We start from the raw sequence: 102,711 nt of genomic DNA, 5'->3' as shown, positions 1-102,711 counted from the left end.
CCCGACATTGAATTCCTCTCGAAACTGTTATCTCGATGCTGGACGGTTAGGTGCCACGTTCAGTCCTGAGATTCCGGGGAAGAAAGACTTCTGGTTCTCAGATACCCCGACGACCTACCGTCGACAATTCGTGCGCTCAACCTAGTCCCCGGCGGTAGATCTAGCCTATTCTGGTCGCGCCCGGTGGTTTACTTTATCTCTCTTCTGCAGACTTGTCAAGTTCCAAGGTCGGTCCGGCGATTCCGGCTGGAGTGTAACTTCCGGTTCATCGGTGCCTCGACGATCCGAGGCCGTGTACTGCTACATTGCTGGTCGTTGCTCCTTTCGCCAGCTTCGTGCAACGCTGCCACGATCTGAGCGACTGTTCAGTTGAGCGCGTCCCATTTTTCTTTGTCCGCGCACATTCTTTGGACAATATTGTTCATGTTAACATCCTCACCGACAACGGTTCTCATTTCATTTTGCTCGTTCTCGAAACGCGGGCAATCGCGGACTACGTGCTCAGGTGTCTCAACTGCATCACCGCACGCGATGTAGATCGGCGAACTCGCGTGGCCGAACCTGTTCAGATACTTTTTGAAACAACCGTGACTAGACAAGAACTGCGTCATGTGGAAGTTCACCTGACCGTGCGCTCTGTTCACCCATACCGACATGCATGGAATTAGTCGAGGGTCCATCTACCGTTCACAGCGTTATCCCACTGATGTTGCCACTTAAGATGTCAGCTCGGGCTTGTTTACGGGCTCCTCTATTGCCTCGATCCCTATAACACTCGCTATCTTATTCGAGTAGAAGGTTTATGGGAATCGTTCCAGTTATCACGTAGGCCTCTGACGAGATAGTTCAATACGCGCTAGACACCCGCAAGACCATCAGTCTGAACGTGCTTTTCAGCCGAGATGTGTTCCTCTTCGTCTGCAGTGCCGTCACCCAAGCAGGTCCTGCGTATCTGCGCACCGATGTGGAGACACTCACCAGTAGTCGCTTTTTACTGCAGCTGATCACCGAATTATTGGGCATAATCAGAGATATTGCCGAGATCACGGCCCTCCCGCATGCGTGGTCGATGTGGCTATTAAAGCTTAACCGGTCATCTATCATCACTTCCAGTTGTCTAACTTCCCGCTTTGAGTTGATGATAAACTCTCCAACAGAGATTCTTGCACTGCCCTTCGGTAGCTTATCAAAACCATCTCGGTTTTGTGGTGAGCTAACGTCAGCATCTTCGCGCAGCACATCCAGTCGTCCACAACATCTATCACCTCCGTTGCGAGTACTTCCACTTCCTCTAGTGATTTTTCGAACACTAGTAGCACCACGTCGTCCGAAAAACCGACAATCTTCACGCCCCTGGGCAGGCTCAGCTTCAGCACTCCATCGTACCTAGCATTCCAAAAAGTTGGGCCAAGTATGGAACCCTGTAGAACGCCTGCTGCTACGATTACACTTCTAATTACGGCGTCAGTTTCGTAGATCAGTTGCCGGTTCTGGAAGTAACTCCTCAGAATCCTACAGAGGTACACGGGAACTCTCAGTCTGTGCAGCGAATCGGCGATTGCGGCGCAACTACCGCTGTTGAAGGCATTTTTTTACGTACTGCATCCACAGTGGATCTACATTTCCAGAAACCGAACTGCATATTGGATGGCACATTCTCTCGCTCCATGTATGTTATTAAGGATTACTCTTTCAAGCACCTTGCTGACTGTATCCAACAGGCATATCGGCCTGTATACTGAAGGATCTCCAGGAGGCTTGCCTGTCTTCGGCAACAGCACCAGCTTTGGTCGCTTCCAGATATCGGGAAAGTAACCATCGTCGATGCACATTTGCAATGCAGTCCTAAACATATCCGGGTTCGTTTAGATTGCTGTTTTCATAGCCACGTTGGGGATACCGTATGGTCCCGGAGCTTTCTTGGTTCTCAAGACATTTGCCACTACTATCAGCTCCTCGTTGGTTACCCGAGCTTCTTCTTCGTGGTCATACTGAGTTCCGTATGGCGTGGGCGGCCAGGCCGTCGGTTGATGCTATGGAAATAGCGCTTCTACGATGACTCTCATCCTCTTTGGGCACCTATCTGGTGGTACTGTCGGTCCTCTTATCTTCGCCATGGCAGCTCTATAGGCGTCGCCCCACGGATTTGAATTGGCGTTGCGGTAAAGCTCCTTTAACTAGGCTTGCTTACTGATTTTGTTTTCCTAGTTAAGTGCGGCTCTTGCCGCCTTATCCGCTGATCTTACAGCAGTGATTCTCAACCTGTGGTCCGCGGACCCCTAGGGGGCCGGGAAGTCGTTGCTGGAGGTCCGCGGAGAAACATATATTTTCCGAGTGTGTATTGCAATTTTAGGTCTTGTTTCCCAACAAACTGAAAATAACAAATTGATAGTATACAAAATCGACGTTATCCGTGGGGGTCCGCAGCAACCCAGGGTGATTTCTAAGGGGTCTGTGGTGCGAAAAAGGTTGAAAACCGCTGTCTTAGAGCATCTCTTTCAGCGACGTTGTGGGCTTTCTGCATTTTCCTGCGGACTCGGTGGCAATGCACGTTGGTCAGCAATCGCCGAATTCCACCAGAAGGCTGGGCGGTGACTGAACCTTGGTTTCCGGTGAAGGAATTTCTCCCGATACCGTTTCTTCTTTGGTTTTTGCACCACAACTTCTTGTGCCCTTTGGCTCCCTGTCCGATGCCATTTAGCACCGCAACTTGTTCAGGCCTTTGGGAACCAACGGCTCGTTACATTTTGCTTCACTTTCCCGATTAGCCATTCCGCTACCAACTTTACTAAAATCTTGTTCGTAAACTACTCGATCTAGTCCCCGACGATGGATCTAGCCTACTGCGACGGAGAATTGCCCGACGAGTTCTCACGAAACCGGGCGGTGAATTTCTTCCGATGCCTTTGTTCGTTTTTCGTGAGCCATTTGGCTCCCAGCTTCGTCACGATCTACTTGATCTAGTCCCCGGCAGTGGTCCTAGCCTACCCAATGGGCCAACCCATAAGTCTTGAGGTCTATCCAGCAATTCCGGGTGGAACGTAGCTTCCGGTTCACTGGCGCCCTAGCGACCCTGTCCTAGCTATTCGACGCGGTCTACTCGGTCTAATCCCCGGCGGTGGAGCTAGCCTACTCACGAGCTACACGGTAGGGTGCGAGGTCGGTCTGATGATTCCGGTGAAATCTGACGTTCGGTTAACTCTAGCCCCGACAACTCGAACCCGGTGCTACGTCTAGCGTACAACTCAACTGCTCCCCGGCGGTGGGCTTAGTCTGCACCGACGGAGAGTTCCCAGGTGGCGGAATTTCACCAAAATCTCGATTTGGGATTTCACGGCGACTTTCTAGCCAATGGCGCTACTTTGTTGGTCCCTTCGCCACTTCTTCTGCAGCTCAGAGAGTATACTCATGACCACTCTGTTGACAGTGTCCCAGGTTTACACGTCGTGGCACATCTCTGTAACGATATTGTCCACTGTCAAACCAGGCATACCCGCTCGGACCAGCCTCCTTGCGTTACGTGCATTTCTCCGCTGGTAGTATTCCACGTCCTGTTGCAGATGGGAATCATCCCGGCAATGACGCATACCGCCCCCGACAATGTCGTTCTGTATGCGCTCGCGACACGAATAGCCATTAGACGAAACATTCTTGTCAATTTCGCACAGCTCCGCTTTAAGTTCAGTGCAGATGCCCAGCCCGGCACGCCATTCCTCAGTATTGAGGATGACACACACACCAGGAGACGTCTCCTGCTGCATTTGGCTCGGTCGGCATGTTTCTTGCCAATACGTTAGTTGTCATTGCAGCCTTCTAATATACATAGTCTACATGGCTGTTGTATTTTAACCGATTGTCGACTATCACACCCAGGTGCGCATCTATGGAATTGAGTCCACCGACCCTGATCACGATACGCCGGACTTTTTTTCGGTTGCTGACAAGTACTACCTAAGTCTTGTAGTGAGCCAGCTTCAAATTGACATCAGCCTTCGAGGCTTCCACGATGCCCATTGTCTCTGCTGTCAACATTTCCAGTTCTTCGAGAGTCTCGCCGGTTATCGCCAGAACAACCTCATCTGCAAAGCCGACGATCTCGACTCCCCTGGGCAGATGCAGTCCTAACACTCCGTTGGACGTTATATTCTAGAACGTTGGGCCGGGTATGAAACCCTGAGGTACTCTTGCCGTGGCCTTAATCGACCTCTGCCATATGTTCGTTTCGTAGGCCAGTACTCGGTTCTGGAAGTAACTTTTCAGAACCTTGCGCAGATAATCCGAAACCCGAATGTTGAACGCTTTCTTCACGTCTATCGTTCTCTTTTTCTTCAATGTCCACTTTCAGCGTAGTTCTTCAGCCTGTTAAGGATGACCCTTTCCAGAAATTTACCAAAAGTATTCAGTAGTCATATAGGCCGATACGATTCTTGATCTCCTGGTGACTTCCCTGGTATTGGCAGCAACACCAGCTTGTGGATCTTCCATCTGTCCGGAAAGCAGCCTTCGTCCAGGTATTTCTGTAGAACTATCCTGAACATGTCGAGAAACATGTCAGGATCACAGTCTTCAATGCCACGTTGGAAATACCGTCCGGACGAGGTTCTTTCTTCGCTTTCAGCCCTTTCGCCACTATAAGGAGCTCGTCGTTGGAGACTGCCACCAGCATTTCTACCGTCTGCATAAAAGTACGGTGTAGCGGCCATGCGGTTGGGTCGCACCTAGCGAAAATTTTTCAATTCGTCAGCTTACATTTCCGCTGGCATCGTTGGGCCCTTGATCTTCGCCATCACGACACGGTAAGTGTTGCCCCATTGGCTAGCGTCTACTTCTCTGCACAGCTCCTTGTAGCCGGTGGACTTACTAAGCACTATCTTGCGTTTAAAAGCGTCCCCAACCTCCCGGAATGTCACCTTACACTCTTCTCAGTCTCAAATATTGCTCTCTGAACACATCTTCCGGCTTTTAGACAGGCAGCACGGATGATGCTGAGCCTTCCTTTCCCACTGTCGAGGCTCCTTTGCGGAATCCGAGCTGCATCTTGGACAGACTGCGCTCTTCGATTTCAGTCCCTTCAACGCTACTGCGAGCTCATTGTTAGTCACTTGCCGATCGTCCGTGTTTACTCCTTCTACTTCGCCGTACAGTGTCGGTGGACAGGTATGTAGTTGGATCGTACTTCGGGAGGAGACCTTCACCGATTATCTTCAGCTTATCCGAGCACATTTCGGCTGGCGTCGACAGGTCCTTTATTTTCGCCATCACGACTCGGTACGCGTCGCCCCATGGATTGGCGTCTACTTCTCAACATAGCTCATTGTGACAATCTGACTTGCTAACTTTGATCCTCCGATTTCAAGCGACTCTAGCTTCCCGAAACACTGCCGTCAGCTGCGTGCAACCTCTCGCAAAACGGATCATCTCCCCTGGATCTATCCGGTCCTATGCAAGAACCTGACAAATGTCCAAAATCCAAACACTTGAAGCTTTTTTCCGGATGTGCTTTATGGAAGAAACTTATCTGTACCTATTTATTGATGTGCGTATTTGTTTTTATCCAAAGATACAAACACGTTTAGCTCTGGAGATGGAAGGTGATAGCTCAATTATACATACAACGACCCATTTCAAGAATGTCTGGTCTTACAAGTATATTCTGAGATCGCCCTAATGCATAATAAGCACCGCACATCGAAAAACCTGTGCCCTTAGCCTCAGCATATTAATGATTAATCCACGTAGTAGTGAGGTCAGAAATCTAGTTCTTCAAAAAAGTTCCTGTTTTTCGTCATTTTATTAAAATATAAAACATTATCCGTGGAAATGGTATGGAGACCATACCTGTGCTCTTAGCCTCAGCATATTAATGATTAATCCACGTAGTAGTGAGGTCAGAAATCTAGTTCTTCAAAAAAGTTCCTGTTTTTCGTCATTTTATTAAAATATAAAACATTGTCCGTGGAAATGGTATGGAGCCCATACCATGTTCTCGACGAAACTCGAGGGTAACCACCGTCCCCGAACCATTGCATAGGGCTATCAGCCTTGCCAGCTGGTGATCTGATGTGATGCAGATTAATATTATATTCTGATACCTATATGGTCAAATGTCTTAGGCTATCAACTGCATCTCATTTCAAATCACCTCGACCTCACGACGACTGACCTGACTTGTGTGACCGATACCGTCAGATATGGGCACAACAAGCATTGATTGACACACGCATAGATTCTCCCTTCCTCAAAACATGTCTGAAACTTGACAAGAACGCAATTTTCTCTCCCGAGAGGTACTGAATGCTTCACCCGCACAATTACTCCAGACGGCGGTAGTATAATTTTATTACAAGGACGTCGTTGCTACTAATACCTTCCAGTAAAACCGTTTTCATTCTCCCAGCGCTCTCACTCTCTATCACCAGATCTCTCGCATGGGCAAAAGCTCATAGAAACTTGTATTGCTTTTTTGCCGAAAGCTCAAGCATCATGCTCTCATGTACCTGCTTACGGAGAGGAAAACAGAGCTGCTCGCAGGAAGTGCTTTTCATTCAGAGATTTCTGCATGCATGCGCGCATTCATGAGCACTGATTCATAACGATATCGTTGATTGTTTATTTGTTTTCTCCCATTGCTGCCATATACACCACACCACTAAAGCCGTCATCAGTCATCAGACGATATAGGATCCGTTGGATCGGTTTGCACTATATACAGTCTCATATAATGTAAACGGAAAAGAGAACGGATATCGCCCCTTACACGAGACCATATACTGCTTCAGGACGGTATGTGTATCATGAATCCAAAATATTTTCCAACCATTTATTGTCAGTGATCCGTGTACTGACAATAATACTGGGTCATGTAGGATACACTGACAATGTGGGACTGAAGGCTACATCACCTTTCACGTATATACTTGTATCGGTCAGTTGGTGAGTGAGCAAACTATGTGAAGGGACAATTTTATCATCATTTTAAGGAACAATTTTTTCTAGTATTCCGGTACTTCATTACGATCTAATATTTTTGAGTATGTTAATTTACATTTTGCTGCGGTTGACTGAATTTAAATCAAAACTGACAGTTGGGACAATCTCATTGTTATATGATCAGCCTAGGAAGAGAGCACGAGAAGAGAAATGTAATTAAATTTAACCCTAGAACGGTTTTATGGGGTACATTTGTACCCAAGAGCTATTTGCAATCTTTGTTATTCGGTTACGGTTTATTTAAACTGCAAATAATCTTTATCATAAATCAATTTCATTATTAAACTTCCATTAAATCAGGTGCAATCTATTTGTTTCACTTGACCGACAGTTTGTCTGGGGTACAACAGATCGGACGCCCAGTTTGTCTGGGGTACAAATGTACCCCATAAAATTGTTTACGTTAATGTTTTGTCGTATGTACACAATTCAGAAAATTGATTATATCTTTTTGCCTTTCTCAGATAGAAAGGTTATGCAATCACTCTGAAAAACGTCAACCTAATCCCGGCCCGGAGGGCCGAGTGTCATATCCCATTCGACTCAGTTCGTCGAGATCGGAAAAAGTCTGTATGTGTGTGTATGTGTGTGTGTATGTGTGTATGTGTGTATGTGTGTGTATGTGTGTGTATGTGTGTGTGTATGTATGTGCGTATGTGTCAAATAATGTCACTCATTTTTCTCAGAGATGGCTGGACCGATTTGCCCAAACTTAGTCTCAAATGAAAGGTGCAACCTTCCCATCGGCTGCTATTGAATATTGGATCGATCGGAATTCTGGTTCCGGAATTACGGGTTTCAGAATGAGGTCACACAGAAATTTCTCATATAAACTATAGGAAAAATTAAAAATAGAATTTTTATTTTTGATGCTAAATGTGTTCAAGGTGCATGAAACGTCGAGATTTGATGCAAACTCGAAAAAAAATTTGACTACGATTCACTTTTTTGGATTTTGGCACATTTTTGCCTTTCTCATATAGAAAGGTTATGCAATCACTCTGAAAAACGTCAACCTAATCCCGGCCAAATTTTTTTTTTCGACTCGTTTAGGGTTTCTGGATTTTAACAGGGGCGTAGTTGATGGTTTTTCGGAGAGGGGTTACACCCCCCCCCCCTCTACTGTTCGCGTCCCTCCTTTCAAAAGTCCCTCCTTTCAAAATAAATCACCCCTCACACCACCACCCCATCCAGCCCTCATACTCCTCCCTTTCAACCCCATCATCTTTAAACCACCACTATATCACAAAGCATACCAATTTAAGCTGGGGAGTCGTTCGTTCATGGGACTTTCGCCCTCTTCACATACCCAGCCCCGCATGACAAAATGAGTTAGCAAGCAGATAACATTGATCTAATGCTGATTAGGCTAATGGAGTATGATATTTTTTTGTTTCAAGTGTTTCACCGTCGACACGTAGCTCATCAAGTTCGTGGCTGGCATGCCATTGTGTATAAGTGCAAGGTGTACTAAGAATGTGATGGACATTTCCACGATTATGTTGAACATAAAAAGCCTCCGTGCCATAGTTTAGAGAAATGAGAAAGGCACAATTGCACCGCTAGGTGGATTAAAACAGGTTTTTATAAGCAAAATATATGTACATAATAAGCGAGAAACTTATGTAAAATTGTATAAGCTTTAACATTGCTGAACAATTCTATTTGATTTATATAATAAAGCTAATAATTGATATAATAAAGCTAGCAAAGAAACTAGAAAATGCGCTTGGATCGTTATCGTAATTTTTGCTTTTGCGAATGCAAGAGATAAAACATATTCGTGAATATGATTTGTATATAATACCGACCACTCAATTCGCCATCTTCTGTAGTCCAGGCTCTGGAACACACTTAATTTATATACACATACAATGCACTGGCTCTACCTGTCCCTTTGACGCCTTCCTGTTTTATCACCATTCCTGTATATTTACTGTTTGTATTAGTGTTAAGTGTTCAAAAAAGCATCGGAATAAATACACACTTTGACTGTTTTTAAAATTATTTACTATTTTTTTCAAAAGGAAAATCTTCACGATGCCGAATAGATGGTCAAAATGAACTGAAATTTTCCAGAGTATTTTGACGTATTTTAAAGACTTGTTTAAAAAAAAATAAATATTACTTCATATAACAGACAAAACATGATTTTTTTTTGAACAGGCTGCTTTATGAATGATTTTAGAATAAAACTATCAAATGTTTTTATAAATTCAACAAAGATTAGACATATTAGAGCAATTTTAGTTTTGGGGTGCGAATGAAACTGTTGTAGGGTTAAATCTGTGACATAACAGGAGTATTGTGGCTACACCATGGATTTTTTTTTCAAATGGCAAATGTTCAAATAATTAATTAGTCCAAGTGTTTGCGTTTCGACTTCGTCTCTTCAGAACCACGGCACTTGACCAATACTACAATACTATGTCCCGTAAGCGAAAAGGTTTTGTTTGCTGATAAGACCTACTGAAATCGAACCTTGTTTTCAGCTAAGTAGGCGAATGCCAGCAAATACTATATTACTTCTAAGGAGAAAATTTGTTTCACGTCTTCGGTATCAACAGCTTGCTTCGTTGTTAAGAACCAAAATAATATCACAAATGCCCTGAAACGGTGAAATGCTCGTGTTTAAGCGCAACGAAAACTCGAATCGAGTGCCCCTATTGTTGCGCTACCTCAATGCGTTGAACAAAGATGGCAGACGCTGCTCTAACCAACGGTGTCAAACGGTTGTGGTGATAATAGAATCATGGCGAAAATAACCCTAGTAGATATTCGTGCGACTATACAACGGTCGGTCGGTTTTTCTCAACATTCGTTTGACCGTCGTTGTGCTACCAGCCAGCATCGGCCGTAGCAGAAAGAATGAAAAACTCCCCAAAAGCAGTTAGCCGAGGGCCGTCTGCAAAAGTGCCTTCGCTACCGATTAGGAACTGTCGTTCTGTGTAAGTTGCCCTTCCAGCGTCTGGTTCGTAAAATTGCGCAAAACTTCAAAATCGATCTGCGCTTCCAGAGCTCAGCCAGCCTAATGGCTCCCAAGAAGCCAGCAAGGTCTACCTGGTCGGTTTACTCGAGAATACGAGATGGTGTGCTTTCCACGCCAAACTAGTAACCATCATGTCGAAAGACATCAAGCCGGCTCGCCGGATCCGCCGTTATTGGACCAATTATGTCTCCCACAATAAAATAAATCTGACCATTGATTTATTTAACTGAAATTTTCATTTTACATTGCATTACAAAAAATTACATTGCATTACAAAAAATAGCCGCCCTTCTCTTCTGCTGACTTTAATTATTTTCGATCTTGATACTGCGCGGCGGCAGCACTGGTTTGCTAGTACATTTTACCCAAAAGTTTCTTCGGTGTGTGTGTGTTGTTTTCAAGAAAGTTATAGTTCAGTTTAAAAAATATGATACTCCAACGAAGGAGAGAGAAAGAATATCAAATGTAAACTCTTTATGCGAAAACAATGGTCGTCCTGAAAAGGGCAAATTTGGTTTTTTTCTCTCAATATTGTTTCACCTGACAACAAAAGAAAACTTAACTCTTTTCGGTTTGCTGGAATGGATGTTGGGAAACACACCATCCTGGGCAATGGCCGCGCCGGAGAGCAATTTTTCAGATGGGAGATAAACCTGGCCTTTTTGTTTCTACGCGCTGCGTTTCCTGCCAGCTCCAAAATTTCGGCGGCGAGATATTCCATTACGGACGCTTCGGCACCGACACGCTCGACGTAGTAGCCCTTTCTTAGCAAATGGTGGATTCGGACGACAGGAAACTGGAGACCGGCACGAAACGAGCGTGATTTTGGTTTCCCCTTCAACTTTTCTCCTTTACCGCATCCAGAGGTAGCGAGCGTATGTTGGTGTAGCCAGCACCAGGGATGCGAACGGTACCGGTAAGCTACATTTTTTCCGGTACATTCACATTTGCACAAGCCGTACAGCTCGCTACAGCGACGCATCACTACTGCTCTTGCCAGAACGGTAGCCAATCCGAGTACACTTCTCCGTACAGCAGTAAAATACATTTTTATTTTGCTGCTGCACTCCAACTGCTCGGTGAGAGTGCGGCGTAGTAAAGTTTGCTCTCTCGATGTTGAAATGTAGTCTTCGGCCATCCAACAAGGTCAAATAATATAAACCAACTAAAATCATAACCCTTTTTGTTCAAGATTTGCTGCTCGGTGCATGAAATTAGCGATAACCAATCACGAACTGGTTTTGGTCGGGCGTTTTAAAATCCGGTGTTTAGTTGTGTATGCTACTCTCTAACCATCAGGAACGAAAATAATTCCCTCTGCTAGTAGTAGGTAACGACACAAACTGATTCATCCATCAGCCATGTACTGCTCATAAATATTTCTTTCTCACTATTGTACAGCCCTTTGATGAGACGCCCTGTTCGCTCTAAACAGCTCAAAATGAATGATAATTAAACAAATCTGTAGCGGAACTATATTTGAAACTTTTCATAATTTAAGTGTTCGGTTGGTGCACCATGTTGACGGCACTGACCGAGATAAGCTAAAATTTTTCACCATTTCCGAGTAGTCTTCGAATGATTTTTCCAAACAGCTTTTCGTTATTAATGCATGTCACAAACATTCCTAAATTTAATACAACATTGTTGGTTAAATTCATGCAGTACAGTTTCAAACCTTACACGATTTTCCTTCTAAATTTTGAAAAGGGGCCCCTATATTGAAAGGTAAATCATTAGTCACGACAAAAGTCACATCAAAGTTACGTGAAAAGAAATGTAAATATTTTATACCCCACTTTTCACATATATTGTACATGAATGTCATGTAATCTGTATCTAATAGATGTTTTCAACCAAGAACCTGCATTAGTGTTCGTGAGTGCGGTCGACAAGAACTCAATCACCTTCTGAAGGGATGATTGAAATTGTAAAATCGGATAAATTCTATATTTTGTTGTATTAGTTGGTACTAGTTTTTATTCATAAAACGTTTATTTGACACGGCATTTGCAAAAGCTTTTTTACGCCGGGTTTTTTTTACATAACATGTTACAAAAGTTCTTGGGTTGGTACTAGTTGGTATGGGGCGTCTCGATAAAATTTGCATAAGGGTGTATACAATGATCAATGGAATTTCACGTAAAATTAACCTGCCGAAAAGGTTTTTAATATTTATGCGTCGTATTCATATCAATAGGGTACGATGATTTCTTAGGGAAAATGTGATATATTTTAAATAAAATAACAGAATCACAGTATGCTCATTGATTACAAATATAGTATTTTCTGTTTCGTTGTAAACTAGGGCATTTTCAGTTATGGATTCATAACGTCAACAGTTCTATAATATAAAACCGAAAATTTTACATATTGCTCAAAACTAAAACTAAAAATTTTGAAACTTGCTCTCCTCGTCAGCAGTTTTAGCGGGTGTTTCATTTCGTTGAAATTCATATTACGTCATATCTTCGGTATTATGGGGAGACCGGGGCTAGTTGGCGGTGTTTTCAGTTTTCAATTTTTATCGCTTTGATGTAGGTAGATCTTGCAAAATAGAACACGCGGCATGAAAGAGCAGACTGTTGGCAACATCTCTAAATTTTTTTAAAGTGTTTGATGCATTGTCTGAATTTTTAGAGACAAAAATATGTGACGCGAAAAACCCGCCAACTTACCCCGGCCCCGGGGTAAGTTGGCGGTATGTGACTATATGCCAAAAACTAAGCAATCAAATGGAGATTCAATTACTTCAAGGGTCCTTTTGGAAGGTGCTGATTGTCTTTTCGAGAAAACTGTATAGCAACCGACATTTGCTATTATATTTCAGTTTCAATACCCCGGCATTTTGGCTTCCTATTCAAAAGCAAATTTTCAAAATTCTTCATGCAATTAGCTGGAATAAATGTCTCCTACATTGGCGAGATACACAATAAAAAGATTTTCTTACTTTGGAGTGAATACCAGAAATAAAATTTTTTGATGCTTTTTTTGCACTGTAAATAGTACCGCCAACTTTTTAAAAATAACTTTTGTTTGTGGATAGATGTAATATCTATACGGATACTGAAAGCTCTTTTCACGCGCTATCGAAAAAAATAAACATTCGGGAAATAAATTGAAAATCACCCTAAATAAGGCAAAGTACTTAAAATTTAGAAAATTTACTTGATATGCTCGAAAACACAATATCACTTAAAACTTCCACCAAGCAAATCGTTTTGCAACAAAACCACATTGGATAACGGGTTTCACATAACTTGAGGTACACAAGAAAAGGCAGCGCTATATGTCCAATAGAAAGAGAAAAAAGAGATTCCGCCAACTTACCCCAACCGCCAACTAGCCCGGGGCTCCCCTACTAAACATAAAATCATTTTCCCATTGTCTGTCGGGTCTAACTACACTGAACAAAAATGATTGTAATATAGCGTATGATTTATCATATGAACGGCCTAAAAACTCGATGTTGACGATTTCGAATGGCAATCATTCAAAAAATAGTGAATTCAAGATCGAATGACTTCATATTTGAATTGGAATGAACAGGTTGTCGATTTTCAAATGATAAACATAACTGTAAAGGAATTGATTGCACTCGAAAAAGTAAACGATGGCGTTGATAATCATCATTCCAAATCACAGCAGTTCATCATTCGTATTTCATCTGTTTTCAGTGCTCGGGCTGAACCAAATGACAATCATTTGATGCGCGTAATGCGATTGGGAGAAGTTTTTCTTAGTTTTTTTTCTCTTTACTAGTAACATCATTTACTAAAACCACATCCGTTCACGAGAGCAAAAAAATATTTGTAATTTTATTAGTGTTAACGATAACCTGGTAGTGAAAACTGTTTTTCAGGTCTAGTAAAATAACAAATATTGTTAATAGTGTTTACTGGAAAAATACATCCAGTTCAAACGATTTATTTGTGCCCATTTTCGGACAATATCACTGGCATGGGGGTCTTGAGAGCATACAGGAAATCATCCGCGACGGTCTTGGAACTGCAAAAAGCAAACAACTGTGAAAGACGAGGCGAACGAAGTATTGGATAAGGTGTCAAAAAGACAAGAGGTAAAATGTTTGGCAAAGGTTTGTACACGGTCAGTTTCACAATCTGGTTAATCATTTTGGAATAGGACAGCGTTCATCGGATGCCAACTCTCTGTTAATTGGTGCCTACATCAATTGTGACGCCGAAATGGCCATTAAGTTTTGATATCCCAGTAAGAGCACAATGGATGTCATTGGGAACTACTGGTTCCGAAATATTACGGAGGTATATGGCGTCCACAACGAGTAGTTACGTGTGGCAACCCAAAAGTCTGGAAAATTTTCACGGGCCTGCTCGATTCTTGTTTTCAAGGCGGTCTCAGTCCCGCAATCAATACACTGAATTTTTGCACATTCGGGAGTTGAAGGATATGCCACATGCCACATGAGGAACTGATATGCGATCGGATTTGGTTCTATCCCGATGGCCGCGCCGGTTGGACTGTTGCCGCCGCTACATACGGAACGTGCCATATGCCATATATATTTAACCCAATATATTCCGAATCACTGTCGCGAGGAGAGTAATTTAAGAAGTATAGCTCCCATACCTCCGCATAGCTCAATGTGGTCCTGATGTTCGTGTGCCAACAAAGTAAAAGATCATGGCATGTTCGGTGATAATAGTGAGAAAAAGAAATTGCACATGTCCCTCGAACAAGAAACTAATAATGTTCAAAGACAATCCAAAATTTAGTAAAATTACACACTATACAAGACGTCCGGATTTCCAAACAAGATTTGATTGGATATTTGAAAACAGCGCATTCCCGTGGAGACCATTTTGAATAAACCTTTAGCAACTGGCGTCTCCTGCACCAACGATATATAAGTTCTTGACTTTGAAAAGCTCCGATGAATTCGAAACCAATGAAACCCTGGCCGAAGAAGTTGGTAGACCAGTGGACAAATTATACCTATAGCTATGACTCGCTAGATGTGGCCAACTTTGTATCTATTGTTCGTGAATGGAAGCAGACATGCTCCGCTAGCATATTTCCTCTATTCAAAGAGCTTGGCGTAATAGGTTCTCCGAAACGAATGTGACTAAAACGTAGTATTGATCCAATCGAACAGCAATTTTCAAATATCAGCGGCTCGTATCAATTTGTCCATTTTTACAGAAAAAGTAACAAACCGTTGAGTTCCTATATATTAATCAACTTCCAAACGACAATGTCCTGGATTTATTTAAGCTTGAGAAGACGGATGTTTTTCTTACATATACGATGGTATCAAATACGACATCATCGCACAGCCATATAGTTTTAGGTGTACCTATGAATTGCCGTCTCTTATTACCAAGAGTAATTTTCAAAAAAATACTTGGTTGGAAATGAAGTAAATCCAAACTACGCTAAATCTCGACTGACTGGATGCATCCTACGGGTAGCATCTTTTTAAATTCTCGTTGAATGTGAAGATATATCCTTGTACGATTTCGACAGCTAGGATCTGTGATAATTATATGGAGTATCATTGATCAATATTAATGTTTCAAAGGTTTTTTTCCATTTAATTCCACTATGTTTAATAGTGGAGTTAAATGGAAGAAAACCTTTGAAACATTACGTACATTCCACTAAGACCTCCGTTCGCGTATATATTGTGATCAATATTGTTTCTCTTTGTTCAAAGCCGTCCATCAGGATTCTTCTAATACCACGCATCTCAATGAAATAGAGTAAATCGGATGCTGCAAACTTCCGTAACTTCTTTCCGTAATATCCTAAGAGGAGAAAAAACGAACTATACTGAAGGGAGCAACGGAACCGGGTATCACCTCAGACTATTTACTATTTAAACAGATTTGAACTAAAAATGTTGTATTTGTATACCATATCTAGCCAAACATTTGAAAAGAACACATCTGTCAAACGTAAAAATAGAGAAAATTATAAAAGGAGTTTTGAATTTGTTTCAAATTCATTATAATCTTATTTAAAAAATTGTTACTATTTTATTTCGTTTGATTGCGTTAGATATATCTTACATTTGATTAATAACCGACAACAAATAAGTGTAGCATGGGATTTAACTTTAATAAATTTAATAGAATCGCATTGAAATGAATAGCTAAAGGCCAGTCAGCAGCTGACTTCATTCAGTAACATAAATTATGCTAAAGCTACAAGGTGCAGTGTCGCGACTCGATTCATTATGATTGGTAACTATACTAAGCAAAATTTAGAATGCAAAAGCCAACCTTTTATAGTACGGTAGCAAGTTTTAAGCATTTGATTTCTGTTTATGGATACGAATTTGTAAAATCTAGGCTGCGATAATATGTGAGTCCTACTTAAGGGGAATTGTTTAAATACAAACTCACCGAAAAGCAGCTATTAAATACTATTTAGAGATGTTTTCAAAAGTTTATTATAATATCCAATAGTTCTTAAATAAACCAATTAAAATAATATTCGTTTGCATCAATTTCATCACGCAGTATATAAAAACAAATTCCTTTGAACTGATGGTCTACCTAAAACCAAAAAACTATCGACTTGCTGTTCGAGCAACTTTCATTCAATTTTTTGATGACATGCATGCGAAAAAATATTTGGAGTAGTTCGATTTTCTTATTTGCTATATAAATTAAACATGAGACTATCTGATCGAATGGGACGTTTTAGTTGTTGAAAAATAAATGATCACATTTCAAAACAGAATGATTGCTATTTCGAATTTTACAACTTTTGCTTTTATCTTTTGTATGCCTATCATTTGATGTTTGCATACAAAGACGAAAAGTTGATTGCAACAAAAATCAAATGGCAGTCATCCAAAACACAACTGCCAATTCGATCGTGAACCGACAAATGGGCGAAACTAACAAATGTACACAAACAGAGATTTGATTAATATCTGAAAGAAGAGTAAAAATACTTTATAAAAAATATAAAAACTCATTTATAAACATTTCACACTTCATGAAAATCAATAAAAAACAAAACGGCGGATCCAACTTTCAACTGTAAACAAAAAGCCAGGCGGGTTACGCCTCTGCATTTCTAAGGTAGTGTATACAGGCGAAATTGACAGCATCATTGTTTACAAGGTCCGTAAACAGAATCGCCCTAAACAAAAACCAAGTGCTTGTTACGCCCAGGGGGAATAACAAATTTTCCCCTCCAGCGAGCACGGCGAAAGCCACATTTGATTTTTGTTTTTTGGCGACACTGCAGGGCGAAATTGAGAGTCGTCAAAACAAGAGGGCGACTCAAAAATGGCCTAATCAACATTTCATAACAACACTGGGCGAAATATTTTTTTTTCAATTTTATCAACGAAAACGTTATTATATAAAACATTTTAGTTATGCTTTCGAAAACTAGTATTGTTTCAAAGTGTTTCTATACATTTGAAGGCGCAGTGTGCAAACACTGTTAAAATACGATTTAATTTTCTGAACCGAATTTTCAAAGCTATTTTTCTCGATTCGATATCATTGCGACTTCGGCCCTTTGGTCGATTCATGATCGAATTGTTAAAGGGCCAGGTCAACAAGAATATCATTCGATTTAACGCTACGGTTTTGGTACAGTGTATTCGAACTTATAAAACAAAACGCCCTACACTGAACAAAAATGATTGCAATATAGCGTATGATTTATCATATGAACGGCCTAAAAACTCGATGTTGCCGATTTCAAATGACAATCATTCAAAAAATAGTGAATTCAAGATCGAATGACTTCATATTTGAATTGGAATGAACAGGTTGTCGATTTTCAAATGATAAACATAACTGTAAAGGAATTGATTGCACTCGAAAAAGTAAACGATGGCGTTGATAATCATCACTCCAAATCACAGCAGCTCATCATTCGTATTTCATCTGTTTTCAGTGCTCGGGCTGAACCAAATGACAATCATTTGATGCGCGCAATGCGATTGGGAGAAGTTTTTCTTAGTTTTTTTTTCTCTTTACTAGTAACAGCATTTACTAAAACCACATCCGTTCACGAGAGCAAAAAATTATTTGTAACTTTATTAGTGTTAACGATTACCTGGTAGTGAAAACTGTTTTTCAGGTCAAGAAAAATAACAAATATTGTTAATAGTGTTTACTGGAAAATACATCCAGCTCAAACGATTTATTTGTGCCCATTTTCGGACAATATCACTGGCATGGGGGTCTTGAGAGCATACAGGAAATCATCCGCGATGGTCTTGGAACTGCAAAAAGCAAACAACTGTGAAAGACGAGGCGAACGAAGTATTGGATAAGGTGTCAAAAAGACAAGAGGTAAAATGTTTGGCAAAGGTTTGTACACGGTCAGTTTCACGATCTGGTTAATCATTTTAGAATAGGACAGCGTTCATCGGATGCCAACTCTCTGTTAATTGGTGCCTACATCAATGAGTTGCAGGATATGCCACATGCCACATGAGGAACCGATATGCGATCGGATTTGGTTCTATCCCGATGACCGCGCCGGCTGGACTGTTGCCGCCGCTACACACGGAACGTGCCATATGGCATATATATTTAACCCAATATATTCCGATTCACTGTCGCGAGGAGAGGGATTTAAGAAGTATAGCTCCCATTCCTCCGCATAGCTCAATGTGATCCTGATGTTCGTAAAGTAAAAGTAAAAGATCATGGCATGTTCGGTGATAATAGTGAGAAAAAGAAATTGCACATGTCCCTCGAACAAGAAACTAATAATGTTCAAAGACAATCCAAAATTTAGTAAAATTACACACTATACAAGACGTCCGGATTTCCAAACAAGATTTGATTGGATATTTGAAAACAGCGCATTCCCGTGGAGACCATTTTGAATAAACCTTTAGCAACTGGCGTCTCCTGCACCAACGAGATATAAGTTCTTGACTTTGAAAAGCTCCGATGAATTCGAAACCAATGAAACCCTGGCCGAAGAAGTTGGTAGACCAGTGAACAAATTATACCTACAGCTATGACTCGCTAGATGTGGCCAACTTTGTATCTATTGTTCGTGAATGGAAGCAGACATGCTCCGCTAGCATATTTCCTCTATTCAAAGAGCTTGGCGTAATAGGTTCTCCGAAACGAATGTGACTAAAACGTAGTATTGATCCAATCGAACAGCAATTTTCAAATATCAGCGGCTCGTATCAATTTGTCCATTTTTACAGAAAAAGTAACAGTAACAGTTCCTATATATTAATCAACTTCCAAACGACAATGTCCTGGATTTATTTAAGCTTGAGAAGACGGATGTTTTTCTTATATATACGATGGTATCAAATACGACATCATCGCACAGACATATAGTTTTAGGTGTACCTATGAATTGCCGTCTCTTATTACCAAGAGTAATTTTCAAAAAAATACTTGGTTGGAAATGAAGTAAATCCAAACTACGCTAAATCTCGACTGACTGGATGCATGCTACGGGTAGCATCTTTTTAAATTCTCGTTGAATGTGAAGATATATCCTTGTACGATTTCGACAGCTAGGATCTGTGATAATTATATGGAGTATCATTGATCAATATTAATGTTTCAAAGGTTTTCTTCCATTTAATTCCACTATGTTTAATAGTGGAGTTAAATGGAAGAAAACCTTTGAAACATAACGTACATTCCACTAAGACCTCCGTTCGCGTATATATTGTGATCAATATTGTTGCTCTTTGTTCAAAGTCGTCCATCAGGATTCTTCTAATACCACGCATCTCAAAAAAATAGAGCAAATCGGATGCCGCAAACTTCCGTAACTTCTTTCCGTAATATCCTAAGAGGAGAACAAACGAACTATACTGAAGGGAGCAACGGAACCGGGTATCACCTCAGACTATTTACTATTTAAACAGATTTGAACTAAAAATGTTGTATTTGTATACCATATCTAGCCAAACATTTGAAAAGAACCCATCTGGAGGAGAAGTTTTGAATTTGTTTCAAATTCATTATAATCTTATTTAAAAAATTGTTACTATTTTATTTAGTTTGATTGCGTTAGATATATCTTACATTTGATTAATAACCGACAACAAATAAGTGTAGCATGGGATTTAACTTTAATAAATTTAATAGAATCGCATTCAAATGAATAGCTAAAGGCCAGTCAGCAGCTGACTTCATTCAGTAACATAAATTATGCTAAAGCTACAAGGTGCAGTGTCGCGACTCGATTCATTATGATTGACAACTATACTAAGCAAAATTTGGAATGCAAAAACCATCTTTTTATAGTACGGTAGCAAGTTTTAAGCATTTGATTTGTGTTTATGGATAAGAATTTGTAAAATCTAGGCTACGATAATATGTGAGTCCTACTTAAGGGGATTTTTTTAAATACAAACTCACCGAAAAGCAGCTATTAGATACTATTTAGAGATGTTTTCAAAAGTTAATTATAATAGTCAATAGTTCTTAAATAAACCAATTAAAATAATATTCGTTTGCATCAATTTCATCATGAAGTATATAAAAACAAATTCCTTTGAACTGATGGTCTACCTAAAACCAAAAAACTATCGACTTGCTGTTCGAGCAACTTTCATTCAATTTTTTGATGACATGCATGCGAAAAAATATTTGGAGTAGCTCGATTTTCTTATTTCCTATATAAATTAACCATGAGACTATCTGATCGAATGTGACGTTTTAGTTGTTGAAAAATAAATGATCACATTTCAAAACAGAATGATTGCTATTTCGAATTTTACAACTTTTGCTTTTATCTTTTGTATGCCTATCATTTGATGTTTGCATATAAAGACGAAAAATTGATTGCAACAAAAATCAAATGGCAGTCATCCAAAACACAACTGCCAATTGTTAAAGGGCCAGGTCAACAAGAATATCATTCGATTTAACGCTACAGTTTTGGTACAGTGTACTGAGAATTTGAAACTCCTACACTGATAAAAATTCATACTATAAAACCATATGAAGTTTAACATCATTTTCATGTGCACTTGCATGTTGGAAAACAAATCAAATGATTTCCTTTCGAATTTCACATGAAAATCTATTAAAACGCAGTTCATGTGATATTTCAAATCAAATTCATACAACTTCCACATGCATACGATACGTTTTAACCATTGGATGTTGGTTGCCATGCTGTTGAGTTGCATTGTATTAACTTTTCACATAGCACTCATGTGAAAAACATATAGAGCTTATCCATATGTAAAACAATTGATTTCACCGATTCTTCTGCCCATTAAAAAAATCCAGGGGTAACACTAATCAATATTCACGTACAATTCATTTGGAAATCTTAGTCAATGGAATTTCTAATGATGTTTATATGATTTTCACACAATGTTCGCAAAATATTCCACTTGAAAATCATATTGTCCACACTTTATTAGATATTGAATTAGCAGACCTTTTCATGTCTTTTACAATTTATTTAATTCAAGTGTTTTCCATATGATATCTATTTTTTCAGTGTATATAAAATACAACGCTGCATGGTCTTAAATTATCAATTATATTGTCTATAATCGAGCATTTCGTCGAGTTTTTGCTATATGGGAAACATTGGAGTGCGACCGAAACAAAAACAAACGTCAAAATGATTTCTTACTCGCACTGATGCCAATTAGATGGGCGCGTAATTTAACGCACGGCTGAAAAGTCGCAATGTGGATTTAAGAAAAGATTCGCAATACTAAATTATTTTATTAATAGCTTTTAGTCCGAAGCAACATTTTAGGTTCCAGTACATTCTTAGTTGGTATTGTCTATCTCGAGATAATCTAGCATTTCGTCGAGTTCTTGCTATATGGAATACACACGAGTGCGATCGAAACAAAAACAAACGTCAAAACGTTTTCTCACTCGCGCTGATGCGAACTAGATGGGCGCGTAACTCAACGCACGGGGCGGTGGCGCATGGCTGACAATTCGCAATGTGGATTTAAGAAAAGATTCGCAATAGCTTGCTAATTATGAAAATCGAAAACAATACAAAAAAATAGAGCAATCCACTTAGTGATACGATTGTGCCTTGCTCGGTTGGAATTTTAACTCAATTATGCGCCTTATATTTTCGAGATCAGAAGGAGGCTATATCGTACCATAAACCTTTTTTGAATTACTCTAATTTCTTATAAATGTTGGAGTGATTGAAAAGCCTCTTTATTGTTTAACTTCGCAACAATACACCTTGGGTGTTTCAAATATACTCTTTAATTGCAATACCTTAAAATATACAGTTTAAAAATGAACAAAGGTAATTCGAATATTCTGAGTTAGCTTTTGTTGGCATTGAATAAATCAGTGGCGTAGCCAGAAATTTGGTTTGGAGGGGGTTTTGATAAAAATCGCAAATTTTTTGAAAAAATGCTAAAATTTAATATGAGTTTGATAAATTATTGAAAACTCAAAAACATAAGTAGTCTAACAGATGTCATTCCAGTCTATAAACAAGAAGGATCAACATGGAACAGTTTTCAAACCTCTATAGATTATTTTCTTGTATAATATGTCAATGAAGTCAAAAATTGCGATCTTTTAAAGTGGGATAAATGATCTAAAAAATTTGCAACGTTCAAGATCACCTAATATAATAATCCTTGACTTTGAAGGTTTGACAACTTCGGGAAGTTATCAACATAAAACAGCGCCTGCTTTGATATAGAAATTTTAGTGATTAACTCTCATAGAGGTAATTATGGTGAATTAATTTTTCAAACATATTAAGAGACATGGTGCCTTCAGCAAAGTTTTTGATAATGTCATTTCAAACAATTTTGTTGAAAATATGAAGGCTACATGAATTCAACATATAGGGATTTAAATGGACTGGGCCTGCTATATTTCTTCTTAGTGAAGAAAAATTTAGGTGAAAACTATTTTTTTCTGCGCTACGGATAAAATTGTTTGAAACAATCATTGCGAGTTGAGAAAACAAAACCTATAACTAAATTATGGATGGATGGAACTGAAACTTGCGTTTCGACATCTCATCAGAATCCGACACTAACTTGGTGGGCGGACTAAGCTAGCGCCGAATTGATGCTAGCTCCTGAAAATGGAATCACTCTTTGTGTTTTGAGTCTAGGGTTACCACCTCTCCGGGTTTGACCCGGAGACTCCGGTTTTCGGAAGCGATCTCCGGGCCTCCGGGTTTTACATCAATTTCTCCAGGTTTGCTGGGAAGAAGAATAATTTAATGTTTTTGGAATTAATTGATTCTTTACAAAATATTTAAAAAGTCTAGGTTAACTATTACTCTGGTTCAGATTTATTTTGCCCGACTAACCCTTCGTTTCAAGGTGGCGAAGATGAGTTCACCAAATATTGCTGATTTCTTCCACAAAGCAATGAAAGTGAAAAACAAATCAAATTTACAACAAATCAAGAAAAGTAATTTTTCGCTGCATGCTAAAATTGAAATGTTGCATCCCACTAAGTCGTTCAACATAATGTGAAAAAGTTATTTTGCAGCAATTTTACCAAATCAATTCACTGTTAGTGGTGCTTCTCACCAGCTGCACCATTGTATGACAGATATTTGTTCTAATCCAACTGACTAAGTCAACATCATTTATGGCGAACTCTGATGATGAATAACCGACACCACATAGTGCTTCTCATGTAATGTAGCAAGCCTGCCTTCTTTGCTCTCCTTTTCCTGTTAGTTATGGAGAAGAGTAATGCTCGTTCGACTTATCCTCCACAGCGAGAGTGGCTGGTGCTTTTGTATTCTTGGCACTTAGTCGGGGAAGTAAAATACCACACCAAATTAAACCGACAAAACCGTTCTCAAATGTGGAAAATTTACAGTTTCACTTTAACATAGTAATAAAAATGTAAGTAATGCTCTAAAATGCCGAGCAATCGCTTTAATTCCAATTTCTTTTAGTTCCACACAAAATCCAATACCCCCCAGGTCAGTGAAAATCTCCGGGTCAAAGTGTCTCCAGAGGTGGCAACCCTATTTGAGTCCTTTTAATATCTGGGAATTATTGTGTAAACTTCAAAGGCACCTTGAACGCAATGTGAATTTATTATTTAATCACCGCAGAAGAGATTTATCAAATACAGTAATTTCAGAATAGCTTGTGTAAAGGTTTTCTACTACTATATTTCGATACTCTGAATATGTGGGATATTTATGTCTTTGACAAAGTTGTTTGAAATAGCACTTTCGAAAACTTTGCTGGAGACATTAAGTCTCGACCCAAATTTGGTTGAAGACTAATTCTTGTCTATAATTACTTCTAGGAGAATTAACCGTCAAAATTATTCTATCAGCAGATGAACAGTTTTACGTTTTGAAATTCTTCAATGTTACTTAACATCGAAATTTGGCAGTTTCGAATGAATGTGATCGTGACCGTTAAAAATTTATCGAGCATTAATTTTACTTTTCTTCATTAGTCAACCTCACAACTTGCAGTACTAGTACGTAGCACTCAAAATTTTAGTACGCCATTCATTGCATCCTGCTAAGAGGCTATTCATATAGTTGATAATACAACAAAAATCCAATGCTCATAAAACCGATCCTGACCTGCTAGAGACAAAATTACACCAGCTTTCAACTAGTTTCTGAAATGTTATTCTTGTTGTTAACCATATTGAATTGTTGTCTAAACTCTACACAATCTCAAAAAATACATTTTCAGCAAATGTTGAAATGTATGTAAGTTTTCGATAAACAAGCTTATGTTTTATATGCAATCAACCTATTCAAATTTAGATTCCCATTCGAAAAATTGTCTCTAATCCATATTTTGAAGCATCTTTCCAAAAAAGAGCTCATAATAATTCAGATAGTTATTTTATTTTACATTGACGTAATTTGACAACTATGGGATTTTGGCTAAGAGATAAGTTACAAGATCCCCTTCCCAGTGATGTCCCAATCCTCTGTGCAGTAAAGAGAAATTGAAATTACTCCCCACACTCTGGCAAGCAAAACGAGAGCGCTTCTCTTTCGCTCATATACACCACCGTATTTGATATGTGTAAGCGCACGTTGATGGCAGAGGTAAATTTTCATACACCCAACACTGGAACGATCTAGAGTGTGGAGAAGAGCTCTTGAAATTCTCTGTGGCGCGCTCAGATAAATTCGCCACCGCGCGCGCCCCAGAGTCGCTGTGGTGTATTCACTGGCGTGGTTTCACTGGCGTGTATTCACTGGCGTGTGATCTTTGGTTTGTTTTCGTCTTAGAAGCGGCAGTGCGGGCGAGATTGATTTAATTTGCACAGTTTGTTGCGTTGTGTTGTGTGGATGGCGGTGGCTTATTTCAAGCTTATATATTTTCTACTGAAGATTTCATAGTTGCTTGGTAAAGCTTGCGAGTTTATAGAGTGTTGTTACACTACCGTGGGAAACCTGAAGTATTCGAGCCTAGGGGCAAACAAGGAAAACGTTTTACGTATCAATGTATCGGCTGGTATAAACAAAGTTTTATAATGATCTGTAGTATCAGATTAATCGTATAACAGATGTAAGACGGGATTTGTACATCCACATTAGGAACGGCCTATTTTTTGTTCGACTAAATAACTCAATGGTAATTTAACTTATCTTATCCGATGTCCAACTTTTCCGAGATAAAGTCCACATAAAACAAGATAACGTTCACGAGAATTCACATTGTTACTTGTTTTTTTTTCTGTAGCGCGTTATTAAAAATAATGACGTGCCAATTTAGAAGCGCTTCTATTTGACCGGTACAGTGCTTTCAAGGGGTTACAACACTGTAGATTTTTTAAAACATTTAATTTTTATTTATTGGTTGAATTTTGTTTACTGGTGCTTTAGGATGCTGAAAATGATATTCCAAAAAATGAATCGCGAAAACAATAAATAAATATTCAAATTTTTCGCAACGCCTCTTATGTATACCTCGAGTATACTGAAAACGTTAACCGTGTTTTTCTCGAAATATTTTTTTTTTGATCTGGCCGGAAATGTAACTCGAACAAATGATTTTTGATGAGCCTAAAATTTTTACAGCATGTTCAAGATTACTTTCTCCAGCGATGTACGTGGGATAATTTTTTGATAAGCAAATTTTGTGTCGATTTTTAACACATTTTCAGCGTTTTTCGACTAAAAAATGTGCCTTTTCGCGAAAAATCAAGACATAGAAAAAATCTTACGTATGCTGCTTGCTGTCGTTCTAAGAAGTTTAAAAAGCTTTGTTTTTTGGCTCTGAATCAAAAATTACGGGACATAGAGTTCCGGCCGTGGACCGCTTCCAAAAAAAAACTCCCCGACGGGAAAGTGCTGCACAGCCGCCATCTTGTGACGAAATTACTCGAATAAATCATTTTTTTGCAATAAAGTAATGTTATATATCTCATTAACCCTCTGGAAGTCGCGCTTATGGCCCACTGAACGAGCAGCCGCTGATGCTTTAAGACGGGTTCGCTAGATTTTCAGAGCAGCGTGCACTGCCGGAAAGTTAAACAAGATCTCGATTCATCTCATTATTGCGTCAATAAAAATTCCCGAAATATGCCTATTTTTCGTGCTCTATAGTGGTGTAACCCCTCAATAATTAGTTCTGGAATCTTTTGACGGCATTTTTCTTCTGTGCCATCATTTACATAAATTAGCTGGTTTTCTCTCGAATTTCCATGCGATGGAATAATAAGAGAGAGAATTAAAATTAAAACCTAACATGTTCGGGTACGAGTATAGCAAAGAAGTTCAAAATGGCAAATCCACCGTCTTTGCAGTACATACTAAATTGTTCCAAAGAACGTTTATCTGTTTACCGTGTTTTTATAATTTGTAAAACTTATAATATTAAGTTTATGTATCAGAGGATGTTTATGACCTCACCGAATAAAAATCTTCTTGTGTAAACCTTGAACCTATAGTTGATTTCGTGACGCGAGGATGTGCTTTTGTTTTCATTTCGATCCGAAAAAGAAATACGATCTACGTTTATCCCAAAAATTAACGTAAACTTCGTATTCTATACATATATTAATCAATTCACCTGTAAGTATTCATGCATACACTTCGAATCGAGTACATTTCCGTGATTTTTATTCTTAGTCCAATTAGGTGATTCAAATTTTCTGATAAAAAGAAATATATGATTTGATTCCTGATGAAATAAGTTTTTATGGATATTTAGTAATATTATATCAGACAATACTAATTATCCTCAACATATTCCATTTTCTTCTCAAAATTTATCAATTTCGAATGCTCTAGTAATGCTAACAAAGTAAATACATAATAGTTCAATAGTTCCGCACTTAAGGTGTGAGTCGCATTTTAGTCATGCTTGGGTCAGTAAAAGCCAAATATTTTACGCTTTTTGGCTATTCTCGAGCGACGTAGCGATACAAAAAATATTTCGTTCTAATTCTAATATAAAATTTTTGAAAATCTACACTTGTACTGCATTACAACGATAGCATTAGTTAGACTAATAATATAGTGCAATAAAAGCAGAATGTTGAAAGTTGTTCTACGTGTCTTATGAACTGCCCTAGAATTTTAATTGCAAATATGGGAAATCATTCAACGTATCTTTGGTATGTGTGCAAAGAACTAGAATATTTGAGTGAAAATTCTGCTAAAAAATCGATGAAAAGTTCTATGGGCGATGTCAATATATTAAACGAAAGCATTTAATCCCAAAAATGATAACAAATGTTAAGATTGTTTATTAACCAATTTATGTATGTGAAACTTCTTGTACCATTACCACTACCATGTATCATTAATATAGCCATTGCTAATTACGGGTCCTATGGGACATGCAACTATAGATACATTAGCTCAACTATATATTACTTTCATACTCGGTCATACAAACAACGGGTTGTTAAGAACCGGCCACCATACCAGAATTTGCTTTTATCCATATATATATTTTGACAACATACCATTCAAGCACCATTTTAATTCTTTTCCATTTTAATTCTGTCGATTGATGAATTTTTTTACACGATGGCTTCTGAAGAAAGCTTCGTTGACACTGAAGTAGCCTGACGCTTTATCCTATTGATCTATCGCCGTAATATTATAGAACGTAGTTTTTTATATCATGTTAATCTACAGGTTTTTGGAATCTCGAAAATCCCCTGTTCGAAGATCGTGCAAGATGTTTTCATAAGGCGAACTTTTTTCTATATTTTCGTTGATATAAAAGTTCACAAGCGATCTTTTCTTCTTCCGATATTTGCTTGAACCGAATAATGTTCCCAAACATTGGCACTCTTGAAGTTCACTGACGATTTTTTCCGTAGCGATATTTTATATCAGTAAACTTTTTATTAGAAAATCGGCGAGGAAAAGATTCTGTTGTGAACATTGATATTTTGATATTTTCCCAACACTACCTTTTTGATAAAACACCTCATTCAAGAAAGTTATAATGAGGAATAATTTATCACACAAAAATCGCTTGTTTAAACTTGAGGAAACACCTTACTTGTTACTTGAAGATACGAAAATTTCATAGAGATTGACAGAGATTCCGACAGATACTACCAGATACCTAATACTTTGTTTTGCTGTTGATATTACGTGCAATGAATCCGTGCATTATAATTACGGTTTAAAATTCTAACTGACGCAAAAATCTAGAATACGTATAATAAACATTGTTGCTGCTGACCCATTTATAACATCCTTTTATGGAACACAAGATTCATTGTTCATTTAAAATAAGCGTGAACACTAGTGGCCTTTTTTCTTGACCCCGAAACTGAGCCAATTTATTTCGCTCATTGACGCGCAGACTCCCGGTCCTAGCTCCTATGCTCTTGAAACATTCGCTTTCGCCTGCTGTTTAAACGATTTCCACACAAAATAATAGACAAATAAACAAATGAATAACGGGTGTACGCTCAATTGTGATGTTGTATGTACAGTGGCGTAGCCAAGGGGGGGTTTTGGGGGTTAAAACCCCCTCCAAACCATAATATTTGAATTGAAGAAAAAAAAGTTTGATGCTGACTAGTTTATTAAATATTCAAATAATAATTTTGGAAGTTTATTATCTGTTCATTACATTGAGAACCTAATGTTTTAAACGTTATGGGGACTTCTTGTAAATAGTGAGAATCTTGTAACTAATATTTTAGTGAGGATCCTGTAGTTGATAAGTCATGTAAATATCAAGCAAAATAGCTCAATGAAAACGCCTACATAGAAACTGATGAAAAATGGCGTTTTACGCTTGTCTCTAACAGGTCAGAATCGGTTTTTTGTGTATTTATATGAAGTGCCACTAGCTAAAATTTGCAATAAAAAAAATTTAAAATTTTTCACGTTTTCGCTATTTATGATGTATATTTGGGTATCGAATTGAATGGCGCCAAGATTCCATGATTTGGAAGCCCTCAGTTTTTGGAGGTTTAGTATTTAGCAGCATAATTTTGTTGATTAATTTTTCCAGTTGGATGCATTACTAATTCCAATTAAATTTTAGTTCGAGACTTGGAGTCTTCAGAAAAGTTTTCAAGAATGTTATTGCAAATAGCTTGGTTGAAGATATGAATGCAACCCGTATTTGTGCATTATAGGCCATACTTCACTACGAATTCCCTTACTAACGGCTATAGGCGGCAACAAAGAATTTGGGAGAACATCTTGTAGATGACGTTTACTATCCTAGTATGTAAAAGTGACTTCAACGCCACTTTGGTCAAATTTAACTTTTTCGCATTTTTAAGTTCACTACGAAAATAAAAAATTACCTGTTGAAATGCGTAAAGCAAAGTGGCGAAAGCATGCTTTTACCCGCACCATGCAAGATTTGAAAATTTATTTCCTGAAAAATAAACTGGATGGCGTTTACGTCACCTTTGCATACAAGGGCAGTTCAGTAATGTGATTAATCGGTAATTAGTTGCAAAAATCCCGCTTAGCACCATTTTTATAGATGGGACATACTACTCCCTACCTCCTATACTTCGGTGAAATCTCCTCCTTCCAGATCTTCAAAAGCACCCAGTGGAGTGCTCTAGCCAATTCCTCTAATCTGTGCTTGAATAGCTCACATGACAGTTGATCATTTCCAGCGGTTCAACCGGCCTATTTTTTCATGAATCTTAGGCAGATCCGGAATCTGTCGTCGACTGCGCGCGTCTCCAAGCTGATTCTTGCAATACTCTTGTTGTCTACTGCTTCGCTGTTTAGGTGTTCGTCATAATATACTTATCAATCGTGAGAATTTCTGCACATTATTTATAAAATGTACAGATTATCATGTGCGATAACAGGTTTATACAATGTCCCCGGCCTATCAGGATGTTTGTGTCACCGATGACGAGATTAACATTCCGCCATAGGCAGCTATCATAGACATGCTTCAGCTGCACATAAAATGCATCTTTCTCGGCTTCGTGAGGTCAGTGCACATTGATAATGCCCTAGTCGAAGAAATGGCCTTTGATCAACACTACACACATCCATTCGCTGATCGTCTGCCACTTGATCACGCGTTGGCGAATTTTGCCCAGCTCTTGTGCCGTCGCTCGATCCCCGCATTTCCGCACCTTCTGCACCGTCTATCAAAGCTCCTCCAATGCTACGGTTTCAAAGTTGCGAGTTTTCAGCTCATCCTTTTCTCCTTGATTGTTAGTAAAGTGCTGTCTCGTAGTCCGCCACCCAACATAACTGACACCTGCGACAGGTATTTAGTTCTGCCTACGGTAGGGTTATAGCGCCCATGCCCGCTCACACCAACCCATTTCGCTATTGCTGCAGAGCACGGTAGTACCCAGTCGATCGCGGCCTACAGATTAAATGTCATCAATAGACCCGCCAACATTTTTGAAAAATCTAAGATTTTCTTCAAAACCCCCTCCAAACCAAATTTCTGGCTACGCCACTGTGTATGTAAATTAATTATCGTCACAAGCGTATATCTAATTTTACTGAATATGTCAAGCCTGTCGACGAAATCTAAGATTTCGTTTTAAACTTGTAGGATTAAGTTATAATAAAACTATCAATACTTATAACACGAGTTTGCATATCAGGTGCCTCTGGTCATTATAAAACTCTCTATACGATGATACGTAAAAAGTTTTCCCAATTTGCTCCGAGGACCGAGTACTTTTAGTTTTGCAGGTAGTGTAACAATACTTTATAAACTCGTTCGCTTTACCAAGCAACTTGTATGAAATGTTCAGTAGAAAATAATATAAGCTTGAAATAAGCTACCACCATCCACACAGCAAATGCAAATCAAATCAATCTCACTCGCAATGCCGCTTGTAAGACGAAAACAAACCAAAGATCACACGCCAGTGAATACACGCCAGTGAAACCACGCCAGTGAATACACCACAGCGACTCTGGGGCGCGCGCGGTGGTGACTTTATCTGAGCGCGCCACAGAGAATTGAAAGAGCAAGAGAGCACGGTTATCTCGCACCCAACTACCTCAACACCAGCGCACACTTGAAATCGGTCTATACAGCTCCGAAAGAAAGAGCGTTCTGCTTTTTTCTGTGGTGTGTGATCATTGTATCCTCTGTGTAGGCATCACACTTACGCGCCAGTGCATCACTAGGGTGAAATGCCATCACTGGGGCCCTTCCCACAATTTTCCAAAAGTTCTCATGACGCTTTAAACACAGTTCTCAATGTAGTGATCAGAGAATATTTTTCCAAAAATATTTTGTGGAATATTAAATTAAATTCGTCAGCATCAATTTTTTTTTTCATTCCAATTAATTTTGGTTTGGGGGGGGGGGGTTTAACCCCCAACCCCCCCCCCCCCTGGCTACGCCACTGGAATAAATCCATGCAAATTATGGTGTACCGATAACTTTAACCGCGTTTTTCTCGAAACCCATTTTTTTTAGCAGGTCGGAAATGTGACTCGAACAAATGACTAGATCATTCTGAAATTTTCACAGCGTATTCAAAAATTAATTTTTCCTGGGGCCGCACGTAGCATTTTTTATTGCATTTTTTTTTTAAACAGGGACCATCCTTAAATGACGTAGCATTATATGGGGGAGGGGGAGTTTTGTATGTTGTGATGATGTGTGACGACAGGGGAGTAGGGGGTCATGTTATGCTACGTAGCTTTTGTAAAGGGGAACAACTAACATCGTTTTTTATTTGAAAAAAAAATTACGAGGACAAGGGGGGAGAGTTACCGTCAAGCTACGTAATTAACAGGGGGTATTTAGAGGTTTGTGATGAAATGCTACGATGGGGGAGGGGGGTGTTAAAATCACTCAAAAAATGCTACGCCATTTATGGATGGTCCCATAGGCAATTTTGTGTCCATATTTATGGCATTTTCAGCGTTCTGCTATCGAAAAGTGTGTCATTTCGTAAAAAATCAAAATGCTTTTGCAAATGCCGTGTCAAATAAACGATTTATGCAAAAATGCCAATCCGACATTCACCCGGAAATTGACTCATTCTATACGTTATTCTACTTTGAATGAAACTGCGCTACTTGACGAATGAAAAAATTTAAAGTCTCGTAACTAGAACTGAATAAAAAAGAGGCTATGCAGAAGTTAAATTTGAGTAAATACGTACTCGATTCGGTTAAGCCTCAAAAAGGCTAGGGGCCTCAGAGGCCCGGCTAGCTACAGTTCGCTAGTTTCAATGAACTTGTAATTAGAAATACAAATTATCGAGCGTTTTCGGAGTTTCGATTTTCTAACTGGTAAAACGAAAAAAAAATAGGTTTTTGATTTCATTGGGTCTTAGGAGCAATGCTTCTTTAAGTCACAATTTAGACTTGCTTTTTTGAGAGTTAAGAGTGGAACAACTCGTAAAATGAGTAATATGCAGAAAGCAATAAGCATTGACATTCGTCAAATGTTACCAATAGTGTCACTCGAACCGAAGACTGTATATCAAGAAGACTATAGCAGCTCTGTCCAGAATCTGGAGACAGTAACAGCAACGCCACTTGCGGGTAAAGTTGGTACTTCCCGTAGTGATGCACACACACATATACATCTTTAGATTTAAGCTTCCTACCTTCCTCCAATAGAGGCGCTGTAACCTGTGTCACTTCTCGTTTGTACGGGGGAAGGAAAGAGATATCAGTCTTCTTAATATGTAGTCTTCGCTCGAACTCGACATTGTACAGGTGCTACACGATTATTCTGATTGAGTCTGGATCTGAGTAATTAGGGTTTTCATTCACTGAGTTATCTTAAACGAGCGTGTGGAGTTGTGGACACCATTACCTGACATTTTCCGTAGCATCAACAATAGCACCATTAGTCAGTAAAATGTTAACCACTTCGGTGTGCCCATTTTGTGTTGCAAAGTGCAATGGCGTAAAATCCTTATTATCTGGAGCCTCGATGGAGGCACCTTTATCTAGCAAAGATTTAACAACTTCGGAATGCCCATTTTGTGCTGCAAAGTGCAATGCTGTTCTACTGCAAATTTCCGTTGCATCGACTTTAGCACCTTTAATCAGTAAAGTGTTAACCACTTCGATGTGACCATGTTGTGCTGCAAAGTGCAATGGTGTCCAACTGTGAAGTTCTGTAGCGTTGACTTCAGCACCTTTAGCCAGTAAAGTATTAACCACTTCGATATGACCGTTTTCAGCTGCAAAATGTAATGCTGAAAAACCTATAACGGTTGTAGCATCGATGGCGGCACTTTTAGTCAGTAAAATGTGTACCACTTCGGTGTGACCACGTTGTGCTGCAGTGTGCAACGGTGTCAAACTGCCATATCCCTTAGCTTCAACATTGGCATCTTTAGTCAGTAAATCGTTAACCACTTCGATGTGCCCGTTTAGTGCTGCAAGGTGCAATGGCGTAAAATACTTATTCGTTGTAGCATCGATGGAGGCACATTTAGTCAGTAAAGCGTTAACCACTTCGGTGTGTCCATTTTGTGCTGCAAAGTGCAATGGCGTAGAACCCTTTTTAGTTGCTGCATCGATGGAGTCACATTTAGTCAGTAAAGCGTTAACCACTTCAATGTGACCATTTTGTGCGGCTAAGTGCAACGGTGTCCAATTGTCAATTTCCGTTGCATCGACCTTAGCACATTTAGTCAGTAAAGCGTTAACCACTTCGATGTGACCATTTTGTGCTGCTAAGTGCAATGGTGTCCAACTGTCAATTTCCGTTGCATCAACTTTAGCACTTTTAGTCAGTAATGCGTTAACCACATCGATGTGACCATTTTGTGCTGCGAAATGCAATGGCGAATATTTTTTTTTAGTTGTTGCATCGATGGAGGCCCCTTTATTCAGTAAAATGTTAACCACTTTGATGTGGCCATATTGTGCTGAAACGTGCAATGGCGAAATACCCTCATTTGTGACAACATCGACGGAGGCACAATTTGTCAGCAAAGCGCAAACCACTTCGGTGTGACCATTTAGCGCTGCCACGTGTAGTGGTGTCCAACTGTTAATTAGCGTGACATCGACTTTGGCACCTTTAGTCAATAAAATGTTAACTACTTCGGTGTGGCCATTTTGTGCTGCAAAATGCAATGGCGTATAACCCTTATTAGTCGTTGCTGCTTCGATGGAGGCACCTTTAGACAGTAAACTGTTAACCACTTGGATGTGGCCACTTTGTGCTGCAACGTGCAATGACGAAAGTCCCTCATTGGTGACAGCATCGACAGAGGCACAATTTGTCAGCAAAGTGTATACCACTTCGGTGTGACCATTTAGCGCTGCCACATGTAGTGGTGTCCAGCCATCAATTTGCGTTGCATCGACTTTAGCACCTTTAGTCAGTAAAGTGTTAACCACTTCGGTGAGGCCATTTTGTGCTGCAACGTGCAATGATGTAAAACCTCCATTAGTTGTAACATCGATTGGGACACCTCTAGTCAGCAAAGTTTTAACCACTTCTGTGTGACCGTTTAGCACTGCAAAGTGCAATGGTGTCCAACTGTCATTTCTCGTAGCATCAACGTTTGCACCTTTAGTCAGCAAAGCGTTAACTATTTCGATGTGACCCGCTCGTGCAGCAAAGTGCAATGGTGTCCAACCATTTTTGTGTGTTACATCGATTAAATTATATTTTTGTAATGTAGTTTCGCATATCAAAAACTCTATAACTTTCAAACTCCCACATTCAGCCGCAATGTGTATTGGCAGCTTACCTTCATGATTTTCGGACTTCATCAAATCATTATCATGATAATATTCAAATATGTTTATACTATCACCTCTGGCTGCATAGTGAAGAATGTTGCAGTGATTAAAATCTTTTGCGTTTTTATCTGCTCCGATTTGTATATATTTAAGTACATTTTCAAGAATGTTTGCCTCTGCAGCAGCAAACATCTTCTGTTGAATGGTTATTAACTCAATTTTGTCGCGAACACTCTGCTTCCATTCTTGGAACGAGGAATTTGGTTGAGCAATTTTCTTGCAATCACAACTTCCCAGTAAGCTGCTTTTATTTTTAAATATCTCTTGAATATTACAAACAACTGCTATTGATGGGTTGGATGGTAAAATGCACGGTAAGGCATTACCGTGTGCCAAAAAATTGCGCATCTGCTTTCCAGTCAGGATTGGAATGTTCTTGTCTAAGTATGATGCGGTACTTCGTGTACCGGCGTCTAAAAGAGATAATTTTTCCTCCAAATATGCAAAAATATCCAGCAATAAAATTTCAAGAGCAGCATTCCTTATTTTTACTGTATAGATACAGTTTGCTGAAACTAAATTTTGCAACATTTCTAATCGCTCATGGAAATGTTGTGTGTACTTCAATTCTTTTTCTTTCCTAATATCACCCACAGCCGTTTCGATCTTTTTCAGTATGGGTCTCCTCATTTTCGAAAACAATTTTATCACACTTTCATAGAATGATTTCAAATCTGCTAAGTCGAGATATTTCTGCGCTTTTTTCAGAAACTCTCCATACGTTGAACGATTATCAGTTCGTTTCTCGCGATCACACTTTAAACTTTCCATATGTTTCGTGAATTGTATTTTCTCTTTATTATCAAAGCTTGCGGTCTCCACGATCTGATCGAAAAGAGAATTGATGGTATCGTCGACGCACGTGTGATTTGTTTTTGGTTTGAGTGCATATCTATACTTCTCGATACAGTCAATTTTATTATTTTTTAGTTTTGCAATATTAAAAAGTTTATCATAAAATCCAAATATTTCATTTCGTGAAAGTTTCGCTTCAATACTGCGGAACAGTTTGTGTATATTGACAAACAAATCACCTGATTCAAATAATTTGGTATGTGTCTCGATTATTGTTAACAAATCGTCCACAAATAAAACTGGAACTGAATTCAAATGTTCTATCAAACACTTCAATGACGAAACGTATCTTGTGGGAGTATCAGACATACTATTTCTGGCCAATTCAAGAGTTTCTTGTATCTTGACCACTAAACCTTCCTGGTAATGCGTTAAATCTGGCACGTACATACGTACGCTATATAGAAAGTCTTCGGTTAGTATATCTATTTTTGAGCTATGCCGTTGCAAATCAATATTCTCTATATCTACGTTATTTAATATTCGAACAAATTTGGCTTGCGCTGACGCAGACTGCTCACTATTGGTTAGTTGTTTATGTGCCATAATTAACATTTGTTGTTTTCTATCGAGCATGACATCTTGGATGACATTGGCTAGTTGTTTTAATCCCTCTGTCAAATCAGGTTTCATCCGACGAGCTTCCTCGCGTTTTTCGTATACGTAATTATTATCTACGATTGCGTGTGACAAATGATCACGCAATTCGATCAAAGCTTTCCTCTGATTTCTATGGAAACTAGAAAGCAGGATGTCACTTACTATCTCCGATAGATGTGGAGATAGCGGAGTATTTTTCAAATATTCGCCCATGACCTGTAGAGCTCTTTCGGCTGCAAGACAGTGCAAGTTATCATCCTCGACATCGGTTAGAGCTAGTTCTACATAGTACTTGATTCGTTCTAATACGTAAATATCTTTGATTTGACCGTAATCAGAATACAGCCCTTCGAAGTCCTGATTTCTATCTAGGATATCTTTGATGTTTTCAACGCGTTTTCGACCAGTTTTACTTATGCATTTAGCAGGACCTGTGAGCGGTCTCAGGCTTTCTGTGACCCGTTGGAAAATTTTCATATATTTTAATAATCTTGTCTTGTCCAGGACCACATTGTAGAAAAAGTTGATTTCTTGTTGTTTGGTATAAGACAACACAAAAGCGCACAAACAAAATTCCATCTCTTCCCAAGGCAGCACGTTGTACGTTGATTTCAGCCGCCCTTTCAAAACATGGAGATTTTGTGCCATAATTCGGCACAGGAACAGAAATTTGTCGTCAACTTCCACGTTCTCCGGAGAGTATTCCTGGTTTAAGCGATCCAAGTCTTCGATAACCATGTCGATTCGGTCATTAATATCATCGTTATCGAAATCGTTGGCAACTTTTTCAGAATAGAAACGTAGGTGAATAAGTTTTTCCTCCACAAATTCCTCAACTTTTTCGTCGAGCGATATGTTCTTTAATTTTAATTCTTCATACGCATCGGAAAGTGGATTGCTAATATCATGACTCGGCAACTTGTCAATCAGTGTTTTGACGAGCTCAACATTTCCAGAACGTACGGCATAGTAAAACGCATTGTGACTCTCCTCGTCAAGCTCGGTTGACTCAAAGTGCTGCAATGTTTCGGATCGTTTCAGATTTTGCAGAAACTTTAGATCATTTCTTTTACATGCCGAAATGATACGTTGTATGTCCAATACTGATCCTGACTCGCTCATTATTTCATTATTGCATTATTCCATGTTGAGTGTCCTCCAAAGTAAATGGGATCAGTTATGTCGCTTCCGCCAGTTTATTGAGTCTACGATGGATAAATGGGGTAAGCTTTAAAATTGAATACTAACATTAATAGGTAAGAAATATAGAATGTAGTTTCGAAGAGAATACACACGGATATAAATTCTTGCAGGGTCTATACAGTTTGACAAAAAATAACCCGAGCAAAAGAAACAAAACCCATTGACCACGGGGTTTGACATTGGTGTCTGAAATGGGTTGAACCCTAGGGGCAAATCACTCTAGAAATGTATAACAAATTTGCATCAAATTAGAAAAAATGCATTTAATTTTCATTTTTGCATCAACTTTGCACTCCCTCGCAGAAAATTTTGTTTAACAAACGTCCTACGCTGATTCACTTTGTTCGACGTTTTGTTGAATGTAGGGCTGATTTTTTGTAGGGTTTTGACGTCTTACACGCAACGCAAAATACATTGCACGCAACGCAAAATACATTACGAATTTCTATTTTGATGGAAAGAAATGCATTTAATTTAGCTGATTTTTAAAAATGTATCACAAGTGATCTGCCCCTAGGTTGAACCCATGAAAATGCCATTACCATGCTGTGGTAGACCTCAAAGTTAGCAAAATGACATACAAAATATCTATCAAACGAAACCATATATCGCATTGAAAACATGTGAAGTTCCAAAAAGATACATGCGAAGATTCCCTATGAGTTATTTCAATGATATTAGTATTGTTCTGCTGAGATACACGCCAAATTCAAAGATAGAATAACGAGTATCCAATCTCACTTAATAAATAAAATATGTTTGATTGTATGGGAAGCATGTAGGTTATGGGCACTTCAGAAATTCTTATCAAGTTATCATTGCCGGAGAAACTGATAAGACTATTCAAGAGAAAACAAATATACAATTTTTCGTAACAAATGCACGGGCAAGCTTATCAACATTATCATAGAATTAGATGAAATGATAACGGGAGTGTTCAAATAAAAAAATGGAATCCTAAACCAATATGAAAACTTGATATACTAGCTTCCTTGAATACCCACTTAAAAACTCAGCGGCTCACGTCTCTTATCAATAACTATGCTTTGCGTCAACAGACTGCTTGTTCCAACAATGCCCGACTATGAAAAGTTGTTCTCTTATTACTTTTGATGGAATCATCCAATTCCATTAATGGAATGCCGTTATAAAGCCTAAATTAATACTCTATTCACGTCGGGAATTAATAGATTGAATTGGTTGATCAAATGTTTTCGTTAGTGAATATTTCCGAGGGGCAAGCACAAGCAGGTTTGAGTGCGTCGTACTGTAAATACCAACATGTTTTGAATATAGTTTAAGTAATGAAAATATTGAACAATACTTCAAATATACTTAATAAGGTACTTAATGTAATTAATGTCGATGTGTACGTACTTAAATTATTTAAAGCACATCTTGACGGTAATAAAAATATTTTACATATCTAAAGTACGAAGGCGCTGTACTTAAAATCGTTTCAGTAATTAAAGTACAATGAACTTTATGCGTATTTTTTAAATCTTTGCCATACTTAATGTACTTTATGATACCTACAGTAACTGCGCACTTCGTGGTATTGAAGATTTAGTGCTTGCCCCTCGGGAATTTCTCTCAACGAACGATGCAAATGAATAATACACACCAAACGAATAGAACATTGCATGACAATGTGTAACCTAAACCTCTCTATTTTGACAGTTCTGGGAACTAGAGAATTTTTAATTCCCCCACATCACAAAAAAACTGGTTACGGATTGCCTTTAAATTCTAATACCTTGTAAACAGTCTTGCTGAACTATCACTTATTTCTGTTGATTGTATCATCATGCAACGTTCTACGCCCGAATCTGCTGTCCATTCCTTGTTTACATTGCTGTATGTTCATTTTAGCCATTCATAAATAAATAATAATACCGTGAAATTATCAGACTGATCACTCTGGAAAACTTCAAACGCATGCGCTCTGTACTTACCTTAGTAAATGCATATAGAACCAAGTCACATCATCTATAGACAAAATATATGCGAAGAACAAAATCACACTACTTTAGCTGCCGGCACAACCAACCACCAAATGAAGCTGTTATCGAATGTTTCTTTAGTGCACTGTCCAACAGTCGGTGTGTGGTCTGAAACAGAGATAATGCTTATAGAGAGATGCGCGAAGACTGAAACCAACAGCTACAATCGAACAAGGAAAACGTCACTTCAGAATAATTGTTATACCGTTGAGTTTTGCATGGATTCGTATTTTTTCCGGTAATTTTGGAAAATTTAAGCTACTTTCCGAGGGGAACGTCACTTCAGAATAATTGCATGAATGCATCGATTTTGCATTTCATTTTCATTTTTTTCAGCAATTTCAGAAAATTTAAACAATTTTCTATCACATCGAGTATTGCTAAAATATTTGAAAAAAATTCAACAAATTAATCCAATCTCAATCCAATTTTGCTCGAATTCCAATCAATTTGATGTAACTGGCAACTCTGCATGCTCTATTTTCGAAACTTTAAATAATTCTGGCAACAAAATTTATGTTTCTGTTTTGATTTGTTCCTGTTCCTGCTGCTGGCAATGTTTTGTTTTGATTTTATCGAGCACTGAAACTGTCAAAACGTGAAATTCGAGCAATTCAATTTATTTTTTATGACACATTTCAAACCATCCTCGGCCATTCCAAACCATTATCAAGTAATGTCGGAAATTCGAATCCATTTTGATCTAACCAATACCAATTTTTTAAATCTAATCAGAGTTTTAAATTATAAGTTTATTTCATCAACAAATCACGGCGTGTTGTTCCCCTCGGATTCGATTCAGAAATTTATTCAAAATATTTTAACTCACTATCACAATACTTTCAAAAAAATTAATTCAACAGAATGCAACATTTGACAAGTCTTCTGCTCGATTGGAATGACATTGACAGGTCTCGTGCTCGATTTGAATGACACTGACAGATAAATGGTAAACAAACGATTGACGTGTCGAGTCTTTATCCAGAAGGATTCAGTGTCGTTACTTTGAGGACCATCCATAAATGACGTAGCATTATATGGGAAAGGTGGAAGTTTTGCATTTTGTGATGATGTGTGACGACAGGGGGGTTGGGGGTCATGTCATGCTACGTAGCTTTTATAAAGGGGAATAGGGATTGACCTGAAGTCACGACAACCTTACCCGTTTCATCTAACTAACATCGTTTTTTATATTTTTTTTAATTGTTCACGGGGACAAGGGGGGAGGGTTACCGTCAAGCTACGTAATTACCTTAATTAGAGGTTTGTAACGAAATGCTACGATGGGGGAGGGGGTGTTAAAAATCATCCAAAAAATGCTAATGGATGATCCCTTGCATGGGCTTCCTCTTGTACTTTCCCTCTCAAAACCCTCATGTCCGTTTAACTGCACTTTTTAACAGTCCGTTTGGCTGCAATTTTTGACACTTCGCTAGTCTGTGTAACCTCGACTATCAATACCTGCACTACAGAGATTGAAATCTAAATAGAAAACGAGATAGTGGATGAAAATCATTGGATTAAGGGGTTATATACAAAGTTGTGGCAAAAACGTGAGCTAAGTTCGTGATTTTTTAAGTTTTTTATGCAAATTTTATTTGGAAAAGCAAAAGACAGTTCGTTGGTAGCACTATCGTAAATAGAAACAACAAGTTGAATTAAAAAAAATATTCAAGGTTGTCGGAATTATGGCGCATACTCCGAAGCTTGTTTTTAGCAGAGGTTTGTGATGAACGCTCTCCAACCGCTCAATGGAAATCCAAAAACTAAAAAGATTATTGAAGAAAAATGTATTGTGGTGTACAGTCGTGATTCGCTGGTTTGGTCACAGCTCCTGTCCAACCAACGAATACGATTCACTAGTTGGACCGACTAACAAATGTCAAAAACTCTTAAAAGAAGACATTAGTAGTGTAAAAGATTGTTAGACAGATTGTCAAAGTAAATTTGACATGAGATTTTGACATTCAGATGCTTTTTAGTTGGATAATGGTCCAACTAGCGGAGGTTCAACGAAAAAGCGGTCCAGCTAAAAAGTGTCCAACCAGCGAATCACGACTGTACTATTTTTCCTTTCATTGAATTTATTTTTAATTTTAATAATTTCATTGCCCAACATGAATGCACCCTTTCGGTGTAAAATGTCGTTAATAAAAGCAAAAAAAGATTTGTCGGGAGACAAATTTATTTATCGAATTCAATAAAATTTATTTTTCGCTTCAATAATTTTTTTTATTAAAATTTAAAGAAAATTATTGAAATAAAAATGTATTCAATTTAAGCCGATAATTTTGTTGGTTAAAGTGCTAAACAAAAAATGGATAACAATAAATTGGATTCAATCACACATATTTTTAGTTTAAATTATGATAAATTTTCAAGCGCGTAATTTTATTTATTGAAGTTATTCCATATTTCTGTTGAACCTACAAATTTTTTTCGGTGTGTAGTCGGAAAACGCATAGAAAAATATGTTAGATGGCATCCCTGTTCTGGGTAGCATATCAGCCATCAGGTAACACTTTAGTGCAATGGCAGTACTAGATCATTGTAGACTTCTACGTTTTGTGGAACTTTTCTCACTTTGCTCCCGACAGTCGACTTGTGCGCTTTGCGTTTTTCTGCTGGTGGTTTTAGTTAATTTGTGGCTAATCCTGCTAATAAAATAATAGTTATAACAACTAAAACTTTGTTTTAGTGTTACATAAAGTTTTGAAGTGATAAACGAGTGATTATCAAAAGTGACAAAAAATGGAGGTAGCTAAGCCAGAAGTTAACGGTAATCCGCTACCGCAGCGGCAGCCGAACAACGCTGGACCGCAGCAGAAAGGTGGTCCTGGCAATCAGAACCAAGGTGGTGGTCCCGGTAACCAGAACAAAGGCGGAGGTCCCGGTAATCAGAATCAAGGCGGCGGTCCCGGTAATCAGAATCAAGGCGGTGGCGGTCCCGGTAATCAAAACCAAGGTGGCGGCGGTCCCGGTAATCAAAACCAAGGTGGCGGCGGTCCCGGTGGTAACCAGAACAGAGGTGGTCCCGGCAATCAGAACCAGGGCGGTCAGGGCAATCAGAACCAAGGTGGTAACCAACAGCGTAACCGGGGACAAAACCAGAACCGTGGTGGCGGAAACCAGCAGAATCAGCGCGGCGGATTCCAGAATCGATTCAACAATCGAAACCAACAGGGCGGTGGCGGCGGTTTTGGTAATCGGCAGAACAATCCGGACGGTGGCAACGATGGAAATAATCAGCAGCAAAACCGTCAAGGAGGACAGGGCAATCGTGGCGGTAACCGCAACCGCAACAGTCAAGGCGGCGATGTAAGTACATAATAGTAATTTGATAAAATTGTTTATTCGAAAAGTGCGTTTCAGTATGGAACAGCAGCGTCGATGACTAATTCTGTTTGTAATACAGAATTAATCCAAATTTGCAATCAAAAATGAGTGTCTTGCTTTTTAAAACAAATTACAAGTTAACTCTTGTGGCAGTAATGATGTTTTTAAATTACGGGCCATGTAAGTTACAATCAAATTGAATACGGCATCATTGGCACGCGTTCCAAAATGGCGGATGTTAATGGTATTATTCTACTAGGCATCATTGTGCTTGTCACTGGGAACCAGTTAAAAGAAAATTTTGTGTTGTCTAGCCAAATAAAGTGTATGATAAGAAAATCAGTCGTTCAATTTTGGTTTCGACGAAAAAAAATATTTGGTTTATTCAAACACTCGATTCTTGCCCCCAGTTGCTTTAAAGCAAAACAAAACTTGCTCCCGTTTACACGCGAAATTTTACACTCTACATCGGAGTACTTTCAGTTTCGCCCGGTGCTAGAACAAACCTATTAAATGATTAAATTAAAGTAAATATGCATTTTCCACTTTGGCTGATTGGCTTTGAATTATTCAAAAGGGCTAAATTATTTCCCGTCGGTGGGGAAATTCGCAAAAAAAAAATACGTTAATCTACATTACTACCTTTCGTATTGGCAAGCAAAAAAGTTTTCTGCATTTAAATTACAGCAAATTCATGGCAGTTTTTGTTTTGCTTCATGTAAAAATAAAAACGTAATAAGGGAAATTAGCAAAATAGCAAATTTTTTGAATCTTCTAGGCCCTTTTGAAAAGTTAATGTGATGTTCATGTAAATAAATATCTAAATCAAAAACATTTTCTAGGGCGATCAAAGCTTCGATCGGCGTCGCAGTGGTCCGGGGGAGCAGTATTTTATCAACGAAAGGCTGCGTATGCTGCAAGGACCGTTGTTGGATCTTCCGCCGATTGAAAGTGAGACACCAAAGTTTGCCGGTCGCAACCGGTTGTACATTGGCAATCTGACAAATGATGTAACCGAGGAGGAGCTGATCGAGCTGTTCAAACCGTACGGCGATATTACGGAGGTATTTATGAACAAAGATAAAAACTACGCCTTTGTGCGTGTAGATTATTTCTCGAACGCGGAGAAAGCTAAGAGAGAATTGGACGGAACATCGCGCAAGAATCGTATTTTAAGAGTACGCTTCGCTCCAAACGCGACCGCACTCCGCGTAAGAAATTTGACACCATTTGTCAGCAATGAGTTGCTGTATAAAGCATTTGAAGTATTCGGACCGTTGGAACGTGCCTCCGTTCAAATTGATGAACGTGGCAAATCCACTGGGGAAGGCATTGTCGAGTTCAAGATCAAACCATGCGCCATGGCCGCGTTGCGTTTCTGTACCGAACAGTGTTACATGCTGACCTCTTCTCTGCGTCCGGTCATTGTTGAACCGTATACTTATCAGGATGACACCGATGGTTTACCGGAGAAGTCGCTGAACAAAAAGATTCCTGACTTCATGCAGGCGCGTCAGGTAAGCGAATTGTGTGATGTCATACATTTCATTAGGTAGCATTTATTCTGGTTATCTATCAACAGCTTGGGCCACGTTTCGCTGAAATGGGTTCCTTCGAACACGAATATGGTCAGCGTTGGAAGCACATGCATGAATTGTTCAAGCAGAAGGCCGAAGCTCTAAAGCGAGAGATGATTATGGAGGAGGAAAAACTCGAAGCCCAGATGGAATTCGGTCGCTACGAACATGAGACCGAGCAGCTGCGCGAACGTAAGTGAAAATTGCACTAATGTTATGTCAAAATTAATCAGTAGGGTCTGTTTGTCTCTTGGAAGTTTTACACACATATGTCTGTTTGCCCTCATTGTAGGTAACTTTTTTCAGTTTAGTTTTGTTAAATTCAGTGGTTCAGTTTCTGAAAAATTTATGAAACGAGTCCCCTGTCCTGCTGCTAGGTTCTTGTCGTCTTACAAATGCTTCCCGTCTGTGATACACACAAAAACTATCGTTAATGTTTGTATTGTTTTTTTGCGCAGAACTCCGAATGCGCGAACAGGACCGTGACCGTCAAAAAGCCGAATGGGAGATGAAACAACGCCAGGCCGAAGAAGCCAAGGCACGCATGGAACTGCAGATGAAACTTAACGTTGAACAAATGCAAAACCGCATGAAACGCAGTAATGATGATTTGAATCGACGTCAGCAGGAAAATAATATGTTTATGCAGGTATGTTAATTGGATTTATCGATTTGATGAAGAAATAACAAAAGTTTGCTTTTCAGAATAAGGCCCTTGGCGGAGGTGGTGATCCCGTCATTATCGACGGAGGTAACGATGCCGGCGTCAATCCAACTGGTAACAAAATGGGCGGAATGGTAAGTCAATCCTTAACCTATTATGACTACACAGACAGCGGCAAGCGAAGAAAGAAGCGCTGTTTTCTGATCAACCATCTTGAAACATTAATCCATTTCGGATCACAGAATACAACAATTACAAAGCGGTTTCTTTTCCTAATTTGTTAGTTTCAAGAATCCGCCCTTTCAAAGACTCAGCTATCAAACTGAGGACGGCTTAACCGCTTATGTTTCTTAGTTTAAAATTCTTAAACTACATCTCACTAAAAATACTGGCTTCGATATATACGCTAGATACTACTCTACAGATACGATCACGATAAAAACAACTTTCGTTTTGCGAAGGACTATATTTGCAACGATTAACAATCATTACTGTGTAAGCGACTTTTTTTATACATTTGGTTACAACTTCATCGGAAAAAAAAGATTGATTATGATATCTCTGAAAAATGCGCATTAAGGAAACGTGACGCTAGCCCAGCATCTTCCACATTCCAAATAATGTAATTTATTATATCGTCAATTGTCTTGTCTTAGTGTAAACCCACAAGATATCGTATTCAATATAATTACAGGTCATGTCAATGCTGCACGAAGCATTGCATGAAACCTTTGACAATTCACAGCTGGGTCCTTCCTTAAAAGAACAGAAAAAACCGTGCAAAAAACGTCGTCTTTCGTTGGTCATATTCGTTTGGTGTTACAACCAAATCGACGATTTGGCGGACGTCGAACCCACCTGAGAAATGCTAGAAGCAATAAACAAAAATCGACTGATCAAAAACGTCTTTTGGAATGTCTAACAAACAAGGAAGGGGCCACATTCTTCATTTTTTATTTTTCGAACGAACCATTTTCTTGAATTTATTTTTTATCGGCAGCATACTTAAAGTCATTTCAACAACGTATGTAAAAATTCAATATTTTTCTTTTTGTATGAACCAAGCGACCCACACTCTCAATCTTCGGCACAGTAAAGCTAAAGCAATGTGCCATGTCAAATGAACCAATGAAATAAATAAGAAACAAAAATCTGCAAAAACGCGACTTCTAATTATACATTATAAAATTTAGTTTGTGACAAGTAAAACCTAAAAGTGTACACCCTGTTTATAGCACAATTATGCATTTTTAATTGGTGGGTGTTAAGTCAGACCGGACAGAATTTATTGATTTCGGGCAAAATGAATTTAAAGTTAGCTTCGCAGCATCCTTTACATTATAATTTAAAATTTATTTTAGTCATACATAACTCTTGCTTATTGTTACATATTTCAAATCTGGCAAAAGTCGTTGGTAGCTAAAGAAATTCTTTATCCAATGCTATCATTATCTCAATTGTTGATGTTTTACGATTTAGTCCGGTCTGACTTAACACCGACCAATTGGTTTGATCTATACAGTGAAGACCCGATTTTATCAGCATCCGATTTTATCTAGGGGAATTGTGGGAAAAACCGACACTGTGGGTAAAACCGACACCACACAACATTTCCCAGAAATCAAATTTTTATTCATTTCATAATGATACATTATTATTAGTACGTTTATTTAGAGCATTTAAAGAAAAATTGGATTTACGTTAGTACGCCAAATGTCATTAAAATAAACAAAATATACGACAGCAGCGTTCATACTTGTATGGATGTTAAATTTTGTTGGTAGATTTTAAGGTTTTAACCGAACAAAAACTTTTCAAATCATCACATTTTTCAGTACCTACCTGTCCTATGGGATCATTCATAAATTACGTAACGCAAAAATTGCCCAAAATTGACTCCCCTTCCCCCCATGTAACAAATTGTCACAAATTTAGTTATCCCCCCTCCCCTATTACGTAACAAATTCCTTGAAATTTTTTTTTCTTCGATGAAAACATGTTACGTAACGATCTAGCTTACTCCCCCTCCCCCCTATGTCACAATATGTAACAACTTCTCGAACCCCCTCCCCCCCTAAAAGCGTTACGTAATTTATGAATGGTCCCTATGATCAACTAGGTGCATTGAAGACGAGTTTGAGAAATTCAGTATTTTTAATCGCTTTTATAAAAAAATGTGCGCTGTTGGGGTAAAACCGACACCCTATGGTTAGGGTAAAACCGACACGCTGTTAAGATGGTTGTGTACACTTGCGATTCATTTCAAAATACTGGGGATCTTTGTGACACTTCAATTAGCCTATTAGAACACTATAGTATCAGCAGAAATATACAGAAATACTTTTATTGTGTTTATTTCTTGTAAGTCTCTTTAAAAATCAAAAATTGGAATTTTTGCTTATCTGATTCTATCGAAGCTGTTGCTATTTCTGCAAGAAGCTCATCAAACCGAATTTCTAGTGTTCTCTTGGTTTGTCATAGACGAACTATATCGCAATGAGACAATGATCTTATGTATACCCCAATAGATCGGTGATGATCAGAGTCCGAAAAATCAAATCTGAAAAAGATAGTTTTACTAAGAAGTGTGTGTGTCACTTATAAGTGAATGAATTCAATTAGCAGAACGTAGAACGCTTGCAAATCTTCTCTTACGAAATAAAATGACACTGGAGGTTGCAATGATGTGCGCAAGGATTATTTGGAAATACTCATCAATAAATAATCCTATAGCATAAAATACTCTTATTTATAGTACTACGCTTTCGAACTTTCTTCCCCTCACCTCATGATGAAGCAATAAAAAGCACATATTTGCATCATACATACTCACACTTCATTATTCACGCATATATTTCATTTTTAATAAAGATAAAGATTTTAATAAAGTGGAGAGAAAACAAATTAAAGGGGGTGTCGATCTTACCCTTATAGGGTGTCGGGTTTACCGGCAGTGCCTACAAAAAGTCACTTTGTTTTCCAAGTTTTACAACCAATAATTTTTAATGAAATTAATTTTTTGAAGCGCTGAAAAAATTAAGTCTTGTTAAGAATTTTCTGAAGAAGCATTCTGCATAAAAACTATAATTTTATTGGTTTGTGGCAACTTAGAAAAATTGTTAAGCTTAAGGTGTCGGTTTTAACCATAATTCCCCTACCCCCGATTTATCAGCTTTTTGACCCGATTTTATCAGCTTCATATGAAAAGTTTGATGGGCTCTAGCAACCGAACCAAATTGAATTCGAGTAAATCTTTCCTTGAGCATATTTTATTTATCTTAGAGATGCGAAATATGCAAAAAAAAAATATTTTTCGCTGTCAGAGCCCCTTAAGGGAAGTTTAAGCTAAATAATCAGGTAAGACTATGAGGCTATATCTAGGGACTAAAGAAGAATATTTTAATAGCTTCGGTTTCTTAAAAAGAAAGAAAAATGTATGTCCCGGTTTCATCAGCCTAAAATTCACCAAGGGGTCTTCACTGTATTTATGTATACTTTGTACCTATAAATTATAACAAAAATATCTGTAAATGCTTTTATTGCCTTGTTGCCTTTTGATTACTGCATCTGTTCTAAAGAAGACAATCTCACAGAAATTTAAAAGCAATATAATTCCATTTTTTTTCAAGATCAGCTCATGCTCAAAAGAAGATTGCAAAAGTATACTACATTGTGCATGTTTTAAGGAAAGCAATTTTTCTTTAATTTTTTATTTTAATTATCTTGGCACGGCTTATGTTTGTGAGTTCCTTTTATTATCTTAAAAGCGGAGCCATTAAAAAAAATTATAATCATAGTAAAGATTAAGACAACGCATGCACCATTACCTACAATAACGGGAAGCATAATTAGATCAGGTATCATTTCTAAATGTCACCTGAGGATGTCGTAGAAAATGATATCCACGAACTGCCTTGTGGATATCATTTTCTACGTCATTTTTCGGAAACTTCATTTGGCAAACTACAAATTGTGAATTTGTTTTGATTTTGGGTTCAAAAACAGATTTAAAAAACTTAACAATTAATATGAAAGCACTCGTAAGCACACATGCTACAATTCAAAAAAGAGTTCGTTTTGAAAATTATTAATAATATTCCTAAAATATTTCCACTAAGCTGCTAATGCACATAAGAAGGCATAGATGTCATAGATACAGATTCGCACTACGCGGGGAATTCATCCGATGTCCTACTTTTACTGGACAAGAGAAGTCACAAAATTCTCCGTTTTCCAAATAGCGCGAGAACAATTTTTGTGATAAAATTGAATTGATCTCCGTTCTAACCGGAGAAGCGGATAATTTATTTTAGTAAAAATAAACAAAAATTTTCAAAATTCACGCTAAATTATCCAGAAAACCAACAACAAAATAGGATAGACTAGTTTTGTCATGTTTTTCATATGCGCCAGCAAGACAGCAAGCACAAAAGGGATACGGTGATAAACTCGTTAGTGCATTTTTGGCGAATTTATTTATCTGAAGAAGTGGTGCGAGAAGTTATGTGAATGCTAATAACTTGTCTAGTAAAAATGTGAGTTTTTATTTTCACAATGTTTAATTCTGCTGTTATACGCATAATTATCCTATGTATATAGGGAATCCCATAGGACCTGAGACACTAATGCGTATTACGGCAGAATTATCATTTACTGGACCATTCATTTCGGAATTTTGAACAGTTCTACTTTACATTATTCCTCAGGTAACTACAGGAGCATTTATTTTTTGCTTGATTTTTAATTTTTTGTTGTACTTTGAAGCTAATAGTTCGGTTTTACTAAAAAAAAATTGAAAATTATGACAAAAATTTTGTGAACAGCTCCTGTAGTTACCTGGACAAATATTTGAAAATGATCTGAATAATACCTAGTAATAGTAATTTTAGAATCTTATATTTTTTTTCGCTGGAAATACCTTACCGGATACCCCCTCCTTATACAAGTACTTTTTTCGCAAAGACCAAAAAAATATTGGCTATATAGTTGTCACATTAAGGCACACAAACCTAAATTAAATAAATTTCTACTGCTTTACAAAGGATTAAAATCAAATAAATTCCAAAAAAATATTTTCAAGCAGCTCATGAAAAAAAGCAATCTTTCAGATAACGACTTCTTAAAAGAGGAACGTCTTCTTAAAATAAGTTTAATACGCAATACCGATGATGTTATTGACTTGTCAAAGCATAGTATGCGGGGAAATGGTTTACCATGGAATAGATGGTATTACGACGTATAACCGCAAAAACCGGTTTATATGGAAGATATTATTGTAGCGGTCCCTTACAATCCGGACACATAAAACCAGGTATTTTTCGGGATTGATTTGATGTAGAAAATTGCGAAATTATTCCATCAGTTTCCGGATGAGTTCGCATTTTTGACGTAGGACTACGTCTTTGTTTTCGATATGGGGGTGCACTTTGCAAATTCTACAAAAATGGTATGTAACGAAAAGTGGTCCAATTTTAAACGCATATAATTCAGCCATTTCACGATAAATTTTCAATTTTTTTGCACAAATCGCCCCGAAATACTTCTAAGAATAGATTCCAATAGATAAACCCAAAGATTTTTATTATCATGGCATTACAAATTTAAATTATATACAACCTTGTCAATATATCGCGCATTTACACACAGAAGATAGCGCCTCGCAAGCCCGGTATGACAGATTTGTGTACCTAGCGCGCTACGCTTCTATGAATGACGTCACCATCGACTATTTAAAGAACGGATTTGGCCGGACAAGCTCAGTTGCCTGTTGAACGGCAGGCGGAGCAGATCACTGCGCTGTGTGTTTTCACAGCCAGTGAGTAGCTGAGTGAGAATTCCGTTGCACTGCTTGCTGTGCTGTGCTTTCTTTTGTGTTGTTCTCGTTTCCAGCACACTTTTATGTACAATCTCGAACACAGTTATTCGCTTGTACATTCGAGCTCCATTTGCAACCACGGCTAACATAGTATCGTGGTACTAGTTGTCTCTTTCGCTCTACCCATCATCATCAGCGTTGACTCATTTTGCTTTGTTCGCTTGGGTTCAATGTTTGAGGCGAATGTAGGAATATCTAATTTGTTGGCAGCGTTATTATATTCACAGATTTTTCTGTAATGTCAGGGATTTTTTTAACAATTTTTGACCACAGATGGTAGATTTTTGGCATTTTGATGAAAATTTCATAGATTTTTGAAAATATTGTGATTTTTCACAGATTTTTCGGAAATTTATCGCAGATTTTTCAGTTATCACAGATAGTAAAATGATATTTTTGACCAAACACAGATTTCAATGTGGCATCCCTGTTTGTTAACGGATGCATGCGTAACCTGCATGATAGCAATCTGTGCTTTCGTTGCGCAAAGACGAAAACTTTCTTAGCAACAAACTTACGCGGATCGATGGAAAGCACAGATATATGATTAAGACAACTGCATTCGCTTAATTTTCTATACATACTTAGAGAAAGTTAAAATGATGGCAAAATAAAACTAGAAAGCTTGGTCTGTACATGAAATGTGGTTATATTGCCTGAAATTTGATTTTTCTTCACCGGTCCGTGTTTATTACCACACACAATCGAAAAGTTTTTACAATTTTTAAAAGCTGATCTCGTGCTATAAAGATTTTGTTTCAGATATTAGTTCGGTCACGGATTTCTGTCTTCTTTCTTCAGATCTTCTCAAATAAGTTTAATTGGATTTGATCGCCTACTACAAATGAAATAACCAAGAAGGTTTGGTTCAATATGTAACATTCGATGATTGGTTATGCTTAAACTATTCGTAAGAAATATATTTGATTTATTATTACTCTAAATGTAGAAAATAAATATTTTACATTAAGTAGTATAGTCCTACGTCTAAAGTTCGTGCAACCCCATAGGGCTGCCCCTTGTAGTTTTTACAGGAAATTAGGAGCCATAAAGCGCAAAGCATAAAAATCATAAGTCGCTTCGATTTACTGTTGATGTCGGTTGTCACGGAAAAAAGATGGGCAAGTCTGTCTATGCCAAGACACATGCTGCTGAACTCGGGTGATTCGTAGTTATGCTGGCTAAGCTCGACCCTCATCAGCAAAAGACAAAAGCTAATCCCGTAAGATATTAAGCCTGTTCTAATGACCCTGCCACTTCTAGTTTTCCGATCTGTATACTTCACATCCTTGCTCTTGAGTACTATGGCTGTAATTTTCATAACTTTCCCTACCCAGTAATCTCTAGCTAATTAGAATGTCGTTCAAATGTAAAAAAGTTGATAATAGGGTTTCTTATATTTACCATTTGTTGTGGTCGACAAAACCGCAGTTATTGAACCCATAGTGGCCTAGATCTCGAAAAAAACAAGGTGCTGCATTCGAAAAATACCATCTGCTGCAATGAAACAAGTTAGAGCATTTATTTTCTCTTTGAAGCGTTTCTAGAATCTTTTGAAAAAATATTCGAGTACCGGTACTCGGGGCTTAAGTACTGCAGTACCGGTTCTCGCCAAAATGGGTCGGTACTACGAACCCTAGTCGTGGCGTAAATGAACCGCATTCATTGTCGTTGTTTGTATTTTAAAATATTAGTGCAAAATAAGGAAAGAGAAGCAATATCGCTCGCGACTAGTGGCTTTACTAGGGACAGTATTTTTTGTCATGCCACTGCATTGTTGTCGTACAGTGCTAGGCATCCTGCAGTATCGAACAGCAGTAGCGTCGTATGAGAAATGAGAATGTAGGAAAAATACCACAGCCGTAGAAACGGTAGGCATTTTGCATCCTTGTCAGGTAAACCTCAGCATCTATTTTTTTTTTCAACTCCAAACCGTCTGTGCAGTGTCTTGAGTTGTCCTTTCAGTTTTTTTAAGCTCCGTTTCATAATTACCCAATTACTTCACTGCCCATAAACGCATAAGAGCCCCATGCGGATTTTTGTCGAAAATGAGTTATCCGTTGGATTGTATTCTGTATCACCACTGAATCACACTGCACAAATAAGATTACCGGGTTTGTTCAGAAAATATCAAAAAAAAATACCAAAACATGGTTGTCCCATCCATTTAGCTCAATGGATGGAACAATCTTGAACAGCGTTTTTCTCGGCTTGCTGTTTTTCAACATGGGACTCTTATGCTGTTATGGGCAGTTCACCATTCGGCGGAATTGCGGACATTTTGGTGTACTGATACCGTTGTCGTTAAAAATCACGTTGTCTTCGCGGTACTATTGTAGCAATGTAGTATATACAGGTATGGCGAAGATGGCACTTTGCTATTCGTGAGATGAATCTTACATGAGTGGTGTGAGTGATCACAGAATAAATCGACTTGCTTTCGTCATACCGTTCGTTCTGCTCCCATTGAATCGTATGAACGCTATGACGTCGACCCGTTGTGCTTCTGGATTGTTTACATATTTTTGGTTGGCAACACTAGCAAACCGTGTGTTCTGCCACACCTATATACTGCCGTGATTCGCATAACAGTCCCATTTGCTATGGGTTTCCTATGCAGGTGGGACTGTTATGCATATCACGGCAGTATATACCTCATTGCTATTGTAGCACTTCCCGATTGTACCGGGGTAGCTAGCTAAATCTGACTAGAACTTCATTGGAACTTTGTGAGCCTTAATAAGTCCATTTCTCTAGGAGGTACCCTTACTTGTACAGCTTCCAGTCCTTCGTTTTCTTGGTACTAAATAGTTTGGTTTTGAATCCGCCGCTGCAAATTCCTTACCAGAGTATTAGTTCCTGAGTAAATTTATTGTCGAAAACCAAGTTGAATTTACTGAGAAAATTACCCGGAGCGGTGACCAGACAAAACTTTTGTCTGAAATTCACCTTTATATACTGCCGTTCTGCGCTTAATTGTCCCATGTTACTTTTTGATTATTTTAACTTTTTTGCATCAAACAGTCCTTTTTGAAGTATATTTTCAGAAAACACATCCAAATCATACAGCTTGTTCGAAGACTCAAGTCTGTTTGTTCCATTGTTGAAATTCTACGCATGTTTGTCCCACTACCAAAAAGCTCAAAATAATGTGCAATAAAACATAATTACGCAGCGTTTATTAAGGAAGCACATTAAACTAGATGTCAGGTACTGAAAACATTGGTGGAAAAATAAAGATTCATTAAAAAAGAGATGGCCGTGGTAATATTAAATACAGCAGTGAGATCAATCCTGTAATCTGCCACTAGAAGCATAACTGTCCCATGTGCTATGGGAATCCCTATACACATGAGACAATTATGCTTCTAGCGGCAATAATGCTCTTCATCACTGTCGTCGCATGGCGAACGGATCTATTTCCGATTTTGATGAAGCAAAAAATCTGTAACAAGAATACACTGTTGTAAACGAAATGAGCAATGAACATCGTTTGCACAGATCGTGGTGGGACTGATATGCGGAGAATATGCCGGTGCTGTCCGATTTCTCGGCATTACAGTCCCACTTAAAATTTTTCGGGAAAACTTACGTTAACTGGATTTTTATGATGAAAAACTGTATTGATTATATTGGAAACGATTGCCTCGAACGTAATTCGGGACAATAAAGCTTCATTTGTTGCACCGTTTCCCTCCAGAATTCTCATCTTCAATCGTGTTTTTCTCAGTTGCTAGTTTTGCAACATAGGACAATTGAGCGTAGAACGGCAGATAGGTTTCGTCTTCTATGAGGAGGCATGCGCTGTACTTCGTCAGAATCCGATGGTACCACTTCTGAGCGTGGACCTAACATAATCTAGAAACCTGCTCGCAGCAGACTGATCCTCTAGACGACTGGCACCGTATTTTGGTGCCATCCCGAACCAAAAGAGTCTCTAGTTCGATCAAGGTCGTTGAGTGTACTCTGTACTGTATATCAGAGCACCGTTGGGCTAGCTAGAGGCAAAACGCCATCAGTGGTTCCGGATCTGCCACCGCCTGCTCCAGAATGATATTGGGGGTGACAAAATGGATCACACGGATTCCGGCCTGCTGCCGCCGGAGAGTTCTTCTAAATGCGGGTTAGGATCACTTTGCATAGAACATTGAGAATGGTACATAGCAGCATAGTGTCTCGTTAGTGGTTTTTTTTCTTTTTGGGTACTTTCACTAAGATATACTGTATCCAGTCACCGGAAGAGTTGCGATGTCCTAGGTATTGCGAAATAAAGGATGCAACCGTTGAGCGGATACCATGGTATGAGTTATTTTAAGCATCTCACCTGATATGCGGTCGACTTCTGAGCGCGGTGGGCTGAATTGAATGTGTGCTCAGATTCAAAGAACTAAAGGGGTAGTTTCAAAAAAATTGAAATTAATTTTATTGATCTAAAATGTGATATGTCGAAATATGAAAGGGGACTGTATAGAAATGTTCCAGTTTTCAATTCTGTCGAAATGCCTTTTATGCAGTGGTGCAAAGTACTTTCAGCTCAATCAAACCCAACCATGATTCAAAATCAAAGCCTCCCTCAATCATTCACTTTCAAGTTGGCGGGATTTTCATGACAATCGTACGGCTTCATTTCAAATTGATGCTTTTTCATTCACCGACCAAAGCTGTCATCTGCTCTGTAGAAATTGAAAATGAATGGAAAATAATTGAGCAGGTCGGCTGTTTGAATGAATGATGCAAATCAATAACTGCGAATTGAACATAGGGACCATCCATAAATGACGTAGCAATATATGGGGGAGTTTTGTATTTTGTGACGATATGTGATGACAGGGGGGTAGGGGGTCATGTCATGCTACGTAGCTTTTTTAAAGGGAATAGGGGTTGACCTGGTTTCACGACAACCTTGTTCGTTTCATCTAACTAACATCGTTTTTTATTTGATTTTTTATTTTTTACGGGGACAAGGGGGGGGGGGGGAGGTGCGGTTACCGTCAAGCTACGTAATTCACTGGGTGGGTATTTGGTGGTTTGTGACTTAATGCTACAATGGGGGAGGGGGGTGTTAAAAATCACTCAAAAAATGCTACGTCATTTGCTACGTCATTTATGGATGATCCCATAGGGTCTGATTTGAGATTTGTTCCTCCTTCAAGTTCAAAACAACCTTCTGAAATGTTGACCCTGAACTGCCTATAATCACGAGCCAGTCCCCATGTAGAAGGTAATCCTTTCGAACATGGGACTGACTTGCGATTATGGGTAGTGAAGATGCTGAAAACTTCTACCTTGTTTTTACTGAAACCATTTTCTTCGAGCTCGAACAAATGATTTTGGATCAGTGTGCAATTTTCACAGTATATTCAAAATTACTTCATCCACAAATTTACATAGGATTTTATTCTTTCACGATTTCATATTTTTACGAAGAGTTTTGTGTCAATTTTATGACATTTTCAGTGCCTTTTTTACTAAGAATAACATCATTTCACGAAAAATCTGAACACGAAAAAAAATCTTCGCTTGCATTCGTTCTAAAGAATTGAAAAAACTTATTTTTGGCTCTAGCTCAAAAATTATGGAATATAGATTTTAGGACGTAGAGCATTTTTAAGAAAACTCTGAGTGCTGATTCAAATGGTCCTTAGTGACAAATGTAAATAAACTGAGTTATTTGCAGCACATTACACAGCTAACAAATGTCAAAAACCAGAACTCATTATGCCCTATATTTATAAAAATAACAAGCATTATACAAAAAGTCTCAAAATGTTCATATTTTAAAATTTTGCTCTTGAGACTTTTAAATGGACATATGCGTGAAATGTTTCAAAACTTCTGAAAGGATAAAGGTTCTATAAAAAAACGCATCTTACTAATGAGCTTGAAAACTACATTAGTACAAAACATTTCATATTTTTAGTGTTATTCACCTAAGGCGCATAGTCCTTAGACAATATTGATCTAATTATTTTATTAACACACATATTTGTTCTCAAATAAGGAATTGTTTTAGGTCTATGAAACTTTAAGGTTCAACTGAGAAAGCTTGGAAAATCGGCCATCTTGGAAAACGAACAAAGCAGTTTTTTAACACACCGTTGGAAAAATCTTCATGAAAATGAATCAGTAATACTCTACCAATGCCCCGCATACATTCTTTTTCATGAAGATTTTCCCAACGGTGTGAGAAAAAACTGCTTTTTTCGTTTTCCAAGATGGCTGCTTATTGAGGCATTCTCAGTTGCACCTTAAACTCGTTTTTCTCATTTCGAGCTGAATGACACTTAGGACCTTTTCAATAAGTACTCTTGATTTATTGTACATCACAATTAGTATTATAAATTCTTTTCACAGAATCTCGATTCATCTCTTTATTGTGTCGAGAAAATGTTCCAATATATGATTATTTTGTTTCGCGCTCAACTTTGATGTAACCCCTTAATAACTAATTCATTTATCTGAACTAAATTCTATCTGAACTGAAGAATATGATAATGCAATATGTTTCAGTTCTTATTCCGTCCGGAAAAAATATATAGCTTGCATGTAATTCTATTTGAATCGCCATATGTTTTGATTTCGCGATAGAAGCCCCTGGTTTTATCATTACCGAACCGGATCCTTTCCAAAGTCATGTTACTACAGAATATACGTAGACTATTACACGTAATCTTGCATTCCATAAACGCGCACTTCTCAAAATAGATGAAAAATTGATCACCATTGTCTTGATAAGCAGCACTGGATAATTTTACAAATCGTCTATGCTCCAAAAATTTACAGCGTATCCCCAGAAACTAAATTAGTGATACTAATTTGTCCCCCAGCAATAACTATTGCATTGAAAGCTGTTCCCTCAAAATTTCCACTTCACGGAATACCATATTCCAGAATGTACCCTTTCCGAGAAATGCATCTAGAACGAACGAATACCCAGTGCTAACCATTTCCCAGAAATTTATTTTGAATTTGGAAAAATCTTGATGGAAATCAATCGTCTTATTCAGAATATTGCCATCTTGCTCTTTTCGAAGAGCGCGTTACCAACAAATTTCAGAATTTATTTTAGACGATTTCGAGAAACCCTAAGGTAAATTACGTACCGTTTTTAGGGGGGGGGGGGGGTTGTTACGACATCGTGACATATGGGGGAGGTGGAATAAGCTAGAACGTTACGTAACATGTGTTACTGAACCTGCGATTCACTTGTCTAACCGCTTACTTGAACATTGAGATTTGTTCCTTCTTTAAAACATGAGCCGATCTTTGATTCTGTCAAACTTGTGATCTTCTCGTCTGCACGCGATTTACTCAAACTTAGGGTTTGATTTCTTCTTTTCAGCTTTCTTTGAATCTTGATTAAATTCGAAATAAATGCACGCAAAGGGTGTAAGTGGGTTTTGATAGCATTTATCCGTCTTTTGCATTTGAAATGTTTGGTACGCAAACTTACGATCGACCCGGTTTACTCAAACATAAGTCACTAAATAAGTATTTTCATACGTTATACCAAATGGTACTTAAACTATACGACTGTTATGTCAAGTGGTCAATTGCCGTACAGTGTTTTATGTTAAGTTGCAACTGAGAAAGCTTGGACAAGCTTCCATCTGAGGGTGGGCGTAGCGTAGTTGGTAAATCGATTGCCTTGTACGCAGCACACTTGGGTTCGAGTCCCGACCCCGCACATAAGGTTAGAAATTTTTCATAAGAGATTTTTCTAACCCGAAGAGGCGAATGACCTCAAGGTTAAAACCTCTATAAACGAAATAAAAAAAAGCTTCCATCTTGGAAAACGAAAAAAGTAGTTTTTTCACATCGTTGGAAAAATCTTCATCAATCACCAATACACTGATTCATTTTCATGATTCATTCTCGGTTGAACCTTAGACTATATTATGCCAAAAGATAACAGGCACTGATTATGTGCCAAAAGTGCAACACATGATACATGTTATAAAACTTTTTTTTTCTTTTTCTGAACTTGCGTTGTTCTTTTAAAACATTTGTTTAGATACATTTTTGAAGTGAAGCAGTGTTTTTTACAAACTTTCGAGATAGGTATAATACAAATGTTCGGTATATTACGGTCAATTATTCACCTAAACTGGTGGATTACTGAAAGTATCGGTATCGTCATTGAGTAAACAATTATCTGAATGGTTGACTCATGAGAATAAACTGGTCAACTTCAGTATTTTAGAAATTAAGAACGATTTCAAGTTGGTCGTGCGACTATCTACTGAAAAAAACACTATTTTATTATCCTCTCATTATTTAAACAATTATATGTATATGAATCAATCTACTGAAAACCACAGTCGCTTACACCGCAAACAATTGTTACTATGTCGTTGCAAATATTTCCTTCGCATTTCAAATTTCTAAATCCTTCCCCCAGTGAATAATTAAAAGAGTATGTGTGAACAAGAAAACGAGCATCATTCAGCAATGAATGGGATGAAACATTATGGATCGGCACGAGGATAACGCATCAATTGTTAAAACGATATGTCTGATACAAGTATTGTGCTGCATACTTTTTACATATTACTTTTTTATCTATGAGAAAACCACACTGTACGAATAACACATTATCTAATCTAGCATTAGTTAAAAAAAATTAAAAACTTGGGGATACTAATTTGGCTCAAATCGATTTAAAACTGTTGCGTCAGATTGGACGAACCAGAAGATTATTTGTAAATATTACTAGTTCCGTTCTATGTATTCGAAATCCTGCTGTATCCCGCTTGGAATCCGCATGTTTCAAAGGAATAGTATCAAGTTTTGAATCAAACATTTGCAGTAAAACTATAAATGAAGCTTGAAATCGGCCGTCTCTGGTCTCATGAAAAATCAGTTTCGAGTTCTTTATTTTTTTGATCAGCAAATTTATCCAAAATTATATATGGGGATGTAGGATGAACAAATAACAATGTCTTAACGAGCTAAAGAATAAAAATTATGGTTTATATATGAGACGCGTTCTCGCCGACAATACTAATGCCACAGATCGGTTATTCCCGAAAGTACTGCAATGACAGCGTTCGAAATATTATTAGAAATTGATAAGGGGTGATGCTTCTTTAGAAAATCATTTTAAATCTCTATAATTATGCATGCTGATATGCGAAAAATTTTCGGTCTCTGGTAACAACATGTATTGTACCAACATTCTTTCCTTCCCAGCACACATCTGCATTGATCATTACCATACGTACGATGAATGTACCATTTTACACGGCCTTAAAAAACTGCAAACAACAAATATGCCACTACAGTCGTTTACTTCGACATACTTATTTTATACCCTTGAACTATTGTTCCACATGTAGGTTTTCCTTCATTCTTTTCTTATCTGAAAATATAATTCATAAATCAATAAAGTATGCATTGAACAAATAGCATACAGATATATTTTTCGAGAAGAAGTTTATTTGTATGTTATGAAAAGGCAAGGAATGTGCTGCTGTGGGAATTAAAAATACGATGCAATAAAAAAAACTTTTAATCCAAACTTCTACCGATTCCAATATATGAGATTTTTAACCATTAAAATATTATAATTTTGAAATACTTAAAAACAATTTATTTGAACAAGTTCGTAAACATTGACGTTTCTCTCCACAAATTAAAAACGAATCTTGATATTACTATGATACAGCCGTCATCAAATCTCAAAAACAATATGAGTATTAATATTTATTCGATGAAAAAAGTATTACGGTATGGCTCATGCCACATAAAACATTGTTTTTACTCAAATATTTTAAAAGGATTTAACATGAAACAGACCATGTTTTTACTCAAATATTTTAAAAAGCTTAAACATGAAACAGGCCATATGAGCGTCCTTTTCCATGCTTATTCATTCACCTTGAAACTAATAAAAAAATTAACTTATGTTTGCAATTTCCTATGGGTAATTTCAAACTGGGGCACATGTAAACTAAGAATATATGGCGAAATCTAACCAAAAATGTAGAAATAAGGATATGTTTTTTTCTTCTAAAAACCTTAGACATTTTTTATTCAAAATCATGAAATTGTTTTGTATTTAAAACATCTCTGAACAGGGAAAACGCTTGATGTGTACCTGTTCCATTCCACCAAGCCTTTGTGAGTAATACATGCTGAACTGCTAACATTTATTATAACTTAAATAAACCAAGGAATCAATGCTCGAATTCTTGGCAACTATCCTTTCTCGTAACATGCTTGTATGACATATTCAGATTGAAGCGATATCACCGTGCACGTTTTATACTATATGCGCATTTGTCAAACATAAAGAACAATAAATCTACAATTGAGTCTTCTTACGAACACATACTTCATCAGCCTTTGTGTTTAGGAACCTGATTGTGTTCACTGTCCCAAAAATGGCTGATTTCAACCGCGTATGATGCAGTGGTATTTTTCCTCTCGCCACTCGAACCATCGGACAAGCCGATTGTTAGCGCGAACCAGTAGACGATCCCATAATTGCGCATCTCAAATGTTCTAAACTTCTGTCACATTTTTATCACTATATTCGTTTAACCAATTCAAACTGTAATTTCACTAGGAGGTTCGTGATTATGAACATGGTCAAAATAGACAGTCGCTCTTTAACAACGAAGAAGGCGGTGGCGGTGGCGACGGCGACCAGCAACAAAACCAGCAAGGCGGTGGTGCAGGTGGTCCACAAAATGCGGGAAATGCTTTTGGCATGGGAAATCGCAACTGGATGAACAACAACAATCGTAATAGTGATGACTTCCAGAGCAAAAGAAGACGGTTCTAAATTGCAAAAAGAGCACCCAACAACAAGAATTTGACATTCGCTTTTAAATATATACAAACGATACAATTTGATAATTGATCTGCAACATCAAATGCTACTGCATTCATTATGACGGATGCACACTAGGCAGTGTGCAAGCATTTGCAACGTCGAGTTGAGATTATGTTCGGAGGAACATATTGTTCTTGGGATCATCCACCCACGTATTTGCAATACATACATACTATTTAAAGACAACAGACCATTTTTTCCCCAGATGAAGAATAACATGTAAGATTGCAACTTTAAGAAATCACTGTGTAATAACAATATAAATTATATTCACTAGAAACAATAACTCTTGGTACTTCTAACGATTTTATTCTCCGACATCTCTTATCAACGGGGGGATTGGGTTAAACATTAATAAATAAAAGAAGCTATGTCCTAAAATCATCGTAAGAAAATGTCAACTTCGTTGAAGAATGATAACAGATCTTATTATGTAGTTGCTGAACGCTCCTGAGCGATAGTTTACCTAATAGAATTGAAATAGCTACCCTAGTAACAATTGGAATTGTATGGCACTCTTAAAACTTATATTGTATCTGTAAGTAAGCTATAGAACTTCAATTGTTATTTGGGTATTATAACGATCAACATATGTGCATGATTTTAATTCTCGTACTTGAATATTAAAAATTATCGATCATAAATTGCAAAAAAGCTTTAGAACTATGTATTATCTTTTATTCTCGTGTTTCTTAGGAACTTTGAACTCTGACTACATTCATTTAACCCTCTCGAAGTTGTGTAGTGAACTGAGCGCGTCAAGTTCAGAAATTCGTTTGAAATCGTCCTAGAGCACCAGGCGATCATTAGCGCTACTTCCGGAGGGTTAAGGGGATGGTACCATCTTGGAGACACGAAAACGGAATTTATTTTAATATAAAATAAATATTTCTGAAATAGTGTATTAACGTATTTTTTTTCTTTTATCGATGGAATTCCTGTTTAATTTGTGTAATAGTATACAGACTGACGGCACCAGCTCCAATCAGTCAAATTCGTAAAACGGTGGAACTAATCTGGAAAAACGGCCAAACCTCCATGAGGTTTTTGACACCAAAAACACCCTCATGTTTGCGATGAATGCGAGATTCGATCGAATAGTAATCCCATTTGATTTTACTGCCATAAACGAGAATACGAACCACATTCGTACGAATCTTGGATTCTTCGTAACCAAGAATAAAAGTGATAGTCCTGTAATTGTAAGGTTGGGTTAAAATTTGATATCCGAACAAAATATTCTGTGAAGGGTCGTTGTTTCTCATTAAATTTGTAGTACATTATAATTTGAGCACATTTACCGTAGATACTACAGTGATGATCCATTTTTGTCATTATCCCCAAGGTGTATTTTATACTGACAAAATTGGGACCTATTATTTTGTTTCTTTTTAATACACCAAGGTTGTTAAAATGTTTTTCGTTAGTCCCTAGACATAACCTCATAACCCTTCCTTATTACTAATACTAAATATTTAGTATAAATTTCCCTTCCAGTGCGAAATTCAAACAAATCGCTATTTTCAGTTTCGCATATTTCGCATCTAGTAGATAAGGATTTATCAAAATTGGCTTGGATCGTTTGCTACAGATCATCAGACGTGTGAGGTCGGGGGTAAACATAATCGGTTGCTGATAAAAACGGATCTTCACTGTATGTAGGTTTGGCTTCATATTTCTATTAAAACGATGTAATTGAGGACCTGATCCCATATTAAGTTTTTAGCTTTGTTCTAAACTAACCGCGTTACACAATTTTGAAATAATAGAACGATTTTTTAGTAAAATTTTTTCGCGCATTAAATATCATTTCAATAGACACGTTTTGGCAGCCATGCTTTCAATTTTCAGACGCCTTCTTGTGTTTAGGGAAACAAAATTAAAATGAAGCTGCGATGTCTGTCTGAAAAATTGCTTGCACACTTGGGAGATTGTGGCTCATAGATAAGCGGAATGATCCGCGGGTTTACCCCGTAAAGCACAAAACACTTTAGGCATACGGTCTTTAGGTATAGTATACGTTAAGCATAATGGAGATCAAATATTAAATATGATGTCCAATTGTTAAAACTAATTTTTATCGGTTAAGGGCGTCGATTGCTAAACGGGTTAAAATTTGCACTTAGTCGACCGTGAATTAAACTGCTGGCGGCTGGTCATGCTCGATCAACATTTTATACAGCTTCATAAGCAAGTGGTCCTTGCATAAAATAAAATAGCAACTAAAATGTTTGGGCAAGGAAAAACTCCGTTTATGTTTAGGGTAATTTAGGGAGAGATGACGCACATTTTTAAAAATCGATCCTGCATCAAAGTAAACCATTCAATAATTGATGAAAATTTTTTTATCAATTGCGACAAGTTTCTAAAATACTGTGAAATGGTTTTTGTAATGAAAAAAAAATTCATCAAATTTCCAACATTTTACAAAAAAAGGTCATTGCGGGAGAGATGCCGCATGTGCGGGTGAGACGCCGCACCGTGGTCACAAACTGAAAAATGGTGAACAAAAGTATTTTTTGGCTCTCATTGATGTTTTTGTGATTAAGTGTCTTTAGCTGAGTTTCATGAAGTTTGATTACACCTATAAATCGGCTAGCACCTTCACTTTTCTTAAGGGGGTACTATTATTTCCAGAAACATTTTTTTATTCAATATTTTAAAAATATTTTTCTTTCTCAACCTTGTGTAACGGTTAAGTTGGAGTAACTTAATTCAGGGCACTATTTATCAATATGCTTGTACGAGCGATATACATATCTATGTGTTGATAGAAGTTCCTTAAAAGCACTGTTTGGCTGTTTCTCCCAATGAATTTATACAACTTAGGTTTGTTCTTGAAAGATTCATTTTGAAAAAGCTTCAATTCGTTAATATTTTCGCTTTTATCTCAATATTAACATCACTACAAATCAATGCGTTCACGAAAATTAGTGTCTGAAACTTTAAAGAATAAACCGAAGTAACTAATACTTAGATACATATCGCCCGTTTAAATATATAGATAAATATAATCATAATCCTATATGTCACTGTGTTAGGTCCGTTAGTTTGTGGATATACCTTATTAAGAACCTATACCTGACGCAAATGATCATTTAATGACATTCCGAGGTGAAAAAAATACATTTTAGCTATGCATCCTCTTCCATTGAGTGCGGCATCTCACCCGAAATTTTGATGCTGCATCTCTCCCAATTGTAGGGGAGAGATGCCGCACGACGACATTTTCCTCTAAAATTGTGGATGATCGTGCTCATGATCAGAATGCCTTCTAAAAGGTCCCAGCTATTCAACTGATACAAGATTTACCAAAAAAAATCTAACAATAAAAAAAACGAAATTTTAATGTGGTGCTGAAAAAGTTTCGGCACTCCGTGATGCAAAACGCACAAAATCATTAATAAAATGTTCTTGAGTAATTAAAAAGGATTATTTTACATCTCTAGAGTTATAATTCTTCGAAAGACAAACTCACAATATCATATTACCGCATAAAAGTGACCCCATATACGAGATATAGAGAGTGCGGCATCTCTCCTGACGCGGCATCTCTCCCGAAATTACCCTATTTCATTCAATAGTTTTGCTTGACCTCGAGAGACAGTACAATACCAATACTGTCATGGAAAGGGGACTTACGTGTAAAAGCGACGCGAAGTTTTGAATAGAGATCCGATTTTCCGTTATAATTCAGCGCATAAAGAAAAGAACATTGCATTGCTCCAAAATTAAAAAATAAATCGGAGTATTAACGAATCCTTCAGTTTTGGGGAAAGTGAGACAATATGATCACTCTAAGGGTTAAGGCTAATATTTCTATAGCAAAACAAACTAATATTCCCAAATATCACCCTAGGTAGAATGCAACATATTCTTCACATACAGTTTCCAAACATGCCGAAATATTTCCAAAATCTTTTAAAATAATCTTTGTATGTAATGACCGACTCATGGCATAAAGATTAAGTTGTATAAAAGTAATATTTAATTGCAAAGTTTAAAATGAATTTACGTATTTTATTAATAATTTTATTGTCATTGTTTTTTGTGATATATTTTGGCGCCCTATTCTCACAGACACGTCACCAGGTGACTAGAAGGAATTTTGCTGCTAGTCACTAAGGGACGTGACTGTGAGAAAAGGGCCTCAGCTTACGAAATTCCTGTTATGGTTTGCTAATTCTATAATAAAACAAGTTACATTTCTTCTTTTTTATAAATTATGCCTATTGACCATTATGCCTAACGTAAATTATGCCAATCGTCTATTATGCCTAACGTCCCGCACCCAAGTCGTTTTCCCCAACCTGAAGCACCAGTTATTTCTGGCGTGTTAATTTATCTAGCGTTCTGAAACTACTATCAACGTCTAGTATGTATCAACACCTACACTGATAATAAAAATGTAAATCTTATGTCTATTAATTTTTCACATACTGTGCTAAGTCAGACTAAGTGACATTGTATTGATCTCGAAAAAAACGAATTTAAAGTTTGAATCTCAGCATCCTTTACGTTATAAGTTAAAATTAATTTTTGCCATAATTCTTTCTTATTATAACATATTTGAAATCTGGCAGAATTCAAATGTAGACGAAGAAATTCTTTATCTAGTGCTATCATTACATTTTTTTTAATATTTTGCGACTTAGTCCGGTCTGATTTAACACCGACCATTTCATAACTATAAGGCCCATAAAATCCGATGCTATAACAAAACGCATATATAAATTATACAATTGACACATAGAAGGTATGTGTGCGCGTATGGATTTTTAAGTTCTTGAAGCAAATAGAATTTACGTTCAGATTTTTATCAGTGTAGTATCGTCTAGTATAATTGTAATAAATTCCGAACTTTTTTCATCCTGGGATGGGACTCACAGATAGATATTTTCTTTTTGTTTTTTCTTCCATTTCCCATATTGCTTACATACTCTCTCATTGTGGATCACATATTATATATAACTTGCTGCATTTTAGATTTAGTTTTCTTTTGTCCCTACGCGGGTCCCGCCTCAGGTGAAAAACTCCATGAAAAATCTTTCTATAGGTACATTTAGACCAAAAATGTATTGTAAAGTATATCGAGCACAAAGGTGAGTACATTATACTTAATAACATAGTTTCGGAACTGTACACCGTGTTCAATATGATCGTATTCACATGCTCGACATCGTCAATTGCATCTTCGTGTAAGCACTACGAATGTGCGTAAGAGCCGATTTCTTCACCGTTTAAACCTGGCTTAGGTGCTATGCAAAGGTGAAGAAATCGGCCCTAAGACGAGTAGATTTAAAGCCATCGATTATTTTTATTTTGTTCTTATCCTACACGTTTTTCAAGCTAAATGGACCTAAATAACACATTCTGAAAGTTTATCCAAATGTATTGAACACGGTGTATTTTGTTCATTAATATTTCAGAACGCTATAAATAAAAATTTAATGGGCAATACAGATTTGATATTAAAAAAAAATCTTCGAAAAATCTAATTTTTTCAAGTGTTTTGGGGAAATTCTCTTTACGGATCAGGAATAATTTGAAATCTTATGAAAACTTCAATCACAATTTTCTCGAAATCATGCTTTCATAGTCGGTACAATGAAGATCTCAAAAACGGTAAAAGTATTCCACTTCCTTTTTGCGTTAAAAAGCTTTAAGCGGAGCTTCTGTAAATGAGACAGAGAACCGATTATTTTTTCTCTTCATTATTAGAAAATATATTCATTCTGAAATATGCATGAAAAAATTTAGATCCATTTCTTAAAAATTGGGGTAAATCCGAAATTGTTATCGCATCAGTTTCTTCCTTTGACTTATGGAATTCAATAAGCGTTTTTTATTGAAAACCATACTTTCTAAACTAACGTACACGGAAATTTAAGAAAGGCACAATCGATTTTAAAGATTTACAGCCTTATTCTCTATTACGACGTATCGCTTTTTCGATATTGGCATTTTGCTGCAAAGCTCAATTACCTGCTGCGACATCTACAGATTACAGTGAAGACCCGTTTTTATCAGTCCCTTGGCGAATTTTAAGCTGATAAAACAGGGACGTTGATAAAATCGGGACATATTTTTTCTGTATTTTCAATAAAACGAACCTCTTAAAATATTCTTCGGTCCTTAGATATAGCCTCGCAACTTTTTCTGATTATTTACTTTAAGTTCCCCTTAAGGGGGTCTGAGAATGCAAAATTTAAAAAAATATTTTTATTTTTTTCATTTTTCGGATCTCTAAGAGGAGAAATATATGCCCAAGAAAGGATTTACTCAAATTCAACTTAGTTCGTCTGCTAGAGCCCATCGAACTACCAACTAACAATTTTCATATGAAGCTGATAAAAACGGGTCAAAAAGCTGATAAAATAGCATAAACAAGATAAGTTGGATGTTTGTGCGTTTTTCATATCTGCGATACGTAATGTGATGTAATTTTTTAATGTTTTTCCATAAATACGCATCAATTATAGTAAATAATGGACTCAGAGGGGAAGAAAAACAATTTGGAAGTTAATGATAATAGTTTTACATTTCTTATAAAAGAAATGTATAGAATTCGCTCAAACTTTCAAGATTTTTTCCGAGGCCTGGAGGGCCGAGTCTTACATACCAATCGACTCAGCTCGACGATTTGGGACAATGTCTGTGTGTGTGTGTGTGTGTCTGTGTGTGTGTATGTAACGGACAAATTCTCATTCGTGTTTCTCAGCAATGGCTGAACCGATCTTATCCAAACCAATTTTAAATGAAAGAACTAAAAAACAGTATGAACGCTATTAATTTGTTTTTGATTCTGATGTTTAGTTTCCAAGATATGAATGCTTGAATGCGTAAAAATGGCGTTTTTTGCAGTTTTTTTGAATTATCTGCCGAAATTGACAATATAGATTAACAATTTATATGTTCTTAGACAGCTTTAACGAATACCTTTCGAACAAGCTATAGATTGTAGAAATCGGACTATTATCAAAAGAGATATTTAACATTAAATGCGGACGAAAGATTTTTATCATTTCCCATTGCCAGAAATATGACCAAAAACATATAATCTATTATTAACGCCAAAACGCGGCTTATTTTAGGTCAATAGTATCTTCGGAGAATTTAATGGAGGTAATATGGCCTTTCTTTTGGTATTGTGCTTTTGCCCCCTATGAGTGAGATATTTTCACAAATTTTCTTGGAAGTGATTATATCGAAATGGTGTCTTCAGCAAATTTGTAGCTCTTACTTTTGCGAATAACTTTACTAAAGACTTTAAATATTTATTTTGAATACTTTAAAAGTTATGGCTTGTTGTTTGTTGATTACTCTTTGTCGCCCATTTATTGTTCAATATAGTAATAATCCATTGAAATAAGCTAAACATTATTTCGATAAAACGACTTTTGTATTTCATTTTACTATCTACAACCGCTAGAAATAATCACCGAACACTTCCAAGTTGTCTGGAAGGAACTTGATACCTTATCAGTACAAAAATGTTCATTTGTGCGAACCTTCTCACTGCAATTTTTCTAACTTATAACCATCGGATCGATCTGAAACATATCGGAAAATGAAAAGCGAAAAAAATAACTCCAAGCAACGGCGTAGCCAAGAGAAGGTTTTGGGGTTTAACACCGTACAACAAACTTTATTTAATAGGAAGCGAAGTTAAAATTGATTTAATGTCTATGAAACATAGAACTGCTCACCAAAAAAATGCATAACTTTCAACATTTGCCAAAAATGTTTTTGCCTTTCTCATTCACTCTAAAATTCGTCAATCTAATCCCGACCCGGAGGACCGAGTGTCATATGCCAATCGACTGAGTTCGTCGAGATCGGAAAATGTCTGTGTGTGTATGTATGTGTGTATGTGGAAAAAAATTTAACCTCTGTTTCTCAGAGATGGCTGGACCGATTTACACAAAGTTAGTCTCAAATGAAAGGTACAACCTTCCCATCGGCTGCTATTGAATTTTTTATTGATTGGACTTCCGGTTCCGGAGTTACGAGTTGAAGAGTGCAATCACACAGCAAATTCTCATATAAACTGAAATGAAAAAATTTCAAAATCAAATTTGTATTTTTGATGCCAAATGACTTTAAAATGCATGAAACATTGAGATGTTTGGCAAAAATGGACTTTTTTGGACTTTAGTACATTTTTGCCTTTCTCATATAGAAAGGTTATGCAATCACTCTAAAAATCGTCAATCATACCGGCCCGGAGGGAGTATGCAGTGAGGGGTTGCTACTTTAAAATTAAAACTAATTTAAAATTTCTTAACAAGTTGAAAATTTTCGGCAGGACCTGGACCTTCCGGATCTTTCTCCATGATCCGCCGCTGGTTTCAAGCGATGTTTCAGTATCACATAGTATCTCAAGATCGTGGCTGTCGATCCATTGTATGTATGTGCAAATCGTACTGAACATGTAATATTCATTTCCACCATTGTATTGAACATAATCAGCCATGGAATCGTAGTCTGGACAAATGAGACAAGCACAATTGCACCACTAGATGGATTAAAACAGGTTTTTATTTTGGGAATGCGTCGATTTGAGACGAAAACGTAATATGATTAATAACGAGGATAACACTTTCCGAATGTAGAGAGAAATTTATGAAAAATGACGATTTCCATTCGACTCTAGCAGGTTCTGATCGATTTTGATGAGCATTTGATTTTTGTTGTATGACCAATTGTATGTATAGGTCAAATGTTTAAAAACAGTAATTTAAGGTCAAGATAACATCATTTTGAAACCGCCAATTTCGGAGGTTTAGTATCTTCAATAAGTTTTACAAACGTTAAACAGTGCATCATTTGATAAAATAATTTTGACGGTATATCGTCCAAGAAGTATTTATGGTGAATTTTCTCAGGTTAATATTCATGACTACAATAAAATCTCAACAAATTCGCTAAAGACACGAACCTTGTTACTATTTTCTGGAAAATAATTCTGCATAATTTTAAAACTTCAAAAATTATGGTTTCGGAATTATGCCGTTTGGACAGTAAGATCGATTTTCACCAAACCCCCGCCAAACCGAATTTCTGGCTACGCCGCTGACTTCAAGTAAGTAGAAACAAAGTCGTTCTACACTCGTTCACAAGAAACTTCTTCGAATGCTGAATATCTATTATAATACATTGACACCCCTATTGTATCAGCCAAATATGAATTGCCAAATATGATTTTTTTATTGCATCGAACTACAACAATTTTTAGGTAACTTTCAAGAGGTTATTTTATAGGCTTCTTCCAAAATTTGGCGAACCTATTCCAATTCGTATACCAATTAATTGGTATACTTAAGGGTTTATATGTTGCAGATAGAGAAAATACTGAAATTTTCAGCTTTTTTCCTACACAATATTACGAAAGCTTATTAAACAATTTTTCCTAATAAGTTTGTGAAAATTATAAACTATTTGAAATTTTTTAATAGTTTAATTTTTTATTTAACCGTGATTTTTTAATAAATAGTGACCATCGCTTCACAACGTAGTCTATTTTTCATGGCTTGCGGTGAGCACGATCTCTCGAATTGCTGAACTGAAAATTATGGAATAGAAAATAATTTTTAGTGTTCTTTACAGATTTAACTCGCCGCGCAGATAGCTCTGAATTAGACCCGCTGGTGCCCTAAGACGATTTCGCTAGATTTTCGGAGCACTGTGCACCCAGTGCATTAACGCAAGTGACGGAAGGCTATCGAAAAGTTTCGTGAAAATGAAAATTCCAGTAATGATGATGATTTCCCCAAACGGTTCGTTTTCGAGAGGTTTTTATTCGTTCTTTGGCATTAGGATTAGCGATAATAATTCAAATCAAGGATACTACTGGGAAGTCACCTTTAGAAAAAGTCGATGTCGAAGTAAAATTTGGAACTATGCACGCATGCACTTCAGAGATAACGTGATATCAGGAGCTGCGATTTCATTTCAACGCTTTTTTGTGAAAAGGGCGATACTCACAAATGTAAACATAAGGCTTTTTTCATACATGCGAATGATAAATAAATAACCCCTTTAGGAAAATTCAGTTTACCCACCACAATTTAGATATTTTATTAACAGAGCATTAACAATAATTCGTTGGAATGTCTATTTTATGGGCCATTTTTTCGCTTTCCCATTGATTTGGTTTGAGATTTCTAGCACTGATGTTGTCCTATGCTGATTTGAGCGATTCTCTGAGTCCTGCCACTATCCCATGTAGTATAAGTTATCAAAAACATCGCGAAACATTAAGTTCTAAATGTTCTCAAACGATATAATATCCAAAGAGAGTGATAAGAGTTATAAGAAATGTCTCATCACACTGTTAGGTGGATTAAAAGCGTTTTTAGTAAGTCGTGATTCGCTGGTTAGGCCACAGCCTTGTCCAACTAACGAATTTGATTCGCTAGTTGGACCGACTGACAAATGTCAAAAACTCTCCAAAGGAGCAGTGTAAATGCATCTGTTCACATCTCTAAATATTGTCAGATTGATTGTCAAAGTAAATTTGACATGAGATTTTGGCGGTCAGATGCTTTTTAGTTGGACAACGGTCCAACTAGCGGATGTCCAACCAAAAAACGGTCCAGTTAAAAACTAGTGGTGGGTAATGTCCGGGACATAACCGTGATGTTGACGTAGGACTATTCGTTGGAGTATAATATTGAAATTCGGCTTATACTTCTTTCAAATGGTTAAACTTACCCATTAATTTTGATTTACCCGGCTTACCGGTTCGGTAATCTATTTAGTAAAACAATAAGAGTTAAAAGTTTGCGGTAAATTTCTGCCGATAAACGATGGAATGCTGACTAGTTCAGTTATTCGGAATTTAAATTTTGCGGACTACTAGTAAAAGTGGTATGATTTAGTCAAGATTTTTAAAGGTTTTACAAAAAACTTTCACACTAAATAATTGTTTTACGTCGATATTCTGGTTATGTTTTAGACTCAAATATCATTTTATATAATGATGTCAACAAGCAATGTTTTTGTATAATAGATTGGAGCGTTTTGAAGAGGTTAGTGGGGGTGACAACATAAAATCGTGTACGTTTTACAACAATTCTCCTTAACCTCGCCAAACGACGAAGTTGAGCAGCAGAGGGTTGTTATTTGAAGGAGATAAAAGACTACTACGGGTATATCTGTCAAACTTTAGCTTCGGTTGTTCAAAAAGAAACCTTGTACATTTCACTGATGTTAAATTGTATATAACCAAGAACGACAAACCAGTGGTAAATACCGAAACAAATCTAGCAAACCAGCAAGTTTTAGCAAAGCAATCGCGATTAAACTCTGAAATTAATTACGATAATATTACAACTGTCAGCAAAAGTACAGTAAAAAGCCCACTTTTGGGAACTATTTTTTAGGCGATTTTCAAACGATGGAATACGTATAAAATGGCATCAGCATCCTTGGTCCGTTTCTCAGAATCAATATAATAATGAAAATGGCCTGCGGATGGTGAAAAGTATCTGAGCGCAACGAAAACTCGAATCGAATGCTATCATTCAGTATCGCACTACCACTGACAGACGTTAATCCAATGAAATGCTTCAAATTGACAGGATATTCGAAATAGAGCGAAAATATGCTCATTACCCTATTTTGCGCTGAAAAATTATTAAATTTCAAACGATTTGAAGGACAACTCGATTAGCTAATAGCGGCAAATTCTCTCAATTGCCCCCTTTGTTGCCTGCTACTTGAAAGTCTTTTCCCTGATCTTGTGAAATGCTTTCCAGTCTCGACAATATTGTGCAGAAAGGAGGCAGTATTTGGCAACCATAGTTATGACATACTTTTTTTTATTTCGATTATAGAGGCTTTAACCTTAAGGTCATTCGCCTCTTCGGGTTAGACAAATCTCTTATGAAAAATTTCTAACCCTATGTGCGGGGTCGGGACTCGAACCCAGGTTCGCTGCGTACAAGGCAATCGATTTACCAACTACGCTACGCCCACCCCCTAGTTATGACATACGCAGTTGCCGAAGCAATGCAGAAATCTTTTCTTCTGATCCACTCTGCAAAAGTACGCAGGCTGGTCTGGTCAGCAAACATGCAGAACGATCGACTCCGCGTTGACGGCTGTGTTAGGGAAGCGCATGCTCCCATGAGAAAAAATTCAGTTCTTCCGCAGGAATCGAAAATACACTTTTCAATTAAATGTTCAATGAATACAATGAAATTGGTAAAAAATCTTTAAGTTGGGTATTGTTACGTTGAATGGTAAATAAAAAATAAAAATAATTTAATAACAGGGTGGCGATTTCTGGAAAAAAAACCTGGAAAATCAGGGAATTTCAGGGAATTCTATTTGACCTGGAAAAACCTGGAATTCTCAGGGAATTTGTATTCAAATCAGGGAGAAATTTCGACCTGGTGTTAATATTTTTTTTAAATGCAACTGGAAAATATTGGCTCAAATATTCGGTTGAACGCACTTACTCCCCTCAACACATTTTATACTAGGGAGAATAACAATATTCGATTCATCTCATAATTACAACTTCTCACAACAATGGTTATATGGGTCAGCCCCCGTCAGATTTACAACCAAAATTGGAATTCCTCCCAAATTCTTTTCTTGCATTCTTTAGCTAAAAACAATTAACACAATTAAAATTTAGCTAAAAATAATTAACAATGAGATATCTTTTGATTTCCGTTTGGACCGCACATATTATTTCTATTTCGCATTTCTTTCAACCCATTTTTGAAAGCGCATTTAACATGTCAACGAATTATGTATTTGTAAAAAAATTCATTTTTGGTTGAATATATCAAGAGATCTATGTGTTTTTAGGTTTTCATATTTTGTCGCGAACAAACTTTACATTGAAAATTGACCTAAGAATGAGTTACGACCACCTTCAAGGGTGTTTGGAATATAATAGAGTATGTTTAAACGGTGCCTACTTAACCCTCCGGAAGTCGCGCATGACAATTAATGAGCAGCCGCAGTTGCCCAAAGACAATTCGCTAGCTTTTCAGAGCAGCGTGCACTCAGTGCACCAGCGCGACTGCCGGAAGATTAACGGAAGATCCCAGACTCATCACCATTTCCACACAGACTAAAATACATGACACTATGAGGAAATTCATCCCCAAAATGTCAATCCGCTTATTTTTCCAGAACACTAGCTCCTCCTTTTATACACGGTCCCATACACTCATTTGCTTGTCGGTCATCCCTCGAGCCTGGTAACAATTTTTCAGGTTTGGAAATATTTAAATTACATGACAGTTAAAAGACCAAAAGTGGTTTAATTGAAATGGAAGATACAAAAAGTTTAAAACTAACTAAAAATAAAAAAAAAATAGTGTAAGCTCAAACGATAGACATTGAAAAATGTTAATTTAATTTGATTTGTTTGAGCACTCTGGAAAATTTATAAAAAGGTCTGGAAAAACCTGGAAAATCAGAGAATTTCATTTTCACAAATGAGTCGACACCCTGTAAATGCAAAGTTATTGCCGTGTCAAACTGAAAATTTGTCATTACTTTTATGACGGTAGGTACATAAAGGATTTTTCAACAATCATTGAAATTATGTCAAATTATGCTTGGCAAGATTTGAAATAACTTTGAAGTGTAATCACGACACCCCGGTTATGTCGCAGACATTAGTAACCCATCTTTTTAGCTCTAATGAAGCAAACAAACAACAAAGTACCGTCAAACGGGGTGGCTTGCAACACTTCAACATCTTTCTGTTCGGATAAATTTAACAACGGCAATAATAATGTTTACAATTAAGCACTATAGCTGTCAAATGTTAGCATATGTTAGATAATCATGTACCACAAGTCATTAGTTTCAGTTTCTTTAATGCGACAGGGTAACCCCCTTGAAAAGACTATAAATATGGTCCGTGCCAATTTTCACAACAATCAAAACACCATCAAAAGGTCTCAATAACCCATAAATACACCGAAATATGGTTTTTATATTGAATCCATCGGACCATGGCCGTTTGAAATAATAGTGTGTATAGTATTTAAAATAACATTTTAAAAGTTTAACCTACAAATAGAATATAAAATTGCTCATTGAATATAGAACAGTACCAGGAAGTCATCTTTACGCGAACTTGCTTCTCTAGCAGTGCTAGAAAATCCTCAATTTTTATTTTCCTATACTCAACTGTATTTTCCTAGCATTTATAATACGATTGCTTGTAAAAAAATAATCGTTGACAGTGTAAAATAATAGGTTTTATCTGTTTTCAATAATATTTTAAGTTAACAAAGATATAGTATAATTTTCGCTGTTCACTGAAACTATCCCTGACAGTATCTTTCCAGTGGAATCTAGTCACGTTAATTGCGATAACCTCAGTTCTATGAATAATAATTGCAACTATTATACTGAAATGAAGAGTTCAAGCCCCAATAGCCATTCTGTCCTTTGTGGGTAAATCAGGACTAAATCGAATGTTACAGCTGTTCAAAAAGTATGTTTGTAAACAACATGGACATGAATTTTAAATAAAATAAATTCAATTAAATTAAACGTCAAAATTTTAGTACAAATATACTGCATTAGACTTCAATGAAGTTCATGTGTTGCAAGTAACCCCATATGCAGGGTTACTTGCAACAGGCATAATGTTGAATATTATCACAGATAACAGACGTTTAGGCTAGAACAAAATTTCTTCAAAAACCTGTGTAAACTTTCAAATTGATAAACGTTGGAAATCCGTGTTTCACTATTGCCATCTGCGCAACTGTTTGCTATACGTGTTTGACAGCTGCACTCTAACTGCATTGTATCTATCACTGCGCCATCTACAAACGTTTGCCAAACGTGTTTCAGACGTCTGCTTTATTTGGAATCTCAGTAGCGGGTATTTACACACGATTCAAATCGAGCCTAAACGTCTGTTATCTGTGATATTATTAAACTTTTAACCTTTTTAAGTATACCGCTTTGAAGTTGAAAAATGTTGCAAGTAACCCTAGTTTTACGGTATAAATATATCTTTTAATTCAACTCTTTGCCAGTTTTTGTTTGGTTGACCCTGAAAAGCGCCGATGATGGGGTGTGGCATCCGGCGACGACTTACTTCGAGCTGGTATACTTGTTAACGGCATTGAGTTCTTTGCGACCGGTCTCACGAACACTAATGAAGCTTCCTGGTTGAAAACAATCCCATTTACTTTTGCCGTCTTTGTTTATTATTTTCCACCAGCTTGTGATGTAGTATTTGTGTCATGTGGCGTGTACGTACATGGGCCGTAGAAAAGTCTATTAGTACCTTCCGATACGGCATGTTTGGTAAGCTTATCCGGTAAAAGGAAACGAACGGCAGTCTTTACCTCGCGTCAGACTAGAAGCCTCGTTCGCAATGCACTCGAAAATTTTCACGAAGTGGCTCATGATGCTGATTGCCTTCGACTAGACTCTGGTGTCCGTATGGACTTGCAATTGTAGAACCTTGTAGAAGTAAATACCTTGCGGCGTCGCTTTCGCATAGGGTTGTGGTACCGGTAATACCGGTACCGAAAATCCCAGGAATACCGACCCATTTTTGGTACCGTAATACCGGTACTGAACAAAAGCCAGTACCGGTATTTTCGGTACCATACAATTTTTTTGTGAAAATTATGTAGGCTCTCTAGGGGGACCTGTTTCAATATATCGGTCTGCAAGATGACTTTTAATTATATTAATTTCCTTCTAGATAAATCGTTGAGCTAACACCTTTGTGAGGGAATGAGGTGGGACTATCATCATAATAATTCTAGAAGTTAAACATTACTAGCTACCGTTGTACTGAACGGTATTTTTACATTCCTGCTTTATTTTGTCGAAATTAAATTTTAACGATCTTGTACTAAATTTCAAAATATTCACATCTAGCGTAAGAGACAGAAACATTTTCTATGCATTTGTTATTAGCGACATTCTGATTGGTTTCCATTATTTACTGGGTGGCGCGTAAAAAGACTATGGTCTAAGTCATGTCTGTATTTGGTTTGCTCTTAAAACTTTATTCACAAAAGAACGAACAGCGATTTAGTAGCTAACAAATTTAGACTTGGTGAAAGACTTCAAATGGGGCGATTTGTAATTATTGGTGATCGGAAAATTCAGCAAAACTCTCTAGCTTACAGGAAAGCAAGGGTTGAAACCAATTTACAGAAAAGCAAGAGAGGAAATGCGAGCAACCTGCTCGGATTTACTGCCATTCTCGCTTTGATTTACTGTTGTTAATAGGGTTTCTTATATTTACACATCTTTTGAAGTCGACATAAGTCGCACCGCTTAGCAGTTATTGTTTTCAAAGTGGCCTATATTTCGAAATAAAAGAAGGTGCCGCATACGAAAAATATTTTCTACTGAAATAAGCATGCCATTAAAAAGCAATTAAAAACAATTAACATGTTTTTTTTTGATCAACACAAATCAATCATCTAAGAATAGGGTCATCAGTTTGAGCATTCAATTGAAGCTTTTTCTTAATTAAAAAAAAAAAAATTCGAGTACCAGTACTTTACCGGTACTGAGGGCTTCAGTACCGTAGTACCGGTTCTAGCCAAAAAGGGTCGGTACTGCGAACCCTACTTTCGCATCTTCTCCTTTCAGGGTGTTCTTCTGTGCCTTGCCGCGTCAATTTTTTTTGCTGATTTTTGTATGGAAAAAGTCAAAAAACATGATAAAGTAAGCTTACCCTATTCATAGGGTTCTAGAGTACCACGCACCAAACCTTTATTGTGCATAGTTTAAACAGTTAAAAAAGTGCGTGTTCGTGCATTTTGGTTTGCACCTTTTTTCTTATACGTAGTTGAAGTTGGCGTAAAAAAATGTAAAAATCTTCAATAACTTTGAAACGAATGAGTATTTTTACATATAGTCTTCGACAATATTATGTAGTTTTGATACCTACACATTTGTCTTGAACATAGTTTGAACGAAAAGTCACAATAAAAAAAGTTATATTAAAAAAATTAGATTTAGGGGGGTCGCCATAGAAAACGCCTTATAACTCGATAACCTTTAGTCCTACAAGCTCAAGTTCTTCAACAATATTCTTCACTATGAGCATTTCTAAAACTTTGTTGAAGACAGCAACTTTCTACGTCGTCAGTATAAAAAGTTAATTTTTTTAGTTCGATCATAGTAAGCCATGCCTAATTTCAATTGTTATCAGATTGTGGAAAATATTCATACAAACAATTCTTCTAAAGACACCCTGTGAACATATTAGATGGTTTGGCCTCTAGTAAATTAAGTTCACGTTTTTGGCGTTTCCGACCACTGCACTATGGTCCCAAAACTGTATTTAGGAAGACAAAACTGTTTGCGCCAAAACCGTTGGTTTTAGATATATAGTATCCTCGGGAAACTTTCTTTGAACTTTCTTGCCGATTTTTTTATATTAGTTGAATTAGGGTGGTCCTTGTGGTTAGGGTGTTCAAAGTATCAACTTATTAGATATGTAAAATTCAGCTACATAATGTTCTACAAAGTTATAAATCAATCAAATTGAAGCAAATTTTCTTAAGAAACTATGTGGCTATCCCTAGTGGTTCATGTGCTATGATTTTTGCAATATTTAAGGTGGGGTGGCTCTTTAAAAATTGGTTTTCTATTAATATCTTTTTATGTGTTAATTTCTCGCTAATACTATGTTCTAGAGGTTTTTAGAACTTTTGTAAGTACATATTTTTGCCCAAGCAATGAAGTTTTTATCTCTTTTGTTTGCATAGTTACAGGCGATTTTCAAAACAAAAATGGTTTTTTTCAAAGCTTCCAACATTGCAAATGGATTTTCAATCTTTTAATTTCATTTGAAAGATCGGAACTTTTGTAGTTTTTGGTGAAAAAACTGCGGGAGCGTTATTTCTGTAAAATAAATAATTAATTTTTGAAAATGGCGTAATTTTCAACAAAAATCTTTCATAACTTTTCAAATAGACGAGATAATAACTTTGTTGCTTCAGCAAAAATATTCGCCATACAAAGTTCTAAAAGTGCTGCAAACAAAGTATTTACGATAAATCAATGTATGAAGTGACAAATGAGAAATAGTGATTTTAAGGGGTCACGTTTTCAACGTTCAATTTCTTATGGGAAAATCAACTGAGAAATAGTCAATGTGTGTTATAATGAAAATCTATTGAATATGTGACACTGTTTGAAAACACAACATTTTACCGTACAACTACATGTTAGCGTGAATTCACAATAGTGTTAATAGCGTACTATAGTAAACTTTAAATAAAAGTTATCTATTACGGGGCCAATAAATCAAGTACCATCATCATATATAGATGCTAGGGAATTATGCTTTATGAGGTATTTTACCAGTTCGCGGTTAGCGATTTTCAGACCTCTTACTTTTATTTGTTTTGAAGTAACATAAAATTGAGAATCTTTCCTTAACTTACCCACAGCCGTCATTATTGTCGATAATTAATTTATACTTTCAAACATTGCATAAATGTTGGAAAAGCATACAAAAATTTCCGCTGCTATAAAAAAACTCGTTTCAAGATTTTATTTTAAGATAACAAGACGTGAACTAAAACATTTTCTTTCTAGCACTCGTTTTGAGCACTAGTCCAAACCAAAAAGGATTTACTTAAGTGAGCATAGATAACTTTTGTTGGTCGATTTAGAATTAATGATAGTTTGCAGCTAACACTACTGTAAATCCACTGTACTATTTAGATGTACGGTAGATTGTTCTTTCAAAAACGTTTACAAATCCAATAGAATTGCCATGACATTCGGTATTATCACACTCAATGACTATTTTTCAGTTGATTTTACCATAAGAGATTGAGCGATGAAAACGTGACCCCTTAAAATCACTATTTCTTATTTGTCACTTCATACATTGATTTATCGTAAATACTTTGTTTGCAGCACTTTTAGAACTTTGTATGGCGAATATTTTTGCTGATGTAACAAAGTTATTATCTCGTCTATTTGAAAAGTTATGAACGATTTTTGTTGAAAAATACACCATTTTCAAAAATTAATTATTTATTGTACAGAAATAACGCTTCCGCAGTTTTTTCACCAAAAACTAGAAAAGTTCCGATCTTTCAAATGAAATTAAAAGATTGAAAATCCATTTGCAATGTTGGAAGATATATAGCTTTGAAAAAAACCATTTTTGTTTTGAAAATCGCCTGTAACTATGCAAACAAAAGAGATAGAAACTTCATCGCTTCGGCAAAAATGTGTATTTACAAAAGTTCTAAAAACCTCTTGAACAAAGTATTAGCGAGAAATTAACACATAAAAAGATATTAATAGAAAACCAATTTTTAAAGAGCCACCCTACCTTAAATATTGCAAAAATCATAGCTCATGAACCAATAGAGATAGCCACATAGTTTCTTCAGTAAAGTTGCTTCAATTTGATTGATTTATAACTTTGTAGAACATTATGTAGCTGAATTTTACATATCTAAGAAGTTGATGCTTTGAACACCCTAACCACAAGGACCACCCTAATTCAACTAATATAAAAAAAATCGGAAAGAAAGTTCTAAGAAAGTTTGCCGAAGATACTATATATCTAAAACCAACGGTTTAGGCGCAAACAGTTTTGTCTTCCTAAATACAGCATAGTGCACTGTGCAGTGGACCGTTTGTTATTTTGTTCTGGGGGATACACCGAATTTAGGTTCCCGCTAGGCAGTAGGCATGATGGTCACTCGCTTGATGTGGATAGGGACCGTACACTAATTACGTAAGGCATTTTTAGAACATTCCAACCTCCCTCTCCCCCCAGATAAGAATTCGTAAGATTTTGACGAACTCCCCCTCCCCCCTACATAAGATCTTATCATGATTTTCGTAATTAAAAATCATATTGTTAATTCATTAAATAAGATAGCGAAAACGATACTTATAAAATTATTTCAAGAAAATTCATGACAAAATTTAACTGCAATCATCTGTAGTAATTTTATTTCCATCCTAGTACAACAACTATTGGGTGATATTTAGAAAAGCCAATCTGGTCCATATAATCTGCTTCGCTATATTCCACGTCCTTTGAATCTATTTTCTTGTGATGCAGAGCTCAAAAGAATTTATAACCTGTTCTGGCATGAATTTATTCTGAGCTCCAACTGCGATGATTATCGTACGCATAGCTCCAATATCTTCGAATTTTCTTGAAGTAAAATACAGTTCACACTCTGGAAATATTCGGCCCACAAGATCTGTCACAATCACATGACAGGACATTTTCCGAATACCTTGCGGTTTAAGCATAAGCATAAGCATAAGAGATCGCCCGTAGTTGCTACTCCGTTATTGACCAGAACCAAATTAGGTTGCAAAATGTTGATTGGAACAACATGCTTGGGAATAACATGATGAGCCACATTGTACAATCTATTCCGATCCCTGCATGCTGATCAATACCGACGCCGGCTACGTCCGAATGCAGATCTTCTGGGAAAGGAAGGAATGTTAGTCCGATACATGTTGCTACTAGAGACCGAGGAATCCTCTGCATCTCCACATGTATCACAGGAAGGGGAGAGTTGTTAGTAAGTGTGCCAATAGCGTTATCATGTAATAATTGCTCTGGGCAGCCGGCTGCCGAGAATTTGGGAAATTTATCATTTGTTGTATTAATACGATTAGCAAAATAAGCAACTTGAACTCCGGATAGCCGGCTATAAGGAGCACTGCTTATATTTTTTAATAATATTCAATCACGCGACGAATTTATTCGTGGTTTCTATCGTGTCGGTGCTGATTTTACCCGGCGATCGTTTGAATAAAATGAGGAATCTTATACCGAAGGTTCATCAGACTCTTCCATAGGTGTCGCGGAGTTGGTAGTTTGGAAGGAAATAGGGTCTAGGATTCGCTCCAAGCAAGCGATGCGACCTGTAAAGCATAGTTTATTAGGGATCATCCATAAATGACGTAGCATTTTTTGAGCAATTTCCACCAGCCCCCTCCCCCATCGTAGCTTTTCATCACAAACCTCTAAATACCCCCTGGTAATTACGTAGCTTGACGGTAACTCTCCCCCCCCCTGTCCCCGTGATTTTTTTAAATAAAAACCGATGTTAGTTATTCCCCTTTGAAAAAGCTACATAGCCTGACATGACCCCCTACCCTCCCGTCGTCACAAAAAAAAATGTCCAAAACTATTGATTGTCAACTACCAATAACTCTCCCTTCAATATAAAACACTCCCGAAAAGTTGACAAAAAATTCGATTTATACACATCGTCGGACCCCCCCCCCCTTTCCTTAGAAAATGTCCAAACTATCCATTTTCAACTGCCAACAACATGTCCTTCAATAGTTATTTATTTCTAAACAATTGAAATTTAACCGCATCAACTTCAACTCCAATAAACGGGAAAGTAACGCAAAATGTATCGCGATAACCACCGATGAATTATCGACGATGACGATGAATCCGACGATACATTATCGTTAACGGAGTTTCCGATGACGTTGACGGGTGGTTAACGTTGTCGACGATGACGATTAATTATCGATTAACAACCCTGAACCTTAAGGTTCGCCCAGGTTAAGTCTTCGGTACGGAACAATACCTCGGCCTAGGAACTTCTAGCATGTTGTTAGTCGCCTCTTACGACATGGGAGCAGTTCCCAGAGGTTCTATTCTTGGCTGAAATAGTGCAAAAAGATTTCAGCCCGCCGGACACCACACGGCTTATTTTCCGAATACCTTGCGGTTTGAACAAAAAGTATGAATAGAAGGATATTGGACCATCAACACGAAGAGTGTCAGCACTTCTCAACTTGTAAGGCATACTGTGACCCCAGTTCCCGAACAGACCAATGTGCCACCAAGCGTCAAGAAATTGATGTAACTGCTCTAACACCATGGACAATTAAGACGCTCCTCACAATGGCAACAATAAACAAAATTACATAATTAATTTAACAGTCATATCCTGTTGTTGCAGAACACTTCAATTCCAGGTCCACCCTTCCTTGGCCATGATGTACAATATATGCTAATTTTGTTTGATATAGAAAATGTTCATGGCACAAATAATAAATAATTCTTGTGAAGAATATTTTTCTTATTGATTTCATTTTCATACTTTTTTATGATATTACGTAAGAAAGAACAAACCCTCCCTCCCCCTCAGATAAGAATTTGTAAGATATTTTGAAACTCCCCCTCCCCCTATGTGGAAAATATTCATACAAACAATTAGTGTATGGCCCCATAGCGTACAGATTGGTATCCTCGAACAACTTAACCAGGTAGGCCTTGCTGGCTTCTTAAAGGGCTATTATGGCTGAGTTCTGGAAGCGTAGATCAGTTTTGAAATCCTGCGCAATCTCACGGACCAGAGGCTGGAAGAGCAGCCTGCGGATTAGTAGCTCTGTCGACTTCTGAGAGCGATGAATTTCGCGCAGAGCGACGATAGTTCCTGATTGGCAGCGATAGGGCAGTAGTCAATTGGTGGTCAGAATGCAGCTTCTCGATAAGCAGCACACGTAGGTGTGTTCTGCTCTATGGCTTAGACAAGTCTGGCTTTGAGAAAAACTGTGACACCCATATTTATAGTTTCTAGTATTAATGTTGATTCGCATTAAAAGTAGTTTTTGAACTATTTAAACAAGTTTTACATAGCAAACAAGGTATCGAAAGGAAGCGTTGAAAGTTTTCCTTTCGATTAATGAAACAAGATTGGCATTTCGTTTAGCAGGAGAAAAGTTATTAAGGTTCAAAGTGTTCGTAACGCTCCCATTTTGAAAATTTTAAAATAACACCCAGTATAGTAAAGAAAGACGTAAGTCCTACGTCAAAAGTGTCCAACCAGCGAATCACGAGTATAGATACACTCAAGTTAAACATAAGAAATCTTCGAAAATGTATTTATTGTGCATCCAGGTTAGGGTACACAACCGCCCGAGTTAGGAATATTTAAACAACCAATCAAAGCATAACCAGTATAAATTCACTTTTGGCAAGAATTAGCTCTCATTTCGAACATACACTCAAAAAAAAGTAAACGTTATGCCTATTGATTTTACACATAGATTTTTGCAATTAACGGAGGCATATAGACACTATTTGCTGGCACATAAACCTAATGTGCGCATTTACAAAAAATATTAATTCTACATTCACATTTCATAATCATTAGGCACATAAAACCCCATTCTATAACAATATGCACAAATAACTTATGTGTGTGCATACATAGTTTATACAGTTGACACATAGAAGGTATGTGTGCGCGTAATAACAATAGCATTTCTTCTTCATATGAATTTTAAGCGGTTTGAAGCAAATAGAATTAACGTTTGGATTTTTTTCAGTGTACACAACTTTCTACGAAGTGTTTTTATACCGGTTCAGAAAGAAAAATTTAAAAACATGCTATATTATCCCTGTTTTGCATAATAAATCTATTACCATCTTGAAGGATATTAGTTTTCTTCCGCTTCACTTTAATTTTTTTTATACAACTAAGGCCAATTTTCTTAAAAATGCAAAAATTACATAAATTTGCTACTGATCTGATCCACCCCAAGCATGTAGCGCTCCCTACATATATTTTCTACGTAAAGATACCAATAACGATAACAAAACCAAACTAGAGTCTGTATACAATATAGAGTCCCGTACAGAGAAATGCGCAACACTGCGTAGAATACAGACTTTTTTTTCTGGCAACCGGAATCTTTGCTGTAACTTTGAGTGACTTTGATCAAAAATAAATTCATACTGAATGAAAAATTTAGCAATTTTATCGTGGCAAACGGAGCATCCCAGCGAAAACCTTTTCAAACGTTATTTCATATGATTTATTCAATGCTATTTAATCAGTGAATAACGTGTTTAAATTTATTCAAAGAATTCGAGCCAACGCAGGACTCAGGTTATTTTAAACGGATTTTTTTTCGATGAACTTGACACTCGAATAGAACAGTAACAAAACCATGTCACTGTGACAGAACAATAATAACCATTTGCAGTGAAGTACAATGTTATACTATAGTACCACAACAAGACTTTTACAGTAACTAGAGTTGGTTATGTATTGATTTTTATTTTTGAATGTTGTTTAACAAATCATTTTGTTCCACGCATTTAACATTTAATGCTACTTTACTGTATCATTGTTTGTTGGAAACTGAAATTAATTATTACTTGAAATTTTAGTGTAAATTTATTGCAAGAACACTGCTTGAATAACGTCCAACTGCTCTTCAATTTGAAGATAACTTGAAGGTTCCTACTTTATCACAGTTCATGCTGAAATTCCTTCATCATCCTATAATATAAAATGGTTGATAAACTTAACCGAAGGCATCCGTAAATCAATCAAATCAGATCAAAAAGAGTATAATGAACAGATGGAAGAAAAAGTAAACCAGGTAGATAATACCAAATATTGCCTGGGTCTAAAATGTCTTCCTTTCTTCAGGTGGATCTTGTGGAGTTGGAGCACAGACTAACAGACATAACACTCGAAAACAATGTTTCGTCCGCTTTAACGGTCATTTTAAATATATTTGTAGTTGGGACTGTGGCCACATTTGCAATTATGGCGCCACTGACATATGAGCAAGCGTATGGGGAATAGACCACTAGTGAAAAATTGTTCTTAAACCTGAGGGGTAACCCACCAGCAAATGAGTGTTTGGGACTGTGAATAAAAGGTGGAGCTAGTGTTCTGGGAAAACTGTCGGATCGATGTTTTTTGAGGGAATTCCCTCATAGTGTTATGTCTGTTAGTCTGTGGTTGGAGTACAGGTCGGACTCGATTATCCGGGGAAAATGATTCGATTATCCGGGTGTTTTGAAAAAATATCAAATTTCAACTATAATGTCTTATTATAGTGCTAATTCGATTATTGCAGTCAATAGAACATTTTTTCGGGCAATTGGGAGGTCTAGAAATAACCTCCTCTCAAATTTTAACCTACCTCAAAAATAGCTTATATACGAGCTATTTCGCGCAAATTAACCTAAACAAACCAAAACTTGGAATCGACCTTCATGGATTCAAACCAGTTTCGAAGAAATTGTTCATTTAGAGCCAATATATAATAACCTAAATTGTTGTGTCTTTTGAACAGCCTTTCAGTCCATGGGAACACTCTTAATTTTAACAAATTGCTTAAATTTTTTTTTCTTCGGAATATATCTGTGATACTGTTTGCATTAGAATAAATCAGCGAGATAATTTTTTGAAATATTTGTTCAAGGAATCCAAAAAAAAAGTTTTTAGCGCCAGTATTGCCAAATGCAATTTTTTAATTTTACACTAAAAGTACATTTTTTCTCGTGATGCACATATCAGTTACTGCAGGACACATAAAATGTCATTATACCTACATTGCTTAGTTGGTTTCTGGCTATCTCTTGGGATGAGGATGACATGCTTCTCAGGATTCTGTTCGGATACTTTCCAGCATTCTGATCGAAGTTTCTTAGCATCCCAATGGAATCTATTTTAGATTTTCGATTGAATTTTTATCCGTATTTCTACGTTTTTTTCTCTGAATTTTGATGCAGGATTCTAGAGTAAAGCTTCTTAAATGTCCAGGGCCGCCGAGAGGGGTGGGAACGGGGTGTTTCCTCCCGGGTCCGGAGTTTTGAAGGAGGCCCGGATTTTTAACGAAAACTAAAATTTTGGCCAATACTTTCAAAAAAATTCAATATCTTGTGTATGATTTTAAAAACAACAGCATATTGGATATCAAATATATGTATTTGTACCCAATTAGAATATCAGATCAGGGCGGGCATAGCGTAGTTGGTACATCGACTGCCATGTACGCAGCTCATCTGGGTTCGATTCCTAACCTCGCACATTGGAATGGAGAATTTTTTAAAGAAAATTTTCTAACTTGAATGAAGAAGTGAATGGCCCTAAGATTAAAATTTCTAAAATCGAAAAAAAATTAGATCAGACTTGCTAGGGGTAAAAAATAATGATTTGATTAGAAGTCATGAGGTTGTCTTCAAATTTCGTCAATATGAAATCGATTTTTTTATCTATTGTCATGTCTTCGCAACTGCTGGGTAATTATCAAAAGTAATTAGAAAGAAAGAGAAAACTTCTCAACCTTCTATTTAGGGTTGCCACACCGGTTTTTTTAGGCAAATTCCGGGTCTTTGTTCATGTAATTCGGATTTCGCCTGGTTGAATCCAGTGGATTATTTTGTAATTTTTTCTTCAACAGGAACTCTCAGCATCATTTTATAAATCGTCTAGCACACAGTCATCATAAACATCATCATTCTCGGGTTGCAGACCCTAATCGATAAGTAGGACCCCTCTCGGCGTAGGCCAATATATTTAAAAAGTGCTCACCACCATTTGGGTTCAGATTCACTTTACCCCACAGGACCTTCACTTCAATGGATCAACGGATTATATGCTCCTCACAAAGATTCTTGAAAGACACTGAAGTGTGATTTTACGCTCCGCGTTTGTTTACTGTAGAGCAGAGCACAGTTCACTTGGCTGGTGCTTTTTGATTTTTTGCAGATATTCAAGGATGTGAAGTACTGCCTAAATGTTATATTAAACACTTTTCTTTTTTGATGTCTCGCATATTGATACAAACACTGATGAAGGCTGCAAGTCGTGGTATATCTGCAATTTCAACATTCTGCTTTTTATCTATTTCCATTGTTACCATATTTTTATTTGATCCTGCTTTTCACGCTGTTTATTTTTACATTTTTATCCATACCACTCACCTTAATTTTTAGTCATTGCTGAGTTTTTCCATTTTTTTTTTTGCAATTTTTCCATTCTATTTTATTTTTTTCTGTTGTTTCATATTTTAATACCCTGCTTTTTCATTTGTTTCATTTGTCATTCTATCCAACTTTTAAAATTAGTCTATTAGTTCTATTCATTCTTATCATTCCCATTTTCTTTTTTCTCTATGTATTTTTGCATTTTATCATTCTAAAATGTCTCATTGTCCCTTTATCTACATTTCTCGTATTTTGGTACATGTTTTCTAGTTTTTAGCTTTCTGTTTTCCGTAGTTTTATTTTTCTCATTGCTAATTTAGTATGATTTTTCAATTTTTTACGCATGTTCCTTAATCTTTCATTTTGTTCATTTTTGTTATTCTTCATTTTTCCATATAACCTATTTTGAAAGTGTTTTTTTCTGTTGGCCATTTTCCAGTAGGTTTGCTTTTTCATATTTTTTTATTTTTCTAGAAAACATTAGATTTATTTTTTTGCCATTATGCGCATTTTTTCTCCGTTTTACATTTAGGCTGTTGTTTGAATCTCTGTCAAGTTTCACTTCTAATGTTGTTTTCCATTCTTTAAATAATCTAATCTATTTTTTCAATTTTGTGTGTTTCTATGGTATACCATTTTAGTTTTATACTATTTTTATTTTCCATTTTGTCCGCTTTTGCTCAATTCATTTTTTTAATTTCTCTTCATGTTTATTTTATTTTTGTCTTTTATATCTATTTCACTACTTTTATGCATTCTTAACGCATTATTCACTAATATTTCCTGTTTTTAATGTTGAATATATTTTATTATTTTCGAACTTTTCAGTTTTATGCATTTTTATTTTATATCAATGTTCGTATTTTTTAGTTGTTTTTTTTCATTTCCGTTGATTCTCAAAATTTTTCAACATCTGCCGATTTTTTTTTATAATTTTCACCATTTGTTGAACAATGTTCGACTTTTTTAATCTTTGTAATTTGATTGTCTAGTTTCTTGTTTTCTTTTATCGATTCTTACCGGTTTTGTTTTGGTTTTTGTTTTCGATTATACATTTTTTGACAATTGACTTTAATTTGTTTATGTGGTTGATTTTGCGATTTTTAGTTTTTCTGTACACGCTTTCAATATAAAGTTTTTCCTTTATTTTGTTTTTTGTACAATTGAACAAAGGGAATTTTTGAATTTTTTTTTTGTTTAGATAATGTTTATAATTTTTGCAATGATGTACTACATTTTTAATCTTTCCATTTCTTTATTTTTACTAATACTATTGATGAAAAATTCCGCTTCAAAGTCACCAAAACGTATGAAGACGTATTCAAAATACTATAGAGTATTACCAGGCCTCCGTTTTTACCGCCATTGGCACTACGAACAACTAGAGCAAAAAACTAGTACATAACAATATAATTTCAGTGTAAAATAGGTACATAATATCAGTAAGTACAATGGATTTCAAACTTTAACTTTATGATGCACGGGCAATATACAGCGGTGGGGGCCCATACGTTGGACCCCCCGGGCCCATATTTCCTATCTACGGCCCTGTAAATGTCTGATGGAATCCTTCTCAAGATAGAATTCTGCTGAAGATTGATTTATTCTAGATACTAATAGAATCATGGTCCTATTTTCATTGAAATCCAGTGTAAATATCCTGCTCTGAGTTCCAGTAGACTTTAACACAATCTTGCTCTTCTCCTATCATCCCCTTCAACAATTGATTCCAGCTCAGAATTCCAATGGCATCTTTAACCCCCTCATGCCCTCTTGTTGGTAAACAACCACGTTTCTAAATGACTATAACTTTTGGTTTATACAACGACAAGTAAGGCTAATAAAATCGATGAAGATCTTTCATTTGAGCATTATAAGCTATAAATATTATCAGTAGAACAGAAGTTATTATATTAATCTGATTAGGTTCCGCTGAAGCAGTGCTGCCAGGGATAGTTTTTGTTAATGGGTAAAATGAAATTTTGGAATATTTTCTTAGCCTGGCAATATTGTTGAAGGGGGGGGGAAGGGGAGGAGTTGCTTCTCTAATCTTCCGGTCATCACATCGCATGCTTTGGTATTGTTAGTATGAATAACAAACATGAAGATGTGACACAAGGCGCCAACAGCGCACTAAAATCTTGTCAATCCTATTTTTCATTGGATTGTCTGCTCTAAATATATCACCAGGGGACCATTCATAAATGATGTTGGATATTGACAATAGGGGAAGAGCATCACGTAATGAGTTAAAAACTAAAAATGAATTTTAGACGTATCAGCGGATCAGGGATAAAAAAAACGAACAATATTGCTTATGAATGGCCCCCACACAACGAATATTCCATAACGAATATCACGTAACATCGGTGACAGAGCATCAAGGCCAAGTCCCCCCTGGGTCGTGCAAAACTGAAAAGCAACATCAATTTAGGCACAGATAGCAGACGTCCATTTATTTTCATTTTGTTTTGTTTTGTCTTTTCATTTGTTTCTCCCGCTATGATGTCTAAATCGATCGAGCGTTACGGCCCAGGAAACGGAAAACCAGTGGCCCAAACAGACCAGGAACAGGAGGGATGACTACGAACAAGGGAACGGACAACAGAGGATGTATCGTTTATCTATTTATTATAACTACGATACTAATCACAATTATTTTGCTTTTCTTGTTTCGTTTCAGCAAACCAAAATCTATACGGACTAGCACATACGAACAGTTAGGCTTTGTAGGTTTTCATCTTGACATAGTCTAGATGGGCGGATGAATGTCTGCCAGGGGGTGGGCTGAGAAATGACAATGACACTGTAGGAGAGGGCGCTGCGCCTGTGGCCTTCGACTGGCATGGTCCATTCTCATTGATTCGGAAGTCTTCTTGGCTGGTTGGTAGATATGTGCTCCTACTTGCAAGTTGATCAATTCGCTTGGGTGGGGGACATGTGGATCCTACTAGTTGTCGACTCTTTTGATGGTGAGTATGAGGCTAGTTCAGGAAAGGAGTGCAGGACTGGCACCTAAGAGATAGTTAATTATTCAGAACTTGTTCTTATGATTATTAAACTCGATCAAGCACACCGGCTCTCAGAAATGATAAGCAACCCTTTCGGGTCGGTGTGGTCTGTTCGAATCGAACCAGGCGGACATTCGTTTCGAGCAAACTTTATGTGGATAAATATTGCTTACGCCTTTATTGGCAGAGATTCTTTTAACGAAATTCTACAATACCTTCACTGGTATAGCTACTCAGGATAATAATAATAGAAAAAGTAAGGGTTTGCCTGGTCCATAATGTAATGAATATGTATATTGACTAGAACAGGGATAATCGAGTTATGTTATAAGATAGAGAAGAAGCAGCACAGTTGTAGGAAAAGTATTCGCGAGTAAGGACTAATAATACTGATAATATGTTTACCGTTTCAATTAATAGTCGATTGATCCGCCTCGGACCTAGGAGACAAAAAGGAGATTAGGAAGAGACAGAAGCGGATTCAATGCGAAATTTGCCAATATGACGTTGACCTCAAGGCGATGGTAGGATGATTTTCCATAGGATGACAGACTAGATGACACGACGTTACACGCTCTAAACTTGCGCCAAATAGTTTGTATGAATGTAAGCCCGTATGTATGCCTGTATGCATGGATGTGTATAGGACCAATGTATCCCTAAGCAACATGGAAGGACACCTCTGAGCCGCCAAAACGCTCATGGGAAGCCGGGTGCGCGGTCGTAGGTGTGACCATAAAGCACTGCACACACTGTCAAGTGCAACGGATAGACGATAGGTGTACAGTTAATGCACATAGGTTGCAGAAATAGGTTGTTGAGACAGCCCGATTGCACACTGATAAATAACAATAACAATAAATTTTCTTAGCCTGGCAATATTGTTGAAAATTGATAAAACTTTCTAACTTAGATTTTCCTCAATTACCTTTTTCATGCAATAGAACTAGATCGGAAGGTAAATATTGAGCAGCTTCTAGCACTGCAAAAGAAGCACCTCTCTTTATTAAACCAGGTTTTTCGTGTTTCTTGACGCCAACAGTTCTAAGGAAAAATAGTTTTGGTAGAAAAACGTTAGTCTAGAAATGGTTAACGAGATTCTGCCAAGAGACCCGGCCGTCACTGGAGGTGATTTCAATTCTTGGGTAGCTCAAGCAAAGATGGATGGTAGGCTATGTAAAGAGGGCGCCAGCAGTACTTCTCGCTGAGACGGTCGGGAACCCATAATCTACGTACCCAGTAGTCCTTCACTAGTGATAAGTTTGGGAGGGAGAGTTTGGGAAGACTACACGCGTAGTTATTACCTGACATTCCGGTACAACATTGGTCAACTAAATGATGTTACAAGGACAAGAACAAGGATCTCTTTGTGGGGGCGCAACACGCACTCTTCTAACTAGAATGAGTGTTAAGAGACATGTTACCTATGGTATGTAACACCACCACGTAAATTAAACAGTTTACTTACTAACTTTATTTTTTCTGGTATTCGAGTAATCGAATCATTTACCTTGGAAAATCGAAGCCCCGTGTAATCGAGTTTGACCTGTATTGCAAAAGACACACCTTATTAAAAAGTTTATCTTAGAATTCTTACACAAATAGCTTTAAACAACTGATACATACCGTTAACTCGTTACCAATATTAATAATAAATGAAAACTAACTGAAAATACAAGTCTTCAGGGTGTGATACAAGTCTGAAAAATCGACTAGGGCCAAAATAGGTACATTTACATTTACCATAATAGGAAAGTTTATCCTGACCATTTTATTGCCAATTTCACCACGAATTAATCTTAAATTCATAAAATAACGCAAAAAAGTTTGATTCGATTATCTGGGGTGAGATTTTTTTGAAATCCCCGGATAATCGAGTCCGACCTGTATTTCATTCGCGCGATATCCAGGCTCATGCCCAGCCACTATACCTTAGACGCTAATCTCTTTAGTATTAGGCGTACCGAGAAAAATCATTGCGTTTATGACAAGGATTACCAAAACATCGAGCATCATGCTGGATATCTCGGTGCTAGGTCTTCGTTATTTGACCAGCCAACGTCCCCCATGCTTTACTCCTTCGCAGAACCAATACCAACTGCTGTATTCTCCAATTATGTATGAAATGTATAATATAAATATTAATGTGATAATAAAGACGTTGTTTATGAATTAAACTAATTCCATGAGTGCATAACGAATAGTGGTTACTAATCACGTTTCACAAGTTTTCATATTCGTGCAATGATTTACGAGCGAAAAATAAGCCATTCCATTCAGCACATTGGCGAATTATCGTTTACCTATCTTCTTACACTATACCTAACTAGACGATAATTCGTTTCGCTCTTTCTGCATCCGTTGTATGTCTATGAAATGCTTTTTGTTTTATGAATTCAAAACTCAGGAACGAATAATCAAAAACACAAAAATTGTCTTAGGTATGGCATCAGACATAAAACCACAGACAAACTGACATAACACTCTGAAATTCACCATCGCTCATGTTGAAAACAATAATTTTATGCATATGTTAGTGTGCAGGAACGCCACACTTTGAGTGGTGGCGTTAGTGTGCATTCTTAGAAGTTCGCGCCTAGAAGTCGGGTAAATAGCTGTAAAAATGGGTCTCCGGTGTCCGGAGTTTGTGTTGTCAAAATAGAAAAAGTGTAACAATCAGAAAATCGTTTGCCGGTTTCCAAGCGCTTCTTCCATGTAATATGTAAATAGTTTTTCAAATGTTCAATAATGCAATAGATTTGTTTTCATTTGTGTACTTTGGACAAACTGATGGAATGATCAATCTCGAAAAAATCCAATAGATAAAAAATAGCCTATTGTGTGCCGATCACTTCCAGTCGATGGGAAATTTTGGATTTAGGGCAAAGCATAGGGAATGGTGATAGATGCTGCTGGAAACCTGGATGAGATGGAGAACCTAGATTTAATTCAGAACGTTCTGCAGATAAAGCATGTAAAACTAATATTTTCAAAAACGTGGTTCAATACACGATGGCAAGAAGGATTTTTTTGTAAATGCAAAACAAGATTATCGAACTGCAACGGAGTTTAGTTTATTTAGTTTTATTTGTTATTTCTTTGTATAACTCTCAATTTAATCATAAATAAAAAGCAATTAACATAACTTAATTAAATTCCCAAACGTCTTTCCCGTCAGATGTAAGTATATTTTTTTGAGGACCCTACCCTACATCTAGTCTAAAAAACGAAGATTAAGAACTGAAGAAAGACACATACGTTATTGTTCAATCCCTGATTATTTTTTGTTTGACACTTGCAGCAGATTTTAAAGTACAGATAAATTATAATTGTTTCAGTTTAATAAGTACTTTTAACTTGCGAACAGTAAAGCCATCTTCCTGATCATTGCAAACATCGCCTCGTTGGAAAAATTATGCTTTCTGGCAATTTAAGTCCAGAATTATGCGAGGCGGATAAAAATTACAATATATTGGTCTAGTTAGAGATGATATTTAACAGCACTTGACATGTTGGCTTCAGGCGGGAATGCAACGCGATAATGAAAAACTTAGCAATGGGAACAAGTTTACTTTCCACTCAAATTAAATTATAGATTCGATGGTATAGCATTGCCGCGCCAATCGTAAAATATATTTTCGGAAGTGAACCTTTACGTATAAAAAGATTCTCTTTGTGATGATTAGGCCCAACATATCGATAGCTTTTAAACAAACAAACTTTCACTATGAAACTTTTACCTGACAACGACGACCAGCGTCGCTATCTTCGACGAGGTGAGTAAAGAAGTTGAGCAGGAATGACGATAGGTAGCGGTAGTGGCAAGTAAAAAGAATTTTATAAATATCGATAGAAATTTTGTCTTTTTGCTCAATGTGTTATGTCTGTTTGTCTGTGATAAAACTATATAGGGTGCGATCATATCGTAGTTGGTAAATCGATTGTACGCAGCTCACCTGGGTTAGATTCTCAACCCCGCACATAGAGCTTCGACAAAACCTCTATAATCGAAATAAAAAGAGGAAAACCTGGCAGAGAGAGCAAATTGAAAATACAATGGAAAATATATTTCATTAAAATCAAAAAAGTATATGAACACAGCACTATAAGAACAAAATTTGATATCGTGTTTCACGAATATAAACTGAAATCAAAGTAAGTTCATAATTTTATACTTACTTCGAAATATGACTTTGATTTGCTGCAACTTTGATGTATAACTTACTCAGAATCGGCGGCAAATCAAATACGGCCAAGTCGGTTGTCCAATGTTATTGTAACCTACTAATTTAAAATTTAATCGTTTCCAAATTATGTTCTAATAGATATTTGATTAGTTGCAGGCCAATCAAAGGAATGTATTTCCCAGGAAGTCCCCTAGCAAGGTAATCATGAAAATATGTTTTTCTCATTAAAATAATTTTTATTGGTAAAATCAATTGTCTCTTGAGAAGTTACGATAGTATATGATGAGTATCATTAATTTAACAATCATCCATTTTTTCACAGGTTGCACAAACGGTGATTGATGTCAGTATCTGTACACTAGATACCAAGAAAATCTTCGGCCATCGTGTGTTATTTAAGAATATTTCATTGATATTCTTGTCAGCAGAACTTATCGACAGAGCATGCATCTAACGAAGCCAAGACTCGAAATGGTAAGATTTTGGTTTATATATAATTATTGTCACAGTGGCGTAGCCAGAAATTTGGTTTGGAGGGGGTTTTTGACGAAAATCATAGATTTTTCAAAAATGTTGGTGGGTCTATTGATGACATTTAATCTATAGGCCGCGATCGACTGGGTACTACCGTGTTCTGCAGTAGCAGTAACGAAATGGGATGGTGTGAGCGGGCATGAGCGCTATAACCCAATTGTAAGCAGAACTAAATACCTGTCGCAGGTGTCAGTTATGTTGGGTCTCGGACTACGAGACAGGTTAGGTCAAGTTCAACGAGTGGCCCAAAACACCACTTTACTAACAATCAACGAGAAAAGGATGAGCTGAAAACTCGCAACTTCGAAACCGTAGCATTGGAGGAGCTTTGCTAAACGGGGCAGAAGGTGTGGAAATGCGGGGATCAAGCGACGGCATAAGAGCTGGGCAAAATGCGCCAACGCGTGATCAAGTGGCAGGCGATCAGCGAAAGGATGTGTGTAGTGTGGATCAAAGGCCATTTCTTCGACTAGAGCATTATCAATGTGCACTGACCTTACGAAGCCGAGAAAGATTCATTTTATGCGCAGTTGAAGCATGCCTATGATAGCTGCCTATGGCGGAATGTTAAGCTCGTCATCGGTGACATAAACATCCTGATAGGCCGGGGGCATTGTATAATCCGGTTATCGCACAGGATAGCCTGTACACCTTATAAATAATGTGCAGGAATTTTCACGATTGATAAGTATATTTTGACGAACACCTAAATAGAGAAGCAGTAGACGACAAGAGTATTGCAAGAATCAGCTTGGAGACGCGCGCAGTCGACGACAGATTCCTGATCTACCTAAGATTCATGAAAAATAGGACGGTTGAAACGCTGGCAATGATCAACTGTCACGTGAGCTACTTAAACACAGAGTAGAGGAATTGGCTAGACAACTCCACTGGGTGCTTTTGAAGATTATTTTTAATTTTTATTTGAAGTCGTTTGCACTGAAAGATGCGAATTTTCGCAGTGAACTTAAAAATACGAAAAAGTTAAATTTGACCAAAGTGGCGTTGAAGTCACTTTTGCATACTAGGATAGTAAACGTCATCTACAAGGTGTTCTCCCATTTTTTTTTGTTGCCGCCTATAACCGTTAGTAAGGGAATTCGTGGTGCTATATGGGCTATAATGCACAAATACGGGTTGCATTCATATCTTCAACCAAACTATTTGCAATAACATTCTTGAAAACTTTGCTGAAGACAGTAAGTCGCGAACTGAATTTGATTGGAATTAGTAATGCATGCAACTGGAAGAAATAATCAACAAAATTATGCTGCTAAATACTAAACCTCTAAAAGCTGATGGTTTCCAAATTATGGAATCTTGGCGCCATTCAATTCGATACCCAAATATACATCATAAATAGCGAAAAACGTGACAAATTTTCAATTTTTTGATTACTAATCTTAGCTAATGGCACTTTATATAAGCGATAACCCAAAAAAATCAAATGCACATAAAAACCGATTCTGACCTGTTATAGACAAGCGTAAAAATCCATTTTTCATCAGTTTCTATGTAGGCGTTTTCATTGAGCTATTTTGCTTGATATTTACATGATTTATCAACTATAGGATCCTCACTAAAATATTAGTTACAAGATCCCATTCTCACAATTTACAAAAAGTCCCCATAACGGTTAAAACATTAGGTTCTCAATGTAATGAACATATAATAAACTTCCAAAATTATTATTTGAATATTTAAATAAACTAGCATCAAACTTTTTTTTCAATTCAAATATTTTGGTTTGGAGGGGGTTTTAACCCCCAAAACCCCCCCTTGGCTACGCCACTGTATTGTCACTTATACTATATTTAGAATACTTACCCACAGCATAAATCAGCTAGAATCATTATTTTTTCATAAATATTCCGCAGGCTCCTGAGACAGCAAAAGGTTGGCTAGCCTGGAATACCCTCGTCTACTTCTAATAAGTAGAAAACGAAACGAAAGGTAAGGTTTAAGTTTTCTCCTTATTATTTGAACAAGAAACTAAACATGATTTAATAATTTTGGTCCGTGTTTATGATGTGCTTCGATAAATTCTTCTAACAATACGGATTCAAAATTTCACGCTTGAACCATGTCAAATTTTTGAAGTCAAATAATGCATTCTGATGATCTTTCGTTACAGGTTTTCCTGCCATTCCAGCAGTTCGGTAGTGGGGAATGCAATGGAATTCATACACAGATGGTATATTGCATTGGATAAAAATGTTACAGTGCATCAGTTTTGCAATGAAAGGTAAGTTTGAAAAATTATCTGCAATGTAATGGCAAAACTCAACATCCACGATTCGTATAATACTTTGATTGACAATAGAGCCCCTGATGTCTCGAAGTATAATTTAAACACCATAATGTCATGATGTATGATAATGAGTCTAGAGTCTGCAGTTATGAAAACACCATAAACCCTTTTTTCTATTTATAGGTTTGCGCTTCGGATTACTATGGTCAGTCAATATACATTGTTTTAAATAAAATGAAATTTTATTTTACAACAAAACAAAAACCAACATTTTCTCTTTGAAAGAAATTCAGGAAATTTACAAAGCATCTTGTAGGAAATATAAATCTTCAGATCTTAATAACTAGTTAAGAACGTACTTAGTCTCTGTATTGGATCACGGATGTTTGCAAGGCATTCTATATGCTCGAGCATTACACCGCTAATTTGGAGGAACCCTGTTCGTTACCTGCACCAGCACCAGCGTTGGTCGGCTTCTTGGGTACATCCGTTCGTGGTCGTCGAAAAAGTAGAATGTGAGGTTCCGGGGCGTGCATCTGGAAACGGAGAATCAATAGATTCAGGTTTGTAAAATTTTAAAACTATTCAATTCTAGCTGTTAATCCAGAGAAAACTGAATTAACTCCTACTACTAGTAGAAATAAGAGGAATGAATATAAGAACAATTTCTCGGGTTGCTCAGGAGTAATTCTTTCTCCTGATACTGTGATAAAACTAGTATTTACCATATACATCACCCAGCCAGGCGACTGTTGAACACCTAGATTACGCCATTCCGTTTCGGTCATTAAATGCGATTTTGGAACGTTTCGTGCTAAATCCGAAGGAAGGATTACGTGGCGATATTCATACACGTCGTCGTAGTACTTCTCTGAATACTGGATCTGATCGGAAGGCATCGTGTTTTCAATATAATTGCTCAGCGAGAAAGTAATATTCGACGCTACAAACTTGATAAATTTCAGAAAATCGAAAAACAAACTTATTTAGAACTGAAAATCACGCTTTTTTGACGTCTAGCCCTGCAGCTGAAGATAACTTGGTCGATAAAGTAGAACCACGAGTGCGTCCAAGACAGCGATGCCAGATTTACAGACATGTCTGTATTTGACAGACTTTTGATGGTCTCCAGACGTTATCAGAAATCTACAGACTTTTCAGGTTGCACAGAGAATGCGCAAAATTCGCAAACGAAAAAAGCAGTTTTTTCCACACCGTATGTCAGATCTTCATAAAATCAATCAGCTTATGTAGAATGTTGTTACAGTACTGCTGATTGATTTTTATGAAGATCTGACATACGGTGTGGAAAAAAACTGCTTTTTTCGTTTGCGAATTTTGCGCATTCTCTGTGCAACCTTAAAAGTGTAACAGTGTTTAACAAAATTGCACTAGAATAATTTGATCAGAATACGAGTTATTTCTTCACAATAGTTTACTAATTTCAAGCTACTTTTGAAGTAGTAACCTAGTGTAAATAGGTTTTTCACAACCATCTACAGACTTTTACAGACATTTTAATTATTCTTCTACAGACATTTCACAAAAACATGTGGCATCTAGGTCTAGGGGCAGATCACTTGTGATGCATTTTTAAAAATCAGCGAAATCAAATGCATTTATTTCCATCAAAATAGAAATTCATAATGTATTTTGCGTTGCATGCAATGTTTTTGCGTTGCCTGTAATGTGGTTTGCGTTGCGTGTAAGACGTCAAAACCCCACAGAAAAACTAGCCCTACATTTAACAAAACGTCGAACAAAGTGGATCAGCGTAGGACGTTTGTTAAACAAACTTTTCTGCGAGGGAGAGCCAAGCTGATGCAAAAATGGAAATTAAATTCATTTTTTCCAAAGAGAATAGGGAAAGAGACGAATAGTGTGCAGCCAAAAATACCTTATTGAGCAGACCAATCGTGCAATGTAAATAAACATTACTCATGCCTGAGTTGGAGGAGATAAGTATTGTACTTCTATCAAAAAAGAAATTTGAATTTTCGTCAAAATTTAGTTCAATCGTGATTGTAAGGTGCATTCTAGAGTATATGTATGAGTAAAAATAAGCTTTAGAATTATTTCATCTCTTTGTTTCGAAATGCACATCGTTTGATAAACAAATCCATCGATCGACATACGGTTTGTTTTCAAAATATAATAGGAGTCATTTAAAGTGCTGCCTGTAGAAGCGGTTGCCAAAATTCTAGTGTTGAAATCATCATAAAGGGAGTGTTGCCGTTTTGACTGATTTTCACTCTTCGTCTCTTTCACTATTCTCTTTGATTTTTTCTAATTTGATGCAAATTTGTTATACATTCTTAGAGTGATCTGCCCCTAGTGCTAAGTGCATATCGGTGTGAACATATGAAGTTTGTTACAGTACCAGGAGAAACTGGAAGTACTCCAGAGAAAACAGGGAGAAAATCGTTCCTGTATTATCTTCTTTTCTTTTTCTTCTTCTGGTAGCAAATCGGAGTGAAAAGGAGCAAGAATTTTTTGCTCCAGAGCAACAGGGAGTGACTTCCGTGTACTGGAACAAACCTATTATTGTCGTTTGTTATTGTGTTCACAGTCTTTAGACGCTAGACCATCTTTATTTGACACTATCAGAAGCGTTTGACATGTGGAATTTCATCAGCTTTAGACTTTAATTTGTCTCGCCCAACTCTACGTCTACGATTATACAGAACCTTCAACGGACCCGTTAATTTCGACTGATTCCTTCATTGTTGTTTTTTTTCACTGTATTGTTATTATTTTTATCAAAAATTTTTAACGATTTGATTGTTAGCAATAAGTTTAGCATTAAGACATCATTGGGGCTTTGAATCACCGACGTGCCATATGGAACAAAAAATGCGTCAGATATATGTTAAATTAAAATACGTTGTTACACTAGCAGCATCTGTATACAGTCGTGATTCGCTGGTTGGGCCACAGCCTTGTCCAACTAACGAATTTGATTCGCTAGTTGGACCGACTGACAAATGTCAAAAACTCTCCAAAGGAGATGTTGGCAGTGTAAATGCATCTGTTCACATATCTAAATATTGTCAGATTGATTGTCAAAGTAAATTTGACACGAGATTTTGACGTTCAGATGCTTTTTAGTTGAACAATGGTCCAACTAGCGGAGATCCAACTAAAAAGCGGGCCAGTTAAAAAGTGTCCAACCAGCGAATCACGACTGTAATGGTTCGCGTGGTAGGCTTCGTCGATAATACAACAGTACGCAAAAGCCAATGTGTATCGACGTTGTACCAGGTAAGCTAGAACGAACAAACTTTCTTTTAGCATGTTGAAGATCGTTTTTCCAGCTTTTGTCGTGACTAACGACTTACCTTTCAATATAGGGGCCCCTTTTCAAAATTTCGGAAGAAAAATGATGTAAGATTTTGAACGCTTATATCTTTTGTTGTACTGAATGGATTTAATCAATTTCTTCGGCATTTTGTCGAAAATATTTGTACCAATGTTGTATTAAATTTTGGAATATGTAGGATATTCATTATCAACGGAAAAATAGTGTTTTGAAAAATCTTTCGAAAACGACTCGGAAAAGTGAAAATTTTCAGCCCATCCCGCACAGAGCCGTCAAAATGGTGCAGCAAATGAACAATAAAATAATGAAAAGTTTATATAAAGGTCCACTACATGTTTGTTCCTATGATTATTCGTATTGGGTTGCTTGACGAGAGCAGGTGGGGGAAAGCCGGGATATTAATTTTGGTTAAGCCATTAGAAGTCGGACGGAAAGGAAAGGCTCATGCACGCCACGAGAACGAGCGAGAAAGCGATAGTAGTGCATATTAGCGAAAGCGTTACGTACATTTTGAACCTTATTAACTTTTCTTCTACAAAACGGATTGCCAATCTTGTTTCATAAATCGGAAGGAAAACGTTCAATGCTTGCTACCGATACGTTCTTTGCTATATAAAATTTGTT

General features: G+C 37.1%; 3 protein-coding genes across 8 annotated transcripts; 1 reads left to right on the top strand and 2 right to left on the bottom strand.

Moving 5' to 3' along the window:
- Nucleotides 1-31,713: 31,713 nt before the first annotated feature.
- On the bottom strand, nucleotides 31,714-39,829 carry LOC131684839 (uncharacterized). Of its 4 annotated transcripts, XM_058968046.1 has the most exons (3): nucleotides 39,718-39,824; nucleotides 39,519-39,617; nucleotides 31,714-37,764 (listed from the first exon to the last, which is right to left on the bottom strand). In XM_058968046.1, the coding sequence occupies exon 3, from the start codon at nucleotides 37,679-37,681 to the stop codon at nucleotides 33,149-33,151; it is 4,533 nt and encodes a 1,510-aa protein (XP_058824029.1). In that variant the 5' UTR covers nucleotides 37,682-37,764; nucleotides 39,519-39,617; nucleotides 39,718-39,824; the 3' UTR covers nucleotides 31,714-33,148. The 4 variants fall into 4 exon arrangements, with proteins under 4 accessions (XP_058824029.1, XP_058824027.1, XP_058824031.1 ...); XM_058968044.1 differs by lacking the exon at nucleotides 39,519-39,617 and having other exon boundaries at nucleotides 39,718-39,829; XM_058968048.1 differs by lacking the exons at nucleotides 39,519-39,617; nucleotides 39,718-39,824 and adding an exon at nucleotides 39,387-39,503.
- A 2,506-nt stretch (nucleotides 39,830-42,335) lies between these two features.
- On the top strand, nucleotides 42,336-99,032 carry LOC131684840 (hrp65 protein-like). 3 transcript variants are annotated; one of them, XR_009304690.1, is made up of 10 exons: nucleotides 42,336-43,083; nucleotides 43,944-44,618; nucleotides 44,684-44,870; nucleotides 45,137-45,327; nucleotides 45,384-45,476; nucleotides 96,134-96,181; nucleotides 96,306-96,457; nucleotides 98,395-98,464; nucleotides 98,651-98,762; nucleotides 98,952-99,032. XR_009304690.1 is itself a non-coding variant. In XM_058968049.1 (6 exons), exons 1-6 carry the CDS (start codon nucleotides 42,517-42,519, stop codon nucleotides 62,004-62,006), a joined length of 1,932 nt encoding a protein of 643 aa, XP_058824032.1. In that variant the 5' UTR covers nucleotides 42,337-42,516; the 3' UTR covers nucleotides 62,007-62,343. The 3 variants fall into 3 exon arrangements, 1 of the variants encoding a protein (XP_058824032.1); XR_009304688.1 differs by having other exon boundaries at nucleotides 98,395-98,470; nucleotides 98,652-98,762; XM_058968049.1 differs by lacking the exons at nucleotides 96,134-96,181; nucleotides 96,306-96,457; nucleotides 98,395-98,464; nucleotides 98,651-98,762; nucleotides 98,952-99,032 and adding an exon at nucleotides 61,788-62,343 and having other exon boundaries at nucleotides 42,337-43,083.
- LOC131684843 (cyclin-dependent kinases regulatory subunit-like) lies at nucleotides 98,985-99,806 on the bottom strand. The gene is made up of 2 exons (XM_058968056.1): nucleotides 99,494-99,806; nucleotides 98,985-99,304 (listed from the first exon to the last, which is right to left on the bottom strand). Exons 1-2 carry the CDS (start codon nucleotides 99,665-99,667, stop codon nucleotides 99,182-99,184), a joined length of 297 nt encoding a protein of 98 aa, XP_058824039.1. The 5' UTR covers nucleotides 99,668-99,806; the 3' UTR covers nucleotides 98,985-99,181.
- Between the last annotated feature and the right edge of the window lie 2,905 nt (nucleotides 99,807-102,711).

Source organism: Topomyia yanbarensis, chromosome 2 (assembly GCF_030247195.1).
Source record: "Topomyia yanbarensis strain Yona2022 chromosome 2, ASM3024719v1, whole genome shotgun sequence".
Classification (NCBI taxonomy): Eukaryota; Metazoa; Arthropoda; class Insecta; order Diptera; family Culicidae; genus Topomyia; species Topomyia yanbarensis.
Note: the sequence above shows the minus strand (reverse complement) of the source record. Positions and strands in the feature narration are given on the sequence as shown.

Coding starts and splice junctions, on each gene's coding strand:
- LOC131684843 (XM_058968056.1), bottom strand. CDS start 99,667: ATGCCTTCCGATCAGATCCAGTATTCAGAGAAGTACTACGACGACGTG. Junction 99,305..99,493: donor CTGGCTGGGTGATGTATATG/GTAAATACTAGT, acceptor CTCCGTTTCCAG/ATGCACGCCCCGGAACCTCA.
- LOC131684840 (XM_058968049.1), top strand. CDS start 42,517: ATGGAGGTAGCTAAGCCAGAAGTTAACGGTAATCCGCTACCGCAGCGG. Junction 44,871..45,136: donor GACCGAGCAGCTGCGCGAAC/GTAAGTGAAAAT, acceptor TTTTTTGCGCAG/AACTCCGAATGCGCGAACAG. Junction 45,328..45,383: donor AAAATAATATGTTTATGCAG/GTATGTTAATTG, acceptor TTTGCTTTTCAG/AATAAGGCCCTTGGCGGAGG.
- LOC131684839 (XM_058968044.1), bottom strand. CDS start 37,681: ATGAGCGAGTCAGGATCAGTATTGGACATACAACGTATCATTTCGGCA.